The sequence below is a fragment of the Cucurbita maxima genome, unplaced genomic scaffold, assembly GCF_002738345.1.
Source record: "Cucurbita maxima cultivar Rimu unplaced genomic scaffold, Cmax_1.0 Cma_Scf00013, whole genome shotgun sequence".
NCBI classification, from domain to species: domain Eukaryota; kingdom Viridiplantae; phylum Streptophyta; class Magnoliopsida; order Cucurbitales; family Cucurbitaceae; genus Cucurbita; species Cucurbita maxima.
In genome coordinates, this window is record NW_019272029.1 from 411,656 (window position 1) to 545,369 (window position 133,714).

Below are 133,714 nucleotides of genomic sequence, written 5' to 3' on the forward strand. Positions count from 1 at the left end.
AATAATTATTATTTTAACACTGTTATATTGGGTGAAAAATGGTTCATTTATTTGATGGATATTGACTTAACAAAGTTGCTTTACATGAATTTGGATGACGTGATAATTTAAAAATAATTATCTACATTATTGTTCCAATTCTAAGTTAAATGAAAGTATGCTACATTAAATATAGATATCTTTTAAAAAATCGAGATAACTTATAAGCCAACTCATGGTTGTATTTAAAAAAGTATATATTATTTATATAATTTAGAATAGATATTATAGTCATTAGTTAATAAAAAAATTAAAGAGTTATTTTTCTTAATTCCTAAAATAAGTCGTATCGGCTAAAAATAGTAAAATGTGGTTGAAAAACAACCGTTTTTTATTATTATTATTTTATTTTTTATTTTATAATAAGGTTTTATTTATGATTTTCATCAAAAAGTAAGGCGGGAGTGAGTTTGAGATAGGTCACAGCAAATTAACAGGAGGAGGAAGAAGGAGAGCTTCAACTTTGAAATAGATGGCAGTTCCTTCCAATTTCACCTCTCCTCCTCTAACTCCTCATCGCACTCTTTCCTCTTCCTTCAAACCTCCTGTTTTATCCCTCCCTTTTTACAACGCCTGCGCTTCCAAATCCATTTCAATCTCCAAACACAATGCCCTCAAAAATGGATCCGCGAGGATCAGACCTATGTCGATTAGAGCTTCTTCTTCCTTTGGTTCTAGACTCGAGGAGAGTGTCAAAACTACAATTACTCAGAATCCTGTTGTTGTTTACTCCAAGACATGGTGTTCGTGAGTTCAAATCTCATCCATCTCATCTTTATATTTGTAATGCTTTTTTTCGATTTCCTTCGTGTTTTCTTTCCTTTTCCAGATTTGGGTTTCTTGAGTTTACTGGAAATATTTTGAAGCCGGATCGTTCGTTGGCAATCTCTTTTTTGAAGGTATTCTTCTGAGGTTAAGGCGTTGTTCAAGAGGCTTGGAGCGCAGCCATTGGTCATTGAATTGGATGAATTAGGTACTTTTTCTTCGATTCTTATTACACTTGCTGGTAGATTTGCTCGAGGGGATCTGAGTACTGAAATCACCTTTTCTTTTTCCCTCTATGACGATAACTGCCATTCCTGTCATATGTTCTTACTATTAACTTAAATTTTTGGATTAAGTTGTAAGTTAAGGGGTTGAGGATGGTTGGGAGAGGAGTCCCACATTGACTAACCAAAGGGAAGATCATGGGTTAGTAAGGAATTCTATCTTCATTGGTACGAGATTCGTGGTTCCTAACATGGTATCATAGCATGTCCTTAACTTAGACATGTCAATAAAATCCTCAAGTTTCGAAGAAAGAAATTGTGAGCCTCGAAGGTGTAGTCAAAAGTGACTCAAGTATTGAACAAAGGGGTGTAATTTGTTCGTGGGCTCCAAAGAACGAGTCCAACCTCAATTAAGGGGAGATTGTTCGAGGGGAGGATTGTTGGGAGAGGAGTCCCACATTGACTAATTAAGGGGAAGATCATGAGTTTATAAGTAAGAAATTTCATTGGTATGAGTGCTTTTGGGGAAACCAAAAGCAAATCCATAAGAGCTTATGCTCAAAGTGAACAAGATCATGCCATTGTGGAGATTCGTGGTTCCTAACATGATATCAGAGTCATGGTATCAGAGTCGAGCCTTGATTAAGGGGAGGCTGTTCGAGGGGAGGATTGTTGAGGATTGTTGGGAGAGGAGTCACACATTGGCTAATTAAGGGGAAGATCATAAGTTTATAAGTAAGAAATACTAACTTCATTGGTATGAGGCCTTTTCGAGAAACCAAAAGAAAAGCCATGAAAGAGCATTTAAAGTGGACAATATCATACCATTGTGGAGATTCGTGGTTCCTAACATTAATATATACCTGGAGATGCTCAATTTAAGCCCAATTCAACCCCTGTATGTTACTTCCGAATTCATGATGTTACATGTGTTGGTTTGTATGAATCAAATTGATATCCTTGAGCTATTTGCTTTGATTTAAACCATCATGAGTCTTTCATTGCATTTAATGTCTTCTCTTAAATCTTTTTATGCATCTTGTAAGCTGACAAGTTTTTTCCCTTCAGGTCCCCAAGGGCCACAACTGCAAAAGGTACTTGAGAGGCTTACGGGACAACATACGGTACCAAATGTTTTCATAGGTTAGTATTGCTTAATCACAATTATCAATCTTATGTATGTTGAAAATATTATCATTTTATGTTTACGTGGTTCTCTGTTTTAGTTATGAAACTTTCTCATTTTATTTACGATATCTTCTGTAATGAACAATCATTTGATATGTACAAAAACATTGCTTTTAATAGAGATTTTGCGTCAATCTTCACTGAATACCTCTACTTATGATCCTGATCATACCCCTTGGTTCAATATAACCATCTAGAAATAATACGGTTGTGTATATGCTGAGAGCAGAAGCATATAGAGGGGTTTAATTTTGGATTTTCGGTCTCAGTAAATAAGTAGAGCACGACGTGTTAGACCCTCTGATCGGGGGACACGTGACTTGGCTCTATGTGTCTTACCTGAGTCTAGATCTGATCATGTATGGGGTGGCACACTCAAAAGGATGGGTCCAAGGAAGGTGGCAACATTTACGCGTAGTAGGTGGTTGTCGCCTCTGACAATTGCACGAATGAATGCTGCTTGTTAAGAGACAAAGACACTTTAGTTTGAGTATTGTGTCTATGTCCATATCCATGCTTCTTAGTTTGTGTATACATACTTTGTTCTTGGACTGGAAGCAAGTGATTTTATATATGAAGTTTGAAAATGGGATAGGAAGATCCTTTTTCCAATCTTTACTCATATTTTTTCGTGTTTATGAATGGATTGCTCTACAATCCACAAGCATGCTTACTAATAGGGGAAGCGCCTCAGCTTCGCATCATCCCCGATATATATTTGTGAAGAACCTCAATGAACTAACTACTCACTGCTCGAGCTTACGTTAGTCGTAGAAACCGCTCACTACTATGTACTAAGTTTCTTCCTTCTCTCCATGTCTTTCTTGTTTTAGGAGACGGTGGAGGTTTTTTGACCCACCACTGATTTAAACCACAATACTCTAGCTTTGCCTCTAGAAAAGGTCCATGGAAGAGTTGAAAATGCCTCGGAGCACATCTTAGCAAACCTATATCAGCCCATCAATCAACAAAGATTTGAATAATGACTGACTCATTTTTGAGCCTACGAAAGGAAATTTCATTAGAATATATAACAAATGCACGTACTATCCACGTAGATAGAAATCCCTCACCCCTCATCATATTTTTGAGTCATAGTAAGGAAGCCGGTTTGGAAGTTCATAAAATATATGAATTATGAGCGCCCCCACCCCCCGTGTTTAAAAATACTGCCCCTTTGTGTTGTTTCGAATATCGACTACCGTTCTATTTCATGTAGTCTCGTCATCTAAAGATTTTTCGATCTAGTTTGGTTTGTATCGCTTATTCTTGGATGCGTACCAAGTATTGTTTAAACTCACATACCTCTTTTTGTGGTCAGGGGGCAAGCACATAGGCGGTTGTACAGGTACATTTTTTTTTTTTTTTTTACCAAAGCTTTCATTCAATGGAAACATACATTGCTTGCTTCACTTATATTGATTATCGATGTTGCTTGTGCTCGCCGTTGTGATGCAGATACTGTGAAACTATACCGAAAAGGAGAGCTCGAGCCTCTTCTATCTGAAGCGAATGCTAAAAATACAGAGACATAAGGCTCTAGGCACATTTTGTTTTCTTAGCCATTTGCTGACTGACCTGTTGATTTTCTTAATTCTACCTCGAGTGACACTTGCGTTTCTAGTTAGGAACATGTATTTTAAGATATTTGTGGATGCATTTGTTTCAAGGAAGGATCTCCAGTTTATGCATGAAATAAGAGAGCATTTTATTCCCATTTGGAAAGAAAAGCCTTCCATTTCCCCGGTCCAGGCTCCCTTTTCTGTCTATGCTATGCTCGTATGGCGTAGGCTTACCACGTTCCGCGCCTATAATGTTTTTGCCGAACGGTCTTTGCCAGTAGCGTTATCCTCTCTACTGGCTGTATGGTCTAGTTGTTTCGTGTTGTTTTTAAGGTATTTAGATGTTTTTGCAACACTTTGAGGTATTTTACAATCAATCTTCTGAAAGTAGGAGTTCGGAGTCCATCGAGGAGTTTTTTTTTTTTTAGATTTTAATTTCTAAAGAAATATTTACGTAATTAGATTTCATCTATTATTTAGTAACATTTGAATATTTACATGCAAATTGATTTTATTAATTTATTTACTTTATTATACTGAGACTTTCAAATTATTTAAATTTTATTTCTCAATTTTGAAATTACATTAAATAAAAATATATTCCACCATTTTAGCATATTAATTTAATTACTCATTTTATTCTATGACTCTCCATTTGGCTATTTAGTACCATATTTATTTTTTAATAACTCTACTTTCTAAAATTAAATTAAATCTATCTATTAATTAATTAATTAAAATTAATTATCTAAGTAAAATTTTTTACACGTTCTTGAAAGCGCTGTGTTCTCCTTGTTATGTACCACCATTTTGGCGCCCAAGTTTTTCTTTCCACAGAAACCACAATCCCTCGTTTACAGGGCGCGCATTACCATGAAGCGTAATCTCAAGCCGTCCATTTCTACTGGTTCTTCTTCGATTCTTCCTTATCATGTTTTTGAGTTTCTTTAATTTTGATATATTGCTGTTGCTTTGATTCTCGATTACACATCATGCTTTCCCCCGTTTAATTTTTTAGTATTTTTTTCAAGACTTTTGTTCCTGAGAGGATCGATTTTGTTTGTTGCCACTATTCTTAATAATTTCATTCCGGTTCCAATGTATTTAAGTTACTATTGTGGTTTAGTTCGAATTCGTTGTCTCGATGGATTTCATTTCTGGCCAATTATAGCCCAACTTCTAATGAATGTTTGATGTTGTGTTATCTTTTTCTCTCACGTAATTTTGTATATTCTGTCGTGAGAAGCCGGAAGTGATCTTGTATGTACTCCTGTTGTTCTTTAAACTGCATGTAAAAATGCCTTAATTGACTACATGTCCAATATTTTGATCAGAAATGTCTCTCCTGTACTCCGCTATCGTTTGCTTTCTTCATCGAGTTTGTTGGGAGTTTGACCAAAGTCCCAAATAATGAGCATATAAGTAGATAATAATGCAATGAGACCTCTCATAAGAAATCATAAGGCTTATGTTCAAAGTGGACAGTATCATATCACTGTGGGGATCCATTGTCTTAATAAAAATTCATCTTTATATATAAACCTCAAGATGTCATATTGATACCCTTGCGAATGCAAGAACACTCATTTTAGTCAGGTTCCACATTAGCGACAAGGATAAGTTTCACTGCGTATGAAGTAACGTTTAAACCATAGAAGCTACATTTGCTATTGTGTGACTACGTTTTGCAGTTATCCTTGTTTTCTCTAAATTGTTTCAGGAAGTGAATTTCTACTTTGTAAAATTAAATGATTTCAAAAGTTTCTTCACTTAAAATAATAATTTTGATAAATCCTGCATGAACATTCCTTATAGATAGTATCTGTCGGAAGAGAATAAAAGTTGGAGACCTTGATTGTGATAGACCTTTGACATGCAGAAGAGATACTTCTCCCGTATCCTTGAAAGAAGGACATGTTACATGCCGTGAGTTTTCTACATTACCCAACTCTCAATTGTACTTTCCTAGAGTAGCGAGCTATTCGAGGCTCCCAGTGTTAACAGTTCTCTTTGTCTTTTTTTTCTTTTTTGAGTTTTGTTCTAGCTAAGTTTCTTATTGTATTAGTGCATGATCCTTGTTAAATAGTTCAATTGTTGATATGTTTTCTTGTATGGGAGCGATGGCAGCAAATAATGCAAAAACTTCGGAGTTTGCATTTTTTAAGAAGTTCAAGGATGCAAACCGTAGATTCAGTTCATCTCTTCAACGTCAAAAGGAACTTCAATCCAAGGAGTTCAACTCGACTGATCATTTCAGAGGTAAGACATAAACTTTAATTGCAATATCAGTGTTAGCAGCAAATATATATATATCTATATTTATATTCTTTGGGATGTGAAAACGTGGATCTTTTTAAGAACTATACTTTCAGTGTCTGCCTTATCTGCACATGTGAGGCTAAGACCTTCCACTCAGCTCAATGTTGACATGTATTTTTTCTTCAAGTTTAACCCATTCTTGGAATCGACCATAAAAAAGATAATAACAATATCTCCCAATAAAAGTTGGAAGTAACGTGTAACTTGTACCCATTATTTTGTTTCCAAGCAGAGAGAGCAAGGCATGTTGAAAATCGCCGTGAAGACTTCGCATCACATCCTTTTGTTGAGAATGTCACTCCTATTAACTTTAACTCGATGCATTTACCCCTGGGTAATTCATCCAAAATTTCAGGTATGCACTTAAAGCAGACACTCGTTAATATTTGATATTCCCTTTTCTGTTAATTCATCCTGACATGAGATTGAACGAAGATGTATAATTAAGTCGTCCCGAGTATTCTGTAACTCTATACTACGTATAGGAAAAATACATTTTCATCCATGTACTGAACTAAGACATTATGAGTTGTCAATACAAAATGAGTCGGAGATTTTCTTTCACATATCGCATGTATCAGTGTAATGTCTCTCAATTTGTTTATCGATATTTGGGTTTGCAGTACATGATGAAATGAGATCCCACAGGAAAACAAAACAGTTTCCAAATAGTAATTTGTGCTCTTTGTTTTATTGCAGAGGTAGATGTGAAGCACGCTCATAAAACATTTAAGGATATACAGAGCAAACAGAGAAACGTGGAAAATGATGGTAATTCTTTCGTCTGAGTTTCGTTCTCTCTCTTTTTCTTGCTTATTTTTTTTTTAAAAAAAAAATAGAGAATCACAATTTTGAGTTCTTATGAGCAAATGTTTCGTCTTTTGTGTATGCATATATTTCTTATCATTTTCCAATGGTTTCTTTTTTGGTCCATTTTTGCATTCTCAACAGAGTTGGGGAGCCTTGATCTTATAGTCTTAAAAAGTTCCGAGCCATGTTCGTTAATGTGTAATGCATTCATTTAGTGGTCTACATCAGAAAGATAGATGGGATAGTCATGATAGCATATTTGATCAGGTACTCTTCATATTCATGCAGATATTTTTAGTAGGAAGAGGCAGAAATTACGTCAGTTCATTCAGAATATGTCGTTCCATGGAACTGGTGAATCATATGAGAAGAGGTCAGAGTCATCTTTGTTCTATCTGTTGTCCCGTCATCTTTCTGGATCCGACTATGGAATTTTTTGGAACTTGTCCAGGTATGGTGTTATTTCCACTCTACTTAGTCGGCTTATACCTGAAAGCAATCAGTATAAGGTATTATGCACTTTTACCATCTTCCAATAACTTCAACTTTTTTTTTTTCTAATTCTTTTCTGAATTACTGGCTTTAGAATGAACCTGATTCTCGACAGTTTAATAATAACTTGGAAAAACTACAATGGTTGCCTGGAAGGTGCTGGCCAAGGCTTGATTATGAGCATCGTTTGAATAATAGTTCATCGCCTTGTCGTTTGAATAAATCAAGAGGCAGAGTTCTTTTCCACTCTGATTTCTCAACCAATAACGATGATGACAACTTCCACGTTAAGTACAGGACCAAGGACTTTGACAGTGATGTAGAAGGGAAAATGACTTTGCTTGATGCCAATAGTTCACCTAGTACTGCTGCAGTTGAAAACTATAGATCACTTATCAACCTTTTCAACCCGCAATACGGTTTCTATGATCAAGGTGAACCTTTGCACATAAGGAAGCAAGAGATGGAACCTCTTCTGCTGGGTTGGGATACGGACGACATAAAAGATGACAGTTCTAAAGTTACAGAGTTCCACACATTTGCTGAGCCACCAATTTCGTTCGCTGATGACCATCAGCCAAACTTGCAGGAGAGTTTTGGAGCTGTTGCACTATGTTCATCCCCTTTCCCTTCCAGTTATCATAGAAACTTATATCCATTGCCATACTCCAGTTTAGACAGCTATCAAATCCATGGGTTAAGTAGGCATAATGTAGAAAAAGAGGAAGGTATAGACGCCACTTTCAACAACGTGCATTTGAATTTCTCATCTGTACCCAAATGTCTTAGTCAGTGCGATAACTATGTCGAAGACCGTGGCTTCTTCTGTGCACAAAGTGCTAATTGGCTTATGAATTATGCATCGAATGACGAACACCGGCATCCTTCTTTAGAAAGTATGTGTGCTTCTGGCTTTGTCTTTGATTTTGGATGGAAATACCTCTCAGGCTCAAAGGAGCACTGCCAAACAGCTTACCATCTACTTGAGTACCCACTGGATGAAATGAGACCAACATCCCCTGTCAATGAAGAATGTAATATTGACAGTTCAGAATATCGACAGCCCTTCTTCATCCAACCCGAGTCATTCTTTCAAGAAGGGAAGAAGGTACGCTCTCTACTGACTGATAAACTTAGCTGGGATGTCACTAGAAGTGAAATAAATGTCGCTATAACTGAAATGGATTACGTTTGACACCAGATTCAACTCACAATTGATCCTTTGTATCCTCTTTTGACCTGTCTTTCTATTCTACAGAGAAATAAACTCTGAAGTCCTTGAGAAAACCACTCATATTTCAACATGAATTGCTTTGCTTTGCTTGGACCGTCTTAATGGTATGATGTTGTCCACTTTGAATATAAACTCTTGTAGTTTTGCTTTTGCTTTCTCCCAAAGGTCTCATACCAATGGAGATGTGTTATAAACTCATGATCAACTCCTTATTAGTCGAGGTGGGATTTCTCTCCCAACATTTTTTAATATTTTACCTTTTGGTCGAGGTACGAGTAAGTTGTATTCGAGTTGAGGTAGAGTTATATTATAATAAATTATTATTTTGAGAGAGAAATTTGGTAGAGAGTAACATGGGTTGGCATTAAACAAGTTAGAAGAAAATGTACCTAAAAATTGACTTTTTGAGGGGTTAATGGAATTTTTGAAGGTTGCATTTGTTCCACCAAAGGTAGAGTGGTTAGGTGGTGGTTATGATACATGACTAAGACTCTTTATTCTCCCTTCCCTTTCCACCAAATTCCATACCCCAATTATTATTTCTTTTGGTGTCTCATTTTCCTAATTAGTTCCATAGTTCGAAATTTCCTTTTTTTCTATATTTTAATTTAAATGCGTTTTTTTTTAAAAAAAAAAAAATTGTTTAAGAATTTAAATATATCCATAAGAAATATGAAACAAAATTGATTTTAAGATCAATACGATATAATTTAAAACTTATTAACTATTAAATTACATAGAGAATTATTTTCTGGTTGTTTTGTTCTTAGGTCAAAACCGCATCGTTTTGACCCATGGAAATATTATAAAGCATATTACACTGCAAGATACCAAAATTTCTCTTTTGCTTTCATTCCTTTTTTTTTTTTTTTTTTTTTTTTTTTTTTTTTTTTTTTTTTTTTTTTTTTTTTTTTTTGCCATTTTTATTTATCTATTATCGGGTTTGATTCATTTCGGCCAATGTACTTTTAAAATAGCTAATTTAGTCTCGATACGTCATCCACCAATAGTTTATAATGTTCAATTATCCACTCCTCGCTATTAAAATTAATAAAATTCACTTAAAAATTGAATACCTTCTCTTTAAATGAAAAATTTTCCTAATATTTTTTATAATCTTTAGACCCCATTTTTGTGGCTATCTAATAAAAACACTATGAATATATCATTAAATGCTTTTAATGGGATAAAAACAACTTTATAACTTAAACTAAACATTTTTCATTTATATATATATAAACTACAAATTGTTGGAAAAAAATAGTAATTTTATAGTGACCAAATAAATAAAATGGGACCCCATGTCCTTCCCATGTCTCGAGGTAGATGGAAATATATATGTATTTATTCAATAATTAACCATTTTTTTCTATTCTTAATTCATACATTAATTTGACAGAAAAAATTAGATGTTAGGCGATAGGATATTCTCCCACCAATATTATATTTTATTGGAGAGGGAAATAATTATATATAATTTAATACTCATCGGTGATACAAACTTTATTGTAAATTATTATTTTGAGAGTAACAAACGTAAGAAGAGGGACTTTAATAGAATGAATACATATTAATTACCTTTTTTTTTTTTAATTAACAATATGTTAATTTTAAGAAAATTGATTGCATCCATGATTTTAAGAAAAAAAAAAAAAACTGACCATTTTCCACCCAAAGTTGATCTTTAACGTTTTCCAATGCCTTTGATTTGTTTCGAGAAATATATACGATTTTGAGTGTATTATTAGCAAATATCATACTAGAAATAGACTCATTTCGACTAACAATTTTGAAGCAAAAGATGTAGTTGGTCTCTAAAAATATCTCAACCTCGTGGGGATTTGCTATGTATGGAGTGGAGAATCATGATTTAAACAGGAAATATGGGAGGGAGCGAAAAGAGATTTTTTCTCGTTAGCTAAACGAGGGTAGGGATGAGGATTATATTTCTCGTCCAAATCCTAAACCCTCAAAACGTCAAAATAAAATAAAATAAAATAATTTTTTTGAATTTAGTAAAAAGAAAAGAAAAGAAAAAAAAAAAGCCCAAATTGAGTTTTTAAAATAAAAAAAAATGAAATTAGGCCAATCAAATCAACCTACCTTTTTATGGTAATAAAATGATTAATTACATGTGAGGGATAACATTAATTATTCCAACGGTATAATAAAAAGTTGTTATTGTCTAAAAGTAAACGAAAGTATCATTGTAAAAAAAAGGGTAAAAAAATATCAATAATGATAGATAGATTTTCATCTAATTTAAATTATTAAAAAATAAATTAAATTATTACGAATTTAAAATATGTGCAACATTTAATTCGGTCTATTCTTTTTTATCTTTGCCATAATATTGATTAAATAAAATCTTTAACTTTTATATAAAAAAGGGTCCATTTATAACTTTTATGTAAAAAATTAAAAAATTTATATAAAAAGGGTTAAGAAACTTTTATATATAAAAAAAAGAATTAAAAATTTTGTATGTAAAAAAATAATTAAAAGTTTTATATACAAAAATAGATTTGGAAACTTAATATGGACAGAATATTACAATGTAATGACAAAATTCACAAAATTTAATAAACAAAAACCATTCTCAACGCCAAATTACCAAATACCAATACACGGTTTGGTTCGTAATCGAAAGCATAAAATAAATCAGATTTTATAAAACATTTTCAAGTCCGACGGCGAGTCGGTGGAGAGAGAGAGAGAGAGAGAGAGAGAGAGAGAGAGAGAGAGAGATACAACTTATACCCTCCCGCACGAGTACGCAATTTGCTTCTTCTTCGTCTTTCTCACTTGCTCATAGATCCCGGCCGAATCTCCGGCCAACTTTCCGACGAGATTTTCTGTCGCTCCTTCGGCTCCGACCTCACTCCTTTTCAGCTTCTCAATCACACTCTGTGGAATGCTTCTCTCTGTGTCAGAATGTTGGTTGGTTCTTTACTCCGCCGCTGCTGTTTAATTCTTCTGCATTTTTATGTTTCCCTTTCGATCTCTCGTTTCCCGAAGCTCTTCTCTCTTTCAGCTGCTTTCGAATCTCATTCTCTTTCTGCCTGAATCAATTGCAGCTTTTCCTTTTTCTTTCCTTGCTAATTTTTTAAACTAGATTCTCCTTTTCTATCTCTATACTTGCTCCTTTTTAGTTTCGGGAGTTAATTGTGGTTTTGAATTGACTTACTGATAATTGCGTGTCACTTTTTCTGTTTAATCTTCGGATAATCGGTTAGTGATTGCTGGGTTTTGCTTCTTTGTTTCTGTTCATGTCATTCTGCTGTTTTGCTTTTCTTGTAGGGGGAATTCTCGATCCCGGTGCTTCTTAGCCTCTGATTCTAATCGTCGAGTTGAATTTTGAGTTCTATGAAACCTCGATCAGTGAGCTCCTTCCCCCCAGAGAACTCAACAGCGTTAAATTAAGTGTGTAATTTGAAAGTTTCTTGGGTTATCGAGCTGTGGCATAAGAATTTATGTGATGCTTCGTGTAAACATGCAGAATTTTCCGTCTGCATTGCTCAGTTCTTTGTTCTGTGTCGATTGAAGGAATGGTTTCTTCCCCTCTTTGAATACTCTTTCGACTCTCTCTCTCTCTCTCTCTCTCTCTCGTCTTCTCTCTTTGTGTTCATATGGTCGTTGGCTTCTTCCTTCTTGCAACTTGGGATCTTACCTTCCAAATTTTCGCTCTCTCTCTCTCTCTTGGGGCTGAAGCTTGAAGCCAGAAACTTTAAGGTACGAAACTACTCTGTGCATAATTTCCCATTTATTTTTCCTGTCTTGTAAAATAATAGAACTTAGAACATACGCTCTGTTCCTTGTGAAGAAATTAGCCAGTCTATATCTTGTTGATTTAGTTGGAATCCTATTTTTACAGTGTTCAAATGAAGGAGGTTCAAAGAAGAAAAGTCCATAATAATATGGAAAAACCTTTCCCTGGATGTGCGGGAAGAATGGTAAACCTGTTTAACTCGAGTGCAGGCGTCCGTAGGAACAAGCTTCTGACGGATAAACCGCATCGTGATGGTGACTTTCCTTTTTATTTTTCTTTGTTTTTTTCCTACCGACGCTTGTCTCTGATAATTGTCTCCATTCTAATCGTTTTCCAAATTTATATAATTTCTTCTTTGAAGCTTTGGCTGTCTGCTACTAGTAGGTGGTGCTAATGCGAATTTATTAGTCAACGGATGAATTTTGTTCTCAATTTTATTGAATTTTTATTTCTTAAATCTTGGTTTTGTGTGCACACTCGTGAAGGGTAAACTTGATTATCTTTTCATATGATGATTGCTCGTGAATTTGGTTGCCCCATATGGTTTTGCCAAGTTTCGAACTTTAAAGCTTAATTGGTGCTATGGATATGCGCTTTTTATTGATTTTTCCCTCTTCGCTGATCAATAACTCATGATATCAAATTGGCCGATTAAAAAAGCTAGTTTGCTCTTGGTCACGTTTGTTAATGCATCACATATTGCAGAACTCATCCTGCCCGGTCAGTGGAAGTAGAATAGAAAAATAAAGCAAAAATTTTAAGCTTAATGTACGGTTAAGTAAAAAAAATCTTCTGATGAGCAGTTGGAAAGTTTGAAATAGTAGAATTGTTTTTTTTTTCTCGTATATTTTTATGATGTTTAAAGCTCCTGCTTATGATGCCATTGGATTGACCAGTGTTCTCTTTTGTCAGTTGTGTTTGTTAATGAGCCAAAATTGTTGACATTGACATGGTTTTCGGCAGGTTCTGTACTCACAAGAAGCCACTCAGATGCAGCAATTATGTCGAGTCCCTCCCGAGATAGTCAGATAGAGGATGGACCGGTAAATTGTTAGCACACTTTGTTAACAGTACATTGATGCATTTTGTCTGAAGCATGAAAAGTTCATGCACTACATGTTCATTTTCTACCCATGTAGTTGAGATTTTTGTTTTCCTTTTTTTTATTTGTGTAAGAAGTTTGGTTTATTATTGCATTGTAGGGAAATTCAATTGGGAAGGCAAACCGAACGCCTATGAAGATGCTCATAGACCAGGAAATGTCTAGAGATGCTGAGTCTAAGATTGCTCCCCCAAATGTTGTTGCGAAGTTGATGGGTCTAGATACTCTGCCCGAGCAGCTTGGTTCAGCTACTAATAAAACACCTTCAAGAGGTCCCTGGTGTACAGTTAAAGAATCTAGGTTGCCACTGGAATGTACGGAACAAGTTGATGACCATTCAGAGAAGGGAGCTCTGTGTCAAATTCATCAAAGTTCTGTAGACGTTCGTGGAATATGGCAGCAATGTTTAAAAACAAATTACGATAGAGAAAAATTGCACTATGGAAGTTTTGACAAAAATATTGATGAAAAAAAGATGGCTCTTGTTCGTCAGAAATTCACTGAAGCAAAACGTCTAGCTACGGATGAGAAACTTAGGCAGTCTAAAGAATTCCAAGATGCCTTAGAAGTTCTCAGCTCTAACAAAGAATTGTTCGTCAAATTTTTGCAAGAACCCAATTCCTTATTTTCTCAGCATAGTTTTCAACTTTGTTCACTCCCTACATCTCCTGAGAAGAAGTGTATCACAATCCTTAGGCCCTCAAAGTTGGTTGGTACTGAAGACATTTCTGAGACAGGGAAGAGATGTGAGAATCAGATGAAAAAACCAGCTCAGGTTTGCCAATCGACTGCTTGTGAAAAGTCCAGTAATGTGCCTACTTTGTCAAACCAGAGATTTGATGAATATGTTCAACCCACCCGAATAGTGGTATTGAAGCCCAACATTGGTAAGAATCATGCTGTTAGAACTGTGATAACTCAACAACCTTGCTCCTCACCTAATAAAACATCTGGAACTTTTGATGAGGAAGTTGAGGTTGTTGAGGTGCCAGAATCTAGGGATGTAGCAACTGAGATTTCTGAACAAATGAGTGAAGATCAAATGGGGCAACGACGGGATGAAACTTTGATCTCTTCTCTCTTTTCCAATGGTTATACTGGTGATGAGAGTTCATTTTACAAGTCAGAGAATGGGTATGCAGGGGGGGATCTCAGTGATTTAGAATTAATGTCACCGTCTTCCAGGCATTCTTGGGACTATGTTAACAAATTTGATAGCCCTTATTCTATTTCTTCCATTAGCCGTATTTCATGTTCTCCAGAGTCATCAGTTTGCCGAGAAGCCAAGAAGCGCCTCTCAGAAAGATGGTCAATGATGGCATCAAATGCCAATTCTCATGAACCAAGGCATGTAAGGAGAAGCTCTAGTACCTTGGGCGAGATGCTCTCTTTGTCAGATCCAAAAAAGTCTGTTGAATCTGTTGATCGGATAACCAATGAGGAAGAAGAACGGAGGGAGTTTGCATCCTGCTTAATTACTGATTTCAGTAAGGAAGACATTGGAAGCTCTCCTAGAAGTCTCCAGAGGTCAAAGTCTGCCCCTGTGTCTCCTCTGATGTCAAGTACCAGACTAGGTTTTGAAGCTCCAAATTCTAATATGGCAGATGTCACCACGGAGAAAGCTAGTCCGACGAAAGTTAAATCATCATTTAAAGGAAAAATTTCTAGCTTTTTTTTCTCTAGGAATAAGAAACTCAGCAAAGAAAAACGTAATGCATCTCAGTGTAAGGAGGAATTGGATACTTCTGTTGTGGAAACACTTGGGCCTTCTCTACCTCCCGGCAGGGTTGGTGATGATGCACCTTGTATCAACAATAGTCGTCTTGAAGAATGCTCATCTTCTGCTCTGTGTGGATCATCAGAGACATCTCCGGGTTTAACCAACAAATTGGGTGTGGTCTCTCTTGAGGTAATTTATCTTCTTATGTAGGATTTGCATGTGTCTTCATTCAGTAATTACTTCACGCAAGTAGCATATTAGGCAAGGTTGTTATATTCATTTGATCGCAACTGAACATCAAAATTTCCCCTACTCTGTGTTTTCTGATTTTTCTTCCTAAGCTTGTCTACCTACTTAGTTAACATGTTGTGCCGGGCATAATTCTAACCGTTCAGAATGGTTGGCTGAAGTATGTTATAAGCCACTGGTATAATTAAGTAGTTACGATTCAGGGCCACTTAGGACTCCCTGAATACTTGAACAGGAACATGATGGATTCTGAATAAGTATCTGTAACAAGAACAGATATGGAAGTGGTGTTCTGTTATGCTTTGTGGATAAAAAATATGGTATCTGAATTTCTGATTGTTACTGTTCTATATGGAGTAAAGAAATTCAAAATTTTCAAATTGGAAGTCCAATAATTGTTGGCATCTAATTTTTCCCGCCTCTAGTAGGCTTTCGGCCTTTGTAACTCTCGGTAACATTGTCGCACTATGTAGCCTAGTTCTTAATGCATTATTGCTGGCTGTTGCCTCTAGTAGTTTGCAAAATAATCTCTCATTAATCAATTTACTTACAGAACTAAATTTAAATTTTCCAGGCAGGGTTGCCTTTCTCAAGACACTTGATACCTGGAAATGCCAATGAGATCCCAGACCATCCAAGTCCATGCTCTGTTTTAGAACCGCCATTCGACGATGATGACATCATGCGTGCGTCTTCTGGACATATGAAGCCAAATTCCATAGGTACTCGTACTCTCTTAACTATCCATGCACAGATAGGACTTGGCTATACTTAATTCAGTTTCGAAGTTGGATCCCAAAATGAATGTTTAGTTTCAAATCTGTCCTTTCCGCCTAAATTAGGTAAACTTCTAGTTCGATGCAATTGAGCATCGGTGGAAGGTTTGGGCAATTTGATTGATGGTGGAACTTTCACATAAGAAAGAAAACGAAATCGGGACTAAAATTACTGTTTGACTTGAGCTAAAACCTATTTCTTTAGAATTTTGTTTAGAGTTGTACATATGCTGTTTCTTGATTTTGTCTATTTTTCCAGGAATTCAAGTGCTAACGAAGTCCAGCTTAATTGACAAATCGCCTCATATAGAATCCATTTCTCGAACTTTGAAGTGGGAAGACATGTATTCGGAGAATGCAGATCCATATTTGTTTAAACCCTCATTAGCATGTGAAGATAGAGAAGAAGAGGAACAAAAGTGGCTCGGCCTTGTTCGAAGTCTACTCTCGGCAGCTAACATCGATGACAGTGTGCAGTGCAACTCATTTTTCTCAAGATGGCATTCACTCGAAAACCCATTGGATCCATCACTGAGAAACAACTTCGCCAACCTAAGTGATAAAGAACCAGAACAGGAGGCGAAAAGAAGGCAATCAAGATCAAACTGGAAGCTCATCTTTGACAGCGTCAATGCAGTCTTGATCGAAATCACAGGCTTTCGGTCAGACATGAGCACGATGGGGACATCTTCCAACTGTCTTCATGCTGGTGCTCTCTCACAACCTTTGGTGGACCTTGTGTGGGACAGATTGAAGGATTGGCTGTCGTGGGATACTCAGTGTGTTGGTTGTGAGATTGGGGACAGTTACAGCCTGGTGGTGGAGAGGGTAGTTGGGAAGGAGGTTGTAGGGAAGGGCTGGACTCAGCAGTTACAAGAGGAAATGGATGATTTAGGGAAGGAAATAGAAGGGAAATTGCTGGAACAACTTGTGGAAGAGACACTGCTTGATTTGACAGGTGCCTGCCCATGACCTTCCTTTCTGATTTATTCTTCTTATTATTATATATTATAGTTTTTCATATACAGCCCCAAATAATTTGTGCCATTTTTCTTTGTGTGCATTTTACCATCCTCTCTCTACCGACTCCTCTTCTGCTGTATATTTTGGACTGCCCATTTTCTTTTTAGCTAATAAGACTATCAAATATCTACCAGCAATAGTCATTTTCACTCACTGTCCTACTGTTTCTTCTTCTCATTCCTCGTTTCTTTCTCTGCTGTATATTAGATGTTTTAATCTCATTCTTATATTAACATTTTAGTCCTTATGATCCTGTCTTCGGTTTTTATTCGTCTTCGAATTGATAGAGAGGGACATGTTAAGGATGCAAACATCGGTCTGAACATTTCAAGGAAAGACTTGTAGCTTTGATTTATGGTTTATAAGTAAAGACCTTGTTTTTGTGAGACAATAGCATATCATTGTAGAAGTACCGAGAAGTTTGTTGCCTTAATATAGTTTTCATTCAAGTGCTCGTTTGCGTATGACAGTGGTTTGTTTTGGAAGATCTTACCAAACTATAGGTACTAGATTTGATTCGATCACATGCTAGTGGTTAAGTTGGGAATTGTGATGAGTTGGGATGTGAAGTTTGGTGTAAAATTGCAGGAAATCCATATGCAAACCAATGAGCGTTTGGATACCCAAAAAAAAAAAGAATGACAATGGGTAGCAGAGCAACGTGTAAGGCAAGGCGGCCCCATTTCATTAATTCATTTGGTAACAATATATGTGGCTTCACACATGTGCTGTTTCCATTGCACTTAATGCATACTGGCCCTTTTGTCTCGCTCTATCATACTGTACATACAGACTCAGTGGAGCGGGAGTGCGCCTGTTCATGTAGGTTTGGGTCTTCTGGTACGTCGGGGCCAATGCGTATGAATTTGTGTTTGATTAACGTGGCTCGTTTGACGACTCAGTACATACATATCAGAGTCGTATGGCAGCTGGTAGAGATGAATAAATGTGGGCTGCTTCAAAGGGACTTGTCGAGGATGAGTGTCTTTTAAGTCTTTTTCTTAAGACTTTCATGGAAAACTAACATGATTCGCTACAGGGAGATCGAGCAACACACTCTTGGAATTTAACAAGCAGTTTTATGATCGGGGCGTGAAGAAGAAAATGAAAGAGTCTCAATTTGACCAATTTAAAATACACTCACCTTTAAACTTCTTCAAAATTTAAAATACACTCTTAATTTAAAAAAAAAAAAAACATTTTCCACTATGTAAAAAAAATTACAAACTTTCTAGAATAACGTATTGTATAAGTATTTATTTTCAAGTAAAAGTACTCTTTGAAAGGGTATTAATGTAATTTTTTAAAATTTAAGGTTATTTAAAAAAAAAAAAACAAATTCAATGTTAAATGGTATTTTTTAAATAGCTTTTTAAAAAATTAAAAAATTTAAGGATATTAATTCAGCAACGGATGGTTATCAGATATTTTTACAAAGTAACACAGAAAATAATATATAATTTTGATCTGTTCTTGGTGGCTGAATGCCGTGAAAACGCCGTCTCCGCTGCCATTTCTCCTCTTCCGCCGTACAATTCCGGTGTCCGTCTTCCTTCGGTAATAATTCCTGATCTTGTACTCCCCGCTGACCATTGTCCAGTTCCATTTCCAACTCTGTTCTTTTCCATTCCAGTTTTCATGGCTGAAGCTCCTTCGCTGCTCTCTCTATGCACAGCCCTAGTCAGAGATGAGATTGTTCGAAGTAATCATCTCCATAGTTCTTGTGCTACTTATACTTTTTTCCTCCGCATTCATTTTTCTGCTGTGTTTTCTCAATCCGTTGTTCTTTTTGACTGTTAGGGGATGACGTTCCACCGGCTGTCTATAACCTTCCTCCTGACCTGTTGGATGCCCTGGCTTCGCAGCTGCCACCGTTGGCTTTAGAGAATTTACAGTCTGGAATGTACGTCGTCTTACCCCAATTAACTTATTAACTCTTATCATTTAGGATGATTGAAGAATGTCATATCCACGTGGTTTTAGTGTGTATGGGTATTGCATAAATTATTGAACTGGAAGCCTTCATTTTATTGATTTTCTCTTCGAGTTTACCAAATATGAGAGGGAAATTTGAACCTTCAACCTCGAGAAAGTATGCTTAACCAGTGAGAGCTATATATGTTGGTACTTTCAGGTAGATGTTTCTGTGAAGCATCATTTAAAGCAAAGTATTGTTGTTAATGCGCAATTTTCTGCCACAATCTTGATGTTTCATCTATTGGGTGTGTCGAACACTGATTTATTTGACACTGAGGGTATATTTATGTAGATTGGGTTGGGAATTTGTTTTGCCTATATTTGGATTGTGTGGAAGCAGAAAAAGTGAGCCTCTATAACTTGTGTTTCATTAGGGGTAAAAATAAGTGTATAGCTTCAGTGATAGGTGGATTTCCGAACCCTAAGTTCATGGGGTCTGTGAGATTAGTAAGTTGATAGCATGATTTAAACAAGCTTGTGCCTTAATATATAGCTTGAGCGAAAGGTGGTTTTTGAATCCTAAGTTCATATGGTGCGTGAGACTAATAACTCACTATGTGCGTTATCACCTATTCCACCCATTTATTTCTTCGTCTGATTATTCATAGAACCAGGGACAAAAATCAATTACCAAAATGCAAAATTAATTCTCAGAGACCATCAAAACTACATAGAAACATTTGCTCAAGAGCTCCGCATAAGACTTGTAAGAAGAACAACCCAAGAAAGACCCATAATAGAAAAATCCAACAAAAAGACCATCAATGCCAAATGAGTGAAGATTCTTTTTCACTCCTATTCTGCTATAGAGGGGACTGAAAAATTGTGATTGAAGAATCCAAATGTGCAGTGACAAAATGATTTTGAAGAGATTATGAGGATTGGGATGATGGGAAGAAATGAGGATTTGGGAAATGAAATGGGGAAAAGGGGATTCAGAGGATACGAGGAAGAAGTTTCTGTCTTTAGATTTATGTCTTGGATTAAAGGCGATTTGGTTTTCGTGAAGTCTTAGAAATTAACAAGAAGTTGGTACATACAGATGGATGATTGAGTTTTTCTTGGTTTCTCGGATTTGGGTTTTCTTCTGAAGCCATGATAATTTGGGCGTATGTAGCTTGATTTAATCCCTTACTTTGGGCGTTCGTGTTGAAAGAATTTTGTAATTATCCCTTTTGTCTTATTCTCTTGAACTGGAACCCTTCCTAGGGGACAAGGTCTTGTGTGGCTTCTCTTGTAAGCCTTTCTTTTTGTTGGTTTATCTGGCCGTAGTAAGTCTTGTATTTTTTTAATCTCAGCGAAAATTTGATTTTTCCATTAACAAAAGATAAAAAATTAAAAAACACTTCATTTATTACTTTCACATTGGTATATTCTTTGAGTGGTTGCGAGTGAATTTCCTGATTGAACTTTCAATTAATGTTTCCTTCCTATCCCACTGATTTGATGTTAGGAAGTTGAGTTACACGAACTCCATCAAATTTCCCCCAATTTTGAACATGCCAACTATCTTCTAGCGTGATGTTTTATTTATTATTTATTATTATTATTATTATTTTGATAATGAACTATCTTCCAGTCTGATGAATTTGTAATTTTGAACATTTGGAACAATTTCAATGAGAATCTGAAAAATAACAGTGATACATCACTTCAGTAACAACCATTTTCAAGTGTGAGCTGTGGACTTAATTTTTATAATATTCCTTGAGCAGGCCATTTGAGCTCCAGAATGAAGATGAATATGATAATGATTGCCCCAAGGATGGGCGGAAGCGCAGAAGGTTTTTCAATTTCACCATATTCTAGTTTAGCATCTTGTTTTTCTTGGTTGAGGTGTAATGAGGGTAAAATATTCGGGAAGGAAGAGAAAAGAAAACCACTGCCTTAATGATGCAAGTATAACTTTATAGGTACCGTAATTTTAATTTAGCGTGGAAGAAGAATTTCAATTTACGATGGTCAAAGCTAACTGATACTATCCAGGCTGTTGATTGGCAGCAGATGTATTGGGAGAGGCACTTGCAAAGGTATACCTACCTGAAAAGATGGCGTGTTTGTTCTCAATGACTCTTGATTCATCTTAAATTTATGGTTTGGACTTTTTTGCATGTCAACCATAAAAAGCAGTTGCCTGGATGAAGCGGCAGAAATAGCCTCAGTACCATCTTTTTCTAAATGTATTGGAGAAATAGAGATGTCAGGTGATAATGATGTTTTTATTTTTTTTATTTTTTATAAATGTTGTATGGTAATTCGGTTTGAACATTCTTCTACCATTAGTTATTTTTTTATAATAAACGAGAAACCATACTTTTATAGATCAAATGAAAGGGTATATATTGGGCAAAAATTCAAAGCTCTTATGCATCCAGCTTATGGGTAAACATGGTTAAAAGTTGTCACTCGACATTGAGTGAGGTGAAAGGTGAAATACGTCCAGTAGCTTACCCCCCTTTCTTTTGCAGATTCTATGCTGAAATATATTGCCAGCGAAGGATCTGTTCATTTATGGTGTGGAAAGTATAGAAAACTAAGCTATCATTGCCAACAGTTTGGGTGCTATGCTCAGTAAGTTGTTCATTATGGCATTTAACTTGGTTCCATATACAAGTTGGCAGTTGGATGCATTTCGTTAACTTAGACATAGACAACACGTGGGTGCTATACTTGTTCACTTATTGAGCATTTACTAGTGCTGCTTTTTCAGATTGAATTTGTACTACTGGGTTTTCTTGATGTGCTCAATGTCTTATAGAGGTTCTACTGCTAATGCCATTTAAGTCCACACATTTAAGACTATCCGTTGTGATTTAATCTAATTTATGCCTATGACTTCTTAGGACATACATAATAACAGAAAAGTGCCCTTCCAACTACAATCTAACATAGAAATGGACTTGGAATTTAAAGTAGGGTCTTTACCGGAGAAAAGCACAAAAAAATAGCTCCCTCAATACCAAAAAAAAAAAAAAAAAAGAAAAAAAAAGAAAAGAAAAAGAAATAGAGTTAATCTTAGTGATCGAATGTTTTCAATTTTTCTTAGCACATCTTTTTATATCATTACAGTACAATTTAAATTTTGTGTTCAGCGGAGGTTTATCTTCTTATTCTATGTACTTTTATTGGTACAGATGTTTGAGCCTTCAGAGTATTCTCTGTGTTTCAGAAATTTGTGTAAGTCGATGTATTTTTTTTTATATACTTTTAATGCCATCGTTGTTCTTTAGATTTCATTTGTATCATTATTCATATTCTGGATAAAACTTGTGCATATCAGTAAAATATGTTTTAAATTCATGTTCATATAAAAAAAGGATTAATAAATTTTTGTATGGTCTCTTTTTGTTGCTTTTTTTATTATTATTTTTATTTTAAACATTGGTTTCCTATTGAATAACATAATAATAATAATAAAAGGAATTATGCAAAATGAAAAATATTGCATTTAGAAGAAAGTTATAAAAGTTGATAAGTAGGTTCCATTGTTCCGTGCAACTGGTAATGCTCCTTATGAGAGTGAAAGGGCCCAATTACGCACTTATGCTAAAAGTAATGAAACTTATTTATGTATTAGTGCTGTTACTCTTCACAGCATTGTGAAGTAAAATGGGGACCAAAGATGAGACTTACTTCAAGTCCATTGATTTTTCAATATTAAAAATTATGTCATGTTCTGTAAGACAAGCGGGGCTACCCCTGCCTCTTTAGAATTTATTTTGTGTAACAATTATTTTTTTTACCTTCTTTTGTGTGTCACTTCAGTAAAAATCTGTTTATTTTCCCATTTTCTTACTTTTTTTCATACTACCATGCTGCAGCATCTATTAACGAGCTGCAGGTTGCAGACTTTGGTATTAAGGTGGATCAGATTCCAGGAGCAAGTGAGTTCAGTTCTTATTTATGTATGAATCAATAGATAATTTCTTCTTGCATATTAAATGAGTATAAGAAAATGCCTTGATTTGGTGTTGAATCCTAGTTGCTGTCCTTTATGTTTTAATGATAGAGCAAGCGTTCATAATTTATTCTTGGTTAAATTACAAGATTAGTCTTTGCGGTTTAAAAAAAGGTCTGATTGGTCTTAAAAAATTTTAATTTCCAAAAGAATTATCTCTGCTCTTTGAAGATTCTATTGTTTCTCTTGCCTCACGGCTCCCACAAAATAGCACACACTCCAACCTTCCACAAAAGCAACCCTTTATCGCAAAAGGGCAGATGGAGTATAAGCTCCTCAAGCATCTCCATGTAACTTAGAATGTTGTCAAAGTTGAAACTAAACACATCATAGAAATCATGTCGGACAGCACAAACAAAATTACAACTCCACAAGATATGATCCATGTCCTCTGCCACCCTCTGGTAGAGAATACAACAATGAACCCAACCACCAAAGACCCTCAAGCCGAGACCCAATCCAAGGTATTAACTCTTTTATGCAACACTGGCCACAACGTCTGAAGTTTCCCTATCAATCAAAGGACGATGAAAACCCAAGGAATGAGAAGGCAACAAGTCTGCCCAATCGAGGATCGAACGAACAAAATGATTTTTAGGAGAGGAAAATGATATAAATCAGGGTATAAGGAGTAGAGGAGTTTTTTCCTCAACCACTCTCTCCCCAAAGTAAGTGTCCCGCCCATTCCCAACCTCATTATGAATAACACGAGAACAAGAAGAAACTTAGAAAAAATTGCTTCCCACGGGTTTCTGGAAGTTCCTTTTAGCCCCTTACTGGACCAATCAAAGGGATGAGGCCTATACTTACTAACAATAACCTTGTACCATAAGGTATTGGCTTTTATATAGAATTGCCAAATCCATTTAACCAACAAGTATGTGTTTTTTGCCCTAATATTACCAATACCTAGACCTCTTATGTTCGGAGGCCTAGTGACCACCTCCCATCTCACCGGGTGAGAACCCTTCCCTTCTTTCACCCCTCCCATAAGAAATCTGTCATAAGTTTTTTTGTGTAATGTTGATCGTGGGAGGTTATATTTTTTGTATAATGTCATAGTAGATGGTTTTTTTTTTTGGTATTGATGAAGTTTATAATGTGCATTTTAGTTTTGGGCTTCCTTTTTGTTTTCGTCTCCTCGAAAATTTGGTGGTAAGTAATTTTCAAGTAACTTATAGCTTTTCATATATCATTTAAATGTGTTATATGACTTGGCTTTATATTTGCACAGGTCAGTGGGTTATGCAAACTCCTAAACCAGAACAGAGAAACTTTAACATCCCTTGAACTCATTCATTGCAAGCTATCTTCAGCTTCTGTTAATTCAATTTGTGATGCTCTACTCCATAATGGAAAAACACATGGTGTACTGCACTTCTCAATTAATGCATCATACTTCGATGAAACTGACCCTGTTGCTCTTCCTTCGGGACTAGTATCATTTTTGTCATTAGGAAGGTACGTCTACCAATTTGGATTTCACCTATTTTCATTTTGTTAATGCGTATGAGAAACATATTGTGTTGAGTGTTAAATATAAAAGCAAGAGGTATGTTGGTCTTCAACAGTATGATACTCTTACTTATCCCATTTTGTCCTATATCTTTGACCCAATCAATTGGGAAAGTAAAAAGATATTGCTTGCACGAGCTTCTATTTTATTTTGAATTGCTTATATCTCTTCAACTTTTTTTGAAGCTTGGTTGCAACTATTTTTTCTATTTATTTTCAGGAATTTATATTCTTTCAAACTCTGTGAGAACTTCCTGGGCAAAAATTTTGGGAAACATGTCTTTCACACTCTTCTTGATGCTTCATCTTGTTTATCTGACCTTGATCTTTCTGAAAATAATGTGAGTATGCATATTTTTTCTTCTCAAAATTTGGTTGTTATGAAGGCAATCAATGCAATACCTTTCCAAGAACTTTGCAGATGGCAGGATGGCTCTCCAAGTTTAATAGGAGATCTTTGAGCGGCATTCCAGCATTTTCTATTGCTGGCAAGTCCTTGCAATCACTGCGTGTACTCAATTTAAGGTATCAAAGATACTTTGTTGTGATGTAGCCTAGGATTGGGTTAAATTGGACTAGATTCATTTAAATCTTGGTAAAGCTTGGATAATTCCTTTTTAATTTTCTTTTTGTATTTTAATTCCATTCGTAATTCTTGTGTGTGCAGTAAGTCGTGTCTATGAACGACAAGTACTTCGACTGCCTGTTTACCATACGTATTTGTCTACTGGGTGCTCCCCAATAGTTTACTATCAAGGGAAGTTCACGTTAGGATGACCCTAGGTCCCCCGAAGGTGACTAATAAACTCCCTAGCAGACCCTAACCCATCAAGGGAAGTTCACGATTAGGATGACTCCCCAACTATTCCTACTTGGTACTTAGTCTACCTGAAATGCCTGTGAGACGAAATGTAGGTTTTATAACTTAGGAAATGTAAAACAATAGCTCATGTTCATTTATGTCTTTTTAGACTCTCGAGGCATATATCAAATATCCAAAGTATAATTGGGCGTACATGGGTGTTTAAAATTTGCAATTTAGTAGAACGGTTTACTTCTGGTAATACTTGTGCTGAGATGAATCATTTTTCTTATTTTAGGGGAAACGAGCTGCGCAAAGATGATGCAGATAACCTAAGATATGCTTTGGCTCATATACCAAACTTGGAGTTCTTGGATATAAGTGATAATCCCATCGAGGATGATGGAATCAGGTCCTTTTTTTTTTCTTTTGTCGTGTGCTATATAGCTCTAGCATAAGCAAGTTCTTACCAACCTTTGTGGATTTGCAGGAACTTAATCCCTTATTTTGTTGAAGTTTCTGAAAGAAGCTTTCCTTTTGCTGATCTAAATTTAGAGAACTGTGAGCTTTCCTGTGATGGAGTCACACAACTCTTAAATGTGTTGACGACTTTAAGGAAACCACTGAGGTCACTTTCCCTTGCAGATAATAGCCTTGGAAGGTTTGCATAACTGACAATAACCAGAAATTACCACTATTTAATATTTTCCACTCATATATTCGATTCTGAATACTTTTGTTTTTAAGCTCGGTAGCAGCAGCTTTGGGTGTTTTCATGCGGAAATCAATTCAAATACTGAATGTTGAAGGCATTGGCTTGGGTCCATGCGGGTTTCAGGATTTAATTGAAGGAATAACTGAAGGGTCAAATATTGTGAACATCAATATAAGGTTCAAAATTACATTCAAGAACTACTTCATTATTCTTCTTTTCTAGATTGCCTCAAGATATAGATGCCTATGTTTCGTATTGTAGCAAAAACCGAGGTGGGATAGAGATAGCAACATTTTTGTTGAAGCTCTTGCCTGGGGCATCAGATCTTGTTTCTGTCAATGCATCATACAATCTAATGCCCGTTGAATCCTTAAGCATCATTCGTTCTGCCCTGAAAAGCGCTAAAGGTACTTATTGTACAAATTGAATCTTTGTGTTAATTTATTATCGTCATGTTTTTACTTTTACATTTAACAATATTCAAGGCTAGAGTTGGGGAGTTTTGGGTGGAAATGCAATTTTCATTTCTATCCTCCAAAAAGATCATGAATATTGTTAAAGGATCGTTCAAATATAGATTCTAGACTAGAATATCTACACGTTGCGATATCGCCCTTGTCCTTGTTCTTTTCTTTCTCTAGGCTGGTGTTACTTACCGAGAGTGAACTACTCGAATCAAGTAACCAAATCTTACAGTCAGAAGAAGAATTAAGTTGTCACTGCTGAGATGAAAAATAATCTCGCTGAATAGAGCAATTTAATCATCTTTTAAATTTCTTTTAAGAATTATTTTCTAGGAATTACTAAAAGAATCCCAAGAGTCTGCTATTGAACAATTCTAAGTAGTAGCCAATCTGAAAATGGCGAAAATCTGGATAATAGAGTATCATGAATCCAAGCATCTTTCCAAAATGAGATTCTATCCCCTGAGCCAATTTAAAGGGTGAAAAAGAATCCACAATATACTGAAGCTTCAGAATATTCATCCGAGGGCTTCGACACAAACATGTAATACGAAGGGATGGGATCTTTGAATATGAGCTAAATTTTTTTATTGCTATGAAGTGCATGAGATAAATGATTTTATTTACTTGATGTTAGCTACTGAGTATAATAGATCCTTAGAATTCATCATATGCTATTACTTCATGTTGTCTGTGGAGTGATAATATACTCAAGGATTTATGTCTTGAAACATAGGTAACCTAAAGCTATTGGACTTGGGGGGAAACAATTGGGATGGTCAAAAGGCTGATGATTCACTGTTCGCGGAGTTTCAGAACGGTACCAGGAAAATTTTATTAGATTCATCATCACCACCTTTGGATGGACTCTATGATGGTGACCCGTAGTCGAGTTTGGCTGTAGCATCATATAACCATTCGAGCTTGAGGAAATTTTTGGACTGCATATACGACCCACCAACATGTAATGTCAAGTTGTCTTTAACTTCGTTCTTTTTTGCTGTGTTTATAAGTATTTTTGCCTTCACTTCTTGAAGTATAAGCAGATAGTGTGATTATGCTCAGTTATTGGTCAATCCATTGAGCTGTAAAGAAATAAAGTACGTCGAACTTATATATCATTGGCTTATTGGAATAGGCCGTTCTTAACATTTTATTGTTGAGGTATCAGATCCTTGCTACGTTCACTGTTACATTTTATGAAGTTTCTGCTTTGAGGAGTGCAGCTGTAGTAACCAAGGAACTCCATAACCTTTTCGTGTTAGATTCTCAACGTTCACTGAAACCTGGACGATGAACTTTGAAGGTATTGAATGGTTTCTGTGAACGTTATTGTAGTGTAGAAATTCTACATTGGACAATTGGTAACCATACTGTTAAAGCAAATGCATGTGCTTATTAACATCCAGAAATCCTTCAGGTACTTGAATGGTAGTAAATAATTTTGAGTCTTTGTTCCATGGAATTATCTGATAAAGATCACCAGTTATGTTTGTGTAAGATTCCACGTCGGTTAGAGAGAAGAATGAAACAATGGTGTGGAAACCTCTCTCTTGCAGACGTGATTTAAAATCTTTGAGGGGAAGCGTGAAAGAAAAAATCCAAAAAGAACAATATCAGTTAGCAGTTGACTTGAAAATCTTTGAGGGGAAGCCGGAAAGGAAAAGTAAAAAAAAAACAATATCAGTTAGCAGTGGACTTGGAAACATACTTTATAAAGGTGTGAAAACATTTTTCTTGACAGTGTTTTAAAATCTTTGAGGAAAGCCGGAAAGGAAAAGTCGAAATAGGACAATATCGATTAACGATGGGCTTGAATTGTTATAGTTTTTGTTGAATTTTCGGGTGTTTTATATCTGCTTTCTTGGATCATTGTTGCATTGGCCATTGATTTAAAAGTTTGAAGAATGGCAAAGCATCAAGGAAGGAATAGTATCCTATGTTCTTGCTTATTACTTCCCCTTTTAGCCAAACAAAAACAAGCAACGTAATCATGAAGCCAACACAACTTCTTTCTAAATCATTTCGTAACAATCTAATTTTGTTTTTTTCCCCAAAAAAACATAAACTAATAAATCCATTTAAAATATATTGTTTTTTTTTTTTTAAATTATTGTTTTCTATATATATTTTTTTAATTATTAGTTTCATAAATAATTTATATTTTCATTATAACTTTTATTAAAAAAAATGTAAAATAACTAATATAATAATGTAGGTAACATAATTTCTAAAAATTATTTAAATGTTATGATATATACATATTAGAGTGAATTTGATTGAATTTGATGGGGATTTGGCCCTGAACCTCCGAGAAAAAATCTCTCATCAATTCTTCTCTCATTCTTTATTTTCACAGGGATTTTCTATTTCATTTTGAACGTGTGAGTTAAATGGACAAATAATGTGCAACTTTTAGATCTCAACACGTCATAATGAAAGACGGGTGATATCACGGGTCGAGTTGGAGTGAGAAAAAAAAAGAGAAAAGGGGAGTGGTGGTTTATTGAGGAGGGTGAGAACAATCTTTTTACCGTTAGAACTAATAAAATAAAAAAAAAAAATAGAAAAGAAAAGGGAAAATAAAAAGTGGGGCGGAGGTTGTTGAAATCGTAAATTAGAAGCAAATGGAATGCTAATTTTTTAATTTCCATTTGGATTTCTTCACTCTCTCACCCTCCACAGTCACTTTCCTCCATCAAATCTTCACTCCCACTGTTCTTCTTCTTCTTCTTCTTCTTCTTCTTCTTCCCCACTTCTCTCGTCTGCGGAAGCTGACCAGTTGGTGAAATTTGTCTGCGCTTCCTTAATTTTGCGGCGATTCGATTCCCCCATTCAATTTCTCTTCCATCGTTTCCGCTCGAACTCTGTCTCCGCTACTTGGCGTGGCGGCTTCACTTCCTACTTTAGGCTCTCTACTAAATGCAATTCTTCCTCTTTGCTCTGAATCCGCACTCAATTCTGCTGTTTCTTGTTCAGATCTGACTCTTGGCCTGTCGGATCCGTGCTCACCAACCCCAGATATGGAGGAAGCATTGGAACTGGCTCGCGCCAAGGACACCAAGGAGCGCATGGCTGGTGTCGAACGCCTCTATGAACTTCTTGAAGCTTCCAGAAAGAGCTTGAATTCTGCTGAGACTACGGCCTTGGTTGATTGCTGCCTCGATCTTCTCAAAGATAACAACTTTAGGGTTTCCCAGGGTGCTCTCCAGGCTTTGGCTTCTGCTGCTGTGCTCTCTGGCGAGCATCTCAAGCTTCATTTTAATGCCCTTGTCCCTGCCGTCGTCGAGCGGTTGGGTGATGCCAAGCAGCCTGTGAGAGAAGCCGCCAGGAGGCTCTTGCTCACTCTGATGGAGGTAATGGATGAGCCTTTACTACTGCGGATTCAATGCTAGCTATTTGTTGCTGTTTATGTGGCCAATGAATCCGAATTAATGCTCTGAGTTGCCTGAATTTGATTGAATTCTAATGACTTTGACTCGATTTAGTTTCTTTCTTCCGCATTTGGTCGATATTTTTTCTCCCTTATTCACAACTACATAGATATTTTTGTGCATGTTGTTGGATGATGAAAGTCCCACATCGGTTAATTTAGGGAATGGTCATGGGTTTATAATCTAAGAATACACTCTCCATTGGTATGAGGCCTTTTGGGAAGCCCAAAGCAAAGCCATGAGAGCTTATGCTCAAAGTGGACAATATCATACCATTGTGGGGAGTCGTGTTCGTCTAACATGGTATCAGAGCCATGCCCTAAACTTAGCCGTGCCAATAGATTGGCAAATCCTCAAATGTCGAACAAAGGACTCCAAAAAGGAGTCAAGCCTCCTTGAAGGTACGAAGGCAGTCAAAAATGACTAAGACTCCAAAAGAGTCAAGCCTCGATTAAGGGGAGGCGTGCTTTGTTCGAGGGGAGGTGTTGGATGATGAAAGTCCCAACACTCTCCATTGGTATGAGGCCTTTTGGGAAGCCCAAAGCAAAGCCATGAGAGCTTATGCTCAAAGTGGACAATATCATACCATTGTGGAGAGTCGTGATGGTTATTTTCTAGGAAGGGTTATGATATTGTCTTTGTTTGTTGGGTATCGAGTTCTTATATTTTCTCGGCCTTCGATTACTTAGTAGACCCAGATTCATCGATGTTTAAAGCCCAAGTGTTACAAAATATGTTTGACTGCAAATTCATTGAACAATATCTTTCCCATTGATTCTGATTGCCGACTATGTCTTATGAACTTTATGATATTGGTTGTCGACAAAGTCTTCGAAGTTTGAATAACCTGTATCAATCTCTGCCTTTCCTTATTGTTCAGCAGTAGGTTGCAAACATGGTCATATGACCATAGAATACTAACTTTGACGTACCTTTCTGACGGCAACCCAATAGTTTCAGGTGGCCATTATCTTAGTGAACGTTTTTTTTTTTCCTTTTTTATGTGGGGATGGAAGTTGGATGCCCCCTCTTAACATTCTGAATTATGTGAAGGAGCCATTGCCGCTTGTGAATTCTTGTCTTCTTCATATGATCCTGCAGAAAGGGAAAAAAAAAAAAAAAAAACGCGCACACGAAACCTAATAACTGTCGCTACCTGCAGATTTCTTCGCCAACAATCATTGTTGAAAGAGCTGGCTCTTATGCGTGGTCACATAAGAGCTGGAGAATACGAGAAGAGTTCGCAAGAACTGTTACATCAGCCATTGGTTTATTTGCATCAACTGAGCTTACACTTCAGCGGGCTGTACTACCTTCGGTATAAAATTGAATTTCCAGAAACAGAAAAAAAAACCTTTTCCTCTATATGAAATTATTTTAAATTTGGTAAGTGAACTTCTAAAAGTTTTTTTCTACAGATTTTGCAGATGTTGAATGATCCAAATCCCGGAGTTAGGGAAGCAGCTATAGTCTGTATTGAGGTTAGCAATATTGAACCTATTGCAACAACGGGTATTTTGTTAGAAATGCTTATAACTTCACAACATTCCATCATTATATTAGCATGTGTATTTTGAAAATCTTAAACTTTTCCATGCAAGGTATTTAGAAACCATTGATGAAATATTCTGGTTTAAGCTTATTTTAATGTCATGGATAGTGTCATTTGACAGTTGCTATATCTATTGTTGAATTCAGTGATTTGACTTCAAATTTATTTTCTTCAGGAGATGTATACACAGGCTGGACCACAGTTGCGTGACGAGCTTCAGCGCCATCACCTTCCTACCTATATGGTAGTGTTTTTTATTCGAGCATTATCTCTTCTTCCCACCTGTCTCTTTTTGTAATAAGGATGCTTTTAGTCCTTTTTTCATTACGAAATGCTGGAAGCTGAAAGAATTATTCTATTTCAGTTAAAGTAGTAGAGCAATTTATGGAAATGGACGTTACTATAATCATTTTTTATAATCATCTATCTATAGGTGAAAGATATTAATGCCCGTCTAGAAAAAATTACGCCTCAAGTTCGGTCCTCAGAAGGACTTACAGGGAATTTTGCAGTTGGAGACATGAAGCCAGTAAATATTAACTCTAAGAAAAGTAGTCCAAAGGCTAAAAGTTCTAACAGAGAGGTATCTCTTTTTGGAGGTCAGTTTTTAGTTTATATTTCAATTTTCTAGTAAAAACAAATGATATGGGAACATTTTCTTTCGATTTGAATAGTCTAGCTCCGTTTCTTACAAATATATATATATATATATATATAACAAGCTCTTTATGAATCCTATCTCATAAAGGTATAACAAATTCTTTCAAAAGAGTGGTGTGTTTTATATAAAGACGCGTCAAAGAGTTTGGATCACAAGATTTTGGAGATGCAACTTTGTTTCTTGATTTAGTATGCATTTTTGGCTTCTTTCATTATCTTCTTTGCCCTTATTAGTTCCTGTCACTTGATGGTGGAGGTGGTCTTGCTTCATCCTCCATTTAGGAATAAGGGAGAACTATTGTGGATGAATTTCTTTTTAGCTATTTTGTGGAATATTTGGTGAGGAATAGGAGGAATGTTATGGGTGAGGAGAGGTTTGGGGGGTGGTTTTCGCCTACAACTAGGTTTAATGGTTTCTTCTGGCGTCTGGCCTTTGGCCTCTGGCCTCATCGTCTTTGTATCTTTCTTAATTGTTCGCGTCCTTTCTTTTAGTTTTTTTCTTTTCCCTCTGAACTATTGCCCTTTGTATATCCTTTCATTCGCTCTATGAAAGTATGTTTTTTCAATAAATAAAAAAAGAATATCAATTTTATGTGTTAAGAGGCAATAAAGATCATCTGTCTTAACTACACCACTATACTTCACATTATTCTGTCATGCTGGCTATGACATTCGGTTTGAATATTTTTATTTGGTAATCTGTTATCTACTTCAATTTAAGAGGTTATTACTACACTCTTTTCCACAGTAGAAGGAACATTTTGAAATTTCTCCTTGGTTTCTCATTAAAAAACAGTATGTAGAAGGAACATTTGAATGATCAGATTTCAACATTTTTAATTGTGTACTTCATTGTGAAATGGTTATCTAGTGTGTCAATAAAAGATAGATATTTTGAGTGGAATTTAGATCATGGATGAAATCAGGTCCTTCTAACCAGAATCTTGGATTATGGTATTTTTTTTAATTAACTTCACTTAGGATGTTACTGCTGCCATGTGCAGGTGAAAGTGACGTAACTGAAAAGCAGGTAGACCCTGTAAAAGTATATTCGGAGAAGGAGCTAATAAGAGAAATTGAGAAGATAGCTTCTATCCTTGTTCCGGATAAAGATTGGTCTATTCGCATAGCAGCCATGCAGAGAGTAGAGGGCCTTGTTTCTGGAGGTTTGACTTTTCTCTCGCTGTAGGATTAGGTCACATGTTAATGGATATAGTAGTTTGGATGAATTGAATTTGTTAGGTTGACATAACTGTGATTTTGGAAGTTACAAATCTACTTTTGCAATAACATAGCAGTTTTTCTTCATTTATGAAATTATTCAAGTATGTCATATGTTCATTAACACAGTAGTCACAATTAAGTTTAATTTGTTAGGTTGGAAAATTTGTGATAAAATGCTTTATCAATCTTCTCCTAAAGGATGTTTACAGTTTTAAAGGATGCTTTATCAATCTTCTTGTTCCGGATAAGACTTGCACTGAGACTTGTATTTCATCCTTGGAATGGTATAGTCATATCGAGCAGTTAGTTTCTTGGTGGATAGAAATTCTAAAATTTACGTAAATAGTGATAAAAATAAAGAAAATGTTGATATTGATAAACATATAGTGACAAGGTATTTCTTTTCCTGAAAGGAAAGGAAAGGAAAGGAAAGGAAAGGAAACAAAAATCTAGTCCAAGTTGGTTTTCTTGTATAGTTTAATTCTTAGAAAGAGCCCTAGTTAGAATTATTAACGATAATTTTATATTAGTATAGTTGTTCCAAAAAGCTTTCAGCACTATTGGAAGATAAATGAAATGTTTGAAGTGGTATTACTCCCAAGTCTAATTGGAGGCGTGAAGTTAGCCTAGTGATTTGAGGAAACCTTTACATTCAATGTATTATTAATATTGCCATAATCGTTCTACTGTTGCTGCTACCTGAGCTTATTTCATGGGCTGAACTCTTTCTTTATCCATCTATGGCATTTGGGAAGGCTTGATGGAACGGAGACTGAGTTCTCAATGCATTTGTGTTCTGAAATGATGTTTATTTTATGTTTTCTAATTTTTTTTTTTATAGGAGCTGCTGACTATCCAAGTTTTAAGGGATTGTTGAAACAAATGGTTGGACCTCTCAGTACTCAATTATCTGATAGAAGATCTAGCATAGTGAAACAGGTCTGAACCATTGATCTTTAATGCACTTTTATCTTTTTTTTGTTTTGTTTTATTATGACCCAAATTTCAATTTTTGTGCCGACGCTGCTAGATCTCTTGTGTAAGATTTATGTGGTTTATCATCTATTGTCGTTACACTAACATTTAGTGTATTCAAAGTGGTATTAATTTTTTTCTTTTATGCTTTGATAGTTGTTGGGAAACTATTTGTTTTTTATATAAATATATCATTTTTAGTGTGTTGAATAGGAAACGTTATCTGGTGAAGATTACAAGTTTAGTAATTTCCTGGGTTTTTAGTGAGTTTTCCTTGTGGCTCCTTAAGCACGGATCTCTTTTTGGCTTTTTACTGGTGTAAATGCAAACACCCTTTTCTGAGAATAGTCTTACAATACTTCTGTTCAAATGGATGAATTTTTTGTTATTCCATTATTGGGTTTGAGGTTCCTTCCCTCTTTTTGTACTATTTCATATATAGTGAAATTTTCGTTTCCCTTAAAAACGGTGGCTTTTCTTTCTCTCAATTCTACTTCGTATTTCAGGCTTGCCATTTGTTATGCTTTTTGTCCAAGGAACTTTTGGGAGATTTTGAAGCCTGCGCTGAAATGTTTATTCCAGTAAGTGAAAGATCTTGTAAAACTGTTGTTATCATGCTGGGAATCCTAATTTGTTTTTGTTGTCTGCTTTGTTTCTATTCAGGTCCTTTTCAAGCTGGTTGTTATTACTGTACTTGTAATTGCAGAATCCGCTGATAATTGCATAAAAACGGTATTGTTATTTCTTTATTAACTATTACTCTTTTACTCCTGTATTCTTTCGTCTTGTTAGAATTTTATTGTTGTCTTGGCTTCTTTCCCTAGGTTGCCGTTTTTGCAAGCGCTTTTATTCTTTCATTTTTCTCGACAAACTGGTTCTTTATTATATACATACATATATATATATACAAACACACATATATATACCTAACTAACACATTGCACTCAATTAGCAATTTCCATTGACAATTGACTTGGAGGGTTCATAATGAATTTATTGAAGTACTTGAAATACATGGACTTGTCTGCACATTGGGAGAAGAGGAAAACTTTAAATAAAATTATTTATTGATGAGCTATACATGATAATATAGTTTTCCCAGTAACATAGTTTCGCTGACAAATTAATAATAATAATTAATAAATAAAAGGTTGGGTTCCTAATGATAGCTTCCTCCCTCCCGTATGCTTCTTGTATTTCATCGTCGGTAAGACTCGAAAGAGGTTCATATCTAGGAAGAGTTTTTTCTTATCTAGTTGGTTTTGAAGGGCATTTCAACTTATTTCTTGTCCTTGTTTAAAGTCCCCAGTACAATTAGCAATATCAGTAAGAAGTTGAACGAGGGATTTTCGTTTGGAGGGATTACTTGGTGAAAGGTTCTAAATTTGTAAGGTGAAAGTAGCGTCTAGGATAGGCAATGTAAGGGCGAGGAACCAGGCTCGTTTGGTTAAATGGCTTTGGCAATTCCATCATGATTTTTTGATGTCTTATGGCACAAGTTTACTATGAGCAAGTATGGTTCTCACTCTTTTGAATGGACTGTTAGTGGGGTTAAAGGCACTTCTAGAAACTCGTAGAAAGATATTTCTGAACTTCCTTACTTCCTTTCTTTTCCCCATTTGTGAACGGGAGATACTTACTTTTGGGTGGACAAGTGGTAAGAGGATAGATTCCTCTACTCCATTGGTCTCCAGTTATATTAGTTGTCCTCCTTGAGGAATTGCTCGGTAGCTACAATTCTCTCATTATGAGAACTTGCCTCTTCTTCATTGGAATTCTGTATTTGCAGTATAGCCCTGAAAGGAGAGATGTTTGTCTTTGCAGTTTGGCTGTTCGTTCACAGGCTTTCCCTACCACTCTTTCTTTTGGTGTTTGATTCCTTGTTGAGTAGTTCTTTCCCCCCCCCCNCCCCCCCCTCAGTGTGGAAGATGAAGATTTTCAAGAAGGTTGAGTTCATTGTGTGGCAAGGTTTGCATAGAATAGGTAACACCTTGGTTTGAATCTTGACAAGAGGAACTTTGTTGGTCGGGTTGCTCTGTTGTATTATTTGCCAAGGGGTGGTAGAGTATGTTTATCATATACTATGGATCTGTGATTATGCCAGTGCTGTTTGAAGTTGATTCTTTGAGGTGTTTGGTTTTTGTTTTCCAGCTTTTAGGGTTGCTGAGACTTTCGAGGATCTCCTTCTCTGTTTGCCTTTCCACGAGAAAGGGCTTCTTCTTTGTGGAAGGCTGGGTGTTTGCTATTTTGTGAGCTCATTGGAGTGAGAGAAATAGTAGAATATTCAGGGGTCGGGAGATGTCTTCCAATGATGTTTGGTTCCTTGTTAGATTCTGCACTTCTCTTTGGACTTTCTTGACAAGGCCTTTTTGTGATTGTTCTCATTGTCTTATTTTACTTGACTGGAACTCCTTTGTGTAGCTCAACTTCTTTTCATGGGCTTTATGTTTTGGGAGTAGGGTATGTCTTTTGGTTGTCACCAATTGTATTAGATTTTTCATTCCTGGTTTGAGATATGGTGTTTGATACTTGTATGTTGTCCTTATTAGGAAAAGAATAATCAGTTTGATCCACTGTTCTATAGGTTGTATAATTGGGGAAAAATTAGTAAATTATCACAAACCAGCTATGTACATGGGTATGTTCCTGTCTTTATGAAACCCCATCAACTAAGGTTAAAGTAGGTTTATTTTCTTTTTCATCTAGATGCTGCGTAACTGTAAAGTTGCACGTGTGCTTCCTCGCATAGCTGATAGTGCAAAAAGTGATCGAAATGCTGTACTACGTGCTCGGTGAGAATTTCTTCACTTTTCAGAAACTCAATACAGTAATTTTATTCTCCTGATTTCTTTATGTCTATTGTGTCATAGATGTTGTGAATATGCACTTCTCATTCTTGAGCACTGGCCTGATGCACCTGAGATTCAGCGATCTGCTGATTTATTTGAGGATCTAATCAGGTGCTGTGTTGCTGATGCAATGAGTGAGGTAATTATTAAATAAAAGAATTTAAATTTCATTACTTTGTATAGAGAATTTATTTTTGCCTTTTGAAGTATGTTCTTTTTAAATGATGGTCAATTTTTTTGTAGTGTTTCATTTTTCCTAAAAAAAGAAAGATTAAATAATAGCCTCTGCCAGTTGTCTGAATTTCTTAATTACTTAAATTGGTATAGTCACTCCTTATCCTTAGACCCTTCTTTGTTATTTTCCTTTAATTCTATAATTATGCTCAATTTAAAATATTGAAACATTAGAAATTTTAACTGCCATTACATGATTACATATCTGAAGTTATGTTGGTATGACATTCCATTTCATCTCACTCTTATCACCACCTCACTTGTAGTATATTTACTTGATAGGTTCGATCCACTGCACGAGTATTATACAGGATGTTTGCAAAAACTTGGCCAGAGCGTTCCAGACGATTATTTTCCTCATTTGACCTTGTGATACAAAGGGTATGGTCTACTTTCATTTGAAAGAGGTTTTGATATCCATTCCATTACTGAATGTACATTGTCTAAATTCCAAGCTTTCTTCCAGTTAATTAATGAAGAGGATGGGGGTATACATAGGCGACATGCTTCTCCATCTCTTCGTGATAGAGGTACAATGATGTCACTCAACTCTCAACCATCTACTGGTTCAAGCTTACCTGGATATGGAACTTCTGCTATTGTTGCTATGGATAGAAGTTCAAGTTTATCATCTGGGACATCGCTCTCTTCTGGAATTCTGTCTCAGTCAAAGACTTCTGGTGATGGTCCTGACCGTAGTTTGGAGAGTGTGTTGCATTCAAGCAAACAGAAGGTCAGTGCAATTGAAAGCATGCTCAGAGGCTTGGATTTATCTGAGAAACACAACCCAAATCTTCGATCATCAAGTTTGGATCTAGGTACCCAATGAAATTTACTGTTATTTAGTTTTTGTAATCACCCTTGAGCTCTTGGGTTTATTCTTGCTCTTATCTGTTTTGAAACATCTAGCTAAATTTGATGCGTGAGCGGCTAAATTTTTCTCTTACTTCCCCTAGTGCAGGAGTTGACCCTCCATCATCTCGTGATCCACCTTTTCCTCAAGCTCTGCCCGCATCTAATCATTTCAGTAACTCTTCTGCAGCTGATCTAACTGCATCAAATACGAATAAAATTAGGAGCCGTCAAGGTGGATTGGGCTTATCTGATATCATCAGTCAAATTCAAGCTTCCAAATGTTCTGGTAAATTGTCACATCGCAGCAATGTGGCTAACGAACCTTTGTCTACTTTTTCATCGTACTCAGTAAAGCGGGTTGTTGACCGACACCATGAAAGGGGTTTCGTGGAAGAGAATAATGATATTAGAGAGGCTAAGCGGTATATTACTCCACAAATTGAGAAGCATTACTTGGATGCATCTTATAGGGATGGGAATTACAAGGATTCTCATAATAGTTATATTCCCAACTTCCAGAGACCGCTGTTGAGAAAGAATGCAGGTGGGCGAATGTCTGCAACCAGGCGTAGGAGTTTTGATGATAGCCAGCTACCACTTGGAGAAATGTCAAGTTACGTTGGCAGTCCAGCATCTCTCAGTGATGCTCTTAGTGAGGGACTTAACCCATCTTCTGACTGGTGTACTAGGGTTGGCACCTTTAATTATCTTCAGTCTCTGCTGCAGCAGGGTTCAAAAGGAATACAGGAAGTGCTTCAAAATTTTGAGAAGGTAATGAAGTTGTTTTTCCAGCACTTGGATGACCCACACCATAAAGTTGCACAGGCAGCACTTTCAACATTGGCTGATATAATTCCAACCTGCCGAAAGCCATTTGAGAGCTATATGGAAAGGATCTTACCCCATGTTTTCTCTCGGTTAATTGACCCAAAGGAGTTAGTTAGGCAACCCTGCTCGACAACTTTGGAAATTGTTAGTAAAACTTATAGTACCGATTCTCTCTTACCTGCTTTACTCCGTTCTTTGGATGAACAGCGGTCACCAAAGGCAAAGCTGGCTGTTATTGAGTTTGCTATAAATTCTTTTAACAAGCATGTAGTAAATTCTGAGGGCTTTAGTAATAATGGCATCCTAAAGTTATGGCTTGCTAAATTGACACCATTGGTTTATGATAAAAACACCAAGTTGAAGGAATCAGCCATTACATGCATCATATCTGTTTATTCACACTTCGAACCAGCAGCTGTCTTGAATTATATTCTTAGCCTATCAGTTGAAGAACAAAATTCCTTGAGGCGAGCCCTTAAACAACATACACCTCGCATTGAGGTGGACTTGATGAACTTCTTACAGAACAAGAAGGAACGTCAACGACCCAAGTCCTTGTATGACCCATCTGATGTGGTTGGAACATCCTCTGAGGAAGGGTATGTTAGCATGTCCAAAAAGAGTCAATTTTTTGGTAGATATTCAGCTGGTTCTCTTGATGACAAGAGTGGTATGAAGTGGAATATGAACCAGGAATCAACCCTGGTAACGAGGAGCATTGGTCAGGCTACTTCTGACGAAGTTTGTGAGAATTTGTACCACAATTTTGATTCTGGTTCAAGCAATGATGTTATTGATGTGAAAACCAAAGATGTGCATTATTTGGAAAATTCCACTGATCCGAACCTTGGCTCACGGACAAGTCTGGTGGAAAATGATGCTAATAGCGTTAATTTTGATGATTTGTCTTCCCTGCATTTGGTTAATGGTGAGATTGACGGCAACCACTTAAGAATTGCTGAAAATGTTGCATACAATGACGAGGCTTCACTAGAACTTGAATCTCATCAACACAAAACTAAAACTGTTAACTCCATGGTGGCGGATACAGGCCCTAGCATTCCTCAAATTCTTCACCTGGTGACTGCTCTACGAATGGATTTGCTTTTACAAATTAATGTTTTTATCCATTAGTTATTTTATTTCACTTTAGCTTTAAGAATTTTATATCCTTGCATTAGATGTTATGTGAAATGATCAGGATGATGGGTAAATGATATATGTTGTCCTCTTTCTGCAGATCAGTACTGGCAATAGTGATGAAAGCCCTTCTGCAAGCAAATGCAGTGCGCTTCAGCAGTTAATTGAAACTTCCATAAGTAATGATCCGTCCATTTGGTCCAAGGTATGGTCCAACTAGATCTATTGATAGTTCATATTTTCTCTTCAAGAACTTAATGCCTTTTTATATATTTATTTAATAACTTTCTTTTCTTTTTTTTTTTTTTTNGGGGGGGGGGGGGGGGGGGGGGGGCGAGTGAATATCAGCTTTTTGATGGGGGAATTTAGCTGAGGTTCATGAACATTGAGGGTCATCCCCTGAACTGTGTTGCCGAATTCATTATTTAGGCCCAACTAGGGCGCCTCACTCAGAAGTGAAGTCCTAACACCTAGATGTGCGTTCTTCTGTAAGAGCAAATGTGGCTTAGCTTTTTCATTAACTCTTCTAACAAATTTGTTATTTTTTAAACTTATCATATGTAGCAAAGGAAACAAAGGAAATTGGAGGCCCTTTTTAATGCCCTGTGAATGGGGTTTAAGGAAGGATCCATCATCTCTAAGGCCTCTAGGCTGTGTTCTTTTCTTTTGATGAAGATATTTTTTCCTTTGTTTCCCATCAATTGAAAAAACTAAATCAATCATAGTTTATATAGAAGCCCATTATGCCACTGCCAAAATTTCTTCCCAGGTTCCAGCCTTGAAATGCAATGACCCGAAACTTGGTAGATGGTTTTGCTTTGCTTCCGGAAACTGAATACATAGATTTATTTTTTTTTTTAATGAAAATACTTGACTTCCATTGAGGAAAAAAAATGAAAGAATACGCAAGCATACAAAAAAGGAAAAGCCCACGAAAAGGAGTTAAATTAAAAGAATGGACTCCAGCCAAGATAAATAAGACAAAGCAAAAAGTACAAAAGAGCTTAGAAGCACAGGCCCAAAGAGAAACAAAGAATCTAACAAGGGACCAAGTGATGCCATTCTGTTAGCTTCTCTGTTCTGTTTCCTAAGTTGTCTGGTTGATCATGTTATTTGCGATGTTTTGCTATAGATCGATTTTCGTCTCATAGTTTGTTTTTCCATTTGCAGTACTTCAATCAAATTTTGACAGTGATACTGGAAGTGTTTGATAATTCTGATTCCTCAGTACGTGAGCTTGCTCTTTCATTGATAACTGAAATGATTAAGAATCAGGTAAGTTGAACATTATTCTTCTGATGCTTTATGGGATTTTGCATTTGTGCTAGTGAACCTAACTATTCAACATTTCCGTAGTACTTTGTGGATGTTTTTTTTCCTCCTTCAGTGTATTCTCATTTTTATCCTTCAATTGTAATTCCAGAGGGACTCTATGGAAGATTCTGTTGAGATCGTTCTTGAGAAACTGCTTCATGTTACCAAGGACATTATTCCCAAAGTAACTTTTCTTAGCATTCTGGAACTTCTTTTGCCTGTTTTTACCCGTCTAAAATTGCTTCCTCTTCCTTGCACCCCTTATTCAGGTATCAAATGATGCAGAGCATTGCCTGACTGTTGTGTTATCTCAGTATGATCCATTCAGATGCTTAAGTGTATGTATCTTTGCATTCTATTTTTCTCTTCATGGATATTACCCGTGGATAGTTCTTCATTTTCAAATACTTCACAATTTCATTGATAATATAATGTATCGGGAAAGAGAAAACAATAGCCCTAGAGATGTAGATTTTGTTTTTTAAATGATTATTCTGTTTATTTTATTTTTTTATTTTTTTTCACTCAGCTCTTAAGATTTAGTATAACATGCGCCATGTACTTTATTTTGCAGGTTATTACTCCTCTGTTGGTTACTGAGGATGAGAAAACTCTTGTTACATGCATCAATTGCTTGACAAAGGTTTATTCCTTTAGTAACCTTGTTACAAACTCTTGTTACACGCAAATTCCCCGCCCCCGCCCCCGCCCCCGCCCCCGCGCACACACACACACACAAATAAGATAGTAGTTTTGAGGTTCAAAACTGCCTCCATTTCCCTCTCCAAATTTTCATCCAGTGAACTATTGTCATTTGTACTTCAGAGCACTGTTGCACAGCAGTTACTGTTATTTATTGGTTTTGGATTCTTACTTTCTGCTACTTGGTTCTTCAGCTTGTCGGTCGGCTCTCCCAAGAAGAGTTGATGACACAGTTGCCCACTTTTTTGCCTGCTCTATTCGAAGCATTTGGACACCAGAGTGCTGATGTGAGAAAGGTAATGGCCGTCTGTTTTTCGTTCTTTTATTCATCGACAGGAATGATACTCCCCTTGCCCTGCCTGCCTATAAAGTAAAATAAAATAACAAAAGGCATCCACCCATATCTCACATAGCCTATTCACTGCCAATTTGCTGCAGACTGTTGTCTTCTGTCTTGTTGACATCTACATAATGCTGGGGAAACAATTTTTGCCACACTTGGAGGGACTCAACAGCACTCAACTACGTTTGGTTACAATTTACGCCAATCGAATTTCGCAAGCTAGGACAGGAACCGCCATTGACACTTAGCAACAATGCTTGCTTAGCTTGCATGCAATGTAATTTCTGATGTGAAGAAGTGTTAGTTCGTATATTCCATTCCTTGGTGTAATTCTGTATATTGTGTGCATACATTGTGGAGGCTTTCTGTCCATTGGCCTATTTATTTTTCCACCCATTATATATTCTTTTTCAAGTCATTTCCTTTTCTTAGATGCCAGCTTGGTTTGGAGTCCAGAGTGTTTTGAGACCCATTATCGAATTCAAATTATTGTGCCCAATTTTGTATCTTACAGTTCTAGAATATTATTTATATGTTATTGGATGGTTGAGGGGCTCAATTTTATTTAATTCATTTTCCTCCTATAAATTATTTGTATATATTATCGTCAGTTTATTCCGTTATGATCATATTGGTATGATTATATTGGTAGACACAACTTATATTATCATGCATGGATTATTAAAGAATTTAATTAATTAATTTTACATATTTGAAATATTAAATAGCCTAATTGTTCAATTATTTTTTAAAAATTTTGAATTTTGTCAAAAAGTCAAAAAATTATTAGACATACAAGACAAAATTAAAAATTTTCTTTTATTATGGAATATTGTTTAAAAATTCGAAAAATAACATCTATAAAAATTATTTTTATAACGAGTTCAAACAAAAGCAAAACTTCAGAATAAAAATTATGAGTTGTGAGCATCATGCAGAGCTCTGAACATGGGACTATGGAGTTGATTTCAAAAAAAGCACCTGTCCAATTCGATAATTCTACGAGTTACTGCAGTCGTCTCTTTCCCGGGGATATAGCTTTCAGTGAATACATTTCCTAGCAGGGTAGAAAGACATGCATGCAAAACATAGGGTCTTATATTTCAAGGTCGTCCCCGCTATGCACAAAAGATGACAGAGGCTTTAAAGGAACGTATTTCCGAAAGTATCCGAGCTTTCATACGATAAAACTTTACTAAGAAGATTGATCTGATCTATTGATTTATCTGGAGTCGCAAAATAGCTTATCAGATTTGACATGTTGTGGCCATTGATGTTCCTGACTGCTGGGAATATCAGGCTGCAGAGTTTTGGAAGAGGTGGAGGAATGAGGTAGGGGCAAGGCCTTCATCGAGAGCTCGATTTTCGACTTACCGTGTGCTTTCCTCTTCAATTGTTCGAGCATTCGCTGGGCTTCTCTAAGTTCATCTTCTGCAGCTGAGCCATGGCCTTCCCAAGCATCAACCACTTGCTCTTGGAATTCAATTGCAAGGGCGTAACTGGCACCAACACACAGAAAAAAAAGAGTAAATTAATGAGATCAAGAATGACCCCACTACCCCAATTGCTGCATAATCATATACCCTTTAATATTCTATTCCAAATAGTAGTGAGATATCTACCAAGAAGCACAGACACAAACACGAGACAGACACAGTGACATGTCGATGTCTAAAAAAAGTAGGACATGAACGCGTTGGGGACACGTTTTTTCCTTCAAACATAACATAGAAACAAATATACTTCACTATAAACATAAAAGTAAAATCAATCAACCATGTATGAAATCTTAAAAGATATAGAAAGGTTGAGATGATTATGGCTAGAGAAAGAAGACATCACCCTAACTCTTTATGATTGATGAAGATATAAGGATTCCATAAGGAAACCTCTATTCCTCCTAGTTTTTAAGTTAAATATTTTTCCGAGATGTCACCAAACCGTATCCAGCCGTGTCCAAAATTTAAAAAACTATATTTAATCCATACACGTTTTTTAGCTTGTTTGTGCTTCCTAGGATATTTATCATGTATGTCAAGTGACTCTCAAAGGAAATTCAATTACAAGATCAACCTATTAGTTTGGGTAGTCCAAAAATCGGTTAAAATCCTATAACTGTCCAAGCCCACCACTAGCAAATATTATCAGCTTTGGCCCATTATGTATCGCCTTAAGCCTCACGGTTTTAAAACGCGTTTACTAGGGAGATGTTTCCACACTCTTATAAGAAATGTTTTGTTCCCCTCTCCAACCGATATGGGATCTCACAATCCCCACCCTTGGGGGCTCAGCGTCCTTGCTGGCACGTCACCCGGTGTCGGACTTTGATACCATTTGTAACAATCCAAACCCACCGCTAGTAGATATTGTCCGCTTTGGCTCGTTACGTATTGTCATCAGTCTCACGGTTTTAAAATGCGCCTACTAAGGAAAGGTTTCCACACCCTTATAATCTCCAAAAGGATCTAAGCTGTTTTGAGGTCAGAAAACATATTACAATGGATTCGTTTCCTACTCTACCATTCAATACAAAACACTTTGATCTCCCTAATCCATATGGTTCTGTGTCTCAATGTGATCCATAAACCCAACTACCTCAATAAGGATTTCAAAGAATGATAATGAGTAAAACCCTTGAAAGTAACCATACCTTCCCAATGAGCCATATGCTTTTGCAAGATTCTGACAGGCTTCAATTGAATCAGCGTGATGGGGGCCAAGTGATACGTCCATAATGTCCTTTGCCATTGCGAACATCTGCGCAGCCGATTGTGGTCTCTCGAGTTCCAAATACGCAGCTCCAAGATTATTGTATATATATCCAACTCCAAAATGCTTGGAACCAAAACTCTCTTTCAAAGTCTCTGCTGCACCCTCCAAGTATGGAATAGCTTCATGAACTTTACCAGTCAACAGTAGCAACCACCCTAATCTAGCTGAAACACTACCTACTGAGTGCTGTTCTTGAGGAAGCTTCTCAAGCAAAGCTAGAGATCTTTTCAATAAAGAAATTGCAGTTTCAAACTCGTTCATTGACTCATACTGCATTGATATTTCTGAATACGCCTCAGCAGCTTCCACGGGAGAAGCTGCTTCTTTCTTGTCAAAAATTCGAGTAGCAATCTCCAAACATCTCTTTGCATCAGCAAACTTTTCCTGATTATACAACACTTTTCCCATTGAGATAAACACCACTGCCTGAGTTTCGCTGTCTTTTTCGGTATGCTGAACAACATCCTTAAGAGTACTGATGGCCTCATCATACCTACCGAGCGCAATTTGCATATTAGCAGCATCGATTTCTGCACGAAGTAAGTCAGAATTAAGGCCCCAGTTCTTCAAAACCTTCTGAGACAATTCATTCTGCTCCAATGCCTTTTGATGTTCTTCCAACCCACTATAAATCACCCCAAGAAGCCTCCTATCATGAGCAACTTCAACTGAATTATGCCCCAACTGCTTCTTGTGTATCTCCAATGCCTGCATACAAAAGAGAAGAGCATCCTTGAAGTTCAATATAGCAACATAAGCTTCTGCCAAATCTCGTTTCGCCTTCCCCAGTTCTCTACTATCCTTCTCCAAGGTTAACTCCTTGATCTCTAAACACTTCCTGAGATTAGCAAGAGCTTCTTCTCTCCTTCCCATTGCAGTCTTAACATTTGCCAACTCAAGTTGCACAGCATGAAGCACTGGTCTAATACCCTCAGCACTAAAGCCACTCTCCTCTAACTGACCTAGAATCCTATTAGCCCTATTTAAGTACCCCAAACTATCACTAAACCTTTTCAAGCTATAATTAACAGAACCCAACAATTGTAAAGTCATAGCAACAGGTAAAGAAAGTTTCCCATTATCATCTTTATCCAAGGCTTTCAAAGCTCTAGTAGCATAAACCAGAATCTTTTCAGGATCCTCATCTTCTTGCTCGAGTTTCAGACCGATTTTCAAGGAAGCCAACCCGAGATCCCTCTCTTCAAAAGTGGATTCCATGTCCTTAAACGCCTTGACCATTTCATCAACAGTGTTGGCAGATTCAAAAGCCTCCTCAAGCTCGGATTTCTCCTTGAATTTGCGCTGTCTTGAAGAAATTTGAGGGCGTTTCTCCACGAGGGTTTCCAAATTCCGAGATGGGTTTGCTTGAAATCGTTTGAACTTGAAGAACAATCCATGGTTTTTGGTGCAGGGATTGAGATGGGTGGTTGAAACAGGGGAGGAATATGAAAAGGAAGGATCGGAAATGAACTTTGGCGAAATGAGGGATGAGAGTGAGCGGAGATTGAAACGATTGGAGTGAAAAAGAAGTGAAATTGAGGCGTTTCTTCTCATTGTGGCACTGAAACTGAATGATCCGCTGCGCAGTTGCGAGGTTTTTGCAAAACCCTTCTCTCAATGCAGGTTGAGGAATCGAAGCCTCGAAGGTGGATTAAACGTCGACGTTTTGTCAGCGGCTTTTGCTAAATCTATTATTTCCCAATTTTTCTCCATATTTCCAAGTTTTAAATTTGTCTCCAATCTAATAAATAATTTTAAAATTTTTAATTATGTTCATCTTTGTTTTATATTGGGAGAAAACCGACCTACATTCTATAGTCGACCGTTCCAACTTGGAATAATCAACAAAATAGTCGATAGCATTAAAAATAAATCAAAATTTGTCGAACAATTTAGGATGAACACCTCTATAAACCTGAACTCAAATGAGAGGTATACATTGAACCTAAGCCGACCCAACCCGAATTATAGGGGTTGGGTTATGTTAGATTGGGATTTCAAGTTGGGTTTAGGTTAATTTTCTGAACTCAAGCAACACTTTCCAAAAAAAAAAAAAAAAACGGGACTGTAATGACTTGACTCCTATTTTTTTCATACATGCTAATAAATTTTTGTGAAAGCTACTCGTTTAAATTTGGATTAAAATCAATATTTTTATTATTAAAAATAAAATAACTTGATCACTAACCATAATAAGCACGTCAAAGATGACTATCATTAATGAGAGGGAAGGAAACCACTTGCATCTGTGATAACGAGAGGGTATAGTAGCTTCGTTTCTCTTAGAAGAAACAAACTTTTTTTGTTCCTTAATCGAAACCTAAAGGGCTCGACCAAACCCTCAAATTCGACATTTTTAAGTTCAAATTTCTCTTATTTTAATTTAACGAGCTTAATGAGATCGAATTTCCTCTCGTTTATTTGGTCGAGGAGAAGAAATTCAATAAAAGTCTCTTATTTTTCTTTTGTTTTGCCATTTTTAGAACTATCTAGGGATGGGGTTGGTCAATTTGAGCATCCTTGAAAATATTAGCTTTTTACGATCCCCCGTGCATCCCCTCTTTTCAAATCATTGCTTATATTTCTATGTTCGATATTCTACGTCATCAAATGAATTTATAGAAATATAGTTTTCGAGTAAAGTGTTAAATATTTGAATCCTTTACTTCACATGCGGTCAACAGGGTTCATGTGATTCAAGACCCAATCCAAATCATACAAGTTAGGAGTCGAGTTAGGTTTAGTTTTTCGATTTGGGTTGGCTTAATTTTTTTAAAAATGGAAAATTTTGATTAGTTTGCTAGTTGACATTTTGTTGGTTGAATTTGTTCGAGAATTTTATAGGTTGTTAGCCATTAAAAATTTGGAGTGGAGTAAGAAAATAATTTATTTATTTTATTTTAACAATTTCAAACATACAACAAATTTAGTGCATCTGAAAAAAAAAACAAAATCAAATTAATCCAACGCTAAAGATTTGAAACTGATCAACATTTTCCCCAATCCACCATCCTCAATTTCTCCGATCAAATCCTTCTCCTTCCGACTGCAAAAGTTCCTCCAAGAGTTCATTATCCAAATACTCGAACTCTATCACTTCCCCCGATCGATAGTTCGCATTGCCGCCGGAGTAATTTCCGGCGAAAGAGATCGCCGTCGCTGATGAAGAAGGCGCCGCCGCGAAATGAGGGTTTCCACTTTGGTACTCATTCGGAAAATTCAGAATCGCCAAATGCCCTCTGAACGCATACGCCGCTTGATCGTACGCTCTCGCCGCTTCCTCCGCCGTGTCGAACGTCCCTAACCACAGCCGAGCGCCGTTCCTCGACGGATCACGAATCTCCGCCGCAAATTTCCCCCATGGACGCCGCCGTATCCCTCGGTAACGAGCTTCGTTTGTCGACCTCTTCCCTCCATTTCCTGTTTTCTTTCCTTCCATTTTTCTTCTTTTTGGTTATAATTATGAACACTGTGCAACAGAGAACTGCAGCTGGGGAAAGATTTAGATTTCAAAATTGGAGAACCGCCAACGAGGTAATGGAAATCTATTATATTTATAAGTGAATTTAATACACTAGAAACTAAGTCAGCCATGTTTGAAGGTTGAAATTGTCGTATGTGGTGAGGGGAGTTTCTGGGAAGATGAATTGATTGATTCGTATAGTTTTAGTGTTTTGAGCCGTCGGGGATGAGCTCTGCAGGGGGGATTTTGTCTGAACTCCGTAGGATTCCATTATTTTAATTGGAAATTTTTAAGGTTGCTTTTGTGAATTGAAATTGAAATTTGTTTATAGGTTAAACGTAAGATAGATGCATGCATGATGGTCTCTGTTGTCTCTGGAAGGGGGCTGATTGTATATTCCAACAACTTTTTGTGTTCCTTATCCAAATTGATACACACACCCTGTTTGTCTCTACTATTCAATCCTTGGGTAGCGAGCTTTGACCTGCTGTGGTGCTGTTGAATTGAATGGGGCTTTTATAATAATATGTTATAAGGAAAGATAAAAAGACAAAATCTGGGGAAAATCTAAGAACATCTATGTTTTGTGGGGTATATTTTATTATTCACAAAAGACGACTGGGGAAGATTGTTTTCTTTGATAAATTATAATCATGGAGAGCGTCATGCTGATGCTCTGGGTGATCTGTTGTGAAAATTGGATCTCTACATGTAGGGGAAAAGTAGAGGTACAAGAGAACTGTGAAGCTATGGACGCCGAGTTGATGCATGGTAGCCTTAGGAATGGTTGATGGTCAAGCTAGAAACTATGTAGCAGAGCTGTGAGCCTAGAGTCGTGAGCCTAAATGATGGAAGGGTTTCATCTATGAAGTTTGCGTATTGTTGTTTGTGTCTTGTTTAGTCAAGATAATTCAATGAGGTCACCACAATGTATCAGAGAGTTTTTCATTGTTAGACTTATGAGAGAGAAGTACTTCGTTTATAACTAGTGATAAGTAGTACTTCGAGTTTATAACTAGTGATAAGTAGGACATGCAAATTTTTTAATCCACATCCAACTTGTAAAGCTATAGACACGGACTTGGTGTGTGATAGCCTTAGGCGAAGTTGGTAGTCAAGCTAGAAACCATGTAGTAGAGTTTTGAGCCCAGAGTCGTGAGCCTAAAAAGATGGAAGAGTTTCATCTATAAAGTTTCTATATTCTTGTTTGTCTTGTTTAATCAAGATAATTCAATGAGTTCGCCACAATGTGTTAGAGAGTTTTTTATTGTAAGATGTTTGAGTGAGAAATACTTTGAGTTTATAACTAGTGATGAGTAGAGGTATACACATTTTTTAATATACATCAAACTTGTGAAGCTATGCACACCGACTTGGTGCGTGATAGCTTTAGGAACTATTGATGATTTAGCTAGAAACCATGTAATAGAGCCGTGAGCCTAAAAAGATGGAAGAGTTTCATCCATGAAGTTTGTCTATTCTTGTTTGTGTCTTGTTCAGTCAAAGATAATTCAACGAGGTGGCCACAATGTTACATAGAGTTTTTCATTTTAGGATGTACGAGAGAGAGAAATACTTCGAGGTTATAACTAGTGGTGAGTAGGTGGCATACAAATTTTTGAATTTACGTCCAACTATTATTAAGTCTTTAATTCTTATTCTTTCAAATCCCTTATCTCGAAAAATTTCATCAAAATTAACCTGCTCTGCTCTTTTCTAACGCATCGTAGATTTCTTCATTGTGGTCACTAACAATAGCGCAGCCTGCCGATCCATCTCATCAATGATCACAACTGCATCAGAATTCACCTCAAATCAGAGAGGACTGATGGGCACTCGATGTAAGCCTGTGAGTTGGAGACATGGTGGATTCTCAGTCCATTGCTTCCACCAGATCAACTGCCCATCCAACTAAAGACCTTCGCCTATGCCAAATATCAGAGAGGCAGTGAGGGGAAAATACTCTTTATAGACCCAACAGTTAAGCGTCTCGCAAGCCTAGCCCATAGGCAGCTGAGGCACCTCTCAATGACTCACCTCCCACAATCTATTCTGGCTCTATGATATACTTTGATCCGTGGGTCGATTTGATCTTAAGAAGTAAAGACACAAGCTCAATCCAAGTCCAAACCCGTTGGCTTAAAACACTTTCTAAGCCTCGATGGGTCGACTCAATCTTCAAAAGTCAAGCCCATGACCCAATTCTTAGACTTGATTCATTAAGTTTGAGTCGAGGTTGGGTTAGTCGATTGGACCAGCCCTTTGAATATTAATTATCCTTTTACCATGTATTAAAATTTATTAAATTTCTTCCTTAGTGTATTGTAAAGTTCAAATCTTATGGTTCAAGAGCTACCAAGTTAATTGAAGTGATTAAAGTGACTAATAGTTCGAGTTGATTCCAACTAATTAATTAATTAATTAATTATTTTTAATTTAGTGACATATAGTTTCCTTTTGACATATAAACTAAACTTAAATTTTAAAATTTAAATTTAATAATATTTTCAAATTTTACATGTTAAATAGAAATTATATTAAAATCTATGTAACAGAAAAATAAATTTTCCAATTAAAATGGAAAAATGTAGTATTGAAAGGCAACTAATGAAATAAAATTAGTCCTGAAATCTGCAGCCCTAGCGGTCGTCCAAATCCACGATTCCTCGCCTGCACAGCGCTTCCACTGTTATTCCAATCTCCAGTCTCCACCAACACGTCGCCGTCGCCGTCGCCCAACGCTCACCGTGGTCGCCCAACGCTCATCGTGGACGCCCACGTTCCAGTCCAGGTGTGCGGTGTGTAGTCTGTATTCTGATCTGTTCTTTTTATCACCTTTGGCGAAGCAATGAATTTCCAATAGCAGCGAAAGAACAGTTGATGCCGTCGAGGATTTGCCTCCAATTCAGCAGCTCAATCCTACTCGGCAAGCAAATTCAACAAGCACACTGAGCAGCTAACCACTTTCTGTACAGCCCCTTCAGTTTTTTCGGGTGTCTGTTTCAGGTTGGGCCAAGAAAAAACCCCTCAACCCAACCCGCGTATACCCCCTTCGTTATATTATTGGTTATAATTTTTTCTGTTAAAAAGGAATATTCATTGTAGGTTTGAACGAAAAGAATTCTCAATTATCTTGGCATATTAAATTTTTTCTTTTATTAAGCTAAAGTCGGTTATGTTGACAGCAGCCCCTCAAGTTTCTATTAATTATAGAGGAAAAGAACGAACATCTAAATTCCTGATCTCCACAGCAGATCGCCGGTGGACTCTCTTCCCCACCATCGCCACAATTTCCCTCCTCATCTATCGTTCAAATCCCAAATCTTATTTGCTACTCTAAGGTCAGTCAAACTTCAGTTCCCGAAGCTTTTTGTTTCTGGGGTTTTCCGTTTTCTTTATCTGATTGATTGATGATATCTAATTTTCGTTTATTTCGTTACAATTTAGTAAAGGGCAGTGCAACTTCTTTTGCTGCTTCTTGTGTCTTCCTTCAGCTTTGTTTTGAAGTGGCTGTCTTTTATTAACTGATATTCTAACATACTGGAGGTTTCTTGGTGCTTTAGAATCAATATGGCATTTGTTCTCCTTAAATTGGGATAATGGGTATCGTTATTTCTGTTTTCTATGGCTAATTTTGTAGCGGGTTTGATTTTTCCAGATTAAATCTTGCTTGCTCATTCTTTACAAAGAGGGAGGCGCCTCGTGAATTGAAGTTTGAAACTTGGCTGTCTAATGAAGGTCAGCGTGGAATTCAATTGTACCTGAAGTGTTTATATTGCCGTGTTTGCAACACGTTGTTCCAATATATTTGATATCTTTTACGTCAAATTTCTACATTCCCCCCTTTTTTTTTCTTGCATTTAGTAACTTTTGGTTATGCCTTTTTTCAATGGTCAGACGCAAGGAGGAGATGGTGGAGTTATTGACATAGAGAAAACAACACTATTGCTGGAACCAGAGAATAATACTGAAGGGGGATTGTCAGTTCCTGGAAAGGACAGACCGGTGTTTAGACCTCCTGAGAGAAGATCTCATCTAGGTGCGACTATTATTGACATGCATTTGTATTTGTTTTATCTCTTAAACTGAATAAGCATTCAAGATAACGGAGGACAACATTCTAGAATTTTAAATGGATAGATTTTGGACCTAAATTTGGGAGATTTTCGATTATGGTACGGATTAGTGGTTCTTGTCCATATTAATAAACATTAGATAAGATTGGATGAAAACCTCTAGGAAGAAACCACAAGAACAATGAGATTCCAAATATTCTTCAAGAGTATTTGTTTTTCTCTACCCTATTTTGAATGTCTTTGAGTCCATTTCAAGTCTTAAAATTAAGATAAATATGTCCAGGGGTTGGCTAAACTACTTTATTTAGGTGCGCATAGCTGGTACTTAGTAGGTGGGAGATCTCTTATCTCCTTTTGTCTTACCTTGGCTTCCCTTGGGTCATAATTCAAGATCCCATTGAGATCCGGGTGTTGAGGGTTTAGGAACTTTTATGTGCTCGAAAGAAAGGTTTTTTCTCTGTTATATTCACCTTGACATTATGAAGAATTCTGTTTGAGTTATTTATTTATTTTTTGATGTTCAGGCCTCGATGTACTTGCAAATGCAAAACGGGGAGGATCTAATGATAATGGATTCAAAATCCCCAAGCAAAGTATTGCCTCTTTTGTTTCATCAATGGAGGAAGAGGAGACACTTGAATCATCTGGTGTCACTGATTCGGGAAAAGAATCTATTTCACAAAATCATTCTGTTAAAAATCGGAATTATCGGGAAATAGCTTCCAATGATTCATATGAAGGTACTTCTCCCTTGAAAGTTTCTATCATGCAAAGTTTCTTTTTTCCTTTTCTTTTTCTACTTACAACTCTAGGTATATATATGTATATATATATATATATATATTTGATAGAAAAAATGTGCACTCGAAGAAAAAAGAAAAGAACTGAGGGCAGGGGTAGAGATTGCCCCTCCCAGGAAGCTACGTACAAAAAACTTATATATTGTCATTACATGTAGGTGTAAATTGATTGAAGGGAAATGTTATGTGATCAATCCTGTGATGTTCCCCCAGGAATCGGTTTTCTTTTCTTTAGAAAAAAAGTCATCTCTCCTTTGGTTGAACATCGCCTTGGTCCCATACCCATTTGTAAAATTTAGACTGATGAGGAACAGGAGAATATTTGAGGGCATTGGGAGGGATGGATATGTTTTTATATATTTGGTTAGTTGCGCCTCTTGAAGTGGCTTTTAGATGAGCATTTTTGTGGTTGTTCTTCATAGTTGCCAATTGGAAGTCTTTGTGATTCTATCTGGCTTGAGTTGTGTGGATGCCCTCTCTTTCTCTCTGTCTGTGGTTTAACTGAAGTCATTTCTTAAATTAAGTGAAAAAAAAAAAAAAAAAAAGAGTTTAGTTTGCTTATTCATGCCTGTTTACCTCAGAGTTTACAATTGGCATGTTTATCAGCTTAACTTATTCCATGATATGAACGTTGACCTTTTTGTTTTCTTTATTTTCCCACTGAAATGTAATCCACGTAAAAATGTTTCGTTGGTTTTCATTTCCATCCTCCAGGTACTCCTTCAGTTCAAGAAGAAATAGCTGGAGATTCATTTAAGAACCATGACTCTTGTGAAACTTCAGATTCTAGTGTAAGTTCATTTTTCATTTTGGTTGCTTTTTGCTGAATCCTGAAGTTAACAATTTAACCTTATTCTAAATTCAATATTATCATCAGTGAAACATGATATTAATGTCTGTACAGTCATGAACATTCGGAGAGAACACTGTTCTGATGTATTAAAACTCTTAGAATGATAATTATTATATATATTTGTATGTAAGTAGGTATGTTATGTGTATGTGTATTGATAGGAAACTAACTAGTTATGTGTATGTGTATTGATAGGAAACTAACTAGTTATGTGTATGTGTATTGATAGGAAACTAACTTCCGTTAACTTCCTTTGGCAATCTGTTTCTTTACGTTGGTTTTGAGATTTTTGTTAGAAAGCTATATTCATTCGGGCATGCTTGCATTTTCTGGTTCATTTAGTCTCATGTATTCTTGCTCTTATTCTGTTTTGAAGGTTATAACTATGTCATCCAGAAGCGCTCATATGAGCAGGTATAGGAGCCCTAGACAAGACTATGATAATCATGATAGAGAGAGAAAAGATTTTGACAATGATGGTAGAAGCAATAACAGGCGGGCGAGACATGGGCACAATTATGATGGTGATGAGCCCTATTATGGGAGATCCCGGTACCAAAAGGACTACGGCAGGGAACATGAAAAAAAAAGAAGTAGATATGAAAGTTCACGAAGAACTCCAGGTGTGAATTATTTTTCTCTTGTGTACTATATTGTTAAATGGCTGTACTTTTTAGTAAATTGTCTTCTTGGTTACTGGTAAATGGCTCTTAATTTGTTTGGTACTTTTTTTCTTTTAACATGCAACGAACTTTTCATTAATTCATATTAAAAAGCTATAGGAGTGTTCAGGTTACAAAATCCTTTTAGGAGTACAAAAAATCCCCAAGACTAACCTACAAAGAAGTTTGCACGAACGATTATTGAATACCCATGAAATATTAAATTGTTGTAACAAAAAATGGCAGTACTTTTTTAAATAAGAATTATGGAAGAAAACACAACCATGGTCTTCACTTGCCTTTATAGAGAGAACACTCAGAGATGGGTGCAAGACTTTGAAAAGAAACTTTGAACTGGGCTTTGGACTTCCACAAACTTTGTACTGTGCTTTGAATACCAAAGAAAGAATTATGGAGTTTCTTTACTTGAGAGTGAATACAAACGCTAATTAAGCAAACCACGTATTGTTCAAGAATTGGAAGATGGATCAAGATCCAAACGCTTTAATTCTTCCTGATTGCAAATAAGTTCCTTCCATTGTGGTAGTGAATTTAACTCTCTTATATTGCCTCAAATTTCTTCTTGTCGCAATCTTCCAGTATTGATATGCTCCATCCAAGCCATCAATCACTACAAATTCTTTGTTTGATATTGCTTAGGTTTTGGTAGTTATAAGCCAACATTTTGCATACTCTTTATGTTTGCCAACTTTTTGCATACTCTTTATGTTTCATTTTTAGGCAGACTTCACAGTATATTCCATTACTAAAAGAGCCCAGTTCATAGATGATTGTTGCTCGAGGAGAAAGAGAAGCTCAATGTGGTAGTCTGCATATGCAAAGTATGCATCTAGAGTTACAGGAAATCTACCTCTAGTTTTTATTATTGCTATTTTTCATAGGAATCCCCTTTGGTTATTGTGGCTTACTGGGTGGAAATGTTGTTACACTAGGAGTAAAAAGTACAATTTAGTTAAAGAGGTCGAGTTCAGATGTAGAGCTTCAAAATTAGTTGGAATTTGTGAAATTCTTTTGATAAATATTATATTAGAAGGTTTAAAGATTCCATGGGGAGGAGCTAAGACTATATTGTAGATATAAATATGCATTTAGTTACTCACAATCTACTGCAATAAATCAGATCATTGCGAAATTTTATCAAACTGAGATTGGACATTGCCCTTATAATACTCAATTTTGGGGAGGAGGTGTTGTCCATCCTGCCCTTTTTTCCTTTAATACTTGATTGTTTTTTTTTTATTTATTTATAAAAAAATAGAATTTGTCTACTATTAGATTTCTCTCTCTTTATGTCCGAAGTTGAACATAGTACAATGGCTGAAGTTTTTTTTTTCCCCTTGTCTACTCTATTCTGTAAATGTCTGTCTCGACTCTCTTTTATTTATTTTTACCAGCTTCTTGATTTTCTATTTTTTCTCTGTTGTTTTTAAACAGATCATCTTCTATCATCAATCTAATCATTATCTGTCCTGTTACCTTCCTCTCGTTAAGACCATCTCACTAAGACAATCGTGGATTCAAAACTGCCCTGCACTTATAGGAAATATTAAACGACTAATTTGGAGTGATGTTATAATGGATTTTTCTTTTCTTGCAATTGGGTTTTTCCATGTTCAAAATCTAAATTTATTGCTTATAAGATGAAGTTATTTCTGAACATATCTGGTTTTTGCATGATGCTTGAATAATTCTTATGCGTCTGACAGTTTTGATTTTATCATTGTACAGAATCTCTTGACTTGAATATTTAAGTTCTTATAAGAAATTTTCATTAATTGATGTTTGCTTATTACATGATAACATCATACGGTTATTTTAGGTAGATCTGATTGGGATGATGGTAGATGGGAATGGGAAGAAACACCACGTAGGGATGGCCGCTCCAACTCTAGTAGGCACCATCAACCTTCACGATCCCCAATGTATGTTGGTGCCTCACCAGATGCTCGGTTAGTTTCTCCATGGTTGGGTGGGAACACTCCTAACTCTACTGGTAAGCTAAATCTTCTTGGGAAAAAAATTCATGTGGATTCCATTGGATTATAGATGATGGTGGTATTATTAACATTCCCATTTTAATTTTATGCATCTGCTCTAATCAAAATGCATATTGTACAGGTTCTTCTGCTTCACCTTGGGATCATATCTCTCCTTCTCCAGTTCCAGTACGTGCCTCTGGATCGTCAATAAAATCATCCAGTTCAAGTTATCATTCTAAATCTCATAATCTTACATTTTCATCGCGAAGTTTACCTTCCTCTGAGGTATTGCATTGTGGTTAGATTACGAAGCTTTATATACATTTTTTTTATTTTTGTAGCCAACTTATTGACTTACTTTTTGTAGTTCTTGGATACTATGTACATTGTTTTAAGCCTAATTAGTTAGAGTTTTGCCTATTTGACACGATTGCTGTGCATTACTATTAACGAGTTTGTTTTTGGTACCATTTTCAGGATTATCAGACAGACAAGTCTGAGATAAATGGAACAAAGTATGAGATTAGTGAGAACATGCGCCAGGAGATGGAGTACAACTCTGATCGGGCTTGGTAATTTAACATATCCACAACCGATTGCCATCCATGTCTTAGCGTTTATGTTTTACTAAGATGACCAAACTAATCACTTATCTTTGTAAAAATGCGAAACATAGAAGTATTTAGATGAGTTGGGATATTGTAAAGTAAATTTGATAACTTTGTTAGTTGTCTCAAATATTTTGATTTTCTATTTTAAATTGTTTATGAACCCATTTACTCCTTTTTCTTTCTTTCTTTTTTTTTTTTTTTCTTTTTTGGATTTGCTCTTGTACCAGCTTAGTACTTTTCTAAACCTATGACCTTTGTTAATCTCATTTGCATAGGTATGATAGAGATGAAGGTAATACAATGTTCGATGCTGATAGCTCATCATTTTACTTTGGAGATGATGCTGCCTTCCAGAAGAAAGAAGCTGAGCTGGCCAAAAGATTGGTATGTTCAACACTTTCAATTTACTTTTCTAGATTGATGTGTGTTACATGCTTTATAATTCAACTTCTATCAACACCATTGGTAACTTGTCTGCATAAAGGGCTGTAATTGAGAAATTCTTTATTAGTTTAAGTGTCATCTACTTCGTCTGCTGCAAGTTGCTATTGAATTAAACTTTTAATTGAGGCTTGGGTTTATCATAAAATCTCATCTTCTTTTATCCAACGAGGCTTATGCCTTGAAGCTTGACTTGTGGCAAGGCTTTAGCTTTAGCCTCGAGGCTTATGCCTTCGTTGGAGCATAAGGGGCTTACATTTGGATGAAAACGCACTGAGGCTTAAAATCTTTACACCTCTTGTAAGAATTTGAAGGCTAATATTGATTGGTTTCATCTTCAAAAATATAAATGGTCGTGTTGTGACAATTTGATCTAATTACTATTTTTACTAATGTGACTTAAAACATTGAAGACAAATTTATAGTATAAGTTAATCCTTTTAATCATAATTATAGTTATGTTACAAATATCCTCTGAGAATTTTTGTTTAAGTGGCAATTGACGGGGTTTTTTTTTTGTACTTTTATATTACTATTATGTTTAGCAATACACATTGTTTATATTCTAGTTTTTTTTTATTAGAACATGTTGTTGCCTTTCTGATTGATGGTTGTAGATTAAATCTATCAAGAACTCCAAAAGAATTGCCATGTTGTCCATGGTTATTTCAATATCTGTATACTTCAAATATAGCTTGGATAAGCCTTGTTGGTTCAGTTCTCTGCCCCTTGTCTATTTAAAAGCTCTTTAGTTTCAAATCAGCATCTACTGCGCTTTCTTCAGAACAGTTTCTATCCTGTGAATTGGGTAATGGAGAAAATTTAAGGAATTTTTTAGATGTTCCTTGGTTTGATCCTCTTTCAATATATCGTTCTCCATTTCTTATTGAAAAAATTAAAATTTTATGAAAGTGAGTTAACATGATCTATGATGCAGGTCCGTCGAGATGGAACCAAGATGACCCTTTCTCAGAGCAAAAAGCTGTCTCAGCTCACCGCAGATAATGCACAGTGGGAAGATCGACAACTTTTGAGATCTGGAGCTGTTAGGGGTACTGAGGTGCAGACTGACTTTGATGATGAGGAAGAGAAAAAAGTCATTCTTCTTGTCCATGGTAAGAAGTATTCTTTCATATATGTGATAACTGTAACATTATATTGGCTGAGTTGAAGCTGAAGTTGTTGCATTTTGTGACAGATACAAAGCCTCCTTTCCTTGATGGAAGAGTTGTTTTTACTAAACAAGCTGAACCAATAATGCCAATAAAAGATGCTACATCAGATATGGCTATAATATCGCGCAAAGGATCTGCGTTGGTCAGAGAAATTCATGAGAAACAAAACATGAACAAGTCACGACAACGCTTTTGGGAGCTTGCAGGCTCCAAACTTGGTGATATCCTTGGTGTTGAAAAAACAGCAGAGCAGGTTTGTGTGATTCTTTGCAAAATAAAGATGATGTCCTTTGGTGCCCTTTCCATAATGGTTCTTAATGTATATATATTTTTTTTTTTAATATGATAGATAGATGCAGATACTGCAGCAGTAGGTGATGAAGGTGAGGTCAATTTCAAGGAAGATGCGAAGTTTGCGCAGCACATGAAGAAGGGGGAAGCAGTGAGTGACTTTGCTAAGTCAAATACCTTAGCACAACAAAGACAGTATCTTCCTATATATTCAGTCAGAGATGATCTGCTGCAGGTTATAATTATTTTCCTTCTGTTTTTTCTCCTTCATTACTTCATCTCATTATTTTTTTGGTCTTCATCTGGCCTGTCACAGAGTTTTTAGAGATGTGATCGATGAATTTTTTTCCCCATCTGCCAATTCGGAGGAAGAAAAGTTTTTTTTATGGCAAGTCGGAGTGTGTGCTTTATTGAAGGGATTATGGGGAGAGAAATAATAAAATATTTAGAGGGATGGAGAGGGAGTTTTGTGATGTTTGGTCCTTTGTGATATTTAATGTTTCTTTTAGGCGTTAGCAACAAGTTCCGTATCATTATTCGTTAGGTTATATTTTACTTGATTGAAACCTTTTTTCTAGTGTTGCTCTCTTTTGTGAGCTTTGTTTTGACCTTGCCCTTGGTGTTCTTGTCATTTTTTTTTCTTCAATTAAAGTTGGTCTTTTATTAAAAAAAAAAAAAAGAAAAAGACTTCTCAAATGTTTGAATTAGGTGGTAAATTGTAATTCTTCTTTTGATCATCAATAGGTATTTTCTTTAGTGATTGTGCTGACAAATTGTAGCAAGAAATACACAAATAAAATTGTTTGTGGATTCTTATCATCTTGTGTTGGGGCAGAAGACTGGTGTTGAATTATTTTCAACTTTTTTTAATGGATTGAACTAATGTCTTTTGTAGGTTATCCGTGAAAATCAGGTGATTGTGGTGGTTGGAGAAACTGGTTCAGGAAAGACCACACAATTGACTCAGGTTTATTCATAGTTAACTACCTTTTCACCCTTAAATAGTTTATTAAGTTACCTCTTTTAACACCAACATACTTTGACAGTATCTATTTGAGGATGGTTATACTACAAATGGTATCATTGGTTGCACCCAACCAAGGCGTGTGGCAGCTATGAGTGTAGCCAAAAGAGTCAGCGAAGAGATGGAGTGCGAGTTGGGTGATAAAGTAGGTTATGCCATTCGATTCGAGGATGTAACTGGGCCGACAACTATTATTAAGGTGAATACATCTTCTCAGAACGTATATCACTCTTCATTCTATGAGATCTTCCACGGCTAGTTTTTTTTTTTTTTCTTTTTGTCTCTAGTTATTATATGATTGCATATCTCAACCACAGTTGAGATGGGTTCAAGGATGAATGGCATTCTATTCATTACCCATATGATTATAAGGTTTATGTTTGATAATGGTAGTTGTGAATAACCTGTCCTCATTGTTTCAGTATATGACTGATGGAGTTCTTCTGCGTGAAACTCTCAAAGATTCTGATCTCGAAAAGTACCGGTATGCCATGTTCAGATTTGTTTTCTATTTCGGGGAGGAAAATGTTATTTTTTTTGTTGACTTTTATCATTTTCTTCCAGTGTAATTGTAATGGATGAAGCACATGAGAGGTCACTTAGCACTGACGTCCTCTTCGGGATCTTGAAAAAGGTGGTTGCCCAACGTCGTGATTTCAAGCTTATTGTGACATCTGCAACTCTTAATGCTCAAAAGTTTTCGAACTTTTTTGGAAGGTACTTTTGATTTAGTTTTTTATTTTTTATATATCCATGTGTGTATATCTGGGTTGATATGCCTCTTATAACTAATGCACAAAAAATATTTGCAGTGTCCCCATTTTTCACATCCCTGGGAGAACATTTCCTGTGAATACTTTGTACAGCAAAACTCCATGTGAAGATTACGTCGAAGCAGCCGTAAAGCAAGCTATGACCATCCATATCACAAGCCCTCCTGGTGACATTCTTATCTTCATGACTGGCCAAGACGAGATCGAGGCAGCCTGTTTTGCCCTTGCTGAGCGTATCGAACAGCTCATTTCAACCACAAAAAAGGGGGTGCCCAAACTTTTGATACTTCCCATCTATTCGCAGCTGCCAGCTGACTTGCAAGCGAAGATATTCCAGAAAGCTGAAGATGGCGCTCGTAAATGCATTGTTGCCACCAATATTGCCGAGACTTCCTTGACTGTTGATGGAATATTTTACGTTATTGACACTGGTTATGGTAAAATGAAAGTGTATAACCCTAGAATGGGTATGGATGCACTTCAAGTATTTCCAGTAAGTCGTGCTGCTGCTGATCAGCGTGCTGGACGTGCCGGTAGAACTGGACCTGGTACTTGCTATCGTTTGTACACAGAAAGTGCGTACTTAAACGAAATGTTGCCAAGTCCTGTGCCAGAAATCCAAAGAACCAACCTGGGGAATGTTGTTTTGCTGCTTAAATCTCTTAAAGTTGAGAACTTACTGGATTTTGACTTCATGGATCCACCACCACAAGATAACATTCTTAACTCTATGTACCAGTTGTGGGTATTGGGGGCTCTTAACAATGTAGGAGGTTTGACTGAACTTGGGTGGAAGATGGTTGAGTTCCCCCTAGATCCCCCACTGGCCAAAATGCTTTTGATGGGCGAACAGCTTGGGTGCCTCGATGAGGTACTGACGATTGTTTCGATGCTTTCAGTACCATCGGTATTTTTCCGACCCAAAGATCGAGTCGAGGAGAGTGATGCTGCAAGGGAAAGGTTTTTCATACCAGAATCCGACCATTTAACGCTGTATAATGTTTATCAGCAATGGAAACAACACCAGTACAGGGGGGATTGGTGCAATGACCATTTCTTGCACGTCAAAGGGCTACGAAAGGCTCGAGAGGTGCGGTCGCAGTTGTTAGACATTTTGAAGACTCTGAAAATACCTCTGACATCCTGTTGGCCCGATACAGATCTCGTGAGAAAAGCTATCTGCTCTGCTTATTTTCACAATGCAGCTAGACTGAAGGGTGTGGGAGAATATGTGAATTGCAGGAACGGGATGCCATGCCATCTTCATCCAAGCAGTGCTCTGTATGGCATGGGATGTACTCCCGACCACGTCGTGTATCACGAACTGATTTTGACGACAAAGGAGTATATGCAGTGTGCAACTGCAGTCGAGCCTCAATGGTTGGCTGAACTTGGACCGATGTTCTTCTCCGTCAAGGAGTCAGATACATCACTCTTGGAGCATAAGAAAAGGCAAAAAGAATCGAAAACAGCCATGGAAGAAGAAATGGAGTCGTTAAGAAAGATTCAAGTCGAGTCCGAGAGAGAAAACAAGGAGAAGGAAAGGGAGAAGAGGAGACAACAGCAGCAACAAGTTTCTATGCCAGGTTTACGTCAAGGTTCTGGAACTTATCTAAGACCAAAGAAGCTAGGTTTGTGATAACACAACTTGTATTGTATTGTATCAAATAGTTGGCTCATAAATGGTATGGCTAAATGAAATTTTAGCTAATATTTGAAACAGGAAATGTAAATTATGTTCCGAGTTTAAACTGAAGGCTATATACTGTATATGCCTATCGACTATCCCAAGGCAAAATACTTCGATATCGACGCTAGGCTTTGTTTCAAGCCTATGTTCAAACCATTCTAAAGAACGATTAGAAATTTCGAGCACATCTTTTAATTCTATTTGATTGTATTGGAAGATTCGATGATTTGAGGTTTCCCTGTTGGACTAGTCATTTCGGGGCAAGTGAATCATTTCATGTGACCATACAATGCTAGATGAGTTTCAATAGAATGAATCGAGATTGAGCAATACCAGACACGAGATAGATTTTTTAATGAACAATGTTTTTTTGAATATGCTAATTTGTTTGAATATCCACTCTTTTTCCTATTCAAAAAATAACATTTTGTGTCTATATTTTTGCATCGAGAATTCTTTGTAGATGAGAAAGCTTCTATGGTGAAATCGTGTCAGAGCATCTCGATTTGAGGTCGAGTAGTGATTAACTTTTCTGTCATTTCAATTTTCATTACCATTTGTAATCTTATTAGTGGATGAACAGTGGGAAAAGGGTTTTTTATTAAAAGAAAAAAATTAGGAGAAAATAAATATAATTTCAACTTGTTATTTAAAAAATGTTTACTATAATTAAGAAGTGAGAAACGGAACGTAGATTCCCGGCGTCGATAAAAATTTGCCCCATTTATTTTCTAGGGCTTCCTGGTTTCCCGCGAGATTATGGAAGCTGAAGGTAACCGTTGTTGAATTCCTTTCCAATTTTGCCTTCTCTTCTCAATTTGAATTTGTTGATCAATTGCTTCGATCACTCTCTTAGATTACGGAAAAATATGCTTCAGGTCAAAAGACAGCCACAAATCCGTCTGCAATGCTTGCTGGTCTTCTTACCAGGAGAGCAAAGCTCCACGACGAGCTTCGGAGTATTGAGAAACAGGTTTACTTTGATTCCTTAACAACAGTTTTGGAATTTCTGTTCTTCTGATTTATGAATATGAACTTGACATTGTCTTTTAGAGGATTTTTGTTTCGATTCTATTTGCGTACCTACGCTTTTATAGTTGTTACGCTTTTTGCCACTTGTTCTATGAAATCTTGCGTCACTTGTTCTGGATTCACTGTCACAATTGTTCTATGAAAGATTCTTTGGCATACCACATACACTAAAGAGTAGTTTCACTGCATTAGCCAGCAACAACCTAGCTTTACTTTTAAGCCTTACTCCAGTTAGCGGCGGGAGAGTATTCAACTTTTATATTCTATCAAATACCTGGAATATCAAAGGTCTTAAAAAGCGTTCTCCCAACACTTTTTTTTTCCAGTGTAGAAAGTAATTTTCACTTCCCTTTTAATTTTTGAACAAGAAATGGAGACTTTTGTTGATATTATTATTTGTAAAGTTACAATAAGTTTACATCCTTCTTTCAGGAGAAGTTAAAGTACGATAGCTTACCTCGTCAACAAAACAAGCAGTGTTGTATTCTAAGAAAACTAATAGGATTGCTTCTTTGGTTTTACTTCCATCTAATTTCAATACTTATATCCGGTAAAATATGCAGGTTTATGACATGGAGACTAATTACCTGCAGGATCCAAGCCAATGTGGGAATGTCTTGAAAGGTTTTGAAGGATTCCTGTCTGCATCTAAGAGTACTGCTCTGTATGGAGTGTCTATAATATTATTTCGCAGAAATTTTTTCATATTAGTTCTCGTTATTCATGCATGTTACCTGTCTGAACACATGAAGATTTACGTTTTCTGAGTTTTAATTTAGTAATGGGAACAATAAAATACTCTCTTTCCAATTGAAATATAATTTAGAAAAAATTACACTTTTGGTCTCTGAAGTTTTGATTTAAGTTCTAAATTAATTTCCATTTAGTTCATAAGTTGTAAAAGTGACACTTAAGTTCTTAAGAGGAGATTTGGGCAGTGGTGGTAATTTAATGTTCATTATTTTTACAAAAGGTTTCCCCTTTTTATTTTAAAGTCATTCTTATTGTACTCTGTTTCATTTTAATGGAAGGCTATTTTTTTAAGTAAAAAAAAAAATGTAAGTGAGGTAAAGTTTATGAATACTTGTGGATGCAGTTTAAAGCGGTCTAGGAAGTTTCAGCTTGAAGATAGGCTCTTCTCACTGTCTTCTGTTACCTCCCCTGCTGTATGTACTTCGATTCTTAACCTGTGTCTGAAGTGGAAATTTAGTTGTGTGATACAAGAGATAATTTTTCATGTAAAATAAATGTAAACTAGCTTTTAATAAATTTTATGTACAAATGATAAATGCATCTAGAGGGCTAAGACAAGTACATCCTATTTGGTATAAGGTCTTAAGTTTGGGGCTAATAAGATATCCAGATGATGTTGGATCCATTTTAGTGTTTGCTTTGCTATCTAGGATCTGAAGCGTTAGCCATTTGCCTTTATATTTGTATTCTAGAAACTTTTGGTATTTGGTTCTACAATTTTTTGGACTAAATTGGATTCTTCACTTTTCGCTTATAGAGATTATCATGGAACTTTTTTATTATACTTTCTTCAAAGGAAAATTAATGTTTTATGTAATTATGTGTTTAGGGTATTTGGTTAGAAAGAAACTATATAGGATCTTTAGGGATTTTCTAGGAAGTGGAGAGCGTTTCATAATTTTGCTAATAATTGTTATCTTTGAGCTACTTTTTATAATAAAATTAAAATTGTACTCCACTATGGTAATTGCTTCAAATTGGGACGATTTTTTGAATTTTTGTGGAGGTGATTGAACTATGATTTGGGATTTTATGAGATCTATATAATGTTTGGGTATACCATTTGAAGCTGTTGTGTCTTGTTGTAGCCTTTCGAATTCTTATTGAAAAGTTGTTTTTGTGTGTGTTTCTTTTAAAACTTAGGAAATTGCAGACTTGTAATTTTGAAATTGGTTTATGTTTATGGATTTATAGACTGAATAAATTAATGGTGAAGCTCGTTGCATATGCTAGACGGTATACTTTGTTCTCCATCTGGAAAATGTAAAATATGTTGTCTTGGACTTCAGGCCGAGTACTTTAATTTCCCCTTTTCTCGCTTGTTACGACCTCCCACTGTCATAACCTTTCTTCCTCTCCACATAGTTTCTAGTGTAGTTTTGTAAGATCCCACGTTGATTAGAGATGGAAACGAAACATTCCTTATAAGGGTGTGGAAACCTCTCCCTAGTAGACGCGTTTTAAAACCGTGAGACTGACAACAATATGTAACGGATCAAAGCGGACAATATCTGCTAGCATTAGGCTTGAGCAGCTACAAATGATATCAGAGTCAGACACCGGACAGTGTGCCAGCGAGGACGCTGGCCCCCCAAGAAGAGTGAATTGTGAGATCCCACATTGGTTGGAGAGGGGAACGAAACATTCTCATAAGGGTGTGGAAACCTCTCCTTAGTAGACGCATTTTAAAACCGTGAGGCTGACGGTGATACGTAACAGGCCAAATCGGACAATATCTGCTTGGAGTGAGCTTGAGCGGTTACAAATTTGCTCTTGATTCATATTCTACCGTTCTTTTTCACTTTAATTTTCAGGCTGAAGAGCTTGCAGCTGGACGTGATGGTGAGTCTTAACGCTAAGAATAAATTCTCCTGATTTTTTGTGATTAAATTTTATCGTCTTCTTTTGTGAACCTTGTTGCAGATGGGAGATCCGACTTGGGTCCTGGCAGATCTAAAGGCGGTGGCATATATTCCAATGGACAGTTAGTATTCCGCCAGTTTTCTCCTTCCTCCGATAATTTTGCTTTAAACTTCTGCAACATAAAACACCATTTAACAATGAACAACCACAGATAAAAGAGGAAAAAGAAATAACTTCTCTGTAACCCAAACCATCTTTACTTTGTAAAGCTTTGAAGGTGCTTTATCTTCAGATAGTTTGTACATAAATTTGTGCATTTCATGTGCCAGAGGGAAACCCAAAAAGGGAAGACCGACACCGAGGGATGCAAAGAGAATGAGACAATCAAGCGAGCAAGATTTTGACTATGACGATGACCAGGACTCGGCATTGTGAATGCTGTAAATGAAGCCTCTAATGGCAGCATCTACATAAATCCTTACGGACTCGGCTCATCATTATGTAGGCCAACGTAGGGAAGTGTAGCTATTTATCTGTGTTTGATCATGCTGGTTTAGATTATAAATGAAGGGGATAAGGTTTGAATCTTTGATCTATCATTAGCCATTTGAGCGATTCTCTTATTCTATATTTTTCACTTTGGATATTAATTGTAACAACCTAAGTCCACCGCCGGGAGATATTACCCTATTTAGGCTTTTCCTTCTGGACTTCTACTCAAGGTTTTAAAACACGTCTGCCGGAGAAGATTTTCACACCCTGGAAAGTATATTTCGTTCCTCGGATCTCAAATCAACCCTCATAACTTTGTTTTTTTTGGAATCTATGAAAAGATATCATACGAATGAGTGTGTTATTTCTCACGAATCACAGTTCCTATGAATGAAGTTTTCTAAGTTCGGTTGATTCATATATTTTAAAATTAATTTGAGTCGAACGCGAATATATCATATTCTGATTTTATGAAAATTTTGGAAGTGTCCACAAGGTCGATGGACAGTTTTCAAAAATTATAGAACAAAAAAAAAAAAAAAAAAATATATATATATATATATATATATATATATAATAAATAAATAAATAAAAATAGTGAAACAAACGTCTGTCACTTCGGAGAAACAGATAAAACTTCCTTATTCGGCGGCAATTGTGGATTTCAACCCCGATTCTCGCGGCGGCGTTTTCACCTCTGGAACGAAGCGGTCATTAGGCAAATTGCGAGTCTTCCTCCATGGACTTCCTGGTACATTTTAATTTTTTTTTATCATTCCAGTCCCTATCTTCTTCTGAATCTCCTCCACTACGCAGAACAAGTTCAACGTGCGCAAGGACACAGAGAAATCGCCTTCTGGTCCTGTTTCCTGGATTGAAATCTCCGAGTCTGTCTCACGCCGCTGCCAATTTCAACCCGATGGTCAACTTTCTGTGAGCTTCTGGTTTAGCTGACATTAACGTTTTCTGAGCTGTGTTTTAAATAACTAATGGTTATTTCATTCCAAATTTTCATTCATTCTACTTTTCTTTATGGAAATTCCGTGGTGTTCTTGCTTTTTATACTTAGCCGGATATGCTTTAATGTTTAGTAACAATTGGGTTTGAGATTAAGAGAGTTTCACTTGTTTTCGAAGTAATGCCATGCTTCATAGTTTTATATGGAGTTGAAAGACAATCTGAGGTGTGAGGCGTTGGGCATGATGTGATTTTCCACTTGTGCAATCATATGGTGCTGATCCACTTAAGCTACTACTATCAGTAATATGATTATGGAATGAATTACCATCAGAAGTTTATAGGATTAGTGGCTTGCCCTTGGTTATGCGGTTCATTGAGTAAACAGGCTTCAGTGTATCATAAAAATTGAATGGCCAGTAGAGTGTCGTGTGATATAATCTTCTGGTTCTCATTGCTGCTCTTTATGATGCAAATGGGCCAGTGTCAAATCATCATTTTGAAACCTAGGTTGATCTTAGCTTCTCTACCTTTTTTTTAGCATGAATGTAGCAGCTAATAGTGAGCATGGGATTTAGATCGGAACAATTATCCAAAAGAGACTCGACTTCTATACCGTTAGGCATCGGGGAAGAAAAAAATATTTCTGCCTTTGGTTTAGTTTGTGCACTTTTCAAAAATACATATGAAAAGCACATCTCTCTGAACCTAAACTCTAAAGCACATCTGTCGTAGAGTCTTCAATGTTCAAAAAGACCCTTCTAAATGGTACCCTTATGATAACTAACTCACTGTTTCCACCTAACTAATGGTACCCACCCCCTTACACATGCTCTGACAAAAATTTCTCATAAACTCGAGTTTCTTTTACCATTGAATTGCTTTTTTAAAAGGAAAGACAATGTGGTTAGAGAGGAACAATAGAATTTTTTGAGGGCAGAGAGATCTTTAAATGAGGTTTTGGCGGGGGAGGTCTAAAGCCTGTTTGTGAGTGTTTGTTCGTTGATTTTTGTAATTATCATCTTATTATTCTTCTTTCAGATTTTTTTGTGGGCTTGGTATTTGTTGCCATTGTATATTCTTTCATTTTTTTTTTTCACTGAAAGCTTAGTTTCTTATCCAAAGAAAAAAAAAATAAGGAAAGAAAAAGGAAATCCTGTTCAAATTGGTCGGATTAAAGTAGATCGTTCTCTTAAAACAAACCTAAGTTCTGAATAAAATTACATTGAGAGGCATTTGGAAGAGGAAAATACCTAAAAAGATCAAACTCTTGCTTTGGAAAAATAGAATACGAAGAGTGATTGATGAAGGGAAATTATTTTGAACCGTATGACAAAATTTCTGATTCAACCATGATCGTTTTGAAGTTAGAATTAGAAAATGGTTTTTTTCCCAGTTGTGTAACCTTCAAATTGGATGCTAATATGAAAAGGGAAATTGATTTCTATAGGTGAAGATTATTGATGACTCAAGACCAGCAATTCAACGTGTTGTTGATTCCTTCCTCAATACATTTTTTCCCTCAGGATATCCATACAGGTAATCTGCATGATTTATTGTCACTAGTCAAAACAATTACATCAAGATTTGCATAATTCTCACCACCAATCAAGTAAGGTGGAGGACTGTTGTATTTATAATAAATTGAAAAAGGTATTGTGAGATTCCACATCAGTTGGGGAGGAGAACGAAACATTCTTTATAATGGTGTGGAAACCTCTCCCTAGCATACGCGTTTTAAAATCTTAAGGGAAAGTCTGGAAGGAAAAACCAAAAAATGACAATATCTGCTAGCGGTGGGCTTGGGCTGTCACAGTTATAATAGTAAATGAACAAGTGCCTTTTTACCTACTTGATTATTGCCGTCTTACCTGACAGTGTCAATGAAGGATATTTGAGGTATACACAATTTCGAGCATTGCAACATGTTACTAGTGCAGCTTTGTCAGTGCTGTCAACTCAGGTTTTTATCCATATCTTTCCATCTCTGGTATTGCATTATGATTACATAATAATTCTTAATATTAGTAATATGATAATTACCTGTCAGCTTCAAATGATAGAATGGTGGTCATTGATATAAGTTCTTAATTCTGTTCAGTCACTGCTGTTTGCTGCAGGCTTGAGGCCAACAGCGGCACAGGCTACTGTTGTTAGTTGGGTAAGTTCAACAATTGTTTGTTATGGATCCATATGCTTGGTGACATACTTCTCTCTTTCTTTTTTCTTCTTCTGTTCTTCAATTATTCATCAACTTTTTTTCCTTGTTTCTTAATAAATAATTTTATCCTTTTTCTTCCTGGAAGGTTTTGAAGGATGGGATGCAACATGTTGGCAAACTCATATGCAGCAATTTAGGTACAAGAATGGATTCAGAGCCCAAAAGGTGGAGAGTTATAGGTATGCATCTTTGTATCAATTTGTTATTCATTTTAAGATAGCATTTCCATACAGACATTATGTTGTTTCTTGGAGTCGCATCATGTGTGTGTGCACGCGTGTTTTTTTAAGTGACAAGTGACCATCGCTTCTAAATAATGATCGGATTTTATGCTGTAGCTGATGTCCTCTATGACTTTGGTGCTGGCTTGGAAGTTATTTCTCCCTTATGCCCTCATCTTTTTCTTCAAATGGCCGGCCTAGGCAACTTTGCAAAGGTTTAAGTTGCTTATCTCTTCGGCAAATTGTTTGAAGTATTATCAGTATTCGTCCGTTCTAGTTTCCGAGTACAAGAATCTTCTTCATTTGTGATTTTGAATTTCTATTTTGCTTTTTCTGGGGCTAGGGAATGGCTGTAGTTGCTGCAAGAGCAACAAGATTACCAATATATTCTTCATTTGCTAAAGAAGGCAATCTTAGTGACCTTTTTGCCAAAGGGGAAGCCATCTCCACTCTCTTCAATGTTGTTGGAATTGGAGCTGGGCTACAATTAGCGTCAACTATTTGTTCATCAATACAAGGAAAGGTAGGTTCCCTTGATTTTTTCACTATTTTCTTATGCATTTTTCACTGTTATAAAAAGATACAAAAATAAACTGGTGGTAAATTTAATATTCAATGATTATCGAGTAGTATTACTCTGTTTTCTGCATTTGTTGCCGGGATGACTTTTGAAAGTGGAAGAAATTTATTAGTAGGCTTATAGTAGACACTGATCCTGAACTCTAGGGGAATGGTATTTTTTGTGTTGTTGAGGAAACGACCGAGTATGGACATGAGAAAAATGTACAAATGTGAACCGGAAGGTTTAACAAGAAGACTTCACCATGAGACTGACAGCGTTACGTAACGGGTTAAATTAGATAATATCTACTAGCAGTGGGTTTGGGCTGTTACAAATGGTATTAGAGTCAAACACAAAGCGGTGTACCAGCGAGGACGTTGGGCCCCCAAGGGGGGTGGATTTTGAGATCCCACATCGGTTGGAGAGGAGAACGAAACATTCCTTATAAGGATGTGGAATTTTTCCCTATCAGATGCGTTTTAAAACCGTGAGACTGACGCGATATGTAATGGGCTTAAGCGGACAATATCTGCTAGCGGTGGGCATAGGCTGGAATTTTTTTTATCTTTCTTATTATTTGTTTAAATCTGGTTCAATCATGAGATACATTCAACTCGATGTGAATACCATTTTCAGTTGGTTTTAATTTCTATTCCATGCAGTTAGTTGCTGCCCCTCTCCTTTCAATTGTACATGTATATTGCGTTGTAGAGCAAATGCGAGCAACTCCAATAAACACATTGAATCCACAGAGGACGGCAATGATCGTTGCTGATTTCGTTAAGTCGGGAAGGATACCGAGTCCCGCTGACCTAAGGTACCATGAAGATCTTGTGTTTCCTGGAAGACTCATAGAGGATGCTGGAAGTGTAAAAGTAGGAAGGGCTTTACATGAGGCTATTAAGCCATCAAAACTTGTTGAAATGAAACAAATGTTCCCCGAGGAGAAGTTTGTTTTGAACCAAAGTCACAAATGGGTTGACATGGTGTTGGAGCATGATGCCTCAGGCGAGGATGCATTACGGGGATGGCTAGTAGCTGCATATACTGCAAACATAAAAGGGCCTTCTCATGAGCCAACTGCCAGCGTGTTGCTCGAGGCTTACGAAAAGATGAACGATGTGTTCACTCCATTCGTATCTGAACTTCAGGCCAAAGGGTGGCATACTGATCGTTTTCTCGACGGAGTGGGAAGTCGTTTTGCATGGTAGTTCTCCATTCTCTATACCATCTTTAATCGTAGGTTCATATAGGCTTGTAGATCTTTGAACAGGCAATCATTTTCTCACGAGAAGTCGAGTTGTTTTGCTTGATAGTTCTTCATTTGTCGGACTACGTTGATTCATGCAGGTTTGTTGATATCAAAACCATATACTATATGAAGTAGAAATAGATCCAACATTGTTACTTTTGTTAGAACAATGATGAGGGAGCTGTACAACACATTCACAATCTAGTTAGATATTTGCAGGTTCATATAAGCACGATTTCAAGCTAGCAGATAAAGGACATAAGTTGATATGATATCAAAAGTGTTCCCAAATGATGTGAAACTTCCATGATTTGAAATTTGGAGTTCTTTGGACGGGTGAATCCCTAAATCTCAAACCGTAGAACCCTCCATTTGAAATCAACTATTAAGCTTAGATTAGAACTCTCGATGAAGAACAAGTTCCTTAACACATGAATTGAATATTCCACAAAATATGATGAATAATCGAAAATTAATTTTTGAAAATGGTAATAAAAAATTAATTTTTGTTTATAAAATTGATCTATAGATTCAAACATTTTATTAGATAAATCAAAAACTAAAATTCAAAATTTTGGTTCAGTTCATCATAAACAATTTAAAACTCACAAAGATCCCATCCCCACTTTTGCAGTGCCCAAAAGCGGGACAAAGTTTTTGAAACTTTCCTGAAGAAATCCAAAGGACACACTCCCCCGAATCGGAGACCAAGACAATGGAGACTCGCTTACTCAGTTTTCTTCTCCTTCTCTACTTCGCCGCCGCCGCAGGAGAAGCTGCATTATCGCGCCGTCCTGGATTTCTCTTCTCAAGAACCAGAGGAAGATGCACTCCAGAGTAAGACTTCCATTTCCTTTCCCTAAAAGCACACATTCAAACACACTGATTCTTCTGAGAGGCTGCAAAATTAGGTTGAAATCCTCTTGTAAGCTCTAAATCGATTGAGATTTTCTAGTAGACATTTTCACAAACAGATGGACGCATGGGCTTTTTTTTTTTTTTTTTTTTTTTCCCGTAATCGATCGGATTGAGATTGGTTCGATTATTTGAGGCGTCCAGGTTCTGGAGTAGTAGGAGAGAGGCTTGGCCTCGGATGGCGCCGGAATCGGCGACGGTGGCGAAGATTTTCGGATCGAGAGCTCACGAACGGTACGGATCTGAGATGACATTACTGGCGGCGGCGACGGTGGCAGTGGCGGATGAGGAAGAGGAGGAGGAGGCGTTCGGTAGAGTAGTGAAGGAGGCAACCGCAGCACTGTTGAATTCGTATGCAAGAAGGGATTTCCCATACGCAGCTTGGGAGGTGAAAACATTGCTCATCAAAGCATTGGTATCTAAAGAGGCTGCTGCTCTTCAATCTCAACGCTTTGCCTTCGCTAATGAGTCCTGTAATTAGCATCTCATCATCTCACAACACAGCCGCTCTTGCTCTTTGCTTGATTACCATTTGGTAATGTTGGAGGGTTAGATAGATGGTTGTCTAGATTAACAAGTTGATAATCTTCATCGACAAATGTTTGAATTTAATTCTAACTATTGTATGATTTTGTGTTTAGAATCAAAAGAAAATGATGGAACCAGTAAACTTAGGAAAAGATTCATGTCAACAGAATTTTGAAGTGAATTTCAACTTCTCTCCCATGAAATAAAATATTGCAGATGTTGCCGTTACAGTAACCTGTAGCTCTGACATCAATTGTAACGTCCCCAACTTAAAGATTATATCTTATTTAGATTTGAAAAGTCGAGTCGTTATAGTTACATTCTTGAACTTTGAATTAGGCATAATTACATAGAGTAACCCAACATGAGTAATAAATAACTCAATAATTAAAACAACATTAAGGAGTAGGGATTCACTATAATCCAATACTTGTTAACGATCTGAAAACAATCGTGTAGTCATTCAAAATCAATTTTAGTGATAAAATGACTAAAATTGAATTTGAATGAGATTAAAGACATGTTTTGTAATGATTTTAAACCTAACAAAATTGTTTCAATTGAAAGTAAATGGATTAAATCGTTACAAACTTATCAGTTACTTGAGCTATGTTCACTCTAGGCGAACTTCTTAGATGAATATATAACCGAAAAACGCTATGAAACTCATAAATCATAACGCTTTGATTGCAACTAACAAGTATAATGGAGTCCAAGACTCTGATCTTCAGTTCAACACATCAATGGCTACTATACAATTCCTAAATAGAAGATTATTGAGACTCAAATTTTAAACTCTATTTACTATTGTGGACGACGACATGGATAATGTTTTTGGATTCCAGATTCAACTTGCCTGAGATTGCTGAGGATCACTTGTATTTTTGAAGACAGTTCTTCTGTTTGTTCTTCCACCTTGGAGATAAAATTGAAAAGCTTTTCCCTATAAGCTATGCATAGTTGCTCCTGATGCTCCAACTCCGTTTTGAGTTCCTCGATCTTCTTATCTTTATCGCCCTGCAAGGATCAATGTCGATGTCGATTCAGTTCTTGAATATACCAAGAACTTGAAATATAATACATAAAGGAAGTAGATACATGTCTGCACAATGAAAGCAACATTTATCACTCACATTCGTAACCAGCTTTATGCAGTGGGTAGAGAGTACTACCGCTACTTCAATTCCTGAAGCATTTCTACAACCAAAGGCTAAGCAAAAAATTGGCAATCTCAACAATTCAAGTAGATGTCATGCCAGATTTTTGTTAGATGGGTGTTCTATGCTCGTCTCGTTAGACTGAAAATCTTTCTGTTTAAGTTCTACGATTAAAGAAAAGTGGATGATTCCATAATTTTCCACGAACTTCCAGTTACAGCTTGTTAATCCTATGCATAGATCAGAACAGACTTGAGTAATACCAGAGATTGTAGACTTGGGTCCTCCGATCTTCTAACCAAAATTCCATTAGTCATGTCCAATCAACTTTGACAGACCCCAAGATCAATGATATAGGTAGCAATTCCTCAACCACAATGTCATCAGATAAGGATAGAACCATCCATTTACTACTATTCCAATGACAATCGATGTGAGATAAGCTCAAAGTGGACTGTTTGGGCTTTCCAAATGGTATCATAGACAGACACCAGATGGTGCGCCAGCGAAGACACTGGGGGTGGATTGTAAGATCCCACATTGATTGGAGAGGGTAACGAAGCATTCCTTATAAGAGCGTGGAAACATCTCTTTAGTAAATGCATTTTAAAACCTTAAGAGGAAGTCCTCGAAGGAAAAGCTCAAAGAAGTTAATATCTACTAGTGGTGGGGGGCTTGGACTGTTACAACTATCCCCATTCACCATCTAATATTAAAAAAAGAACATCTTTATTTTATGGATATGAAATAGAGGGATACATATCCCGGGGAAGATTCGAGAGCTCCCCCACAATCTCCAAGATCCCTTCCAAAAGTTCACCCCTATATCCCTTTGACCAGTTGAGCAGCTCAGGTTGTTCCTTTATTTATTTACTTAAATCTTCTCTTGGTTCTAAAATGTGCATAAAACTTTTGTCTAAACAATAAAAAAATGTACGATTTCTTGGTAAACATTTGGGAGAAACCTCTCTATTTAATGGAAGGGAGTGGAGCTGCCTTATAAATGTACATCAGCTGCGGTTGAATGAGGGTTAGTCAAGTAAAGGTTTTAGCAGGTGTGGAGAGTGGTGTTTTTGGTAAGTGATCATAGGGAGTATGGGGAGCTCTCAAATCTTCCCTTAGTAATGTATCCCTACATTTCCTGTCCGTAAAAGTAAAGATGTTCAATTTAGTCTTAGACCATTTAGTCTTAGAGCTATTTGGTCGCAGGGATGTTTGCAAAAGTAACTTTGTGAGATCCCATGTTGATTGAAGAGAGGAACGAGTGCCAGCGAGAATGCTGGGCCCTAAAGGGAGGCGGATTGTGAGATCCCACATCAGTTGGGGAGGAGAACAAAGCATTCTTTGTAAGGGTATGGAAACCTCTCCCTAACAAACGCGTTTTAAAAATCTTGAGGGGAGGCCCGAAAGAGAAAACCCAAAGAGGACAATATCAGCTAGCGGTGGGCTTGGACGTTACAAACTTACTTTGACATGGAACGTTGTGAGTGGCTATAGCTGTTTAGCGTACTTTCTGTACGGAGAAGGGTTAACTTTCTGTATGGGGAACTCTCAAATCTTCCCTTAGTTACATATCCCTTTATGCCCTGTTGAAGTAAAGAGGTTCAATTTATTATTAGAGCTGTTTGCTCACAAGGGATGGTTGCAAAAGGAACCGACTTTTGCATGGAATGTCGTGAGTGGCTATGACTATTTAGCACACTTCCTATATGGAGAGAGATGGACTTTTGGTAAGTGATCACGGGAAGTAAGGAGAACTGTCGAATCTCCCCTAGATATATATCCTTCTATTTCATTTTAGTATCAAGTTATTCGGTCACAAGGGATGGTTGTAAAGGTAACCGACTTGGCATGAAACGTCGTGAGTGATCCTAGGGAGTAAGGGGAGGTCTCAAATCCTCCCCTCGTCAAAGATTTGAGTCCTCACCCCACCCCACATGTTCTAACTCAAAAAAAATCAATGAACAAAGAAACAAAGAAACCTTTTGCATGGTATCACAGCATCTAATTCAACACAGTCCTCTTGTCAAACATGAAGCATATAACATATGTTAGAGAATCAGAATAACTTACCGAGCTGTTGAAACCATTGGAGCAAACAACCAAGGGATGATTGTGATCCTTCACAAATCGTGTAACGACCCATTTTCCAGACTTCTCCATTTTTACCAAAATCGTTGCCTTGCAGCCCTCACGTGCACTAGGCCGTGATTTCTTATCCAATCCATAAATCCCTCTATGATTGGGAGAGAAACCTTGTTTGTTACATCCAAGCCTCCGAGCTAGCGTTCTTCCATCAATTCCAGAACGACGTCGCTGCATGATTCGTACAACAAACCCCATTTGTCTGGCATATTCAGCATAAAATTTTCTGGCAGCATCTTCAGAATCAAACTCCATACCCACATATGGCTCCAAAATCACATTTCCTTCAGCTGCATGTATGTTAACCTCAATAGCGTTGTGCGCTGGCCCTGATCCGTCGTCTAAATTCACTGCAACACGTTCATCAACATTACTAACATTGCAAACGAGTTTAAAGCGTATAGGAAACGATATTATAACCAGTACACTCTCAAATTTCTTTATTAGTTATGATTCTCAATCAATCTAGGCCAATTGCAGTATTTATTTTATTGTCCATATTTGAAAGCAAGTGTAACCTCTTCCAGATTGCAAAGTACCCTTTTTCCAATATCAAGTTAAATATGGAAATATAACTTATAAAAAATAAATAAAAGCATAAAGCAACAATGAGGTATTGTAACAACCCAAGCCGACCGCTAGTAGATATTGTCTTTTTTAGGCTTTCCCTTTTGGGCTTCCTTTCAAGGTTGTTAAAATGCATTTGCTAGGGAGAGTTTTCCACATCCTTATAAAGAATGTTTCATTCCCCTCTCCAACCGATGTGAGATCTCACAATCCACCTCCTTTCGAGGCCCAGCGTCATTGCTGACACTCGTTCCCCTCTCCCATCAACGTGGGATCTCACAATCCACCCCTTCAGGGCCCAACGTCTTTGCTAGCACTCGTTTCTCTCTCCAATCGATGTGGGATCTCACAGGTATCCTCCATTTGTTCAAACTAAAAAAAGGAAATAAGAAACAATCGACTCTTCTATCTTATCCCATGATTGGACTCATCTCAAAGAAGCCATACTGATAAGAAAACTTCCCATCACAAGCTTTTGATCATGATTGACTCCATCAACTCACGATGTGAAGCACAAAGAAGTTTACGCAAACAAGAACAAAAAAATGGATTTACAAAATGAACACTGCTTTACCTGGATGACAGGTAACTTCATTCCTTCAAGCAGCAGGAAAAGAAAAACAAACAGGACAGCATCAATCAATAGAGTTCCCATAATTTAATATGTGGAGAAAAAACACCATTGCCATTCTTTTGAATTAGTATCAAGAACCTAAGTGAAATAATTCAAGTATATAGCAATTCTCCAACTAGATAGTACTACAAACATCAATCAACTATGTAGAACAATGAAAATGCAGCCTAGTTTTAAGAATCTGCCTTACTCTTTAATCAACCACAAGAGTCGACATGTGGGAAAATTCAATTAGCAGCCAGATTAGGGCATGAACTTAGATGGAACAACAACAAAGATTCGGTAAATTACGAACGTTTCAGGATCCAAGCAGCGAAGTACCGTAGAATGAATCACAAAACGAAACCTCACAAATAGAATTATGAGAACTCACTGAATAGAAACACTGCTAATCCGTCGAGAGCGCTTTACACACAAATCGAAGATTAAATGAAGAAAACTGATGACGCGCTACTGAACTGAGCAAATACTTGAAGTTTGAAGTGGACTTGGGCTCAAAACGGGAGTCGGGTTCTGTGGATTTTCACTGAAATCTCTTCCCCTTCGCTCATTGAAACGATGAAGAGATGCAACGGCGTAGAATCTTGCCGATAAACTGTGAGAACCCTGAATTTTTTTGTTTGGATGGTTATGGTATTGGATCGATTGGAGAACTGGGTTTTTGACGGCGAGAACCAATTTTGAAGTATAAGCAACAAATTTTGTCAAAAGGAACTGTTGTTGAATTTACAAAAGTTGGTATGATTTTGCTGAAGATCTTGTGGATGGTTCCACTACTGGGATTCAACAATTGGATCGACCACTAGCATATTCCACGAACTTCAAAAGAAAGGAAGGAAGAATGAAAAATACGGAGGTTTATTTGTATTAACGCGGTATCTATGAACATATATCAATTGAGATATTTAACTTCAATCGGTAGAGTGCTAGAAAAAGTAACTTTTTGTTCTAGTTCGTGAATTTAGTAAGCTCATATGCTTCTATTGCACTTAACAAAAAGAATTTGATTTAGACAAAGAAAGCTGAAGAACATTGGGTTATCCTTTTTGTCCTATATAGACTATGTTTCCGAGCAATATTTTTGTGGGAAGTATCTCTATTCTTAGGTCAAAGACTATCTGATGCTCGTCAAAGATGGAGAAGTAGGCTTTAAGAAAATCACAAATGGAGTATTTGTATAAAAGAACTCTACCCGATGGTCATTATTATCTATCTTTACTGTTTACCAACTTGACCATAATTCAGTTCGTTTAAGCATATTTTCTCGAATAAAAAAAAATCAAGAAGGTCAATTTTGTTTGACCTAAGGAGGTCGGTCAATCAATTTAATGACATATTTGGTCAAAAGTTAGTGACCGTCGATCGACCAGTGATGGTCTTCCCATGAAACATTATTTGAAAAAGACTATGGTTATTAGTCTCTAGTTTTTGCTCATTTTCTTTTCTTCTTGTTTTCAGCTCCTTTCCTTCTTCACTTTTGGCTTTCTTTCTTCGTCTATCCTTATCTTAGTTTTCTTCTTATTAACGGTTGTTCAGCTCGTTGAAGATACCGATAAATATGGGTAGAAATCGTCTTAGATAGCTCGAGAACAAATCTAATGAAAACGGGGTTGGGATTGTAGCTCAGAGGATTAGAACACGTAGCTACAAACCCTAGTATCAGAGGGTTCGAATCCCTTCTCGACCACAACTAGCCATGGGAATGAATGAAAACCAACCTACTAAAATAGTTGACATTGACTCGAGCTCGAATTTGACGTGAAATGACGAAGAAAATGGATCCAAGTTTGAAAAGCTTGACAAAGATGCATAAGCACATACACAAACCCAAACCAAACGCCATCTCTTTCACTTTCATACACCCTTTCTTTTGCTTCTTCCAAACTTCCCCAAGTTTCACAATCCCTCCAAGTAATCCAATCCCCACCCGCCAACTTCTCTTCCCCCTCTCTCAATACTCAATCCGCAATCGCCAAATTCCGCCTTCAATGAACGAGTAAGCTCAATTTCTCTTCGATTCCCCCTTCTTTTTCTTTTCATTTTCAGCTCATTTTCCTGTTTCTGATCAGATCCGAGACGTACCCTAAGGAGTACTACAATGATCGGAGCAGAGCAGATGGAATCCGTACTTCATCGGCGTTGTCTTCTTCGTCGACCACCAGCGTCCACGTTACCGCACTGGACGGTCTCGTCAACGTCAATTCACTTTTCACCATCGCTGTATTTGTAGGGCTTTCCTTGACCACGCCCGGGCAGCATAGTCTCCAGAATTCCTCGGTCTGCGATGCTGGCATTGACGTCGCTCGGAAGCTTCTGGTTTTCGAGGTCGTGTCGTTTAGCTTTTTTCTGTTCTCGTCTCTTGTGGCGCAGGGTTTGAAGCTTGCCATTAATCTTTTGAATAGTAAGGATGTGGATGAGGCGTTTAGGGCACACATCAATTTGAAGGTGCTGAGATTGGGGATGTTGGCTTCCGCCGTTGGATCGGTCATGGGCTGCTTGTTTCTGATGCTGTCCATGGTGAATGTCATCCAAATTCGCCTTGGAATGCTGTCCTGTGGAAGCAAGTCCGCGGTTCATGCTGTGGCTGCGCTTCTTGTTCTGGTTACCTCTGCTCTTTTGGTCTATATTTCCACTGCTATCTATGCTTTTCTGCATTGATTGAATGCTTAATCCACGATGATTTTTATATATATATATATATATATATATCTTTTGCTTATTGTTAGTTACACGTATTCTTGAGATGCCCTCTGCTGGTTTCCCTTGACCTCCATTGCACTCTATTTGAGCTTATTTCAGCTGCGCAATGTTAAAAAATATGAATATACCCTCACCTATCAGCTTAAAGTGTTCGAGTTTAGTGATCACTACTATGGTTTGAACTCTTAATTTAAGCTTTTGGGTTTAATGGTAGTTTAATATGTATTTGCACACTAGCTTTTGAGTTTAGTGGTAGTTGATGTATTAGCACAGGAGGCTGTGTTCAAAGCCTTAAACTGTGAACTTAAGCTTTTAAGGTTAGTGTCATTGTAACATTTATCTTGAATGGCTTTTTATGTATATTGTTATGAGAAATGATAATGACCCTCTTCATATATTGTCTACTTTTGAGCTAGACCAAATGTGACCTTACTTTGGAACTCTATTTTAGAGGTGTCATGCCAATATAGTTGTTCTTATTTATGATATATGATCTTATTCATTTGTAACTAATGTGAGACTAAATTTATATCTTCTGCATGTTTGATATAAATGCTGTTAGGGATAGATTAGAAATTAGTTAGGAACTTTGTTGTGGTATTTGGTTACTGATGGAGGGAGTGGGTACGGAGGAAGTTAGGCATTTGGTGAGTGAATGAGGACTTGAGATATCAATACATTTGGGTTCTATCGGTATTCAATACATTTGGACTTGGAGAGGAAGTTAGGCTGTAACAGTCCAAGTTTAACTGTTCGCTTTGGACCGTTACGTATTGCTGTCAGCCTTACAATTTTAAAATGCGTGGTAGAAGTTTTCACATCTCTATAAGAAATGCTTTGTTCTCCTCTCCAACAAGATATCACAATCCACCCCTTAAGTGCCAGTGTCCTCACTGGCACGACCTAGCTTTGATATCATTTGTAACTGCTCAAGCCTACCGCCAACAAATATTGTTCACCTTGGCTCGTTACGTAGTCTCACGGTTTTAAAATGTGTCTGATAGGGAGAGGTTTCCACACCCCTATAAAGAATGCTTCGTAGGAGGAAGTTTGGAAGAATAAGGGCTCAAGAAGGGAAGGTTCAAATACTTTGTACGCTTGGGAGTTGTATTGTAACTTCATTATCTTTTAGATTTCTATACATTTGGGTTCTATCCGTATTCAAAGTCATGTGATTGAAGGTATGCTTACGATTACGAATGGTAGCATCCATGTATCGAATGATGGAGAAAAGAAGAGTAGGAAACCTTTGGATTAGGAAGTGTTTTATACGATCAACTGACACGATTGACCTTAATGTTTGAGGGCAATAATGTTATGAGAAGTAGAAAGGAACAATGCATTAGTTGGTAGGTGTAGAGTATGGTAACCAAGGGCCAAAGAACAACCTAGGAACTTCACCAACAAAACAAGAAAGCTATCCATTAATTTCAGCTCATCCTTATATTTTCCACTTCCCTTTGCTTAAGCAATCATCTCCCAACCCTCCTTTCAACGTCAACAATGCGCATTAGGCAAGGTGAATGATCCGATTATCCTCTAATCTTAGTACAATATTCGATGATGAGGTCTACGAGTAGTGGCATACATAAATCAATCAGACATCAAGGATAATCGAGCGTGTAAAAAATGCGAACTTATCATCGAACAGTCAATGTGGTGAAGTTCTTTTTTCTGGAGTCGGACGCATGAACTATAGTTGGAACTCGATTTGGACGCCAACCCGAAGTCTGAAACAAAAATAGGGTTAGGGTTGGAGTCTGAAAAATGTTAGATGTAAAAAGAAAAGCAATAAATGAAAGAAAAAAAGCTCACACAGCTCATCAGCCATGGCGGACCAGGCGCTCATCTTCCTTATCTCCCATCCTTCTCTCATTGATTTCCCCTGCTAATTCAGTCAATCCCCCCATGGCTATCCCCTCCTGAAATCCTCCTCCTCCGCCCTCCACGGCCGCCATTGCCAAATCCCCCTCTCTCTGATTGAAAACCCGCCTCCTTGCTTCCTTCTCCTCCATCTGCTTCGACCTCGCCGCTCGCCCCAATGGCACTGTCAACCGTCGCCTCCTACGCCTCTTCGATATCAAATCCGCTCCCAATCTGGTCAAGCCCATCCACGGCGTCCTCTTCTTCGACGTCATTGTCGATTCCTCACGCAACCCCTCCATCCGCGTCTTTACCCCTTCCTCCAACGCCACCTCTCTTCCCATCCTCATCTTCTTTCACGGCGGCGGCTTCTCCTTTCTCAGCAACGCCTCTTTCTCCTACGTCACCCTCTGCCGCCGCTTCGCCCGCCGCATACCCGCAGTCGTCCTCTCCGTCAACTACCGCCTCTCTCCTGAACACCGCTTCCCTTCCCAATACGACGACGGCTTCGACGTCCTGCAATTCCTCGACCACGAAAACAACACCGTCGGCCTCCTCCCTCCAACCGCCGATCTCTCCAAATGTTTCCTCGCCGGTGACAGCACCGGCGCCAATCTCGCCCACCAAGTAGCCGTCCGATTTCGGTGGCGAGGACGGATTGGCTGTGGAGGGCATTTCTGCCGGAAGGATCGGATCGAGACCACTCTGCTTCGAACGTGAGCGGGGCGAAGGCAGAGGAGATTTCGGAATTGGGGGATTTTCCGGCGACGGTTGTGTTCGTGGGAGGATTCGATCCATTGAAGGATTGGCAGCAGGAAATATTATGAATGGCTGAAGGAAAGTGGAAAGAAAGTGGATTTGTTTCCTGAATTGCCTCACAGTGCTCTGCTCATTAATCAGCTCACAGACTTCGTTTCCAAATGTACGCTCAAATGATTTCAGCATTCAAATTTTGTTGTAGCTACATTTTTCTTTTTCTTTCAATAATAATAAAATATTTATTTTCTTCCAAAAATTACCTAATTAAATATTTATTATCATCTCAAACTAACCACTATTTAATATTTTTAACTTTTATTGTAATTGGATCGTCCTAGATACAGAAGATATATTATATTCCAACTTAATCCTTAATGGTTGTTCCAATTTTCTCATAATTTTTTTTCTTACAAAGGCGGTATTGTCGGGTTGAAAATGGGTGATAAAGCCTTGATTTCCCTTCTCCAACAATCAAAAAGAAAGTCCAAGAGAATCTCTTCTCATTATTTTTCCTCAAAACAACTCTATGTACGGTCGATCTTAGTCTCCCATTACTCCAACCCTCCATAGAATCTTGAACGTTCACCACAAGATCACCGTCCTTGCTCGGCATTACGTCGATCCAGTTGACTCCTTTCGATCTCATTTGTAGACCCCCCGACACTGTTTTGGAATAGGATCGTCATGTAGCTGGTGTTAGTGTGCTTCTTGAACACTTCGACTTCTTCTTCATCGTTCATATCTCGAGGAGAGCAGCCGTTTATCCTTATGTAGCCATTGCATTTACTGAACTCGGGTTCATAAAATTTGCTTTCAATGTTATCTCTGAGAAGGTTTAGTAGTATCTTCACTACTCTTTTTGATACCTCTTTCATGTTGCTTGCATATTCGTTTAGACGATTGCTGCAAATAAACTCGAACATACAAACTCCAAATAAAGAAGATGATGAAAATGGTTGATTATTAGACACAGAATCAAAAAATATATTTTCAAATTTATAATCGATGTGATCTTCATTCTCTAAACAGTACGATGTGAGGTGAAACCATGATTTTTAGTTTCTCAATCATAGATCCGACTGTATAACACCCATAATGCATAAACTTTTTCGAATAATTTTGCCTATAAACGAGATGACATGCATATTAGGAGTAGGTATACGTATCGTCAAATATGTGAGAAAAATAAATAAATATTTTGAATTTGTATTCGGTGGTTATTAGAAAACTTGGAAGAAGGAGGAACCGGGATTGAGTGAAATCCTACGCAACAGCCGAGGTTGAGAAGTTGGGTCCTGAAACCTTGAAGCTCTCTGAGGAAGGTGACAACACAAATTTCGGGGTGTACGAGGAAATTTCCAATTTCAGTTTCTGCTTGGTCTCCTCCGGAGAAAAAAAAAAAGTTGGTCGGCGCCAGAAATGAGTTTATGGTAAAACTCTATCGAAACGCCATGGTTTCTGATGAAGAAGAATCTCAATTCATTGCATGCACGCTCTACGTAGAGAAGTTGCATTAGATTCGCTCAAGCTCTTAGAGATAATGTCTATCACCAAAACTTCCCCTATCGACATATTAGCTTGGCGTCTGTTCCTGTTCAAGTTCGCTTCTATTTCAAGTCTTTTCCTCCCAACTTCTAAAAGTTTCATTAATATTTTTTAAAAATTAAAAAAATCGTATATACCGTGCTTGAAAAATACCTATAAACTTTTTAAATAAAACTTTTAAAAATTCCTATTATGAATATAGGAATGAAAACCATTTATCTACCCTCTTTACAAACATTTTAATATTAGTTTTAAAAATTTATGAGCATTTTTAAATGTGTACCAACCGTAAATATATTTTTAAAAACTCAATCTTAATATTATTATTATTATTTTTAATGTTAAGGGTATTAATGAAATTTTTAAAAGAATAGGAATAACATACTTTTTTATAATAAATTTATAAAATAATTTTTTTTTTAATTCAACTGGATGTTAAAATAATTATATTTAAAAGAATAAATGATGGAATATTGAAACTAATCTTAAAAGCATTATTTAAAAAGAATTATAATTATGATTAATTAATGAAATTTAGTTGTCAAAGTTGTTGATATCTATTTCTTTTCTATACCCCCACACTAAAATAAAATTAATTCAAAAGTAATTCCAAGTAATTTAAATAAAAAAATAAGTAAGTTGAGTAATTTTTAGTAGATAAAATAAAATAATTTTTTATAATTAATACAAACTATTATATTTATCTATTATTAAATAATTTATAATTTTAATAACCACTTAATTACATTCTTTAATATATTTTATTATTGTAAATGAATTAGGTATATAGTTTTAATAAATTTATTAATTTGAATAAATCTCTAAAATTTAAATTTTTGTATCATTTTTAAATATAAAATTTAATTTTATATTGTATAGATCAATTAATTTTTTTTAAAAATTGAATTGTGTCATGGACTTATTAAATAAAAATTAAAAAATTAAAAAAATTATTAAACATTTTTAAAATTAAAAAATTAAGTTAAAAAATCTATTAAATTATTTTTAAATTTAGCGATGAACTAATTAAATATACCATTTTGAACTCATTCAATTCAAATAATTACACATTCCAATTAATTGGTATTTATGATAAATAATTTAGCCGTAATTAATTGATAATTAAAATTATACCTATTTTCGATGATAAAATATATTAATCATGCAAACACTTATTCATTGAAATTATTAAATATTTAATAAGAAATAAATAAATTTAATTGATTGATTTTAATTTTCTAAAATAATTTGAATGAATTATTATAAATTATTTCATATATTGCATAGATTTAATTATCAAATTAATTTTGAATTATTCCTTAGCTTATTTTTTAATTAATACTCTTTTTATTCGTGGGGTTACTCTTAATAATTTTTAATACGCTCAAATTAAAGTAGGAATAAAAGAGTAGAATATTTTACTATACAATAACCATGGAAAAGAACATTATTTAAGGAACAACACTCCAACAAAATTGGAAAAAGATTACATTTGTGTTTGGTTCCAAAATAGTAGAGTTTGTTCATATTGCAGAATATGTCGATAAAAGAAGTTCCAGTGATAGACCTTGGTTGTCAGAGCTTGACTGAATCGACTTCATCTTCTCTACTTAGAGCATGCAACAAATTGGGGTTCTTCTTCATCAGAAACCATGGCGTTTCAAAGGAGTTTTACGAGAAACTCATCTCTGGCGCTGATGAGCTTTTTTCTTCTCCCGAGGAGACCAAGCAACAACTGAAAATGGGAGTTTCCTCGTACACCCCGAGATTTTTGGTGTCGCCTTTCTTTGAGAGCTTCAGGGTTTCGGGACCTAACTTCTCAGCCTCTGCTGCTGCGCAAGGTTTCACTCAATCCCTATTCGGCCACCATGCTACTGAATTCAGGTTGTCTTCTACTTAGAAATGTTTGCTTTCATCGCTATTAAAATCTGCCCAATGAGCTTTATTTTATATGATTGTTCTATCATTATCTACTTTATTTAGACACTAATTTGTGTTTGTATGTTCGAGTTTATTTGCAGCAATCTTCTAGACGAATATGGAAGAAAAATGAAAGAAGTATCAAAAAGAGTAGTGAAGCTATTACTAAACGTCTTGGGAGATAATATTGAAAATAAATTCTATGATCCCGAGTTTAGCAACTGCAATGGCTACCTAAGAATAAACGGCTTCACTCCTCTAGACATGAATGCCGAAGAAGAAATTGAAGTGTTCAAGAAACACACCGACCTCAGCTACGTAACGATAGTGTTCCAAAATGACATCAGGGGGCTACAAATGAGATCGAAAGGAGGCGACTGGATCGACGTAAGGCTGAGCGAGGATGGTATTCTTGTGGTGAACATTGGAGATTATATGGAGGCTTGGAGCAACGGGAGGCTGAGATCTGCCGTACATAGAGTTGTTTTAAGGAAAAATATTATGAAGAGATTCTCTATCGCTTTCTTATCAACACCGGAAGATGAATCTAGAGAAATATATGCACCGAGTGAAGTCGTTGGAGAAGGGAAATCAAGACTTTACCGCTCGTTTTCAGTCCAACAATATAAGCATTTTAGGGAAAACAATTACGAGAAAGTTGGAGCCACGATTAAGGATTTTGTTGGAATATGATGTCGTTGGATTATTTCTTCCGATTCGACTACAACAAAAAAATATTAAAAATATTAAATTATCGATATTTGGGTCGTAAATAATTATCTTACGATGTACTAGAATATACACTGGAATTGATATGTGATGACATCGGTATAAAATTAATATTTTTAATTAATTAGTTTATTTTTTACTTTTTTTATTATTAATTATAGAGACTAAGTGCAATTTTATCCCATATTTAATTTAAATAAGTCCACATTCTAATTAATTGGTAATTATATTAAATAAATTTGCACTAACTAATTGAAAGATTGAAATGTATACGTAATTCTTTTTCAATAATAAAATATATTAAATAATGCAATAAACTGTTTATTAAAGTTATTCAATAATAGATAAATAAATAGTTTTTGTATTAATTATAATAAATTGTTTCATTTATTACTGAGAATTATTTAACTTGCATTAATGACTTTCATTAACTTATTTTTCTATAAATAACTTGGAATTGTTTTTTTTATAGAACAAATCATATTCTCGTTTGGTTTCGAAATCATATGGTTTGTAAGTACTAAACATCTTGGGAGATAATATTGAAAATAAATTCTATGATTCCGAGTTTAGCAACTGCAACGGCTACCTAAGAATAAACAGCTACACTCCTCTTGGCATGAATGACGACGAAGAAGTTGAAGTGTTCAAGAAGCACACAGACATCAGCAACGTGACAGTAGTGTTCTCAAATGACATCAGTGGGCTACAAATGAGATTGAAAGGAGGTGACTGGATCGACGTAAGGCCAAGCGAGGACAGTGTTCTTGTGGTGAACATTGGAGATGTATTAGAGGCTTGGAGCAATGGGAGGCTGAGATCTGCCATACATAGAGTCGTTTTGAGGAAAAATAATATGAAAAGATTCTCTATCGTTTACACATCGACACCTGAAGATGAATCTAGAGAAATACACGCCCCGAGTGAGGTTGTTGGAGAAGGGAAATCAAGGCTTTATCGCCCATTTTCAACCCAACAATATAAGGATTTGAGAAAATTGGAGAAACAATTAAGGATTTCGTTGGAATATAATATTGTTCGATTATCTCTTTCGATCCGACTACAACAAATAAACATTAAAAATATTAAATTATCGGTATTTGGTTCGTAAATAACTATCTTATAATGTACTGAAATATACACTCGAATTGACTTGTGATGACACCAATATAAAGTTAATATCTTCGATTAATTAGTTTTCTTTACTTTTTCTAAATCGTAACGACCCTCTTCAATCCACCGGCCACTATGAACTGGTATGAACGGGTACGAGGTTTATGTCCTACAAAAACGACCTAGAATTTTAGAGATTAAATCCTCAATTTTTTGGTTCAAAATCACTCCTTGCAACTCAAATTCAATTTCCTCGACCTCCTGCTTTTAGCCGTTGATCCCTATTTTTAGAAATTGTCAATAGCTTTTATCCTTCAATTTTGTATTCTATAGTTTCTGATAAGTCACTAACCTAAATAAATTATTTAATCCATCTTTATTTTTTATTTTTATATTTAATAAGTCTATAAACTTTTAATTAGTCCCGAACAAATTCAATATTTTTTTTATAATGGGTATAGAAAAAGGTACGTATTACATAAATGGTCCGAGACTATATTTGAATGAGAGCGATCCTAAGGATAAAATGACTAAGAAATATTTAAAAGAATTGAAAGTCAGTGCCTATATCAACCATGTCAACTTCTTTTTCAATGGGTCAATTATAAGATCTCCATTCGAGCCTTATTGGCCAAATAAAGTAGAATGACCCATTCGAACTCGTATAAAGTCATGTAAATGTAATGGTAAGACAAAACTAATATAAGAAAAATTAGGTGGGGACGGAGACGAGAGAATTAGGTGGAGATGAGAAAGAGGACGAGGAATATAATTCCTGTTTCGGGCCCCATTTATTTAACGAGAAGAAATCTCTTCACACTAACTTTTTCATTCCCGTTTAAATGAAGATTCTTAGCCCTATTTGAAACGGTCCCTCAAAATAAATTGACATCTAATAAAAGAAAGTATAAATGTCATATTTAAACTTAACCCATCAAAGAGGTAAGACAAGAAAGTAGAATTAAGACATAATGGTGTATGTAACTGACATTATTTAAGGAACAATAACCCAACCAAATTGAAAAATATCATGTTCTTGTTTGGTTCCAAAATCATAGGATTTGTAAGTATAGCACAATATGTCGATAGAGGAAGTTCCCGAGATAGACATTAGCTCCCAGAGCTTGACCGAATCGACTGCATCTTCTCTATCCAAAGCGTGCACTGAATTGGAATTTTTCTTCATAAAAAACCATGGCATTTCGAAAGAGTTTTACTATAAACTCATTTCCGGCATTGACCAGCTTTTTTCTTCTCCCGAGGAGACCAAGCAAAAGCTAAAACAAAGAGTTTCCTCATACACCCCAAGATTTGTGGTCTCGCCTTTTTTGGAGAGCTTCAAGCTTTCAGGACCCAAGTTTTCAGTCTTTGCTCGTGTGCAAGGTTTCACTCAATCCTAATTCGGCCACCAAGCTACTGAATTCAGGTCATCTTTCTTAAATTTATCTCCAGTAGAACTACAACTTTTGAATGTTGTGTTCCGATATATTCATGAAAGAATTATACAATCAACCATATTCATCATCTTCTTCTTTATTTTGAGTTTGTATGTTCGAGTTTATTTGCAGCAATCTTCTAGACGAATATGGAAGCAAAATGACAGAAGTATCGAAAAAAGTAGTGAAGCTGTTACTGAAGATCTTGGGAGTTAGTATTGAAAATAAATTCTATGATCTCGAGTTTAGCAACTGCAATAGCTACCTAAGAATAAACGACTACACTCCTCTAGGCATGAATGATGAAGAAGAAGTCGAAGTGTTCCAGAAGCACACCGACCTCAGCTTTGTGACGATAGTGTTCCCAAATGACATCAGGGGGTTACAAATGAGATCTAAAGGAGGCAACTGGATCGACGTAAGGCCTAGCGAGGACGGTAATCTTATAGTGAACATTGGAGATTATATGGAGGCTTGGAGCAACAGGAGGCTGAGATCTGCCGTACATAGAGTTGTTTTAAGGAAAAATATTATGAAGAGATTCTCTATCGCTTTCTTATCGACACCGGAAGATGAATCTAGAGAAATATATGCACCGAGTGAAGTCGTTGGAGAAGGAAAATCAAGACTTTACCGCTCGTTTTCAATCCAACAATATAAGCATTTTAGAGAAAACAATTACGAGAACGTTGGAGCCACAATTAAGGATTTTGTTGGAATATGATGTCGATGGATTATCTCTTTCAGATTCGACTACAACAAATAAACATTAAAAAGATCAAATTATTGATATTTGGGTCGTAAATAACTATCTTATGATATACTATAATAAACACTGGAATTGACTTGAGATGGCGTCAGTATAAAATTAATATTTTTTTATTAATTAGTTATTATTATTATTATTATTATTATTATTATTAATAATAATGATAGAGACTAAATGTGCAATTTTATCCCATATTAATTTAAATAAGTTCACATTCTAAATCGGTAATTATGTTAAATAAATTTGCACTAACTAATTGATACCCAATTCTTTTTTAATTATTGATCGATTTTAATATTGAAATGAATTATTAAATATTTAATAAGAAATAAATAAATTTAATTGATTGATTTTAATTTTCTAAAATAATTTGAATGAATTATTATAAATTATTTCATATATTGCATAGATTTAATTAACTTACATTAATGGCTGGAAATTAATTTTGAATTATTCATTAGCTTATGTTTTGATTAATACTTGGAATTATTTTTATTTTTTTTATTTTTTATTTTTTATTATTATTATTATTTTTGATATAATACATTTTTAGTTTTATCCTCAACTTAACATGGGACTACTCTTAATAAACTTTAATACGTTCAAATTAAGGTATGAATAAAAAAGTAGAATATTTTTACTACACAACAATACAAAACCATTGAAAAGAACATTATTTAAGGAACAACACTCCAACAAAATTGGAAAAAGATCACATTCGTGTTTGGTTCCAAAATCATAGAGTTTGTTCATATTGCAGAATATGTCGATAGAAGAAGTTCCCGTGATAGACCTTGGTTGTAAGAGCTTGACCGAATCGATTGCATCTTCTCTACTTAGAGCGTGCAGTGAATTGGGATTCTTCTTCATCAGAAACCATGTCGTTTCAAAGGAGTTTTACAAGAAACTCATCTCCAGCGCCGATGAGTTTTTTTCTTCTCCCGAGGAGACCAAGCAAAAACTGACAATGGGAGTTTCCTCGTACACCCCGAGATTTGTGGTGTCACCTTTCTTTGAGAGCTTCAGGGTTTCGGGACCCAACTTTTCAGCCTCTGTTGTTGCGTTGGGTTTCACTCCATCCCTATTCGGCCACCAAACTATTGAATTCAGGTTGTCTTCTCCTTAAAAATGTTTGCTTTCATCGCTATTAAAATCTGCCCAATGAGCTTTATTTTATATGATTGTTCTATCATTATCTACTTTATTTAGACACTAATTTGTGTTTGTATGTTGCAGCAATCTTCTAGACGAATATGGAAGTAAAATAACAGAAATATCGAAAAGAGTATTGAAGCTATTACTAAGCATCTTGGGAGATAATATTGAAAACAAATTATATGATCCCGAGTTCAGCAACAGTAATGGCTACCTAAGAATAAACAGCTACACTCCTCTTGGCATGAATGACGACGAAGAAGTTGAAGTGTTCAAGAAACACACCGACATCAGCTACGTGACGATAGTGTTCCCAAACGACATTAGGGGGCTACAAATGAGATCGAAAGGAGGCGAATGGATCGACGTAAAGCCAAGTGAGGACGGTATTCTTGTGGTGAACATTGGAGATTTATTAGAGGCTTGGAGCAATGAGAGGCTGAGATCTGCCATACATAGAGTCGTTTTGAGGAAAAATAATATGAAAAGATTCTCTATCGTTTACACTTCGACACCTGAAGATGAATCTAGAGAAATACACGCCCCGAGTGAGGTTGTTGGAGAAGGGAAATCAAGTCTTTACCGCTCGTTTTCAACCCAACAATATAAGCATTTTAGGGAAAACAATTACGAGAAAGTTGGTAAACTTTTAAACACGTTTCAATTAAAAGTTTCATTTTTGTTCTTGGATTTTGAATTTGTTTCCGGCAAGATCCTACCATAGTTGAAGAGGGAAATAAAATATTTGTTACAAGAATGTAGAAACATCTCCTTAACATATACGTTTTAAACTTGTATTTGTTAGAACGGGTCTCAGAGTGTTATAATTCCAGATTGAGTTATGCCAATAGATCGACAGATCTCTCATAGGTTAATCCGCTACAATGATATATTTGTGTTACTTCACATATGTACCTGATATGATATGGCCATAACGTAAATAATTTTATATATGATCTGTCCTAATCTAAATAAATTGTTTAATCCATCTCTATTATTTTAATTTTTATTAATAAGTCTATAAAATTTTAAATTATTAATTTTCTTTTTTATATTGAAATTTTTATTAGATAAAAATGAATAATTTAGAGACGAGCTATGCAATTTTATCTCATATTTAATTTAAATAAGTCCACATTCTAATTAATTGGTAATTATGTTATATAAATTTGCACTAACTAATTAATAGATTGAAATGTATACGTAATTATTTTTCAATAATAAAATATATTAAATAATGCAATCAAGTGTTTATTAAAGTTATTAAATAATAGATAAATATAAAAGTTTTTGTATTAATTATAATAAATTGTTTCATTTATTACCAAGAATTATTCAACTTGTATTTATGGCTTGAAATTAATTTTGAACTATTCATTAATCTAATTTTTTTTTTATCAATTACTTGGAATTGCTTTTCTTTCTTTCTTTTTTTTTTTTTATATAATTTATTTTCTTTCTTATACTTGCGTGTAAGAAAAAGATACCTAGCGTGACACCCGAATAAAAAAGAGGTACATGAATAATCCGAGACCGCATGTAAATGAGAACGATCCTAAAGATAGAATGACTAAGAAAAATTTAAAAGAATTGAAAGTCAATGACTATATCAAGAAAGTGCAATTTTCTTTTTCATGACTCGAACTCAAAGGTCATAAAATCTAATGACTCGAAAATCTGATCAATTTAACCCAGTAAAATTATACTTATATTTTATAATAAAAGAAAATTGAGATGTCCACGGGATGGGGACGAGGAATACAATCCCTATCCCCGGCCCCATTTATTTAACGAGAAGAAATCTTTTCCTACTCACTTCTTCATTCCCTGTTTAAATGGAGATTTTTTTTCGAGAGGGTCACCCGAAACAAATTGATGTCCACATAATAAAACATAAATGTCATATTTAAACTTACCCATCAAAGAGGTAAGACAAGAAAGTAAATTAAGAGATAGATGTGTATGTAACAATTGAAAAGAGCATTATTTAAGGAACTATCATTTTCTTGTTTGGTTTCAAAATCATAGGATTTGTAAGTATAGCACAATATGTCGATAGTGGAAGTTCCAGTGATAGACATTAGCTCTCAGAGCTTGACCGAATCCGCTGCATCTTCTCTACTTAGAGCGTGCAACGAATTCGGATTCTTCTTCATTAGAAACCATGGTCTTTCAAAGGAGCTCTACCAAAAACTCATATCTGGCGCCGACCAACTTTTTTCTTCACCAGAGGAGACCAAACAAAAACTGACAATAGGAGCTTCCTCGTACATCCCGAGATTTGTGCTATCGCCTTTCTTCGAAAGCTTCAAGGTTTCGGGGCCCAACTTCTCAGCCTCTGCTAATGCGCAGGGTTTCACTCAATCTTTATTCGGCCACCAAGCCACTGAATTCAGGTCATCTTTCTTCCTTCCTTTCTTCTTCTTCTAAGAATGTTAGCTATTGAAATCTGAATGTCTTCTAATAAACACCAAATACAAATTTAAAGTATTTATTTATTTTCCTCACATATTTAACAATTTTAAGAGAAATTATTCAAAGAAGTTTATACATTATGAGTACTATACCGTTAATCCCTAAAACACTGACATGCTTAATTTTTCTTGAAAGAGTTAAGTCACAGAAGATTCAAAGTGTTCACTAAAATTCTAAATTTTCAATTTTATGTTCAATATATTAATGCATGAAAGAATATAATAATCAATCATTTTTCATCATCTCTATATTTGAAGTTTGTATGTTCGAGTTTATTTGCAGCAATCTTCTAGATGAATATGGAAGCAAAATGAAAGAAGTATCGAAAAGAGTAGTAAAGTTATTACTAAACATCTTGGGAGATAATATTGAAAACAAATTCTATGATTCCGAGTTCAGCAACTGCAATGCCTACATAAGAATAAACGGCTTCACTCCTCGAGGCATGAATGAAGAAGAAGAAGAACTCGAAGTGTTCAAGAAGCACACTGACCTTAGCTATGTGACGATAGTGTTCCAAAATGACATTAGAGGGCTACAAATGAGATTGAAAGGAGGAGACTGGATGGACGTAAGGCCGAGTGAGGACAATAACCTTGTGGTGAACATTGGGGATTTTATGGAGGCTTGGAGCAATGGGAGGCTAAGATCTGCCGTACATAGAGTTGTGTTAAGGAAAAATAATATGAAGAGATTCTCTATGGCTTTCTTTTTGACACCCAAGGATGATGATAAAGAAATATATGCGCCGAGTGAGATTGTTGGAGAAGGAAAATCAAGACTTTATCGCCCATTTTCAACCCAACAATATAGGCTTTTTAAGGAAAAGAATGATGTGAATGCTGGATACCAATTAAAGGATTTTATTAGAACATAAATCATTAGATAAATCATCGACGTTTAAAATAGTAATACCTATTGAAATATGTACTAGATCATTTGGCTCGTAATGCCATCTATATGATAAATTACTTCAATACTTCAAGCTCGTACTCTAAAGTTTATATTACCACATCAGTTTATTTGCATCAACATTGATGAAGTCATTAGCAAATCAGCTATTATATTTTCAATGGATTAGAGAAGTAGACTCAACTAGTGCAATCGCCATAATGAATCATAATAGAATACAATCCCAGGATTCCAGAGTTCTTCTAACCTCTTCTTCCTAGGTGCTATCTTTTCCAGGAAAGACAACAAAATAACAATGCAGTAATGTGGTTAACAACCAATCCTACAGAGCTCCTTCTAAATAACGAACATTTTCAGTCATTTTACACGTTTCACTTACCCAACCTCCAACAACTCTAATCTACGTTCTGACTGAATAACTTTGAAGCTACTACTAATAAGGGAGAGTCGTTTACCTACGAAACTTCGGTCGAACGCTGATCGTTCCAGGCCTCAACTGTTCAAAACGGTACCTGCAAATTATCAAGTGGTTGAAGTAGAATGAATCTATAAACATTTTTACCCTTCTTTTTGGTTAAAGTCAAAATGGAAAGAAAAGTAGACTCACCCATTTTCACTAAGAAAACTTGTCACGGCCTTTGGTAGAGCAGCCTCCCCCCTGCTATGTTTACCTATTCCTTTGAGAACGAACAAAACATCATGAGTACAATCGTCAATGTTTGAATCAGTAGTGCACATGAGAATTCGTTATTTTACGAAAAAAATATGCTAGCGTCACCGACATTTAAATCTTTCCCTTCAGTCAAATCAACCTATGATGAAACTCATTGTTATATCTAATATATATATAGCCTCCTGGCCTCAGCTAAGCAGATTTCCATTTTGTCCTTCATTACAAATGGGACCCGCAGTCGCGAAACATGCATCCACCCGGCCATCCCCAGCTAACTAATAGCTCATTACTTCCCCAAGTGCCTTTCTCCAAGTACACGCATGGGTAAGATGCACCAAGGGTTATGAAACTCTTGAGATTTGATCTAACGATCTTGTTGAAGAATGAGACTTTTAGATCGAAATTATCCAAAAACCCCCAAAAACGATAAAGAATCATCCCAAGGGAAAGTTTTAGAATGACTTCCCTAGATGATCAAGATCCAGAGTATTTAACTTGTGATTCGAATCACTTCACAAGATAGTTTGATTGAGACTACTTGAATGTCTCTCGCATGCAAATCTAAACACAATAAATGCAAAGAAATAAGCTCATGGTCCTCTTTGAACTTTCCCTTATGGGCTTCCCCTCAAGGTTTTAAAACGCGTCCACTAAGGAGAGGTTTCTACTCCCTTATAAGAAATGATTCGTTCCCCTCTCCAACCGATGTGGGAACTCACAATCCACCACCTTGGGGACCCAGCGTCCTTGCTGGCACACCGCCCGGTGTCTGGCTTTGATACCATTCGTAACAGCCCAAGCCCGCCGCTAGAAAACATTGTCCTCTTTGGGTTTTCCATTCGGGACTTCCCCTCAAGATTTTAAAACGCGTCCACTATGGAGAGGTTTGCACACCCTTATAAGGAATGCTTCATTCTCTTATCTACTAGGGAAAGGTTACCACACTCTTAAAACCTTTTTCTCACAATTCATACAGCCTTTTCTCGCATGGTGGCAGATGTAACTCTTCCCTATCAATAGTGGATTATCAACCCAAGAACAAATCTTGATAGATTTTTATATGCAATATGGAATAATAAGCCAAAAAACTACTAGATACTAGCACGTGAGGAGGGTTTTGAAGAGCGTTTAGGATTGAAGCCTAGATACAGCAGAGAGAAAACTTTCAATTAATAGGTTGGCATACCACAATGTCCACTGTGCTACTGTAACCAAAAGTATTGAATAATGTAGAAAATGCCAATCTATCTCTGGAATTGATAAAGGCTAAAGGCAACACAAGCGTAGTCAGCCTCTAAAGTTATCAGTTACATTGTCATACAATGATTCCATTCTCAAGAAAAACAAATGTGAAAAGAATGAAATTTGCCTGTTAAACCTAACTTTAAGAAAACACAAATGTTGAGTTAAACAGCAACAGATACAATTTACCTGTTATGACTTCCAATGATGTCGGCCTATGCCTAGGTAATGGTGATTGTAATTCTTTGTCCAACTTTACGCCCAGACAACTAAGATACTCAAGGGATGAAACACGATAGAAACCCTTCCTTTCAGCTTTCTTTGGCGACAACGACCGATTGGAGGCATTCCAAGTTTCGATTTTCAGCAAGTGATCTTGCAAGGCTTGAACAGCCTCTGCTGCATGAAGCCCATGTAAGTCCAACTTCCAGAGCCCATTTTCACTATTCCTTGTTTGTAAAATTTCATTGGCTGCCTTAGCATTTAACATTTTTGCAGCTAGCCATTGTTCTTGAGCCCTTGATGAATGATACTTGGCAGAAGCATGATCCTTCCGAAGATAGGCATTAGTGGCTACCCTTGAATGTTGAGATGCAGACCTATTGATTAAAGAAAATTACAAATAAATCGGATCATATTAAGCGAGACATCAACTCCTATAGCATTGAGTACTTGAACCTTCTCCCAAGAACCATATATTTTACACTACAACATAAGACCAAAGCCACAATACAAGAGAGCCTAGGTCAAGAATAATTGTCCAACAATTATTTTTTAACATTTCTTTTGAGTATGATTACAGTGTCAATTTGAATTAAAAACAAAAAATTACCATGGACTTGGATTCAATAACTCCCTCTTATCACGTCGACTTTCTATTAATTTCCAAAGCTTGAGCTATCAACATAAATTAGCTTATTCATACAAACAGACTGTTGTCTACTCATAACTCAAGGTACAACCAGATCCCCCATACATATAAATTCTTTAAAACGTTCTTCTCACACACGGTAAAAATATATAATAAATACAAAGAACCCCAGAAACCCAGTGGTGCATCACAATGATAAAAGAAGCAGGAAAAAGAAAAATAAGTTTTTGTTATGGAAATTTTAACAAATATATCTATTAAGGAAAAAAAAAATTAAATTGAAGTAGAAAAACAACCCGATAATAAAGTAGACAGAAGACTTATTTACCTCATCATTGCTATAGCATCTTTCCGATGGCTCAGGTAAATATCATCTTCTTCCCACTCGGGCTCAATAGGAGCAGACTTTGAGCAATAAAGAGCTATTTTTGGATTTCCAACATTGTGAAAGAAATTTCTTTCATGATAATTATTTTCAAACAATTTATCATTAATATTTTGATGCATGTCTTGCACATCCTTTAGTGTGGAACTAGGGATGGGATTATTAACAGTTCTTTCTGATGATATGGTTACATCATTCTTCCCATTGCACGATAATCCATCAGCAGAATGCAGTCCTAGGGTGCTCATCTCGTTACAGATCTCAACATTGTCACTAGAAACCATTTTGTTTAAAAAAGTAGACGCCTCATTGAAGTTATTATCTACAGCTTCCATTATATCCACAATCAAGCTAAAATCAGCCCAAGTATGAAGCTCCTTAAGCTTCCAAAAGGCTAAAACGTCAGTGGTTTCTTCAACCACCTTCCTTCCATTTTGAATGGTAGAATCACCAAGTATTTTCTTTGCACCGTAATTTTCTGGCAAAGTTAGAGAATCAGCAGAAGGAAGAGGTGAAGATGAGGAGGATCCCCCTGGACGGCCATTAACACCGTGCAAGTTTTCACGGGGTGGCAAAGAGGAAAGGGAACTTGGCATCGGTGGGAATGGTTTCGGATCAATTCTATCTTGAAAGCCTCTATTTTGTTGCTTAAGGTTAAATTCTTCCCAGCCAGAAGATTTACCCCTCACCAATGATACATCATTAGAGGAATGCAGTCCTAAGGTGCTCATCTCATTATTGATCTCAAAATTGTCACTAGAAACCATTGTTTTTAATAACTTAGACGCCTCGTTGAAGTTATTATTTACAGCTTCCATTATATCCACAATCAAGCTGATATCAGCCCAAGAATGAAGCTCTTTAAGCTTCCAGAAGGCTAAAACATCAGTGGATTCTTCAACCAACTTCTTGCTACTTCGAATGCTAGAATTACCAAGTATTGTCTTTTCTGCACCAAAATTTTCTTGTGAAGACCTCCCTGAACGACCATTAACTCTGTGTACGTTTTCACAGGGTGGCAGAAAGGAATGAGCGGTAGACATTGGTGGGAATGGGTCCGGGTCAATTTCATCTTGAAGGCCACTATTCTGTTGCTTAAGGTTAACCGCTGCCCAGCCAGGAGATTTACCCCTCCCCCACGACATCTTCCAATGCTAGGAACTGAAAATAAAGCATACGGAGTTGAGCACCAGTAAATTAAAATTTCACACTCCGGGTCTAACTCAAACCCCTCCTACTATGAATATGTCTTGTAGTTCCGACAATCCAATGAAACTGCAACTCGAAGAGGTAGCACGACTGGAAGAAACAGAGCTGTTCATACCTGGAATATAGCAAATTTCAACAGACCCATTCTAGCACGACTGGATTCAAACATTAAGATAAAGCCACTGTCGATGGCCAAATCATCAGTAGACTTCGAAAAAGAGACACAAACCAAAGCAAGATTACGACGAAAATAGCTTATTTCAGTAAAGATAAAAAGGTCTAACATTCTGACACGCTCAATCCAAGAATCCCCAACAAAAAAGGAGGAAAAACGAAGTCAACGATCAGAAGAAAAATACTTCAATCGTATCAGGAAATCAACATAGATTAAACAAGTAACCGAACCAAAAGGAAGCAACAGAAGAAACAAATACCAGAAAATTCATAAGAATACCTTCCAGCTTCAACGAGAAAATTAGGGCTCAAACCTGAAGGAGCAGGAGACACAAGAAGTTGAAAAGATTCGACTCCCAAATCCGCTAACCGAGTCTTCTCACTATCTCAAATCCCCAACTCCGCCGTTTGTGCCCCTTCGTAATCGATTTTGGAAACGGAAATTCAATTCGGAGATAGAAAGTAGAGAAATTTGGGTGGAAAATTTGCTGCATAGATCGAATTCCAGAGCAGAAAAGGAAACAAAGAAATCGGGAAATCTTCAAAGGGCACAGTTCAACTTCAACCCTACCCCACATACTCTGATCTTTGACTTCGATTAAGAATTCCTTCAAAGGGATGAAGCAAAAAATTCAATGAAGGAGATTGAATGCTTTTCTCTCAATTTCTTTATTTCATCTACGACAGGATTCTCTTTAGATTTGCGAGCGCTTTTTTCCCCCCCTTTTTTTTTTTTTTTTTTTTTTTTTTTTGGTGTGTGTGTGTATTTATGTGTGTCGTTTAAAAATTTCTCCAATAATTTAAAATTGAAGTATTTTCCTTTTTTGCTAAATACAAAATTAAAAAAAGAATAATAATAAATAATCAAATTACAATATAACCCTTCACTTTTCGTAAATACATCAAAAACTACATTTGGGTTAGATGGTAAAAGCATTCATATGACTCGATGACTCAAATAGTTTAGACCACTCGACTTATAATTATATTTTTTTTCGATTTCGTGTGGATTCATTTTTTAAAAAATTGAAAAATTCAGCTCGATTAAGTTTGCAGTTGAGACGATTCGACCCATTCAACCAACTTAAAATAGGGTCCACTGATTATTTAATAATTTTTTATATAAAAATTTAAATGGAAAGAAATTCAAAATAATAAATATCAATAAAAATGGAAACTTTAAAGGCATTTGGAATTTTAATTAATAAACAAATTAATGAGAGTGTCATGAAGAGGGGCATAATAGTAATTTCACAAGCTAATCCACGTCCATGCCTATTGAAAGCCATGACTTCCCATCATCATCATCATCCATTGAAAAGAACTCAATAAAATATAAATCAAAATTAGTTATTGTTGATTACCCTTTAATCCAATCATTGTCTCAAAGAAAACCACATTTTGCCATTTCTTTCCATCTTCCATTGCGATTTCCCATATTCCCTTTCTTCCTCTTACCCTTTTTACCTTCACGAAACAAGAACAAGGTAGCCCACTTCCAGCATTTCGCCATTTCTCCTTTTTTTTTTTTTTCTCTCTTTCTCTCTCGACTCTTTCACTCGATGCGAGCTGTTCTTGCGAAAGGGTGCGTGGAGATTCTTACCGCTTAGTTTCTGAGGAGGATTTTTGTGAAATGGTTGTCGTTTTTTATAAGTTTGTGCCGTGATTCGCCTCTTTTGAGTCGCAGGTTAGATGAGTTGTTTTCTGAATTTACGACAATTCCTTTACATGAATTTGCTTATTGCTTCTAATGATGGGGGTTTTGCGCTTTCTTTCCTTCTTTTATGAGATTGTTTTACGATTGTTGGATTGATGTTTGTGCTTTCTGGGACTGTTTTTTTTCAGAAATTGTGTTAAGTGGAAATGAAGATCTCTGTTCATCTAGTGAATGAATATGTAACAATGTTACGAAGTTCTGTTTCACTAAATAGGATTGACCCTTTTTATCCCTTAATGATAGTTGAATTCTTTCGTTTTGAATCTGGTAGCTGAAGGGCTTGGTTCTACTAGTAAATGAATTTGACTTGTTCTAGGATTTCTTGGTTCTACTGCTGAAGAGCTTTTTTCTTATGTTTGTTTGAAAGTTGAGGAATGGTGGCTGGATTTTCTTTTGGAGTGATCCTATGAAAGGGTTACATTTGCCTCTGAGAGATGGTATTTTTCGTTCGCAAATGGTTGACCGAATTGGAGGTTTTCTTGCAAGTCTGAAGGAATTTCTGTCCTTAAACTGAACTCGTTCACCTAAGGTTGTGCTCGTTGAGTTTGGAAATCAAGTTACTTTGTAACAGCCCTAGCCAACCGCTAGTAGATATTGTCCTCTTTGATCTTTTTCTTCTAGGAAGGTTTTAAAATGTGTCTACTAGAGAGATGTTTTCACATTCTTATAAGGAAAGCTTTGTTCTCCTCTTCAAAGAGGATAAGAATTGCTAATGGTGGGCTTGGGCTGTTACCAATGGTAGTAGAGTCTCGACACTGGGCGATGTGCCAACGAGGATGATGAGCCTCGAAGGGGGGTCGACATTGGGCGGTGTGTCAGCGAGGATGCTGGCCCTAAAGAGGGGGTGGATTGTGAAATCTCACATCGATTGGAGAGGAGAACGAGTGCCAATTAGGACACTGGGCCCCGAAGGAGGGTGGATTGTGAGACCTTAAGGGGAAAGCCCGAAAGGAAAAGCTCAAAAATAATAATATTTATTAGTGGTGGGCTTGAACTTAGGCTGTTACAGATAGTCTCCCCTCCAATAGGCATATCTTTTCTCTAATCATTGCACAAAACACCTTGCCCAACTCTTTGGAAGTTCAAGGAACCCAACATTTAATATAAGTCGATTCTGGTTAGTTGTCCTAAAAAATATGTTCATGGTGTTATATACTTCTTCTTAATCATTCCGTTACATTTTTGTTTAACGCTTTCTTTAACGTTGATATTAATCAACATCTTGTCTCTGTGGGGAGCTTATACTCGTCTTTCTCATTTCGTCATCATGTTTCCCTGAAATCAGGACAGATGGGAACAGCCTCTGTACAATGTCTGATTAACAGTATTTCCAGATTCATTCATCTAGTTTCATGCCACACTACAAAGCCTTTGCCTCTTCCTAAGAGCTGCAAGGATCTTGTTGTTGTATTAAAACTTCTAAAACTCGTGCTTGATGATGTCATTAGCCTCAAACTATCTTCCGATGAGTTACATCATAGGGAATGTGAGTTGCTGGATACAGCTGTGAATGAGGCTCGAGAATGCCTCGAAAACTGGTGTCCGAAGACAAGCAAAATTTGCAGTGTGAGTTACCTTAGGCTTTGAAATTAGACACTTTCATATCAGTAACTTTAAGTTAATAGTCTCTTTGTTTTGTATGGATCTTAGGCTTTGAAATGTGATCCACTGCTTATAAAAATTCAAGACGCTTCCCAAGCGATCTGTGAGAATGTTTGGAAGTCGTCTGAATCGGTATCGTGCAGCTCAAGTCTAAATGTTGTTCAGGTATGTATAAATTTTGAAACGTTTGTCATATTTTACGTCATTTATATTTTTTCTTTCTAAATGACTAAGCTGTTTGGAGTTGTCTTGATTTTGATACATCCTTTTTCCTCATAGTTTACTTGACAAGAATGATATTGATATCTAATGAACTGTCCAGAAATGTCTTGAAGGCCTTCAATCATTGAAGCAAGAAAGGATATCTGAATCCATAGAAGAGGCTCTAATCAGTCAAAGAAGTGGCATTGGCCCAAACTCCGAACAACTTATAAAAATAATCAAAGCACTTCATTTGTTGTCGAATCAAGAACTTCTGAAGGAGACGATAGCCATCGAAAAGGAAAGAATCGACGCTGAATGTAACGATGCGAAGGAGGAACTGCATCGCATCAACCAAATTAAGGATCTAATTATTCGTATGCGCGATTGGATGGTTAGAAAAGACTACTTTCATAGGATAAATGGAGTCCCGGTTCCTTCTTATTTTCGCTGCCCGTTGTCGTTAGAGTTGATGCTCGATCCAGTAATTGTGGCATCTGGCCAAACTTATGGCAGATCCTCCATTCAAAAATGGATTGATAGCGGGCTAAACATTTGCCCCAACACTCATCAGATGCTCACGCATACAAATCTCACTCCCAATTACACTGTTAAAGCCATGATATCGAATTGGTGCGACGAAAACAAGTTGAACATTTCCAGTTTATCGTCGTTGGTTTTGAGTCGAAGCGATAGCTTTCGTTATTCTTTGCACGGCAGTAATTCAACTGCAAGATCATCCTCTGAAGTTGAAAAGGGTTCTGACAAGCAAAATGGGGATGTTTTTGCTCATTTAATCGGGGAAAATTCGAATGAAAGTCAGGGGAACGAAGCAGAAAAGTTTGATCCCCCGTCTCCGCAGCAGTCGTATATCTACAGCAGAAGTGTATCAACCTCCAGTGCTTTCTCTAGCATCGATTACATTCCATCAGCATTTAATGAGTCGTTAAAGACATCAAATAAACACAAACATACGAAGGAATTATCTGGAGAAATCACATCAGAGCGTCCTGCTGCATCTCTTAGTGAAGCATTGGGGATTACTTCGTCGTTAGGAGGTGGAGGTGGACAATTACAGGCTTGTAAAACAGAAACAGGCATAGTGGAGAATGGAAACTGCAATGGTGGAATGGATAACTTATCCGGAGATTTGCATATCAAGAAATTAATAGCAGACCTTAAGAGCCAAAGGGATGAAGTTCAAATGAAGGCTGCAGAAGAATTGAGACTTCTTGCCAAGGACAATGTCGAGAATCGTGTTATTATAGGTCGATACGGCGCAATAGGCCCCTTACTTTCGTTGTTATATTCAGAACGAAAGCTGATACAAGAACATGCCGTGACAGCTCTGTTAAATCTTTCAATTAATGAAAACAATAAAGCTATGATTGCAGAAGCTGGAGCTATAGAACCACTTATTCATGTTTTGAAGACAGGAAGCTCTGCTGCTAAAGAAAATTCTGCAGCAACTTTATTCAGTCTCTCTGTATTAGAAGAATACAAGGCCAAAATTGGTCGGTCCGGTGCGGTGAAAGCCTTGGTGGATCTCTTAGGTGTGGGTACTCTGAGAGGCAAGAAAGATGCAGCTACAGCTTTGTTCAACTTATCTATTTTTCACGAAAATAAGGCTCGTATCGTTCAGGCAGGAGCTGTTAAGTACCTTGTCGAGCTTCTAGACACAGGCGAAGGTATGGTCGACAAGGCTGCCGCACTTCTTGCTAACTTATCCACAATTTCGGAGGGACGATTGGGAATCGTGAGGGAAGGGGGCATCCCCCTGTTGGTAGAAATTGTCGAGTCTGGATCGATGAGAGGAAAGGAAAATGTTGCATCTATTCTATTGCAACTATGCCTTCATAGTTCCAAGTTTTGCACCTTGGTTCTCCAAGAAGGAGCTGTCCCACCCCTTGTTGCCTTATCTCAGTCTGGCACACCTAGAGCAAAAGAAAAGGTATCTATTCTTTCATTTTGGGATCACAACTAACCTATAACATTTGTTTACTCCATTTTTGAAATCGCTTCACTTGTTTATTCCGTTTTTCGAATTTCTTGATTGATTTAGTACTACAAAACTTGGGCTGTTGTATTCTCGACCGTACCCGAGAATGATATTGTTTCTCATATATTGCAGGCACAACAGCTGCTCAGTCATTTTCGGAATCAAAGAGATGGAAGCACAGGGAAAGGAAAGTGATAGGAAGAGAACTTTCCCAATGCATAATTAATTTTGAAGGGTATAATTTCCATCAGTTTCTTCTCAAATGATTGTGTACTACTAGACTTAAATTCTTTAGTTATGAATTATATCTTTGATCTTAATGTGTAAATGTAGGATTCCTGTTCTTTTCTTCTCTTTGGTGAATCTAGACTCGTAGGTTCTAGATTCTAGTTTTGCTTTGAGCTTGGCAAGAACATAGCATGGACAGTTCCCACTGCTGTGGATTTAGGCTTTAGGCTACTGGTTCTGTTGTGAGTGTTGTGCATATAATGTATATTGTGGACTGACACTTGACTTTTGCTATTTATTTGTTTATTATACCCGGGAGACGGTCTTTGCTTCTCTATACTTGAGAGACAACACGGGTTTTTTTCATTAAGCTCATACGAAGATTCGAATTCGGGACAGTAATGGTAACCTCTGTTTTTTTTTTTAGTATGGAGTCAACTTTGCTTCTCTATCCTCGAGAGACAACATTGGTTTTTTTCGTCAAGTTCATCCAAAGATTCGAGTTTGGGATAGTAATGGTTACCTCTGTTATTTTTTAGAAGTATGGAGTCGGCTTTGCTACTCTATCCTCAAGAGACATATGGGGATTTTTTCATTAAGCTCGTCCAAAGATTCGAATTCGGGACAGTAATGGTTACCTCTGTTATTTTTTTAAAGTAGCTCAGCCTATCTTAGTAAGAAACAGCCTTTATCTTGAACTTCACAATTTTCTTTGAAATTACATTTTCTTTTATACATATACATATAAGATCACAATAACTTCCTATTCATCCATTTCTTCGCAGTATTTCTCTTCATTTTCTTTATTAAAACAAATGCTTCAAGCAGTTGTAACACTCATCTTCACCAGAAACAAAAAGACAGAAAAAGTTTGAACACTTACAGACAAACATATGTATAGCTGAAACTCAAACTCTGATTTGATTATCGTGTTCTAATCAAACAAAAAAAAAACCCAAAAAAACCTCCCAACTCTGATTTAATCATCATCCTCTGGATCAAAATCCTTAATCTTCACATCTGCATCTTCACCGTACTGAATGCAGTTGTCTATTTGAGCCAACACGTATTTTATACTGTTCAAACAAAAATGATGATATCAGCCATTTGCCTTATTGAAGAGTCCAACAGGAAAATCAACTCATCTAAAAGCCAAAGGTAAAAAGTAGGAAGTCAATAAGCAGGAAAAAGTAACTTCCTGTCATTTACTCCAAGGACTGCATAGCTGATAAAATTTAGAAGGAAAAAAAAACGTTCATTTTTAACCCAAGCGAGGAATAGAATAAACAGGAAAAAGTAACTTCCTGTCATCTATCTTTGAATAAACAGTAAAATCAACCCCACAAGACTAGGTTTAAAACATGTTCTAGAAATAACCAATACATCACACAAACTTCAACCATCAAAACACCCATAACAAGTCATAGAAAGTCGTGTACCAACCTAGCTATAGATACAAACAAGTAAACAGAAAACCAAATGTAGCAATAAAATGCTCAATTCCAACTAGAAAATATACAACGTTATCAAAGTATTCACAAAAATAGTCTCGTTGAACTGAAATAAAAACAAGTGAGCACACTAAAAAAGTACCTGCTTTCTTTCCTCAAGTCAAGTGGCACAAAACTCACCATGTTATAATCGTCCACCTAAATTAATAAATAAACGTAAATAAGTACAAAACCAGCATTCTCATTCTTAGCTCATTGCAAAAGAGCATAATTGAAAATCTTAAATAAACAAGAATACAAATTAAAAGTATTTTTTATGATCTTTTCAAATACCATGATTTAGCATCATATTCCTTCCTAACAGAAGAATAATTGTTATATTTATCACTAAAACTCATGTAGTTCAACCCAAGTCTCAGCCAAATCATTTTACTTGCAGCGCTTCCAGTAATGCAATTGAGGAAACACGCAATAACCAAAAGCCAGAACACATGGGACTCTGGGACTGTCATGCCAGTTATGGCCCTTGATTAAGGACTTCAAGAAAATTTCATAGCAAGATTGCATCTTGCAAACACATTTGTTCATGAAAAATTCTCACTTGATATAGGCACATAGTCGAGCCACATCATGTAAAATCTAAAAAATGAGTTAGAGGTCATATGTACAAAACGTTTGCATGAGGAAAAATGAAAATAGATAAAATCATTAATAGTTAAAACATACTTTTGTAGGAAATTGTCACACCAAAAAGACCCCTCTTTGAGAATGAAATAATAATAATAAACTTCAATAATATTCTTATCATATAATTCAACAATATTCTTTCGCATAGCCTGCAAACAAAACTTATCAACCATGCACCGGAAACTTGAGTAATGAATGAAAAGGGTGTAAACTGCTCACCAGTTCAATTAGAGCTTTATTTAGCTTTGAAAATTGTGGAGCCATACGTTGATTCAGCTCAGACAACAAAACTTGAGGCTCCGGATTTAAGAAGCTAGAGTTTTTTAAACAATGTTTAAAGCATTAGGGTTACAAACCTGTAAACATTGAAGATGAAACTCAAAGGAATAATCAGTACAGAAGCAGATGGTGATGGCGATACATACTCATCAATATCCTTTTTGTTGGTCACAAGATCCATTTTGGAGAGGATGTTAATATGTGGTAATTCAAGTTGGACCATTGCTGAAAGAGATGCCATACAACCACTGATAAACTTTGTGATGTCTGTCATGAACTGACAAATAGGGCAATTGTCACTATACGAGTAAAGAATAGACCACAGCATTATTGGAGTGATAGATAAGAAAGAGAACTTTGAATTGACAAACCTGAGAATCAAGCAAATACACAGCACAGACATTGAAATTTTTTCTCTTTAAATGCTCCACAAAGTTTTTAAGAACCGGAACATGGGAAAAGAGCTCTATCTGACCTACGTAGTGATAAAAATGATAATATTCAATACGTATGATAAACATGATGAATTCAATACACAATTCCAACTCGAAAAAGAAACTATTTTTTGAAGATAGTTTTATCCTCGAACAAATTATAGTCGTCTGTCAGTATGCACATGCAAACGCTAGAGAGTATGCAAACCTGGGCAGTCGAAAACTAAATAATCATCATCCATGTAGTTATCCAATTCTTCTGTCAACCAATCATCTAGATTTTCTTCAAGATGTCTAATAATAAGATTAAGGAAATTCATAAAGTTTTAAGCGCACGCACACTCTTCGAATTTTGGCCCACAAATAAAATAGACTCAAAATTTAGAGCAACTGAATCCCACAACTTCATGAAAAGGGCATAATCACTTAAGGATACTCCATGCAGTACAGAAGGCCACCATTAGGACCAAGTCCAAGCTCCTCCATAACATCATCCAACGAAATGAGCTCCCTAATATCTGTCGGCATGCAATATTAATCACTTAAGACCGGTGAATTGATCATTTGAATTCATAAGATCATCAAACGTAATGTACACCTACCCATGGCTACAGGATAGTCAAAATGTTCGGCAGCAGGGTCAAGATTCACAACATGCATAGTTCGGCCAACTGTCTCACAGTGTTGGTACAAACTAGAGCAGTAGGTTGACTGATTCAGGTAAAAATTTCACCGAAGTTAGTTAAAAGTAACTACCATTTTAGACTCACAGATGAGGTTAGAATTAACTTTTGTAAACTCAAAATGTTCGGAGTCAATATCAAATAATGCATCTGAAAATAGCTACTATTCCTTGGGATATACAGCCGCATCTTCATGCTGTTTTTAGTTCAACAAGTGGAGGTAAGAGCAAAATGAACTAGAGGCAAAACGAATCCCTCTCATCTCAGGGAAACTCACACCAACAGGCAGCAACGGTCATCTCAATCTTGACACCATGGCTAAAAGAACAACACATGTGCATCATGGCCATTCCATCCAGAAAAACAGAAAAAAAGAAAAAGAAAAAAGGAACCCACTACAGCCAAGAAACAGAGTGAACTATTTCCAAAATGACGCCCTTTATGCAAGAAAGACCACAAATCTCAAAACCAACGTTTTTCCTAGTGAGATAAAGGAGCTATTGAACATGGTCTTAACATACCACACCCTCAACAATGCAAAGACTTTGACATGGACAAACCTCATTACGGCTTTCATTTGGAATTTATGGAAAGGAAAAAATCAAAAAATATTCACAAAGAAGATACATACTTATCCTAGGCTTTTTGAAAATGTTGTATACCTTGTATTTTTTTTGTGTAAATTATCTAATAATTTTGCTTCCTACCTTTGTAAGCATCATGAAGAACACATCCTTTTTGTAAATTTCAAGCATCAATGAAATTGTCTCTCATAAAAAAACAAAACAAGCAGGAGAAGTGGATTCAAACCTCTGACCTCTTGAACAAGGGCATATGCTTAAATAAACCAGCTGATTAATAAGCATACAATAATGAAATTTTACGTTTTTGGATTCATTTAGGAGCATATATAAATAAACAATACTTTAACTGAAAAAATACAGCAGATATTAATAGTTTGATTACTATTCATAATGCATGAATTGTAAATTCAAAGGCTAAGATATATTCATGAAAATGCTTGATGCTAATTTTTAGGGTCAATAATATAATAAAGCAGAAAACAAGTAAAAATGTATGAATAGTTGAACAAAGCACTTGATCTATCACCTTTCCACTGCCGGCAGGACCTATAACTAGTTGTGCATATCCCATGGCAGCTTTCTAGTTGTCTCCCAAGTTTAAAGCGGACAAAGACAGGAGATGATCCGCAATGATGCAACAACTGCAACAACAATATATGCAGAACACCAAACACCCACCGCGAATAGCAAATTCAGTAAGTCAGACTGGCCCATAAACACTGTGAGAGAGAGAGGCAAGATTGGTAAAAAAAAAAAAAAAAAACAAATGATCACGTACTACATGTAGAAAAGAAAAATGAAAAATCTGCTTCAGTTGTTGAAAAGAATACACCACTCTTACAAAAATATGTCTGAAGTAAACTCTGAGACCCAGAAAATAGAAAAAAAGAAACAGAAAGATCGAGAAATAAAGAATTAAAACGAGAGATCCTACAAAACCAGAGCATCCAGACAAAGCAAACCAATTGAAACTGATAGCAGCTCAATTGCCAAGAAGTTCATCAATGAAAAAGACATTCGAAAATAAATCATTCAGCAAAACGTGATCCCCAAAAACAATGAGAAACAAAATAAATATACCAAAAAACCCAGCAAGGATAACTAATGAGATCTCTCATACACAGACACAAAAGGGAGGCCTAAACGTCGAGGGAGTCGGCAAAAACAAACACTGACCCAAAGAAATGTCTACACAGAAATTTCCCCGAAAAAACCTATCCTTATATTTTCTTTTTCTCTAATTAAAGTAAGTTTTGAAATTGTGTCTTTAAATGCAAAAGCTACAATAGTTCGAGCAAAAAACCTCTCAGTGGCAACCAAGATTCCATTGAAAGAAGAATTAACCACAATTTCTGCCTGAAATAACAAAAATAAATTTCAAGCCGCCACAAGGACAATCTTCTCTTTGACCAAATCGAGTCAACCCAAACATTCAAGCAAAATTACACCAAAAAAAAAAACAGTATTCAGCAAAATAAACTGGGTTTACTTCCTACTCCACAAAATAGTACGAAGAAACCGAAAACCTTCCAACTCCAGAGAAAAAGTAACAAATCTGGGGAACAAAGAGAAACGATAAGCAAATTCAAACATCAAAAAACGGAGGAAAAAAAAGGGAAAGCAAAAAGAATCTCAAATTTTTAGGGGAAAGTAAATGAAAGCTCACCAATAAAACAGAAGATGATTAAAACACTTAAACCTTCTGATATTGAAGCTTGATCATGAGACCGAATTAGTGGGGAAAATGCAGGAAAATCAAAATGAGCGGGAGAAGACGACGACGGCGAGGGAGAGAAATTGGTGTTATGATTCAACGCGGACGCCAAAGAAACTTAGCTAGAAATATATGGTCAAATTACTAAACTGCCCTCAAGCTAAGTTTTTAAACTTTTTTTTTTTTCTTTTACCAGTAACAACGAGAAATCGGTGCAAGCCGCCGGGAGTAGCACGGAAGAAAGACGGCGGCGACGGCGGTGACACTGAGCTGCTCAAAAGGAGGAGGAGCCGGCACGGAAGAAAGACAGCGGCGACAATTATTATTATTATTATTTATTTATTTATTACTATTATTATTATTATTATTATTATTATTATAACAACCACGGCTCTGCATATATAATAGAGAAGTAATACTCGTTTGGGCACTTCCACCGTGAATTTTGAATGAGAGCGTAACGGGAAACTATGGCGTCTCGGTTCTCATCTCTCCAGTTGCAGAGACGCCGCCTGCATATTGCCACCAATCAACTAAGCGTTAGGCAAATTCGCAACTCCGACTTCTATGGCTGCTTGGGGGACCTGAAGAACCACATCTCCGACTCCGACTTCATCGCCCTCTCTTTGCAGAACACCGGCTCTTCTTCCTTTCCTTGGCACCGCCTTCAGTCCTTCGACACCTACGATACCGCCTATTGCAAGGCCAAGTACGCCGCCGAGAAGTTTCAGATCCTTCAATTCGCTCTATGCCCCTTCTCTGTTAGGGAATCCAAGCTAATCGCCCATCCGTAAGTCCCGCCGCCGCTTCTCTTCGTTTGTACGTTGGGGCGGGGGTCGGGGATTGGGAGTTTCTTTATGTTACTGATTTCATTTTTCTTTACTTTGTATGGATTTGGATGCTTCTTGATACGTAGTAGATGTTGAAAGCGATGGAAATTAGAATTGAACGACATTTCTTTCATTGGAATCTAGAGTAGGGATATGTAGTAAATCTTTTTCATTATTGTCATATGGGTAGAATTTGTAATGGAAGGTGGTAACGGGAAATTTGATGGCTTCTGGCTGATGTTTCGACAATGGTTTTTACTTATGGGTTGCCTGTTCATCATTATTTGAAATTCTAAACTCGAGGTCTCTTGTTTGATGAGTGATACAAATTTGATTGCTTATAATTATTTTGCATGATACATGCCTTCCTGTTACTTGCATCTTAGGTCATGGCAGTACCATCTGTAATTCGTGTTTTTTGCCTGTGAATTACGGCTGCAGATCAAAGCACTAGCGTTCTATTTCATGTGTTTCCCTGCCGTCACTGATCAGCTACGTTTCCTTCAATGGTATAGGTACAACTTTCATTTGTTCCCCAGAGATGATCTGAACATTGGGATGCCTTCTTACAGTTTTTCATGTCAAGTTTCACATCTAACATCCATGGCTCATGAAGGTTTTGACTTTGATGCTTGCATATATGATGGTAAGCCTTATTGTGGACTATTTACTTCGGTTTCTCACTCACTGACCTCAAGACTTGAGATTTGCGACAGACACCATAGCTAGTTATAGAAGAGTAATTTTGCAACCCAGATTTCCAGTCTCTAAACCACCTTCGTTGTAAGGTTTCAACAAGAGCAAAGGATGATTTTGAGTGGAATTCACAGGAAAGAAAAAAAATCCATAATTTATTTCTCAATCTCACTGTCTCTTGAAGTTCTGTTTCCATTATCCAGCTCAAGAGAAGAAATTAAGTTCCCAAGTCTCTAAAACTAAGTTCCCAAGCTAGGTAGAAAAAAATGCTGAAAAGGCGACCCAACGCTTCCAAAAAATCATCTCTCCCTATATCTAGAAGGGTTATACACACCCATCTTGTTTTGGGATTCATATGGCTCATATAGAAATTATACAATTGAACGCCAGCCTTACAAATTTTTATTAGTGGATTGCTGAAGACCTTTTTGTTTCTGGTAATTTTTATCAACCTAAAAATTATTTATCGCTTTCTGGCTGTTTTGCCGCTTGATTTTTGGGAAAAATTAAATTGAATATTGTTTATACTGAATCTATCATCTGATACTGTAGTTTGACTTTTAATAGTCTTTCTCCTCTTGTTGGTTTCAGGCATATCATACTTATCTAGAGCTCAAGAGTCCATAGCAAAAGTTCGAATAGGCCGTCCGATTCTAACACCTAGTACTTATGATGTGAAATCTTCTTCTAGACAGACAATTGCTGATTCAGTTTTTGTTCAACGGGTTAAATCACGGGTAAAGAACTGGAAAGATGCATGTAATTCAAGCACAAAAACAAATGGTAAGTTACGGCCTACTATTGCTTTCTAAAACAATTTCTTCATGGTCTTTTCTTTCCACTCTTTTTTTTCCATTTTGCGGTCACATTTTAAAAATATTTTGGTTAACGAACACTTTTGGTCCTTGAACTTTTATCTAAGTAATAATCCCTGAACCTTAGTTTGAAATGATTTGATCCATATTATTTCGAACTTGTAAAAATTTAGTCCTTGAACTCTAGCATACAACAACTCATTCCCTATATTGTGCTTTAAATTTTCTCTATCATGAAAAATATTGTTAAAATTTATTGAGTTTTCTTCCCTCTGTAGATTTTGATATTGTTAACAAATATGTTCATAAACTATAGAGAATAATTGTTTCCTAATAAAAATTAACATTTAATTTGATGAGATTTTTGTAGTAGGTGTTAAATTGTTACAACCTAAAGTCCAAGAATTAAATCCTTACTTTTATGGAAGGTTGTGGACTAAAAGTGTTTTTTAACCTCTTTTTATTTCCATGTCTCCTGAAATAGTAAAGGTAATGTTTCCATAATATAGACGCTCTGCTAAGTTCGTTGAAAAAGCTCATCATTGGCAGCGAGGAGTATGGATCAAGACCATCCATGACTATAGATGTTTGTAGTGAACGTCAAGTTCTACTTGTTTTAGAGGTAACTTGATCTTTTCATCTTATGATTGATTTTTAAATGTGTATTGCTGTTCTTAAAATATAGTAATTTATCATGTACATCGTAGACTTCCAGAACCCTTCCAGAGCAAACTCATTATGGTATTTCATACAAAAGTGCATCTTTTTGCTGGGCAGTAGCTAAAACATGATAAATAATGGATCTCTGGTATTTTTCTTGCGTAAGCTAAGAATTATAGATCATTGTTCATTTTTATTTATGTTCTTATTTTTAGTAACTTTACATATATATTGCACACTGTTTAAATATGATAGCTTATCATGTGTGTTATACATAATTTAAGGTAAAATTACTGATTTAGTAAGTCGACTTTTATGATTGTCTATTGAATGACTTGACTTCAAAGTTTTATGGTTCTGAGATGACTAAATTTAAGAGTGAGTATAGGAATTCAAATTTAACCTCAGTGTTATCTTTTTTAAATGTGGTAGTGATCTAGACTCCTGCCAGCAGAACAATGTACTTATCTTTGCTACTTTTTCTGTAGAGAGAGTTTATATGTAGACTTATATTCTTTTTTCTATTTGATGTAGCTGTTGAGTGAGTTTTCTGATGACCTGGTTCCTGTAGTAATTCCAACTAAGGGTGGAGGAACTCAAGCAATTCGTGCCATTTGGACAAGCTCAAAAGAAGACAAGATTCTGCTTGAGGTACCAGTACATATTTCACTGGATTTCCACTTTCTAAGTTCCTAAACTATTGATTCTTTAGCTAGCTCTTTGAAGAAGTTTATGTACTTCAGTTGATTTTTTTCATCATTTTCAACCCACCTATCCAATGCATAATTAAAAATGTCTTATTTTTTAAAACTAAGATGAAGAAATGGTTCGTAATGGAAATAAGGTTTTAATTTCCAAAAAATTGAAAGTTTGTGCTTCGATGTATTAGACTGATGGGTTAACTGAATGATATTTTGTTGACTGTTCAGAAGGAGCTTCAAAATCTTGAAGAGGAAGAAAACAAGAAATTTCGTGGTTTTCGAGAGGTGGTAGATATCATTTCTGCTTCACAGAAGCCTATCGTCTCCTACAATTCTCTTAATGGTGTTTATCTCATATATTCTTTATTTTTTGTTGATCTCTTTGCTTTATTTTTCTTTTGTTCTCTAGTTTTTATTCTAATGCTTTCTTTTTGGATGCAGATTTTGCATTTGTTCATTCTAAATTCCTTGCTCCCCTTCCTACTGGCATAGATGAGTTTGCGTCCTCTTTGCATTTGGTTTTCCCGAGAGTGCTCGATGTAAAGCATTTGATCAGCAAGATCGGTGGCCTCAGCAAGCCGACCAGTATAGCTTCAGCTCTTTCTTACTTGAAGAATCATTATTTTGCACCTATTGATTTGGACATTCCAGTTGAAGGTTTGTCACCTTGTCCACATATTTTTTTTACTTGGTTAAATTATAAGTTTAGTACCTCATGTGTCTATTTGGTCCCTACGCTTTTTAATTTTTTGTCCAACAGGTCCCTAAACTTTTACTCTAATCTAGAAGGTACCTAACAAATTTGAAATTTAAAAAAATTAATTGATCATATAAATTAGGAACTTTATGTCTAATGAAACTCTGAACTTTCGATTTTGTATTTCTTAGATACGTGGATTTTGAAAAATATCAAAGTTTAGGGACCAAGTTTGTCGTTTGGAAAGTTCAATAACCAAATAGAAACAAACCTCAATTAAATTTGTAAGTTGAACTACTTTTTTCATGTTTTCATTCATTTCTTCACGGTTATACATCATTAAACCTTTTGTTATGCTTCAGTTTTTATTCTGTTTTGTTATGAGTTCTTTAATTTTAATTTTTAAATGTCGTTTGTCTTACCAATCCATGAAAGGAAACCTGTCAATGTTTTATCTTTATCTATTTTATAGTTTCAAGCCCTGCATCTCTAAGAGCACTGATCATGGTCATGATCCCCTCGAGCAGAAATCTTAATTGTGTTCTATTGCAGCTACAGGAAATGATCGCAAGTTTCATGGGCATAACGCTATACTGGTATGCCATTTGTTTGCAAAAGCCTGCTCTGTACTTAAAATTGATCTTGGTGGCGTCCAATCCAACAATTGTTTGGCCTCAAAGCTGGATGGGTGTGCAAATGTTTTTGGTTCATTCTCCCCCGACCACCACAAATCTGAGGATGAGGACATCAAGATCTCGACGAAGAACGTTAGAAAGATTAGCTGTAGGCATTTGGTTTTCTTGTGGGGATTTAGAGACGGGATGACTGCTCGGTCGATGAAAACTGCACTTGAAGGATCCCATGAAGTTTTCTGTGAAGAGTTTGATGTCCGGTTCGTGGACAAGAAATGCGCCATCGTCGTATTCTGGCAACCTGGCTTATCCGAGGCTTTCCTTGATGCAATAAACAGTGATGGCATTGTGGGATGTTTAAAAGATATGGTATCTGAAGGCCTAAAAGCAACAGGTTATGAAACTTACAAGAGGGTGTGTAGGTTGGGTTTATGGGAAGCAGATTTAGCGGAGTCCCTGGAGAGAGCCACTTCAGAACACCATCATTCCAGTTTCGAAGCTGATCCCGAAACCGAGCGGTTAGATATCTATTACTCTAATGATTCTATAATTAATTTGGCTGATCTTTGAGACCATTTTAGACATTGCCAAAATGCATATAGCGTAGGCAGTATTGTAGTGATCTTCTTCCTATTTCCCAACTGATATTTGGCACCCATGATGATGAACACCTTGAAGTTTTGGTACATTCCTGAGAGAGCAAGTCTTTTAAGTATATGATTGATGCTGGAGGAATATGTTTCTTTCCATTATATTCCACACTTTTGTCCATTTTGGGTGGGAGAGGATGTCTCATGTCTACTTTAATAATCTAAAATATCTTATTAATACATTTTATAGCGCATATAATTTCTCCTTACCTTTTCTTGGATGAAAGTCACATATTTGGCTAATTTAGAGAATGATTATAAACAATGAATACTAATATTCTCCATTGATATGACAACTAATTTAAAAAATGATCATGTGTTTCATAAGTTTAAAATAAAAAACTATCTCTATCGACTATTCTAACTCTCTCCCAACTAAAACTATACTAATGATGTTGTCCTTACTCCCAACTAAAAATATACTAAATTTCTCAATTTTAAACTAAAATTATCACATAAAGATAGTAAATTTCTCAACTTTTGTCTAATAAATTTTTTCAATTTTCATCTCATAGGTCTAACATACCATCAAAAAAATTTAAAATTTTATTAATGTACGGCATTAGATTTAATTTTATATTAAATACTTATTTTAAATATCTTCATGAGATGTAAAAAATAAATTCACTTAAATGTTGCTCTTGAAAGTTGTTGTCCGTGTAACAATTTTATGTAGGAATTGAAGTTCATAACTTTTATAGATAATTATTGCATTCAACGTGTTTAATTTCATAGTATTATCTATTTTATAGATAATTTTATATTATTGTCAATTGACTTGAAGTGTCCCAAACTCTGGATCGGTATTCAAAATGAAAATTAAGGATTTCGAAAAGTAAAGATAATTTTTGAAGTTGAAAGATTAAAAAACCAAATGGACTCCGCTAAAACAATAAACTAAACTTTTGATTGAAGTAATTATGTATTCAAAGTTTCAACTAATAAGGATTTGAACTGTTTTAAGGAGATCGAAATTAAAGGTTTTCATGGAGTTTAGATTTTAAATGATTCGTTCAGGGCTTAGAGACTGATCTTCCTAACTTGAAAACCAGTAGTAGTAACGATTCTAAGTAATAAAAATCAAAACTCTAATTTCTTCAAAATCAGCCGATCAATTCATCCCTGGAAAGATGAGCAACAGAATCGGAACTTATGAACCTTCCAAACAACTCGTATGGAATGACGCTTCGTGTTACGCATTAGATTAAGAGTTGGAAACTTAGAAGCATCAAAAGAATATGCGAGCCAACCGTGTGCCAACAATGACCATTAAACAAGAAAGATCATCCCGACGAGTTTAACGGAAGAATCGCTTTCATTTCGCAAACGAAGAAATTGCCACAGAACATTGAGTTGATCAATATCAGTTCTAGGACAGAGTGCGTTTGCTTTATCCAACTCCAATCAAACCAGACTTCTAAAACAAATATCAACGAAGAAACCGAACGATTTGTGCCAAAAAAAAAACAGAAGAATCGGTGAAAATTGAAAATGTACCAGCAATTAAAGGGCCTGAGAATCCAGAAACAAGGGTCTCAGACGAGTGATGCTGGAGAATTCAATGTCGCAAGGTTTTGAGTAAAATTTTGGCTGGATCGATCGAACGATCCAGTCAAGAAGCTGAACTTGCTTTTCGATTTGATTTTTTCCACAGAGAATTCTTCATACGTTGATAACTAAAAGCGAAGCAAGAGAAAATCAATGAATGAACACAAATTATTTTGGAAGAAATTCTTTAACATAAGGGAGGCTGAAGGAACGATTGCTCGGAGAGGTAACGATGAACTTCTTATATAGCAGATGGACAATGCACGAATTAGGGTTTCCCTTTTTTCATTTCAAGTCTAGGGGGTATTATTGTAATTTCGCTTGTCTAACGGTTTAGTAACGGAGTGAATTGACGGAACTCGTTCAATTCAAGTGTCGAGAAAATAAAAAAAATCATATGATTTTAATTTTATTTCTTTTAAAAAATTTAATTTGGTCTCTAAAATTTTGTCAAATTTTATAAATTATTCTCACCAAAATTAAATTTTAATTAGTATAACTATATGTTTTTATCCTATTTCCGGTTTATTTGTAATAATATAATGTAACCGTTCAGGTAAGTATTCGAAATTTGATTTTGCATTGATAGTTACTTCTCGCTTCTAAAAGTAAAAATTATCTCCATAAACGAACATAAGTCCTAAAGACAATCCCGACAAATGAGCACGAGTCATTCGTGTGGGTTCTGCCCATCTTAATAAATTTCCTAGGACATTTTCCAACATAAAATTGTTCTAAACAAGACACGTTTAACTAGGAAGTTTTTATAATTAAGCTATCGGGAAAATATATGCACGTTTAACTAGTCATTCTATACTCGAGATTACTCTAATTCAAATGTACTTTCGGTTCATTCATGTGTTTATTGACGGTATAAAGAAAAAAAAAAAGGGAAAAAAAAGGAGGAAGTGAAGCTTTTTATATTGTCAGTCATTCATCAGCGTTACCCCCCATCTAAATTACTCAGAAATGGCGGTTGCAAACCTACACAGGCTCCGCCAAATCGACCGTCTGCCGGCGATCAGCTACTCCAAATCCATTTTCTCAAGATGGTCGGCGTCCGCTGCTGCCTCGACGGATTCCTCATCGTCCTCATCTAAAAAGGTATCAGATCGCATCGTCAAATTGTTCGCAATTGATCCGGAGGGCACGAAGAAAGAGGTCGTTGGATTAACGGGCCAGACTCTTCTTAAGGCGCTGGCGAATCGGGGCCTGATCGACCCCGATTCCCATCGATTGGAAAACATTGATGCCTGTTCGGCGGAATGCGAGGTTAGTATCGCTCAGGAGTGGCTCGAGAAGCTCCCGCCGAGGTCCTACGACGAGGAGTATGTGCTCAAGAGAAGCTCCAGGGTCAGGGCTTTGAACAAGCACTCAAGGCTTGGCTGCCAGGTTATTCTCACCCCCGAACTTCAAGGTATGGTCGTTGCAGTTCCCGAGACCAAGCCTTGGGACATTCCTTAATTTTTACTCGTTTTTTGGAACACTGGATCTTTGTTATATGGCTTATTTGGCTGTTTAATAATTTGTACCTTGAGGTGGTGCATTTGGTGGATGACTTGTTGTCTTTGCGAAAGATTATCCTCTAATTGCTTCGTTTCGATGCTTCTATATTCTAGTTGTTCTGTCGTCTTGTTTGATGATATATTTTTGTATTCGGATTTCTGTACCTCTTTGTTACAGTGGATGTAAACATTCGGAGAATGTATAAGAAATTGACAAGCAATTGTTAGAATATGAAAAAAAAATTGGGTTCCTTCCGTTGGTGTCACTACTCTGTTCTTCCCGAAGAGCCCAACAAAACTACACAAAATTCATTACAATGAAAAGGAAAAAAAAAAAAAAATGTTAGAAGTATTGAACCACTATTTGTTTGTCAATGATCTAGGGGATAGTCAAGAGTCCTGATGTTTGTAAGCCTAACCTTAGTTTCTTTGAAGTTGTTTGTTCAAGCGATGGAAACATCCTATCTAGGTATTAATCTAAAAGCTTCTTGATGCCAAATGAGCTACTTTCAGAGTAAGTTGGAGATCCCTCTCCATGTTCATCCCTTAGAGAAGTCTTATAAGACTTGATATGGGCACGTTTGTAGTTGGGTTTTATTTCTTTATAAAACTTTGGAGATCTTGTTGAATGAATAATTTAAACAGAGGTATACATGTAGATTCGAAATGGTATGGGAGATTCCCCTAGAATCAGACTTTTCAGTGTTGGATCATTCCTAGCAGACACACGAACGATTCGTTGGTTGGTTATTTATCAGATTATCATGGAGTTACTAAATGTTCTTGGAGATTAACGCCCAAAGGTCAGTGTACCCATAGATATTTTTTTCTCTAGGGTTGCTCTGGCTCCAAGGTTGGATTTTGGGAAGATTTTTGGGTGGACAATATACCCTTCCTTCCTCACCTTTCTGGCTCGAATTCAATCACCGACACCCACTTCAAGATGCGTGGGTCTATGGTGCTTGAAGTTTGGATTTGAAGATATGAGTGTAATAATGTTCATCTTGTTGGTTCTTGGTAGTTTTTCCAATGGTGATAAAGTACAATCTAGAAACTCCAGTTGGCTTTTGTATTCGAATAACCAATCTAGAAACTCCTGGGGGGTAAGAAAACTTTAGAATGAGCTAATCTATTGAAATTGGTGGATAGTTTTACATTGGAATGATAGATAGGGCCTTATTTTTTGTTGTGACCTTCAACACTTGGGGAACTTTACATTCGAATTATATTTTAGCTTGAGCAAAGCTTATTCCTAAAAGAACACGGCGGTGGATTAGGAACACAAACATCCCGTGGACTTTAAATTCTGGAATTTTGACTGTAAAATCTATACTTCTGACAGACAGTCCTGACTTTTCCATTTGCTTAATTGTTGTGTGGCCTTTCCTGTGGAAAATGTTGAAGATCTTGATTACATGCTCATCCACTTCCCTTGTTCCAGAACTTTGTGATGGTCTTTTTATCCATGGTTTCACCATCATGGGGCTGTACTTGGAGCTTGATTGATTCCTTCCTTCGGTTATTGGTTGGTTCTCCCCTCATAGTACAGCCAATACTATTTGTCATAATGTTATTAGAGGTTTTAGCTGGAAAGAAGGTGTATGCCTTTCAGTGGTAAGTTTATGGAGTTAAAGAGGTGATTGCCATTTGTAAGACAGTAATTTTGTAAGGTTAGTTGAGTTATATGCTAGGATGCATGCTCACAAACATGGTTACCCAAGAAGAAAGCCAAACAAGTTTCGAAACCTCCCTTTGTGCGTCATGTTCGATGTGTCTGTAGACAGCTCAATTTTAGACACCATCCATTCCGTTCATTTCCTTGCCTTTTCTTTGGGGATTACTTCAACCACACATTCTTTCCTAAGCAATTCATTTTTAGTCCTTACAGAAGGATGTGTGCTAATTAAGATTATTGGGTAAGCAGCTCAGAATGGCTGATTATAGAGCTGTTTTTTTTTTAGGTTTCTCTTCAAGTATGGGTTGCTGGAAAACCAATAATCTGAGATGGATGAATTAGTGTGTGTATTAATTAGTACGTCTCCTATTTCACTTCAAGATGCAAAGTTTTCTTATGCAATGGCATATTCAATGCCAAAGGGCCTTGGTAGGGGGAGTATAAGTGGGTCGGTCAGTCGGTCGGTTTGAGTTGAATTGTTAGAACCGACAATAAACTGATATGTCTGGTCGGGTAAAACAAAAGCAGTTACCTGGGACTGATTTACGCCCAACCACTTGACAAAATCTACATAGACAAGTATTGTAACAACCCAAGTCTAGCGATGACAGATACTGTCCTCTTTGAGTTCTTCCTTTCGGCTTTCCCTCAAGGTCTTAAAAACGTGTCTGCTAGGGAGAGGTTTTCACACCCTCAAAAAGAATGTTTCGCTCTCCTCTCCAAACGATGTGGGATCTCCCAAGTATGGTCCGTTCCAGATTGGTTTGACTCGGTGTAGTTAATTTTTCTTTTTCTTTTTGGTTCTTCTGTTTTGGCTTGCTCCCCTAAGCCAAGTCTGGTAGTGTTATTGAGTTTGAATAGAAAGTAAAAGCACAGATTTTAAAGTGGTTAAGGTTATTATTTGAACTTCCCCTATTTTCAAATACCCAATTTAGTTCTTGTATGTGCAATAAATTTACAAATCAGTCCTTTTTAACGGAAAACCGTCTCTTGCCCCCATTTTGGAACTTTATTAATTAACTTCAAACTAATAATAATAATAATAATAATAATAATAATAATAATAATAATAATAATAATAATAATAGGGAATGCATTATCCGTCCTTAGTCGATCAAAAAAATTTCTTTGTATTACTTATCTCATTTTCCATTGAAATAAAAAAAAATTTCACTCCACTTGTGTCTAGTCCTGTGGGATCCTGAGACCTATCGAGATGAACAAAATAAACATCCCAATGTGTCGGGTCTTGTCGTGTTCAAATTGACGACTAGTTTAAAATGGTAGTTTAATTTTCAATGACACATGTAATAGGCTGTGACATACGATAATTGTATAGGAGAATGGGCACGGGGTAAACTTTGACGGGTGTAAAGGAATTGAGTGGTTAAGTATTTTTTTAAAACTAAAATACTTTATATATATATATATATATATAAACATTCAAAACTTTAGATTTTTAATATTAAAATTTTTGAAAGAAAGATAGTATTTTTAAAAATAATTTATAAATTTTGTTTAGTAATAGAAACATATTATTTAAAAAATGCAAATCAGGAAGGATAAAATAAGAATAAATTAAACAGAAAGCCCTAAACCCTTCTTCGCGCCGGTTCCTCCTCCTTTTGTCGCTCATCTTCGTCTTCTTCCCGCCGGCTCCTCTTCCTTTTTAGCAGCTCAGTATCACCGCCGTCGCCGCTGTCTTTCTTCCGTGCCGGCTCCTCCTCTTTTCTAGCAGCTCAGTGTCACGCCGTCGCCGCCGTCTATCTTCCGTGCTTTCTGCTGCCGTGTCACTCCTAGCGGCTTGCACCGATTTCTCGTTGTTACTGGTATGTTCTCAATATCTATCTGTGTCTTTTTCCTAACTAGAGAAACTTAAATTATAACGTTTCGGATGAAAGAAAGGAGCAATAGCTTGCATCCAACCTTGAACCTATCATCCTATTTTGACTTTTGTGTTGTATTAAATCAGATTGGTGTTTTATATAAATGAATTCTTACTTATATATTCTTTGCATACCTATTTGGAGAATAGTTACTGAGTATCGAATTGTTTGGCAATGAATTAGTCACAAACAAGATGGTGCTATCAGAGGAGGAAATCACCAGGCTTTTCAGAATTCGAAAAACTGTGTTACAAATGCTAAAAGACCGAGGTTATTTTGTCGGAGACTTTGAGATCGACATGTCAAGAGAGCAATTTAAGCATAAATATGGTGAAAGCATGAAAAGAGAAGATATTGTTATTAATAAAGCTAAGAGAAATGATAGCTCTGATCAGGTATCGTCTCAAAAATGGGAATATTTGCTTAGTGTTTTTCATAGTTATAACAGTTCAGTTACAGGAGCTATGAGTTTGTCGATAAATTCTCCTATTTGTTTACGTCCTCATATCGTGACTCTTTTCTGTATAGATATACGTTTTCTTCCCGGAAGAACAGAAGGTTGGTGTCAAGACAATGAAAACATACACGAACCGCATGAAAACGGAGAATGTTTTTAGAGCGATATTGGTCGTTCAACAGAATTTGACCCCTTTCGCTCGTACCTGTATAAGTGAAATATCTTCCAAATTCCACTTGGAAGTTTTCCAGGTGAAAATATTTTATGGCCAAGGCAGTTGTTTAATTGCTCTTATTTTTCTTAGTTTACCTAAAATATAAAATTTTTGTTCTTGTTCTTCTCTTTATTTGTGGATGCAGGAAGCGGAATTGCTTGTTAATGTCAAAGATCACGTTCTTGTTCCCGAGCACCAGTTACTTACCAATGAAGAGAAAAAAACACTACTGGAGAGATATACCGTGAAAGAAACACAGGTTAGCTTTAGTTCTTCAGAAAATATAACCTTGTAAGAATGCATCTCGAGATCTATATTGAAACGTGATATGCTCACGCATTCTTGATACCACTTTGGTTCCCATGTCTGTAGCAATAAATTAGGGATAAAGGTGAATTCATCATTGAACTCCTCGAATCTTATCTCAATGAGTGACTATCGTCTCGTTTTCTTCGTGGTTCTATCTTCAAATTGCCCAATCTTATTCAGTGGAATTTTGCTTTTTCTCGTGTTCGTATTTTTGTAGCTTGTTGTGTGCATGTGCTCCATCTAGTTTTCTTAGCAACGAAGAATTCTCGACAGTGTTTTATTTTTCGGTTTGGCCCTATTTACCACTTCTAGAGAACTATTTTTAGGTTGAACTAGGTATTGGGGCATTACTCCATGCACGCATTGTGTACTAATCACACTCCGAACTATAGAGACATTTGTCGGGCCGTACCATATTGTCTACTATCTATTTGTTAGTGTTGATATGCGTTTGCATTTCTGTTGCAAAATGAATAAGAATCTTATATGATTTTACCATACTTTGTGTTAGCTACCACGCATACAGGTGACCGACCCAGTTGCAAGATATTACGGGCTAAAGCGTGGACAAGTCGTGAAGATCATCAGACCAAGTGAGACTGCAGGAAGATATGTTACTTACAGATATGTTGTCTGAGTATGCTTAATATTTTGCAATTGAAGATGTGACATATGAGTTCCCCTTGGGTTGTGATATCTTATTAGGTGAGTTGAAGAAGAATTTGGGAACCTTTTGTTTTCAGGATTTAGATGGGACCTTCATAGTATTGGTAGTGTTGTACACTAAGTAGATTCTTATGAACATGATACCTTACCTTTGGAAGATTCAATATTTCTATAAAAGGCCACTTTTTGCGTATTGAATTAGTCATGTGATAGTCCCATATTGGTCGGGAGGAGAACAAAACACCCTTTATTAGGGTGTAGAAACCTTCCCCTAATAGACGTGTTTTAAAGGCTTGAGGGGAAGCCCAAAAGAGAAAACTCAAAGAGGACAATATCTGTCGGTGGGCTTGGGCTGTTACAAATGGTATCAGAGCCAGACATCGGACTATGTGCCAATGAGGAGACTATTCTCCGAAGGGGGTAGGCACAAAACGGTGTGCCAGTAAAGATGCTGGGCCCCAAAGGGGGTGGGATTGTGATGTCCCACATTGGTTGGGGAGGAGAACAAAATATTCTTTATAAAGGTGTGAAAATTTTCTCCTAACGGACGCATTCTAAAACCTTGAGGGAAAGTCCGAACGGGAATACTCAAAAAGGACAAAAAGGATAATATCTACTATAGGTAGGCTTTGATCGTTACAGTGATAGTCACACTTCATAATTTTTCAATAATCTTATTTAATCGGAGACGAACTAATTGCAAATGACTATTAAAAAAGTGTTGTTTAACGAAAAATATCTTTTTTTTTAGGTGCAACTAACACATATCTATAACTATAGTAAGGTAATAGGTGGTTTGTGATTTTGACTGAAAAATAGGATCACCTTAGCTCTAACATAGCTTCATTGAAACTGCATAGGTAGTAGCTACATAGGATAATGCATATAGCAAGCTCTAATAATATTGTGTTGCCATTATTTATCATTTTCAACATAGTAGGATTCAACTGCAACAATCTCTACCTCTTATCATATTGCTTCTCCAGCCAAAAATCGACTGTAAAAATCTAAAGCTTCACGTGGTTTGTATTCAGGTACAGTATGTCCAGATCCCTGCAACAATACCAACGTACAATTTTAATCATCAAAGACTAAAAAAAAACATTACTTTTTATAAAAAAAAATTACATCATCACTTGCCTTAATGGTAAGAAAGATTAGGTTGTTCTCGTAGCTTCGTAAGTACCTGCCATTCAAAAAGTAACTCAACGGTTCAATTAATAAAGTTAAAACAATGGAAGGTGTTTCCTGATGAAAAGAAATTGATTAGGTGCTTAAACAAGTGGTTTGGGACTAAACAAACACCTTGTTCTTTAACAAGTTATTCCATCTTTTACGTTATGTATTTGCATACAAGCTTTTTATCATACCAGGCTTTCAGCTGCAGGGAATCTATAATTACATTAACTTAATACATGCTTAGTTATCATATTTTGCATATCTAGTTAATAAACATGAACACATTGAACAACAAGATGAAGATGCAGAAACCAGAAACACAAGGAAATGAAATGACAATTGTACCCGACAACTTGTTCGTTCGACGTCCATGGCCTCCATTCATCGATGACCTTGTATCCAAGTGATCGAACCCAAGCTTCACTCCCAGTGAATGGAACACACATATCATGATCGCCGCTACCAGAAAAAACGAATATGCAAGTCAGCTTCAAAAGATCTAAACACAACAGTCACTTGAGGTGGTGTTATGACCAGATAGTTGGAAACATCCAATTTCATATGATGGCCTCTCCACTTATTTTGTGCCATTTGTATTTAAAACCATGTACAAAATGTTCTAAATTCTTATTGTTCATAATATGTTCACGTTAAGAATATTTACAATATAATAGCGTAATGTCAATGTTGCGGACGGTTGAAAGAGGAGTCCCACAGTTGATCATGGGTTTATAAGTAAGAAATATATCTTCATTGGTATGAAGCGTTTTAGAAAAAACAAAAACAAAATCACAATAACTTATACTCAAAGCAGACAAAATCCTGCTATCCTTTTTACTAATGACAAAGAAATATGCATGAAAATGCCAATAAAACAGAGTAATGAATGGTACCTGAAAATAAGAGCTCGATATCCTTTCAAGGTAAGGTTTTTGTGGTAGGGGATCATGCTCCCAGCATCGTGGTCAAAGTTAAGTTTATCAGTACATAGCTCCCAGTTGCCTGCCAAACTCTATTGCCATTGATAAAAACATAAAAAGTAAGGTCTAAGAATTAAGGGCATATAAATATAGTGAGTACGGACAACCTTACTTTGTCAGCATGGATTGCTTTCCTCACTGCTTCATTGTTCAACCATGCTGTTGCAACTTCATCATTCTTTACACAATACATAAATGTTAGGAGGCAATAAGTGTAAATAAATTTAACACCCAAACAAACAATTTATTTGGTGCATTTGGAAGTAAATGATTTTGGACCAGTAAACACTGCCTCTAACTATAAATGTCAAGGAAACACCAGAACGAAGTTGAAAAGTTAAACATATTTTGACAATCACAAACAAATGAAAGGTAATGGTTCAGCTCAGGATGGCATTGAAGAAGGTTCCCCATAAAGAAATGGGGTTTTACCCTTTTCTCATAATCGAAGCACAGAAACCTTAAACTATAGCAAATACGATGGAGGTACCATCAAAATCCAAAAAAAACCAAGGAACTGAACTTACAGTGCATGGAACTTCGGTGTCACCAAGAAGTTGGGACCAACTTGGAACAATGCCAGCTCTGACAGGAGCTCTAAGAGGCCAGGCTCGACCAAACATCCTCTTCCTCACCGCAAGTGGCCTCTCGGTCTCGCCAAGCAATCGGAAGCTGCTCGGCAACTCGATATTTTTAGTCTTTATCTTCTCAGGGGCATGGTAGCAAGGTTCCAAAATGTTGTATACGTTTAAGCCATCAACCAACTGAGATAAATGACATATTCTTAGGTGAGTTGAATATCACCATCCAATTCTCTCACTCTAATAAATGATTAAGTTTCAAAACCAGCTTTCATCACCTCGTCAACTCTGGCAAGCTTGTCCTCACAGGCCATGTCAGTGGGTTCATAGTAGTTTCCTTTACATGTATTTTCAACTTCCTGAATATGGGTCAAGTTTGGAAAGTCAAATAACATATCATTGCAAGGATGGTGCAAGACCAACCTTGAACAGGCAGAGGATCAGCAATTAGTCAAAGAATGAGCTACACTTTAAACTAAGGAATCAACCCACCTGAAACAGCTCATCAGAGATCAGGCCCATCCCATGTGCAAATGGAACAAGAGCATTTCCATCGAACACATCATCTGTAACTCCATTTCCAACCAAGTAACCCTGCAAAGCAAGTGACTCGTTTGGTTAATCCTAACGTTTTAGCTTGATTTAAATGCATGTAGTTTGGTTAATCCTAAAATATCTTCATTTTTACCAAATCTTAGTAGTTTTCTTACGTGACATGTTTTATTTAGACATGGTGGAGAGATACGATGAGTAGGCATTCGGGTCGAACAATATAGGAGTTTAAACTTGAAACAAATAGAGCAAAATCAAGTAGGTTCCATAAAAATCAGTAGTGCATAAGCAGGTGGTGCACAATCTTAAAAACTCCAATCCCTAAACCCGCTCTTTTAATGAACTTTCCCACTTGATCTCCTTAGAGTAAGGTCATTTAACCTCCGCATCTATCTAGTGTTAGCTCATTTTTTCTCCCCAGCGTCTAAAGAAAACGTGCCATGTAAAAAAACTGTAAAGATAACAACAAGAACGTTTCAGAAATTCAAACCAAAACAATAATTAAACTTTTTAAACCATGGAGACTAAATTGATAATTGAACAAAAAGTTAAATGCTATGTTTGGTTAATCATCCATTTCTTATTTATATCTTTAAAAAAAAGTTTGTCACACTTGTTTTTGACAACAATAATCCAGACTAGCTTAGTTCTTAAACATTAAGCCAATAAACTTGCAAACAAATGTGAAATACAGTTTTTATTGTTTGTTGGATCCTTAATTTTTAAAAAAAAAACAACCATAAACCAAATAGTGCACCTTGAAATTCAGAATGGGCTTTACACCAGTCTCAAGTCCTGAAAAAACAAAAGATTCGTATGTTAATTTTGAAGAAGAAAGCACGAAAAACCCAAAAAAGAATTACCTTTAACGACTTCGGTGGCAAGAGTTGGCACATATACTCCTGCATATGACTCTCCAGAAATGTAAAAGGGGTTAGGCAGGAACTGCGGGAACAACTTAAACCACTGCCCAATGAAGCAACAGAAGAATGTAGAAAGCACATCAGTATATCTTATCATAAGACGACTCAAAATGTTAACATAATAAACATTACCAAACGAACCCAATACCTGAAGGAGAAATCTGTGTGAATCAAGAGCAGTCTTCACGTCACCAGTATTATAATCCGATGCATCTTTTGAATAAGATAAACCAACTCCAGCAGGCGAATCCAAGTATATGATGTTGGACACCTGAATCAGGAAAACAAACAATTGGGAGCTTATTTTTTAATCCAAGTGAACAAACAAAAGCTGTTCTACAAAACGAAGAAAAATTGAATAAAACAATGTTGAGATAGTTCGGAGGAAGGCTCACGTCCCCTAATTAAGGAATAATTCTATAGGTACGAGGCCTTTTTAAAATTAAAGTCACAAGAGTTTATGCTCGAATTGGACAATATCTTTTCATTATAGTGGTTCCTAACTATCAGACATTCGACCACTTTCTACAAAAAGAAGAAAAATTGAATCAAGTCGAACCTTCGACCAGCTGTATGGATTAAGATGAAGTTTTGGAAGGCCGTCAGATGTGTTTGCTGCTTCAAAGTTAAATGGCCCTTCACAAGACGAACAAAACAGAGAAATGGTTGCTTAAAAATGGCCATACAATTCAAAGAAAGCTAAAAACTAACACTTTTTTTTAGTGTTTTAATCTCTAACATCAATAAAGTATTGAAAATAAATTTTTTAGTGCTTAAAAATATTAAATATAAAGTAATCTTTCTATTAAGCTTTTGCATAATAAATTAATAATAGTTTAAAATAGTAAAAGTGAGAGAACAAATTTACGTCTCTAAATACCCAAAATTGAAAAGAATAATAAAAATAAAATAAAATAAGCAAGTGTGAATGTTTTTTTTTTTCCTTAACATTTTTTAATTTATGATAAAAAAATAATTTAAAATATAGTTTTTTTTTTTTTTTATCATATATATATATATAATACTTTAAAAATTTTCAATTTTACCTCTAATTTAATAGAAATTATCATTTAGGTTCTCCAAAAAAAATATTAGTAAAATTTGTGGTTATTGCTTTATTGACATATTTGGACAAAAGATTATTTCCCTTTTTTTTTTTTCTCTTGGAAAGTAATAAGTGGAAATTTTATAACAAACCTCATTTATTATATCTATCAGTTTCAAAAAAGTTAATAAAAACAATATTATTTAATTTAGATTTTTAATAATATTAAGAATTTTAGTTATATGGCCTCAAACGCAAAGGATGAACAATAAAAATGGGTAATAACTTCAAAAGAACACAGCAAGCGGTTCGTATTCGTTTCAATCGCAGTTTCAAATGCATTCAACTCATCACAATCATTTTAAGGAAAGAAAGAAGAAAACAGAAAGGAATTGATGAATCACAAACAAAACAGGCAGAGAAATTTTAACAAATGTCAGTTAGAGGACGGAGATCAAAGAAGGAGAGCAAGAACCCTACCGTGCTCATAAACGAAGCCATCGAAACTAGAGCATCCAGGGCCGCCATTCAGCCACAGAACCACCGGATCTTCAATCGGATTCCTCTCCGATTCAACGAAGTAGTAAAACAGATTCCTACCATGCTTTTCGTCGATCTCCACATACCTTCAAAATCCATACCGAAAAATTCAAATTCAAAGCCAAAAATCTCCAGAAACAAAAACAAATCATCAAAATAACTGTAAATAAAAAATCCGCACCCGGAGTAGTGCTTGGAAGGGAAAGAGCCGGAGAAACCAGGGAGCTCCGAAATGAGTGCGGAATTGGCCAATGGAAAGAAATAGAAGAAAATGATTGAAACGGCCGAGAGAAAGGGAGGACGTGATGAGCTCCTTGTCTTCGCCATGGCCGTCGAATCTGGAGCTCCAAATTTGAAGCGAGTTTTGATTGATCTGCAGTTGCAAGGAATTTGTGACGCCATTGGTTCGTTTTTATAACCAACGTCTCAGCGCCATTTTTTTTCATTGCTATTTTTATTTTTAAGAAAATTGTTTGTAAAATATCTTGAAAAAGTATGTTTTTTTTTTTGTTTTTTTTTTTTTTTTTTTGGTTACACACGTTTTTTATGCCTAATTTAATATGTTACCTACAGAAAAAAAAAAAAATAAATAAATAAATAAAATAATAATACTATATAAAAATAGTTATTAGATACAGCATTATTGTCAGGTCGGTGAACCTACTCACAAAATATATACTATTAAATAAGTGATTCTCAAGCTCTAAAAATTAAACGATGATATATAAATAAACATTAACGTAATATATAAAAAACTAATAAATAAATAAATAAATTATGAAATTTAGTAAATTAACATTAATCTAACCCGTCATTGTAATTTGAATAAAATATTATAAAATATTAACGATTTATTAAAAAAAATGTTTAACATACCTATATTTAATTATTTAAACAATGGTAAATTTTATAATATGCTTTTAGAAAGAAAAAGTAAATCCTTCTAAGAGATCATCATAAAAGGTTTTAAAAAATGATTTAAAAGGAGTGGTTGGTGGGAGACAATTCGGGTCGAAGTGGACACTTAGGCTTAAGTCACAGATAGAGCATGAAATGAGTTAGCCATTTAAGCGTCCAAATTAAGGTTCGTGCACATATTCATTCGACCTTTTTTTTTTTTTTTTGTGAGATATATTCAACACATTATGGCACTGACATTATCCCACAACGTTGTTAGGTTACTTACTTTAATTAAAGTACAATTAACAATGAAATTCCTAAGTTGTCTTATTCTCACGATCACTCTCATTTGCATATGGTCTCAGTTCATATCCCCTTTTTACTCAAATATCACATGCTCACTACCTTATGCCTCGATTCGTCTTGAAACCAAATCATAATCAAAGAAGTACTGTTAGAGAAAAATCATCGGGTTCGTTTGACTAAGCTCGTTCTTTGACCACCCGTTGTTATCCGTCACACTTTGTAAGAGGAAAACGCATATCATTTAAGGCTTTTAAAAAAAATTAATTTATGAGATTGTTATATCATGAACTAGTCTATATTGTTTGATTAATATATTTTTTTAAAAAAAAAAAAGAACAATGAAAAATAAAATTAGACCAATCGACCACAAGTTGACCCGAGAAAATGGGATTTTGTCGTCTGGTTTGGTGAGCAGCTCGAGAGATTCCTTATCCACGTCAGCCTTTTCTGAGTTCTGCCAGCCAGTTATTTCACGACATACATAATATAATATATATATATATATATATATAAAA

At 36.2% G+C, this 133,714-nt stretch overlaps 21 protein-coding genes, 1 long non-coding RNA gene and 4 pseudogenes across 57 annotated transcripts; 19 read left to right on the forward strand and 7 right to left on the reverse strand.

Moving 5' to 3' along the window:
• The first annotated feature begins 419 nt into the window (after nt 1-419).
• LOC111487992 (monothiol glutaredoxin-S10-like) lies at nt 420-3,941 on the forward strand. Its single transcript, XM_023135530.1, has 5 exons — nt 420-786; nt 939-1,012; nt 2,097-2,171; nt 3,538-3,564; nt 3,675-3,941. Exons 1-5 carry the CDS (start codon nt 512-514, stop codon nt 3,749-3,751), a joined length of 528 nt encoding a protein of 175 aa, XP_022991298.1. The 5' UTR covers nt 420-511; the 3' UTR covers nt 3,752-3,941.
• A 650-nt stretch (nt 3,942-4,591) lies between these two features.
• On the forward strand, nt 4,592-8,613 carry LOC111487990. 5 transcript variants are annotated; one of them, XM_023135528.1, is made up of 8 exons: nt 4,592-4,685; nt 5,594-5,704; nt 5,897-6,037; nt 6,327-6,452; nt 6,797-6,868; nt 7,196-7,280; nt 7,359-7,416; nt 7,494-8,613. In XM_023135528.1, the coding sequence occupies exons 1-8, from the start codon at nt 4,652-4,654 to the stop codon at nt 8,592-8,594; spliced, it is 1,728 nt and encodes a 575-aa protein (XP_022991296.1). In that variant the 5' UTR covers nt 4,592-4,651; the 3' UTR covers nt 8,595-8,613. The 5 variants fall into 5 exon arrangements, with proteins under 5 accessions (XP_022991296.1, XP_022991293.1, XP_022991294.1 ...); XM_023135525.1 differs by having other exon boundaries at nt 7,196-7,416; XM_023135526.1 differs by having other exon boundaries at nt 6,330-6,452; nt 7,196-7,416.
• A 2,656-nt stretch (nt 8,614-11,269) lies between these two features.
• On the forward strand, nt 11,270-17,426 carry LOC111487989. Of its 5 annotated transcripts, none has more exons than XM_023135522.1 (8): nt 11,270-11,573; nt 11,934-12,056; nt 12,133-12,365; nt 12,508-12,656; nt 13,366-13,445; nt 13,605-15,413; nt 16,048-16,195; nt 16,509-17,426. In XM_023135522.1, exons 4-8 carry the CDS (start codon nt 12,515-12,517, stop codon nt 17,219-17,221), a joined length of 2,892 nt encoding a protein of 963 aa, XP_022991290.1. In that variant the 5' UTR covers nt 11,270-11,573; nt 11,934-12,056; nt 12,133-12,365; nt 12,508-12,514; the 3' UTR covers nt 17,222-17,426. The 5 variants fall into 5 exon arrangements, with proteins under 5 accessions (XP_022991290.1, XP_022991291.1, XP_022991292.1 ...); XM_023135523.1 differs by having other exon boundaries at nt 11,934-12,014; XM_023135524.1 differs by having other exon boundaries at nt 11,270-12,014.
• Nucleotides 17,427-18,691: 1,265 nt separating this feature from the next.
• Nucleotides 18,692-27,896, forward strand: LOC111488203. Of its 5 annotated transcripts, XM_023135881.1 has the most exons (17): nt 18,692-18,829; nt 18,906-18,974; nt 19,073-19,175; nt 20,965-21,033; nt 21,163-21,279; nt 21,380-21,453; nt 21,718-21,820; nt 22,384-22,426; nt 23,071-23,133; nt 24,442-24,668; nt 24,943-25,063; nt 25,144-25,247; nt 25,823-25,936; nt 26,015-26,185; nt 26,272-26,415; nt 26,501-26,646; nt 27,440-27,896. In XM_023135881.1, the coding sequence occupies exons 2-17, from the start codon at nt 18,911-18,913 to the stop codon at nt 27,589-27,591; spliced, it is 1,815 nt and encodes a 604-aa protein (XP_022991649.1). In that variant the 5' UTR covers nt 18,692-18,829; nt 18,906-18,910; the 3' UTR covers nt 27,592-27,896. The 5 variants fall into 5 exon arrangements, with proteins under 5 accessions (XP_022991649.1, XP_022991650.1, XP_022991652.1 ...); XM_023135882.1 differs by lacking the exon at nt 18,692-18,829 and having other exon boundaries at nt 18,836-18,974; XM_023135884.1 differs by lacking the exons at nt 18,692-18,829; nt 18,906-18,974; nt 19,073-19,175 and adding an exon at nt 19,204-19,406 and having other exon boundaries at nt 21,236-21,279.
• Nucleotides 27,897-29,344: 1,448 nt separating this feature from the next.
• Nucleotides 29,345-43,372, forward strand: LOC111488131 (CLIP-associated protein-like). Of its 2 annotated transcripts, none has more exons than XM_023135786.1 (21): nt 29,345-30,059; nt 31,300-31,455; nt 31,556-31,618; nt 31,865-31,933; nt 32,123-32,288; nt 33,354-33,515; nt 34,415-34,512; nt 35,055-35,129; nt 35,212-35,280; nt 37,255-37,340; nt 37,419-37,536; nt 37,914-38,012; nt 38,098-38,449; nt 38,593-40,394; nt 40,555-40,659; nt 41,625-41,729; nt 41,878-41,952; nt 42,038-42,106; nt 42,343-42,411; nt 42,665-42,766; nt 42,909-43,372. In XM_023135786.1, exons 1-21 carry the CDS (start codon nt 29,727-29,729, stop codon nt 43,059-43,061), a joined length of 4,326 nt encoding a protein of 1,441 aa, XP_022991554.1. In that variant the 5' UTR covers nt 29,345-29,726; the 3' UTR covers nt 43,062-43,372. The 2 variants fall into 2 exon arrangements, with proteins under 2 accessions (XP_022991554.1, XP_022991555.1); XM_023135787.1 differs by having other exon boundaries at nt 38,674-40,394.
• A 390-nt stretch (nt 43,373-43,762) lies between these two features.
• LOC111488134 (protein KINESIN LIGHT CHAIN-RELATED 1) lies at nt 43,763-47,240 on the reverse strand. The gene is made up of 2 exons (XM_023135795.1): nt 45,464-47,240; nt 43,763-44,312 (listed from the first exon to the last, which is right to left on the reverse strand). Exons 1-2 carry the CDS (start codon nt 47,137-47,139, stop codon nt 44,036-44,038), a joined length of 1,953 nt encoding a protein of 650 aa, XP_022991563.1. The 5' UTR covers nt 47,140-47,240; the 3' UTR covers nt 43,763-44,035.
• A 1,270-nt stretch (nt 47,241-48,510) lies between these two features.
• On the reverse strand, nt 48,511-64,701 carry LOC111488135 (annotated as a pseudogene).
• On the forward strand, nt 48,876-51,426 carry LOC111488136. Its single transcript, XR_002719167.1, has 3 exons — nt 48,876-48,967; nt 49,066-49,119; nt 50,779-51,426. It is a non-coding gene; the product is annotated as an uncharacterized LOC111488136 (long non-coding RNA).
• On the forward strand, nt 51,652-67,715 carry LOC111488132 (pre-mRNA-splicing factor ATP-dependent RNA helicase DEAH7). Of its 7 annotated transcripts, XM_023135792.1 has the most exons (26): nt 51,652-52,054; nt 52,237-52,389; nt 52,707-52,786; nt 52,946-53,087; nt 53,649-53,864; nt 54,639-54,715; nt 55,154-55,400; nt 57,280-57,453; nt 57,579-57,724; nt 57,917-58,011; nt 58,326-58,434; nt 59,429-59,606; nt 59,690-59,919; nt 60,016-60,192; nt 60,853-60,924; nt 61,004-61,180; nt 61,404-61,465; nt 61,546-61,698; nt 61,794-62,790; nt 64,145-64,216; nt 64,301-64,417; nt 65,040-65,140; nt 65,573-65,642; nt 67,044-67,071; nt 67,153-67,213; nt 67,422-67,715. In XM_023135792.1, exons 3-26 carry the CDS (start codon nt 52,781-52,783, stop codon nt 67,525-67,527), a joined length of 3,813 nt encoding a protein of 1,270 aa, XP_022991560.1. In that variant the 5' UTR covers nt 51,652-52,054; nt 52,237-52,389; nt 52,707-52,780; the 3' UTR covers nt 67,528-67,715. The 7 variants fall into 7 exon arrangements, with proteins under 7 accessions (XP_022991560.1, XP_022991557.1, XP_022991556.1 ...); XM_023135789.1 differs by lacking the exons at nt 64,145-64,216; nt 64,301-64,417; nt 65,040-65,140; ... (2 more) ...; nt 67,153-67,213; nt 67,422-67,715 and having other exon boundaries at nt 51,653-52,054; nt 52,234-52,389; nt 61,794-63,620; XM_023135788.1 differs by lacking the exons at nt 64,145-64,216; nt 64,301-64,417; nt 65,040-65,140; ... (2 more) ...; nt 67,153-67,213; nt 67,422-67,715 and having other exon boundaries at nt 51,653-52,054; nt 61,794-63,620.
• A 471-nt stretch (nt 67,716-68,186) lies between these two features.
• LOC111488460 (protein root UVB sensitive 2, chloroplastic) lies at nt 68,187-72,961 on the forward strand. Its single transcript, XM_023136201.1, has 9 exons — nt 68,187-68,335; nt 68,401-68,517; nt 69,992-70,080; nt 70,420-70,504; nt 70,643-70,702; nt 70,848-70,941; nt 71,101-71,198; nt 71,327-71,506; nt 72,208-72,961. The coding sequence occupies exons 1-9, from the start codon at nt 68,324-68,326 to the stop codon at nt 72,754-72,756; spliced, it is 1,284 nt and encodes a 427-aa protein (XP_022991969.1). The 5' UTR covers nt 68,187-68,323; the 3' UTR covers nt 72,757-72,961.
• A 412-nt stretch (nt 72,962-73,373) lies between these two features.
• LOC111488125 lies at nt 73,374-74,375 on the forward strand. Its single transcript, XM_023135778.1, has 2 exons — nt 73,374-73,634; nt 73,857-74,375. The coding sequence occupies exons 1-2, from the start codon at nt 73,513-73,515 to the stop codon at nt 74,191-74,193; spliced, it is 459 nt and encodes a 152-aa protein (XP_022991546.1). The 5' UTR covers nt 73,374-73,512; the 3' UTR covers nt 74,194-74,375.
• A 509-nt stretch (nt 74,376-74,884) lies between these two features.
• LOC111488124 (protein FAR1-RELATED SEQUENCE 5-like) lies at nt 74,885-79,628 on the reverse strand. Of its 4 annotated transcripts, XM_023135777.1 has the most exons (4): nt 79,117-79,628; nt 78,684-78,706; nt 77,471-77,892; nt 74,885-75,257 (listed from the first exon to the last, which is right to left on the reverse strand). In XM_023135777.1, exons 3-4 carry the CDS (start codon nt 77,795-77,797, stop codon nt 75,045-75,047), a joined length of 540 nt encoding a protein of 179 aa, XP_022991545.1. In that variant the 5' UTR covers nt 77,798-77,892; nt 78,684-78,706; nt 79,117-79,628; the 3' UTR covers nt 74,885-75,044. The 4 variants fall into 4 exon arrangements, 3 of the variants coding, with proteins under 3 accessions (XP_022991545.1, XP_022991543.1, XP_022991544.1); XM_023135775.1 differs by lacking the exon at nt 78,684-78,706 and having other exon boundaries at nt 79,117-79,627; XM_023135776.1 differs by lacking the exons at nt 78,684-78,706; nt 79,117-79,628 and adding an exon at nt 78,934-79,102.
• Nucleotides 79,629-80,491: 863 nt separating this feature from the next.
• Nucleotides 80,492-81,840, forward strand: LOC111488123. Of its 3 annotated transcripts, none has more exons than XM_023135772.1 (3): nt 80,492-80,739; nt 80,813-81,362; nt 81,470-81,840. In XM_023135772.1, exons 1-3 carry the CDS (start codon nt 80,507-80,509, stop codon nt 81,554-81,556), a joined length of 870 nt encoding a protein of 289 aa, XP_022991540.1. In that variant the 5' UTR covers nt 80,492-80,506; the 3' UTR covers nt 81,557-81,840. The 3 variants fall into 3 exon arrangements, with proteins under 3 accessions (XP_022991540.1, XP_022991541.1, XP_022991542.1); XM_023135773.1 differs by having other exon boundaries at nt 80,813-81,344; XM_023135774.1 differs by lacking the exon at nt 81,470-81,840 and having other exon boundaries at nt 80,813-81,468.
• A 1,586-nt stretch (nt 81,841-83,426) lies between these two features.
• LOC111488289 lies at nt 83,427-84,242 on the forward strand (annotated as a pseudogene).
• Nucleotides 84,243-84,429: 187 nt separating this feature from the next.
• LOC111488194 lies at nt 84,430-85,268 on the reverse strand (annotated as a pseudogene).
• Nucleotides 85,269-87,099: 1,831 nt separating this feature from the next.
• Nucleotides 87,100-88,295, forward strand: LOC111488065 (gibberellin 20-oxidase-like protein). Its single transcript, XM_023135687.1, has 2 exons — nt 87,100-87,494; nt 87,632-88,295. Exons 1-2 carry the CDS (start codon nt 87,148-87,150, stop codon nt 88,221-88,223), a joined length of 939 nt encoding a protein of 312 aa, XP_022991455.1. The 5' UTR covers nt 87,100-87,147; the 3' UTR covers nt 88,224-88,295.
• A 2,097-nt stretch (nt 88,296-90,392) lies between these two features.
• On the forward strand, nt 90,393-91,627 carry LOC111488066 (annotated as a pseudogene).
• Nucleotides 91,628-92,304: 677 nt separating this feature from the next.
• LOC111488063 (gibberellin 20-oxidase-like protein) lies at nt 92,305-93,683 on the forward strand. 2 transcript variants are annotated; one of them, XM_023135684.1, is made up of 3 exons: nt 92,305-92,687; nt 92,814-93,079; nt 93,113-93,683. In XM_023135684.1, the coding sequence occupies exons 1-3, from the start codon at nt 92,341-92,343 to the stop codon at nt 93,454-93,456; spliced, it is 957 nt and encodes a 318-aa protein (XP_022991452.1). In that variant the 5' UTR covers nt 92,305-92,340; the 3' UTR covers nt 93,457-93,683. The 2 variants fall into 2 exon arrangements, with proteins under 2 accessions (XP_022991452.1, XP_022991451.1); XM_023135683.1 differs by having other exon boundaries at nt 92,814-93,683.
• A 1,019-nt stretch (nt 93,684-94,702) lies between these two features.
• LOC111488064 (gibberellin 20-oxidase-like protein) lies at nt 94,703-96,201 on the forward strand. 2 transcript variants are annotated; one of them, XM_023135685.1, is made up of 2 exons: nt 94,703-95,128; nt 95,490-96,201. In XM_023135685.1, the coding sequence occupies exons 1-2, from the start codon at nt 94,782-94,784 to the stop codon at nt 96,082-96,084; spliced, it is 942 nt and encodes a 313-aa protein (XP_022991453.1). In that variant the 5' UTR covers nt 94,703-94,781; the 3' UTR covers nt 96,085-96,201. The 2 variants fall into 2 exon arrangements, with proteins under 2 accessions (XP_022991453.1, XP_022991454.1); XM_023135686.1 differs by having other exon boundaries at nt 95,607-96,201.
• Nucleotides 96,202-96,284: 83 nt separating this feature from the next.
• LOC111488062 lies at nt 96,285-101,370 on the reverse strand. Of its 4 annotated transcripts, XM_023135682.1 has the most exons (6): nt 100,988-101,369; nt 100,266-100,614; nt 99,234-99,818; nt 98,224-98,633; nt 96,727-96,796; nt 96,285-96,631 (listed from the first exon to the last, which is right to left on the reverse strand). In XM_023135682.1, exons 2-6 carry the CDS (start codon nt 100,433-100,435, stop codon nt 96,571-96,573), a joined length of 1,296 nt encoding a protein of 431 aa, XP_022991450.1. In that variant the 5' UTR covers nt 100,436-100,614; nt 100,988-101,369; the 3' UTR covers nt 96,285-96,570. The 4 variants fall into 4 exon arrangements, with proteins under 4 accessions (XP_022991450.1, XP_022991449.1, XP_022991447.1 ...); XM_023135681.1 differs by having other exon boundaries at nt 99,234-100,451; nt 100,988-101,370; XM_023135679.1 differs by having other exon boundaries at nt 99,234-100,614; nt 100,988-101,370.
• Nucleotides 101,371-102,056: 686 nt separating this feature from the next.
• Nucleotides 102,057-106,795, forward strand: LOC111488045 (U-box domain-containing protein 3-like). 4 transcript variants are annotated; one of them, XM_023135631.1, is made up of 5 exons: nt 102,057-102,360; nt 103,625-103,956; nt 104,041-104,157; nt 104,315-106,144; nt 106,325-106,795. In XM_023135631.1, the coding sequence occupies exons 2-5, from the start codon at nt 103,681-103,683 to the stop codon at nt 106,385-106,387; spliced, it is 2,286 nt and encodes a 761-aa protein (XP_022991399.1). In that variant the 5' UTR covers nt 102,057-102,360; nt 103,625-103,680; the 3' UTR covers nt 106,388-106,795. The 4 variants fall into 4 exon arrangements, with proteins under 4 accessions (XP_022991399.1, XP_022991401.1, XP_022991402.1 ...); XM_023135633.1 differs by having other exon boundaries at nt 103,676-103,956; XM_023135634.1 differs by having other exon boundaries at nt 103,681-103,956.
• Nucleotides 106,796-107,194: 399 nt separating this feature from the next.
• Nucleotides 107,195-112,360, reverse strand: LOC111488048 (GPN-loop GTPase 3). Of its 3 annotated transcripts, none has more exons than XM_023135637.1 (10): nt 112,205-112,360; nt 111,065-111,257; nt 109,874-109,982; nt 109,708-109,789; nt 109,480-109,565; nt 109,209-109,312; nt 108,984-109,114; nt 108,778-108,871; nt 108,014-108,069; nt 107,195-107,496 (listed from the first exon to the last, which is right to left on the reverse strand). In XM_023135637.1, exons 2-10 carry the CDS (start codon nt 111,107-111,109, stop codon nt 107,400-107,402), a joined length of 804 nt encoding a protein of 267 aa, XP_022991405.1. In that variant the 5' UTR covers nt 111,110-111,257; nt 112,205-112,360; the 3' UTR covers nt 107,195-107,399. The 3 variants fall into 3 exon arrangements, with proteins under 3 accessions (XP_022991405.1, XP_022991408.1, XP_022991406.1); XM_023135640.1 differs by having other exon boundaries at nt 111,065-111,179; nt 112,205-112,359; XM_023135638.1 differs by lacking the exon at nt 112,205-112,360 and adding an exon at nt 111,473-111,580.
• A 288-nt stretch (nt 112,361-112,648) lies between these two features.
• Nucleotides 112,649-118,113, forward strand: LOC111488047 (poly(A)-specific ribonuclease PARN-like). Of its 2 annotated transcripts, XM_023135635.1 has the most exons (8): nt 112,649-113,042; nt 113,598-113,728; nt 114,370-114,561; nt 115,103-115,215; nt 115,788-115,904; nt 116,183-116,297; nt 116,396-116,611; nt 117,204-118,113. In XM_023135635.1, the coding sequence occupies exons 1-8, from the start codon at nt 112,723-112,725 to the stop codon at nt 117,851-117,853; spliced, it is 1,854 nt and encodes a 617-aa protein (XP_022991403.1). In that variant the 5' UTR covers nt 112,649-112,722; the 3' UTR covers nt 117,854-118,113. The 2 variants fall into 2 exon arrangements, with proteins under 2 accessions (XP_022991403.1, XP_022991404.1); XM_023135636.1 differs by lacking the exon at nt 115,103-115,215 and having other exon boundaries at nt 115,825-115,904.
• A 2,286-nt stretch (nt 118,114-120,399) lies between these two features.
• LOC111488356 (putidaredoxin-like) lies at nt 120,400-121,241 on the forward strand. The gene has a single exon (XM_023136057.1). It carries the CDS (start codon nt 120,451-120,453, stop codon nt 120,943-120,945), a length of 495 nt encoding a protein of 164 aa, XP_022991825.1. The 5' UTR covers nt 120,400-120,450; the 3' UTR covers nt 120,946-121,241.
• A 3,003-nt stretch (nt 121,242-124,244) lies between these two features.
• LOC111488357 (DNA-directed RNA polymerases II and IV subunit 5A-like) lies at nt 124,245-126,390 on the forward strand. Its single transcript, XM_023136058.1, has 5 exons — nt 124,245-124,490; nt 124,731-124,942; nt 125,076-125,255; nt 125,364-125,477; nt 126,039-126,390. The coding sequence occupies exons 2-5, from the start codon at nt 124,742-124,744 to the stop codon at nt 126,162-126,164; spliced, it is 621 nt and encodes a 206-aa protein (XP_022991826.1). The 5' UTR covers nt 124,245-124,490; nt 124,731-124,741; the 3' UTR covers nt 126,165-126,390.
• Nucleotides 126,391-127,004: 614 nt separating this feature from the next.
• LOC111488218 (serine carboxypeptidase-like 20) lies at nt 127,005-132,410 on the reverse strand. Its single transcript, XM_023135907.1, has 14 exons — nt 132,175-132,410; nt 131,934-132,079; nt 130,968-131,044; nt 130,557-130,679; nt 130,349-130,451; nt 130,243-130,280; nt 129,426-129,527; nt 129,212-129,292; nt 128,880-129,116; nt 128,465-128,530; nt 128,266-128,384; nt 127,718-127,831; nt 127,334-127,379; nt 127,005-127,246 (listed from the first exon to the last, which is right to left on the reverse strand). Exons 1-14 carry the CDS (start codon nt 132,393-132,395, stop codon nt 127,163-127,165), a joined length of 1,557 nt encoding a protein of 518 aa, XP_022991675.1. The 5' UTR covers nt 132,396-132,410; the 3' UTR covers nt 127,005-127,162.
• Nucleotides 132,411-133,714: the final 1,304 nt, after the last annotated feature.

Bases quoted from the DNA above. Each gene is read 5' to 3' on its own strand.
- LOC111488123 (XM_023135772.1), top strand. From the start codon at position 80,507: ATGACGAAGAAAATGGATCCAAGTTTGAAAAGCTTGACAAAGATGCAT. The intron at 80,740-80,812 runs GTAAGCTCAATT...GTTTCTGATCAG, and splicing joins ATTCCGCCTTCAATGAACGA to ATCCGAGACGTACCCTAAGG. The intron at 81,363-81,469 runs GTCTATATTTCC...GCTTATTGTTAG, and splicing joins TGGTTACCTCTGCTCTTTTG to TTACACGTATTCTTGAGATG.
- LOC111488132 (XM_023135789.1), top strand. The intron at 54,716-55,153 runs GTAAGTTCATTT...TCTGTTTTGAAG, and splicing joins GTGAAACTTCAGATTCTAGT to GTTATAACTATGTCATCCAG. The intron at 61,699-61,793 runs GTACTTTTGATT...AAATATTTGCAG, and splicing joins TTTTCGAACTTTTTTGGAAG to TGTCCCCATTTTTCACATCC.
- LOC111488063 (XM_023135683.1), top strand. From the start codon at position 92,341: ATGTCGATAGAAGAAGTTCCCGTGATAGACCTTGGTTGTAAGAGCTTG. The intron at 92,688-92,813 runs GTTGTCTTCTCC...TGTATGTTGCAG, and splicing joins CACCAAACTATTGAATTCAG to CAATCTTCTAGACGAATATG.
- LOC111487989 (XM_023135524.1), top strand. From the start codon at position 12,515: ATGAAGGAGGTTCAAAGAAGAAAAGTCCATAATAATATGGAAAAACCT. The intron at 13,446-13,604 runs GTAAATTGTTAG...ATTGCATTGTAG, and splicing joins GTCAGATAGAGGATGGACCG to GGAAATTCAATTGGGAAGGC. The intron at 15,414-16,047 runs GTAATTTATCTT...TAAATTTTCCAG, and splicing joins TGGGTGTGGTCTCTCTTGAG to GCAGGGTTGCCTTTCTCAAG.
- LOC111487990 (XM_023135525.1), top strand. From the start codon at position 4,652: ATGAAGCGTAATCTCAAGCCGTCCATTTCTACTG. The intron at 4,686-5,593 runs GTTCTTCTTCGA...CATTCCTTATAG, and splicing joins CAAGCCGTCCATTTCTACTG to ATAGTATCTGTCGGAAGAGA. The intron at 6,869-7,195 runs GTAATTCTTTCG...ATATTCATGCAG, and splicing joins GAGAAACGTGGAAAATGATG to ATATTTTTAGTAGGAAGAGG.
- LOC111488048 (XM_023135637.1), bottom strand. From the start codon at position 111,109: ATGGGATATGCACAACTAGTTATAGGTCCTGCCGGCAGTGGAAAG. The intron at 109,566-109,707 runs GTATCCTTAAGT...TCTTATTATTAG, and splicing joins GGCCTTCTGTACTGCATGGA to ACATCTTGAAGAAAATCTAG. The intron at 109,313-109,479 runs GTTTGCATACTC...ATCACTACGTAG, and splicing joins TTTAGTTTTCGACTGCCCAG to GTCAGATAGAGCTCTTTTCC.
- LOC111488047 (XM_023135635.1), top strand. From the start codon at position 112,723: ATGGCGTCTCGGTTCTCATCTCTCCAGTTGCAGAGACGCCGCCTGCAT. The intron at 113,043-113,597 runs GTAAGTCCCGCC...TCAATGGTATAG, and splicing joins TCCAAGCTAATCGCCCATCC to GTACAACTTTCATTTGTTCC. The intron at 115,905-116,182 runs GTACCAGTACAT...TTGACTGTTCAG, and splicing joins AAGACAAGATTCTGCTTGAG to AAGGAGCTTCAAAATCTTGA.
- LOC111488124 (XM_023135775.1), bottom strand. The intron at 75,258-77,470 runs GTAAGTTATTCT...TGATCCTTGCAG, and splicing joins CCAATGGTTTCAACAGCTCG to GGCGATAAAGATAAGAAGAT.
- LOC111488064 (XM_023135685.1), top strand. From the start codon at position 94,782: ATGTCGATAGTGGAAGTTCCAGTGATAGACATTAGCTCTCAGAGCTTG. The intron at 95,129-95,489 runs GTCATCTTTCTT...GTTTATTTGCAG, and splicing joins CACCAAGCCACTGAATTCAG to CAATCTTCTAGATGAATATG.
- LOC111488045 (XM_023135631.1), top strand. From the start codon at position 103,681: ATGGGAACAGCCTCTGTACAATGTCTGATTAACAGTATTTCCAGATTC. The intron at 104,158-104,314 runs GTATGTATAAAT...TGAACTGTCCAG, and splicing joins CAAGTCTAAATGTTGTTCAG to AAATGTCTTGAAGGCCTTCA. The intron at 106,145-106,324 runs GTATCTATTCTT...CATATATTGCAG, and splicing joins CACCTAGAGCAAAAGAAAAG to GCACAACAGCTGCTCAGTCA.
- LOC111487992 (XM_023135530.1), top strand. From the start codon at position 512: ATGGCAGTTCCTTCCAATTTCACCTCTCCTCCTCTAACTCCTCATCGC. The intron at 787-938 runs GTGAGTTCAAAT...TCTTTTTTGAAG, and splicing joins TACTCCAAGACATGGTGTTC to GTATTCTTCTGAGGTTAAGG. The intron at 2,172-3,537 runs GTTAGTATTGCT...TTTTGTGGTCAG, and splicing joins GGTACCAAATGTTTTCATAG to GGGGCAAGCACATAGGCGGT.
- LOC111488356 (XM_023136057.1), top strand. From the start codon at position 120,451: ATGGCGGTTGCAAACCTACACAGGCTCCGCCAAATCGACCGTCTGCCG.
- LOC111488203 (XM_023135881.1), top strand. From the start codon at position 18,911: ATGGCTGAAGCTCCTTCGCTGCTCTCTCTATGCACAGCCCTAGTCAGA. The intron at 23,134-24,441 runs GTGAGTTCAGTT...ATATTTGCACAG, and splicing joins GGATCAGATTCCAGGAGCAA to GTCAGTGGGTTATGCAAACT. The intron at 25,248-25,822 runs GTATCAAAGATA...TTCTTATTTTAG, and splicing joins CTGCGTGTACTCAATTTAAG to GGGAAACGAGCTGCGCAAAG.
- LOC111488134 (XM_023135795.1), bottom strand. From the start codon at position 47,139: ATGAGAAGAAACGCCTCAATTTCACTTCTTTTTCACTCCAATCGTTTC. The intron at 44,313-45,463 runs GTATGGTTACTT...TGTTGGTGCCAG, and splicing joins GCATATGGCTCATTGGGAAG to TTACGCCCTTGCAATTGAAT.
- LOC111488062 (XM_023135681.1), bottom strand. From the start codon at position 100,435: ATGTCGTGGGGGAGGGGTAAATCTCCTGGCTGGGCAGCGGTTAACCTT. The intron at 98,634-99,233 runs GTAAATAAGTCT...TTTAATCAATAG, and splicing joins GATGCTATAGCAATGATGAG to GTCTGCATCTCAACATTCAA. The intron at 96,632-96,726 runs GTGAGTCTACTT...GATAATTTGCAG, and splicing joins AGTTTTCTTAGTGAAAATGG to GTACCGTTTTGAACAGTTGA.
- LOC111488218 (XM_023135907.1), bottom strand. From the start codon at position 132,395: ATGGCGTCACAAATTCCTTGCAACTGCAGATCAATCAAAACTCGCTTC. The intron at 130,680-130,967 runs GTTCGACTTGAT...TTCCTGATTCAG, and splicing joins ATCCATACAGCTGGTCGAAG to GTGTCCAACATCATATACTT. The intron at 127,247-127,333 runs GCAAGTGATGAT...GTATTGTTGCAG, and splicing joins TAATCTTTCTTACCATTAAG to GGATCTGGACATACTGTACC.
- LOC111488065 (XM_023135687.1), top strand. From the start codon at position 87,148: ATGTCGATAAAAGAAGTTCCAGTGATAGACCTTGGTTGTCAGAGCTTG. The intron at 87,495-87,631 runs GTTGTCTTCTAC...GTTTATTTGCAG, and splicing joins CACCATGCTACTGAATTCAG to CAATCTTCTAGACGAATATG.
- LOC111488125 (XM_023135778.1), top strand. From the start codon at position 73,513: ATGGAGACTCGCTTACTCAGTTTTCTTCTCCTTCTCTACTTCGCCGCC. The intron at 73,635-73,856 runs GTAAGACTTCCA...TGAGGCGTCCAG, and splicing joins AGAGGAAGATGCACTCCAGA to GTTCTGGAGTAGTAGGAGAG.
- LOC111488131 (XM_023135786.1), top strand. From the start codon at position 29,727: ATGGAGGAAGCATTGGAACTGGCTCGCGCCAAGGACACCAAGGAGCGC. The intron at 33,516-34,414 runs GTTTGACTTTTC...TTTTTTTTATAG, and splicing joins AGAGGGCCTTGTTTCTGGAG to GAGCTGCTGACTATCCAAGT. The intron at 42,767-42,908 runs GTAATGGCCGTC...AATTTGCTGCAG, and splicing joins AGAGTGCTGATGTGAGAAAG to ACTGTTGTCTTCTGTCTTGT.
- LOC111488357 (XM_023136058.1), top strand. From the start codon at position 124,742: ATGGTGCTATCAGAGGAGGAAATCACCAGGCTTTTCAGAATTCGAAAA. The intron at 124,943-125,075 runs GTATCGTCTCAA...TTTTCTGTATAG, and splicing joins GAAATGATAGCTCTGATCAG to ATATACGTTTTCTTCCCGGA. The intron at 125,256-125,363 runs GTGAAAATATTT...TTGTGGATGCAG, and splicing joins TCCACTTGGAAGTTTTCCAG to GAAGCGGAATTGCTTGTTAA.
- LOC111488460 (XM_023136201.1), top strand. The intron at 68,518-69,991 runs GTGAGCTTCTGG...TGATTTCTATAG, and splicing joins AACCCGATGGTCAACTTTCT to GTGAAGATTATTGATGACTC. The intron at 70,505-70,642 runs GTTTTTATCCAT...AATTCTGTTCAG, and splicing joins TGTCAGTGCTGTCAACTCAG to TCACTGCTGTTTGCTGCAGG.